Source organism: Solea senegalensis, linkage group LG13, assembly GCF_019176455.1.
Source record: "Solea senegalensis isolate Sse05_10M linkage group LG13, IFAPA_SoseM_1, whole genome shotgun sequence".
NCBI classification, from domain to species: Eukaryota; Metazoa; Chordata; class Actinopteri; order Pleuronectiformes; family Soleidae; genus Solea; species Solea senegalensis.
The window spans coordinates 11,403,728-11,546,729 of NC_058033.1; the positions used below are offsets into that span (position 1 = coordinate 11,403,728).

The following is a 143,002-nucleotide window of genomic DNA, read 5'->3' on the forward strand; positions in this document are numbered from 1 at the left end:
GAGGATATCACTCCTGCTCTGGCCTCTTTATATTGGCTCCCTGTCTTTTTTTAGGATTCATTTTAAGATCCTACTTTTCAATGTCTCAATGGCCTGGCACCTGCTTACCTGACTGAACTCTGGAAGCCACACACTCCAGGCAGAGCTCTGAGGTCAGCCGATCAGCTGCTCTTACATGTGCCAAGATCATGGCTTAAAAGCAGGGAAAACTGTGGAACAGCCTTCCTAACCCTTGTGATTTACTGTTGTTTTGTTTTGTGATTCTGCTGTAGGTTCATGTTCCCACCTCTCATGTTGGTTTTATCTGAACATACATATTGTTTTGCTCTTTATGTTTGTGTTCTATTCTTGTTTCTGTCCCCCACATCTTCTCTGTCCCCTATTTTCCTGTTAAAAAATATAGTATTTTCGATTCACTGCTGCCTTATGCTTGCTCATTGTGTGATCTGTTGGGCTTCTTTCTTTCCTTACAGGCAGGCCAGGATTGATTGGACTGCATTTTGTAACATTTGTTCATCAAAATGCTTTACAAATATCATTCTTATCGTCATTGCAATTGTTAATTATTTCAAGTTAATACATATTTAAAAGCATCAAATAAGTCAATTTGCCTTGACAGTACGATTTAATATTTCAAAATAAACACCCCCATGCCTCATTTTCTTTGACGGGCGTGTGTACTGTGCGCGTGCGCAGTGTGTTCCGTTCACGGAAGCGCTAGCTGTTTTTGTCCCGGTATATGAGCTTTAAGAGTGAGTATTTGACTCTTAGTTTAATGGGTGCGAGATGATGTAAATAAACGGACCACACAGTCGACTGAATAAACAGCATGCTCGGTCCTGTGTTGGTGGCGTTTTTCGCCGTGTCGCTGGCAGCGTTGTTCATTCCTCGCGAGTGGTTCGTGAAACTGGAGAATGAACGAACTCAGGAGCCGAAGAGGATCCTGAGCAGACATGAACTGTCCCTGTACGACGGAGAGGAAGGCAGCAGAGGACTTTACCTGGCTTTACTGGGACAGGTGTTTGATGTACACAAGGGAAACAAGCACTACGGACCAGGCGGTGCTTATCACTTCATGGCAGGTGATTCCATACATCTTATGTGGTAGCTCCATCAGTAGAACTGTGTACATATTGAAACAATGAAACTAATAAACCAGAGAGAAAGAGAGCAATGTGCATGTCTATTGTGCTGTTAGGTGATGCTAGACTCAGAGGGGCCCCTGGCAAAGAAGCTTATTGGGGCCCTTCACCATCCCTCCCCACCCTCATCACATGTACATAAGCCCTCATTATCAATCAGTGCTTATCAAACGCCACAGACATTTATTTTTGATTAACTTAAAACTATACATACATATCTACAAATGTAAAATCATCAAATATTCTCTATACCACATGCACATTTCATGGATGCCATTACAAAATATACCATCATAAAAAAATATTTGTGGGCAAAACAATACATTTTCTGGACCAAACGATTACTCATTTAATTGAGAATAGAATCAACTAATTGATCGATTATGTAAAAAAATTGGCTTAGATTTTAAAAAATTCCTAAAATAATTACGGATAGTCATCCAAAATTCACATTGCATTTACAATCGAATATACATGGATGATTGAAATGAAGACATCTGACATGACAAACACTAAACACATGTTTGAAAAAGTGAGGAAGAATGAAGCAGTGACATCTGAAATGAGTATTGTGTGTATGAATGGAACTGTGGATATATGAAATGTTGATCCTGACTAAAAAAAATAATTGTATCATATGTATTTGTATTTTCAGGCAAAGATGCTTCTCTGGCCTTTGTCACTGGAGACTTCACAGAGAGTGGCCAGACTGATGATGTGTCCAGTCTCTCTCCTCTGCAGCTGGTGGCCTTGTATGACTGGCTGGCCTTTTATCAGAGGGATTACCAGAGTGTAGGTATGTGACCTTTGTACACCAGCTTCTTTTAATTCAATGGTTTGTTTTTATTGCTATCATCAATTCACTGAGCTGTTAACTTTCAAGCATATTGTAAGTTTAGGAATGTTCACATGGTTGTAATACTGTGAATTACTCCACAGTATGACATTAAGGCCTTAACCTGAACCACAGTCCTGTCATATGTGTCAAGTTATTGTCAGAGATAAAAATGGAAATGTATTATTGATCCCCATGAGGAAAATTCTGGAGTTACAGTCGCCAAGTACAGAATACAAAACAGGTTAAAAGGAAAAAAGGAAAGTGATAACAATCAATAAATAAGCCTGTAATAATAATAATTACGAGAGTATATACATAATATCATATACACAGTACAAGTTTAGTCCAATAATCAGTATATACAGTACATATAGTAGGGGTGTAGTTAAAATCAAAACAGTGAAATATTGCAATATTTTCGCTATTGAGCTTTTTTTTGCATGTAATTTTTTAAACTAACATTAAACCTTTTGTGGATTAGCATAAAATGTTATGTTTGATGTTTGAGTCCACTAGATGGTGCTCATACTCAGCTTGACCAGTTTTCCATTTTTTTGGTCTAGCTATTCCCGGTCAACAAATTTCCATCATCTTAAATAACAAATAAAAATCCTCCCATCTCGAATTCCAGGTGTGTTAAATGGCCGATTCTATAGCAACACTGGACAGCCAACAGAGGCCTTGTTGCAGGTAGAAGCGTCATTGGCTGAAGGCCACCAAATAAAGGCCCAGTCTGAGGCTGAGAAGGTTCGCTTTCCGACCTGCAATTCAGAGTGGAGCTCTTCCAGAGGAGGAAGAGTCTGGTGCTCAACTAAGAGGTGTGGAAAAGCTCTGAAACTCATCAAATCAAAATAAGCCTACAGTGATGTATTGATGCATTGCATACCTGTATTAGAGCAGGTATTACTTATTGGTATCCATCAGGACTGAGAGTTTCTTTCCTTTTCAGTGGTGGAGTGGTGAGAGACTGGACAGGTGTCCCTCGGAAGCTCTACTCTACAGGATCCACTAGTGCCCGTTGTGTCTGTGTTGAGGATCTGACAGCAGCAGAGAAAAACCCCCACCTGCAGGAATATGAAGGCTGCCCTCCGCATGCTGATTCATGCCCTGTTGGAGAGTATTAGTCTTTGAGCCAGCCTGGAAAAAAAGGACATATTCATGGCCTGCTATTCTGTAGCACAAACCTCAAGAAAACACAGGGACTTCTCCTATGGAAAATCCCATAATAAGAGTTGGAAGGAAGAAATTCAAATTCAATTGACTTGTTTTTGATGACCTTTATGTAAAGTTGTCGTCCCTTTCTCTAAAAGGATACACCAGAAAGAGACAGGCTAGATATCTGAGCATACAGATACAATACAATGTGCATAAAAGATTAAACAATGTGCATAAAAGATTAACAGAGGCAAGATTTAGGTTTGTCACAATGACAAGCACAAACTGCATTGAAGTACAAAACAGTTGTAGTGGTCAAAAATATCACACATTTATCTGTACAATTTAACAATACTTAAAGAGGCCCCACCGCCCGACGCTCCCTCTTCTCCACATTCTACCCAATGATCGGAAATGTCATGTGATGTTGATAAAGTGCACCTGTTAGGCTAAGAAATCAAAAGCGTTAATCATCATGGGTCAAGAAAACAAGTTGACTTGAGGCAACATCGTGGGCTCTACACTCTTCCGATGACGACCTGGCAGGTCAAAAATGGAATGTAATATTTAGTGAGTGATTTTCAAACAAATGATTTTCGATTATGACCATGATACTTTAAGACTACAAATCGACATTCACAGGCATAATAGGCTATTATTTATCTGAAGAGGAGGATTATGGGAAGGTTGTTGTCATGAAAAAAAACTTTAGTCAGAATCTTCCAATTTGCTGTGATTAAAACTGAACATTTCCACATATTTTGGCTAACTGGCTGTCACCAAGCGGGAGGAGCTTCTTTTATCCACTCAAAGACACTTTGATCGAAACCGAAACAAAAAAGACGAATGTTTCACTTTCTATTTGAAATGTCCCTCTAGAATGTTATTAGTTTCTCATACTGTAATAGTATAAAGGCAATGGTCCATTACTGTCCAGGGATCTCTTGTTTGTATGTCCTGGTGTGCCTGATTATCCGTGTCAAGTTGATCCTGGCTTGGCCACTGTCAAAGGTTGGGGGAGATCCAGGCCACTGCATTACGATACCCCACCCAGAGTTAATACGTCAAAGCAGATGTCGCACACTCTCACAGGCTTGTTCAAGTCGAACTTGATGATGGGGATCTCCTTTATAGAGCACTTGTGACACAAGAGGCGCCCACAGTGGCGGCTGGAGTTAAAACAAAAGGAGAGACCGAGGATTAATTATAAAACATGACACAAAGGGTAAACAATAAAGCTGCAACGCGTAACTTTGTTGTTGTTATAATTCTGCCTGTTTGGTCTTCATAAACAGTAATTATATAACATATGTTGCATCCATCTGACAGGCTCTGTCAAGCAGCACACAGGCGGGGACAAGAAGCATTTATCTTGTCAAATAGCTTAACTGGTTTTTAAGCAGTAGAATTCACTTCTGAAACTTTTCATGACTTTTCCTCCCACAGTCCAAAATCATACAGAGAATAATTGGACACTCTGACCATGGGTGTGAGAGTGACCTGTCCAGAGTGTAACCCTGCCTTTCGCCCTGTCAGGTGGGATTGGCACCAGGGCCCCGCAACCCTCATGTTTGCAGCCACTTCGCTTTACTTGCACAAAGGTACTGTTGTGTTGTGACATAAAACAAATCACTCCCCATGTGCAATGTGGGAATGTCGCTAGACCTAAACACCGCCCTACTGAGGAACACAGAGTCCTGCGGAGCAGATAGACTTATTCAGCATTGTGTGAACTCATTTGACAGTGTTTTTATTTAAAAGCTGCACACTACAGCTATAATAAAACCTAAATTTGTGTAGATAAAAAAAAGTATGAACCAGTGATGTTTCCTCGTTGTAACCCCGAACTTGGCAGCACATTCATAGCAGTTGGACCCATCACACCAAGGCGGCTCTTTGGACAGCATGTCTAAACAAATGTAAAATAATTAGGATAACTAGCCTAATGAGCACAATTGGGATAAGTGAGGTAAGTGTAAAACCATACCTAGAAGGCGGAAGAGCAACTGTTTAGTTGCAACTTGGTAGTTGAAAATATTGATGCCCTGATTATTATTGATGCCCAGCCGTGCTCCAGCTCTCACAATTGCACGGCACAGATTCGCATTTCCTTTCATGTAGGCCAGGAGCAGAACTGCAATATAATACCAGTCACAGGTATTTTAAAGACAAGTGTAATAATGGTGGTATTACAACATGAGACAGAAATAATGAAGTGTGCTACAGTACCTGTGTTCCCTTCATTGTCTGGTTTGTCCAGAGGGTATTCCGGCATACACTCCAGGAACAACTCAAAAATGGCAGCAGCATTCTCTTTGCCATAATGGCCAAGTACATGCATTGGTGACTGACCCCTAAGCAGAAATAAGATTTTAATTAAATAAATAACTAAATAAATAAATAAAACAAAACACACACACAAGTTGATGTCATATTATTAAGAGGGTTATTAGTTTTGGTCAGATGTTTTTAATCTTGCTGGCATATTTAAAAAGGGGTTTTATTCTTTATACATCATTTTCCCTTTTCTGCTCCATTTCTACAACTTGTATCTTAACAAATGTAATGTTTCAGGCTATTTCTCCAAAAAGGTATTATTAGTACTGTTTCATTACCTGAGATTAAAAGCCTCAGCATCAATGTTGGACTCTGTGAGAAGGGTTCTGACATTATTAAGGCGGCCTTGCATCACAGCCAGATGCAGAGCTGGAAAGACAGCAGCGGGAAAAGTGAGTAACAGTGGATAATCAACCACACAAATACAGCAACTCCAAATGGAATAGTATAAAGACTAAAGCTAAAGACTCCTTGGACAACGCAATATCTACAAATATCATGTCACCACACATCTGTGTTAAAAAAGAAATAAATATATTTGCAGTGTTTCTCCTCTTGAGAAAATGTGAAAAATTATAACTGTGGAGTAAAGAATTATGGGTTAAAGAATGAAAAGTTTCTCCACAGCATTGTTCACACTACTGCCCATGTAATTTTAATTTACATTAAAATGGTGTAGTGCCCCATCATACTTAAACTGAGCTTTCAGGATTTGTTGAATAATGGCAATGAGTAAATGGCAGGCATTGTTATACAGTGGCGTTTCCAAAATGATCTGCATCACATAGCTGTCAAAATTGAGATTAATGTAATTGAGACTAAATTGACTCAACTGGTTCTGTTTGTTTTAAAAGATATATAGATACAGTTATAAATAGTACCGTTATTTCCATTTTCATCCTCAGCGGCAAAGTCTACACCATTCTCCAGCAACACAGAACAAATAGTGGCCAGGTCCTGTTGGGCAGCCAAATGTAGCGCTGTCTGCCTGTGTTTTGTCAGCTCATTTACTTTGGCTCCAGCAAGCAGCTGGAAACAGAAATATGAAAACAGTATCACCTGCACAAATCTTTCATGAACACTTAAAATGGACGAAGTACAGAAGAGCAACAAGGATTTACCAAGTTGCGAACAATGATCTCAGATCCAGCCTGGACAGCCAGATGGAGGGGTGTGAGTTTGGCTGCATCCTGAACCCTGGAGTTGACATTAGCTTGGACACTGATGAGGAACAGGACACTCTCAATGTCTGAATTTTGCACCGCCACATGGAGAAAATTACGCCCTTTGTTGTCCACCTAGATGGAAATGGAATTTTAAATCGTCAGTTCATCGGATTTTGGAAATGTACATAATTATAATTACTGCAACATTATCCTGAAGATAGATGCAAACAGATGCATTTTAGTGTCTTTCACCTGCTCAGCAGCACCTGGCTCCCTCTTGAGGATCGCCTCTGCAGCCTTGTTGTTCTTGTGTGTCATGGCACAGGCGAAGGGGGTCGTTCCTTGGCGGTCACGAATATTAAGACGAATGTCTGGATGGGAAATGAGGAGCTGTATGATGACGTTGTGCTGGCTGCTGATGGCAGCATGGATGGGAGCTCTGCCCTCTGCATCCTGATGAAATGACAGGAGTAAACAGTGAGAAATACAGCATGTTTACATCACACACTTACTCATCTCTCATTCACTTCCTTCTGTAGTGTAAAAGTAAAAGTATACTCTGGGAATGATTGTGAAATTCTGAGCAATACCACAATGCATAAGTACTGATGTGTTCGTTATTTAACCTTCTTATTATATCGCGGGACATTTAGAAAAAACTGACATCTTTCAGTCCTCTGTCAAACACAAAGACTGAATTGGATCGAGAAAAAAAAGGAAAAAAATGATCGACCACAAGAATTGCATAAAATTAAGATTGATAATTTTAGCCTCTACAGAACACTTCATGATTACCCTGAACAGTGCATATGACTACGATCAATGCAACACCCCATACCCCACTACCCACCTTCTGGATGTAATGGGACTGACCTGTGTGTTAACATTAGCTCCAAACTCCAAAAGGCACTGCACCACCTCCTCCAACCCCCAACTGCTTGCTAGGTGTAGAGGCGTTTGTCCATCCCGGGCTTCTTCATCTCCTTCTCCATTTGGACCTGGTTTCCTGGGGCTGTTCACATCACACCCACTACAAACACGCAACACAGATATTAGACTATAATACCTAGACACATTTACTTCAGTGCATCAAGCATCTCAACTTCTCATTGGGCAGGCTTCTAATTTAATTTCATCATAACCTCATTTTTGACATATTTTGCATTGAAGAGCTTTGTGAAAATCTTAGCATAATAGCATGCTCAGATCGAAAAGATTCACAATCCCTGCACATATTGGTAACTATTGTTAAGAAGGACTGGCAGACCTGCGGATGAGGAAGCAGGCAGAAACCTCATTATTCTCATCAACAGCTCTGTGCAGGAGGGTCTGCTGGCATCCTGAAGGCCCTATGTTCCAACACGTCGCATCACAGCCATGGCGGACCTGGGTGGGACAAACAGGAAAAGAAAACACTCAAAATGCAACAAAATTACATAGGTAACATAGGTCTATGTTTATGTGGAAATCAGCTTTGGTGGCTGATAGAGTATCACCAGTGTGGAGGCAATATCTTCCAGGCCATTCTCCAGAGCCAGCCACAGTGGAGGGTCGCCCTTGTCATCAACTACAGACATATCAGCTCCTCTTGTGCAAATGGCATCTACCACCAGGGGGAGCTGGTTACTGATGGCCAACTGTAATGCTGTTTGTCCCTCTTGGGTCCTTGTGTAGAGGGAAAATATATCAACATCCAATGCAGAAAAATCAGGTACAATGTGAAACCCATAACCCTTACATCTGCAGCATAACCCTGGCATTACCTAACATTGATGTCTGCCTGATGTTCAAGAAGGAAGAGGGCACTTTTGCTGTCCTGTCTCTGGATGGCCATGTGAAGAAGGGTTTGTCCATTGGACATAGTGTCGTTGATAGAAGCGCCTGAGCCCAACAACTGAGCTGCTATGGTGTGCATACCTGAAAGAGCAGAATTATAATATATGTTTAATATACAATTTAGATTAAACTGTTAAAGCAGAATCAACAGTATTACTACAGTAGTTGCTAAGCTATGTACCTGTCCAGAGGGCGAGGCCCAACACAGTCTGGTCCATGGAGTCTTTGAGACTGAAGTCAGGTATTATCTGGAAGTTGTTGGTAGCATGAAGTGCATTGGCTGCAAGACAAAAAAAAAACGGATTGTCAGCTGAGATTGGCACAGGACCCTCATGTGGAGGCCTGTCAGTTTACAGCTTAGCTCCAAATCGATCAAATTTCCCCAAACATTTGCTGACCTTTTTGCTCAAGGATGACAGAGACAACATCTGGATGGTTGTGAGCAATGGCCATGTGGAGAGGGGACTGCAGAGCCACACCATTGCTTTCGTCATGCATGGCTTTCTGGGTCTGCAGGTTGGGGTTGGCCCCTTGCTGGAGCAGCTCTGCTGTCAGGCTTGCAAGGCCACAGCGACATGCTGTATGAAGCGGGCTCTCACCCTGAAAAAGGCACAGGGATCCATAAGACTTTTATTTGTCATACAAAAATATTTCACCAATATCTTATGATTTAGCCTTCAAGTTAGTATTACACTTTAAATTACGCAGGATTAAAATATTTTATTTACCCTTGAATAAAAGCTCAGTATAATCTCGAGCAGTCTAAAACCTATCTGCGTTTACATCTTTGATGCCTCAAACCATTCAATAAAGCTCAGAATAAGGTGGTGGGTGTATCAACAACCATCACATTATTAAAATGACAATGATCGTATGGGGACACAGAAACTACCAGATTTTCAAACTGACATGCTTCCTGCACACCACATGAGAATTTATGTTTTTACACACCCATTTGTTGACATGGTTGACCTTTGCTCCATGGGTAGCCAGGAAAAGAGATGCTGCCTCGTTGCCTGCCCCAGCTGCTCTCTGCATGAGACAGTTTCCTACAAAAAAAAACCAGAATATTTTTTTATAATATCACAAGCATCATTCCATCTGGACAGACATTACTGTAACGACATTAATTAAAAAGCACCTGTGGTATTGTCGGGTGCATCTGGGTTGCTTCCTCTCTGGATGAGCTGTGCTGCAAAACTGTTCTCATCAAATGACGTGCCATTCACGACTGGTACATCATCCTCAAATGGATTTACTGATGTGCCAGAGGACACAGTGATATACTGCAGGGCGAGCCACAGAGCTGTGCTGCCCTCATGGTCCTTGAGTTCCAGGTCAAGCCTAATTGGATGGAGAGAGAGGTAATGCATGATTAAATCCAAAAGAAGGCAGTAATCACCAAGATGGAGAGATTATAGCAGGTTACCGAAGGCATTATCTTTGGAGGTAAATATGACCCAGGTGGCATGATGTGTACTTAAGAATGAGTTTGAAGCTAACATTTTCAAAATTGTTATTTTAATTATTAACTAGCTAGGATTTGCTTCTGGTGACAAATTTAAACCAAGCACACTGTATGCATCTTTGCATGTCAGAAACAAACCCACTAATTCCACATGAAGACAGATACTTACTGTTTGCATTGTAGTAGCTGGCTGAACACTGGCTCATTCCCTGATGCCACAGATTCATGCAAGGGAGTTCTACAAAAAACAAAACACGAAGGTTGGAGCATTGTGATGCTTTGCAATGTAGTTGCCCTTCTCTGCAATTCATTAAAACTCAGAAACAAAGTGCCTGTGCCCAACAACACACCTGCCCCTGCTGTTCTGCATGTTGGGGTTGGCTCCAGTTTTGAGCAGAGCCTCAGCGATTCGTGCCATGCCACTCATCACTTCCACAGAGTGTTTCTTGGGGCTGAAAGAGCAGACCAGGTGAAGTGGGGTTTCCACCGCACCTACTGTGGCAGCATTCACCTGAGCAGAGTGGCGAATCAGGAAGATGGATGCAAATTCATCACCTGGAATGTAGGAAAGAAAAAAAGATAAACAGTCATTAACTCATTGGTGGATTCTTATGTTTACAAAGCAGCAATGTTGAGGTAGAGTGATCCATCCCAGATAGGGCTGCATTATATATTCACAGATGATGAAATGATAAAAATATTTAATATCAGTCAATACTGATAATTATTGATATATTATCATTAATTAACCGAAAGTTAAATATTTTGTTTTCCCCTTAAATGATAGCTGAATAAATTGTGGTTAATGGAACCTTTGTTGTATTGATATTGAAGAAAATTACACTGTGAAAAATATTGTTACAGAAATATTGCCCAACCCCAATCATAGACATTGTTTATTAACACTTTGACAGCCGAATGAGACGTTTGCATGTTTTATAAAAATGCATAAAAATAGTGATTCCCCACCTCTTTGGATTGCCTTATGGAGGAGACTCCAGCCACTCTGGTCCACCATATCCACATCAGCTTTGTTGTTAACTAAAGTAGTGGCAATACTTTCCAATTTGCGAGAGAGTGCCAGGTCCAATGCCAAGTCACCATTGTTGTCTAATTCGTTCAGCTTGCCAGGTAACTGAAAGAGAAATAAACATGAAAAACATAAAACCTGTTTGTTGTATAATGAAAAACAAATACAAAACAAACAAAAATTGTTAAAAGATGAAACTGAATATCTTTTGTCAACTGACCTGCGAGTCCATCTCAATGAGATAAAGAAAGACCACATCTTCTCGTTCAACTTTGATGGCTTTGTGGAGAGGAAATTCTGTTTTAGATTTGATCATCTTGTACAGAAGTTGGGCACTCATGGTGCTGAAGTCCTCTTTCCTCAGATCATCCTTATTAATGACAATGTCAATGGTCAATGTCAACAGAAATCAAAACTGGCCAGTGAAGAGAAACATCAACAACACGACACCCATTGTTTAAGGATAGAAATCTCAAAATATCATAATGTTAGGAACAAAATCTCAACTGGAACAGAGAAAGTGAGACTGACTGTTTCACAGTCAAGCTAACAGCAAACTGCAGCAGAAGTGCTAATGCTAGTTTCCAACCAGTGCAGTTGCCATTTTCATGCCCAGCTCCCATGTTGTACAGGTAGGTTGGTCTTAAAATGAGGTTTGGTCAGGCACAATGTTGGCACACTTCTATCTTAAGACAGCAGAAAGCCACTGCCATTGACCAACAAATACATAGTCTTAACTCAATGGTGCAATATTTTTTAACACTTATTTAAACGTCTTCCTTCAACCATTCCTTTTAATCACAGATTTTCAGCTCTGATTTATTTTTATTTTTCATTTACTCATCTCCTCAGCAGAGAAGCATTCACTTCTCCAGTTTCCTACATTTGCCATTTAAATAGCAATGCACCAGGCACGGGTAATGACGAACAAATCTCTGATTAACTGAATTGTTGTTATGCCCAAAGCACACCTATGAATAATTCAGACATTAAATACAACCCCATTGTGTCTTGCACCTCACTTCGTACCAAGATTGCACGGCATGGAAACAATGTGCTTGTGCCACGCACTTTAGACCGTGCCACGCACTTTAGCCAAACACAATCAATATCTGAAAGGTCTTACCCAGTGGCTGGCTATGATCTCCCCACAGTAGTTCATCAGGGTGGTGGCATTTAGTTCCTCTGCAGTTTGGTAGAAGCGAATGCAGTTCCTGACATTTACTGAGGACATTACACCCTTCTCACACCTGTCCCAATGAGAAAGCAGATGTATTTAAAGGAAATTAAGCTGCATGTGTTGCTTTTCAACATAGTCAGCAACAGTAATCTTGTCGATGACAACAATTTCAGTGAAGCATTCAAAAGGGGCATTCTAGTTGTGCTGACCTCTCTCGAAGCAGCTGAAGCTGGAAGCGGTTAGCCAGCTTCATCAGGTCAATGAGAAAGGCATCATCTTCACTAAGTTCCAACTCATCTTTGTATGCCCAGCGCAACATCGCCATGGCAACCTCAGGCTTGCAATCTGGCAATAAACATCAAGTTAGAAATGCACAACAACTGATCAGTTACATCTCTAATCTGTGCAAACACTAAACAACAATCATTTATACAACAACAAAATAACAGCAACTGTTTACTTTAACTTAAAACACTGGGCCAAAAATATTCACAGACATTGCTTGGAATAATTTTATTACTTTTACATGTAACACTACTAACACTGATTTGCTGACTGGAAAATCAGCACAAAGGTTAAAACCTACACAGAGCAAAACTGTGTCCAATAGTGGACACTGAAAAGTCTATAATAGTTTAAGTTAATTTAGTGACATCACACCAACATGGTTTCTCACCAGATAGGTCCAGTTCAGAGGTGGAGGCCAGGTTAGCCAGACTCCAAACATCACTGCGAGCAGCCAACACAAACTTATGGGCGCTGAAATTCTCCCCGGCAACTTTCACTTTCAGATCACTGCAAAACAAACACATTCATCTTCAACACATTGATGAAAATACAAATTATGCAAGGTCTAAGAAAGAAACAGATTGTTCAGGTTATTCAAGTATAGACATGTCAAGACAAGATTAGAACATGCAGTCACAGACTTTCACAATGTTATATGAAAAACAAATTTAACTTTAACAATGTAGAAGCATATTAACAGATGTAGGTGTATTTGTATCACACAATACACCAGAGCAGACACAGAACAGACATGGACACATTTGTTGGTATCCTTTCACAAAAATAAAAATGTATCCAGGCTTGGGACCGACAGAAGGAGTACACTAGATCTGGCCTTCCTGTAGATTGGGTACTTTGGATACCCTAGACCTTGACCTGGCAGGGACTCGAACCGCTGATGCCCTAAAGGATCACCACCATTTTTATGAGACATTCCTTGGTGCTTTTATCTGTGTGTTTAGGACTATTGTCCTGTTGGAACAACGATAAACTGTGACAGAGCTTTCTGAAACTGGGCAGTGTTTTTCTCCAGGATGTCAAGATGGAATCCAGGCCCGCCATGTCAGAAGTAACAAAACACCCTAAAATATAACCGAGCACCCTCCATGTTTCACAGTATGTATAGTATTCTTTTATTTGAGGGCTTCATTTTTCTCTCAATGAATACCTAACAATAATAAGAACTTTACTAATAACTTTACTAAACATTGTTTCTATATGCTGTACCAACAAAATTGTGACTTTTGCAGGACTGCTGGACAAAATAAAATGTCCACCCATCCACTCTAACTGTATCAATCTCACCTGTACTGTTCTTGCTGATAGAGGTCAGCCACGATCTCCAGAAGACGGCTAATGAAAGTGTCTGCAGCTGCAGGGCTGGAGGAACCCTGACCAGAGGTCTGGGCAGCAAGCACAGCACAGCGCCTCTCTGTGTCCACCAGCTTCTGCTGCATCTTCACATACTCCTGCCGAAGCAGGGCCAGGTGCTTCTGCAGCTTGGCCACCTCCTCTGTCCCACGCCAGGGTGAAGGACAAACCAAAATACAGGAATACAAAGCATAAGTCAGAACTGGAACCTTGGATGCACTTTAACTAAGAGAGAGGTTAGAGACGGATTTCACAAAATTTGTTTTCCTAGATGTGTTTGACAAACCCAAGATAACAACAACGACCATTGCATAAATGTTATGAGAGGGATTTGAAATGGGGCCTTAATATCAACGTTTTTTGGTTACAATCTTTTTCTTTTCTTTTTTTTTTAAATATCTAACTTATACTGCATTATTCCCACTGGAAATGAATTGGCAAGGCAAATCGAAAATGAAACCTGTATTCAGCATAAAACTGCGTGTTTATGAAATAAGCTGAAAAATGTAAGAGGAGATAGTCTCCATTCTTGTTTACCCATGTGACCAAAGTGACCACAAAAACAATAGTTTTTCAAGATTCTCTCTGGAGGAACCATATCTCTAAATTTTTAAGAACCTGCAAATGTCAAATCTAATGACAATACTTGAGTTTGGATTAACCTTTCCCTGTTTCGCAGACAGAATTACTCTTTCAACAGATATTCTTCTTACAACACTGCATCACATGTCAGCCACAAGTCCTCAGAGTGTAAGTAGGTCCTATTTCCTTCCTTTAAACCAGTAAAAGTTTGTAGTGAAGAAAGAACGCTGAGGCGGCACATTACTTTGTCCTTCCTCGTAAACCGTTACTGACACAGCTACTGGTCACAAGGAACAAAAAGGGGTGTTTCGAAAAAGACCACCTGACCACCAGGCACAGGAAGACGGAAAGGGTGTATTGCTGGAGCAGCACATTAGGACCAACTGACCAGCCACTGGGCATTCATATTTAATATCTTGCATCAGTAAAATTTATATTTAATTAATGCTAAGGGGGATCTCCTGAGACAAATGCGTGTACAACAAGCCCTCAACATTTAAGAACAACAAAATACATGAAAACAAAACTTTAACGAAATTGAGTCTAGGCATTATGATGTGGTCTTTCCAACACTGAAACCCAAATTGGTTGCTTTACAAATATAACACAACAAAAAGACCATCATTTAATATATCTCAATATGCTTTCTGAACATTAGGAATGCAGATAATTGCGTTTACAATAACTACACATGTTGGACTATTTGTTCTCTAATTTTAAGTTAATAAGCTGATTTAAGGAGGGACACACAGCAGATAAGCGCTTATGTCTTGGCCAAACATAGATGACGAAGGTGATACCTAACAGGCAGTGACACCTAGCACCATCCCTGTCACAAATTATATCTATCAGCGCTGACACATAAAGCCTTTATGACATTAAATATCCTCAAGGCAGCACAGCAATTTGATTTGATTTGTTAAATAAGTGTTGACTTGTGTTGAAATTATTGCAACACAGTGAAGACACTTTAATGCCCATCTTGACTATGGCATATAGCTAAACACTGATATCAACATTTTAAGCGAGTAATGACATTAGGATTTTAACCCCCCTCGTGTAATAAACCTATGTTCGCAAATACAAATAGTTCACCACAGACAGTCCAGTCGACCCACATCCTCTAATGTCCAGTTCGGCTAACTCTAAAATCCAGCTAGCATTTCGGCGACAGCTAACGGTAGAGCTTAGACAGTAGGTAGGCTAAGTGTGACAAGAAGGCTGTCATAGTATTTTGTAAATTTAACCTCAGACATTACACCGGATATTAACCAGCCGACACACTGGTTGAATTAGTCCGACAGTTCAACGAATATACGAGTGTACCAGATAGTCCAAAAAAATCAATCTCATACCTTCCGCCATGTTGCTCAGCGTTAGCTCCGAGGAGGAGTCTTTCTATCGCGATATGACGGAGAGACAGATAGTCGGCAGTAGTGCTGCGTTCAAAGACATAGTTCATCCCAATATCAACTGCTGTTCGTGGACGAAATAGATATAGCATTAATGTATTTAAACCACAGTTTGTTTATATCAGTGAATAGATTTTTGCAGTTATTTAATACAATGGAATACACTACCCGGCATGAAAAAAATAGATAAAATGTCTTGATTACATTAAATAACAAAAGATGTGCCCACATAATAATAATAAAGTGTTACTAATTATTATACATGACTAACCCTCCATATTATACAAATGGATTTGTTTATTTTTCTGCAGTTAGGTTGTTTATTTAATTTAAACTTTCAAAAACAATTCCCAAGACACTTGGAAAGGAAACTAGAGACATATCCACACTTAGGTTTGGTGCCACCCAAGATGATAAAAATTGATATCTTGATATGTCAAAGAGTATTTATGATAAATTGTGATTCAAATGATAGGTTTGAAGGACAGACTTTGCGTCCTCCTGATTCTCATTTCCTCTTTTAACTCACATTTTTGAGCTTTGTGGAATAGTGGGCCTTTGGTTATGGCTGTAAATAAACTGTATTAAAAATGTATGTACAAATTGGCAAAAAAAAAAAAAAAAGGTTGTTAACTTGTGTTGCCTTCAGGTGCTCCCAGTGAATGTCCTGTTCAGAAATATTATGTGAAAGGTAAAACCTGCACACAGCAGAAAGGGGATCCACCGATACAAAACAATTCAAAAACAATAAATGAGTCATTGTTTTATTAAAAAGAAACCCATCTTACTTACCTGATACTCTCATTAAAGATCTCCCGGAGTATGCAGAAGTTTGTTGTAAAATTAAGGTGTTGAACTTTACACGTCTGTTCCTTGAAAATAAAATTGGATTAAAAGCCCATCAGCAACTGCAGTAACCGTTGATAGTTTCATTACGTTGATGTTTTTTGCTAATTTCAAGGTGTTTCTATGATATGATGATGCTAAAATCCTCCACTTTCTCTGCTTAACAAGTGCTTAAGTACATAATGCAAATACTGTATAACTCATTGATTGTTATTTTCAGATGGCCCTGCTTCTGAATACAAAGCACAGTTATTTTAATTTTGGAGTACTAAAAATTAGTCACTTAATAAAAGAAGATAAATAAGATCACATGGGATTCAGATTGTGCAATAAGAAACATTATCACATTTTCTAAGTTAATAGTGATGTGCTTGTGAAGAGCCATCAGTAAACAAGATAAACAATATTAATAGTGGCTCGTCATCATTAACGCTAACCCAAAAAAAAATGTTTTTTCACATTATATATTATATAAATAAACAATGAATAAAAAAAAATTTTGGTTGTGTAAATTGTCATTAAAAAAGATTACAATGACCACTATTATGATTACAAATCATTTGTTTTCATTTTACATACAAGTCATTACATATTTTACATTCTAAATATTTGGCTGGAAGTGTTTTTATTTAAAGTTGATTATAATGATGTTTATGGTAAATGGGGAAATATATAGTCTGATTTACATTTCTTTGATAATATGAGTTCATCTTCACAATGAGTAGTTGTAGTAGAATTGGTGACTGGCAGAGTTTATGAGAAGAGGAAAATGTATTCTAATTGTGTCTAAATGTAAACATTTATAAACTAATTTGGCAAACATTAAATCAAAACATAATTTTAAGATGAATCCTACTGAGGAATCAGATAATGACATTAACACAAATTTGTGTTTTCTTCACCTTCTACATAACTTAACAATTTTAAACATACCCTGATACCTTTTAAACACTAAACCACGTCAAATATAGATATTTTCTTTTTGTGTTGCGTTCATGAAAAGTTTCTGCTGGGTTTGCCACAAGAAATGTGAAATTTATGTTGTACCAAAAACCTAACTGAAATTAAAAACACAAGTAAATATTGGAAAAAAAAACAAGTCATGTTTTAGAAGATCTCACTACAGGTAACAGGTTTCATAACATGAAAAATATACACCAGTATTTTGTCTTTGTACATTAGGCCAAACTGCTATAGTTCAGTAAGCAGAATAATCATGAGACTGTGGGTCAGGGCAGGGCATGATAAAACAAAATGGGCAAGCATACTGTATACACAACCCCTCAAAGTAATCCCAGAAACACTCCGCAAAATACAAAGCAAAAAAAAAAAATAACCTAACGCATGCATAACAATTCTTACCAAGGACAACACAGATAAGGAAAAGAGAGGCTGCTAAAATAACAGAATATTAAAGAGGAGGACCTCAAATTTTATCAGGATATGAAAAATTAACAGGGGAAACTTCATACTAGGGGGATTATTGCTACACCAAAATGTTACCAATCCATGATATCTTGTGTACTGGCTAATCAGTAAAATCCAACATAGTGTAGGTACACAATGTCTCCCTCTTTTTCCACATTATTAACACTTGTTCAATGCAGGGTGAAGTGGCCAAGCATTTTATTAGGAGGCACTTTTGAAAAAGATAAACAAAATTTAGCATGCACATAAAGGTATGTAAGGTGTGCCTTGTATGCCTTTCTCAAGTCAACTGGTCAAGATGGTAAGACTTACAAGAGACGAGGACAAACTAAATGATTCAGGTACATTGTTGAGAGAACAGCTTTGTAAACTACGACGGAAAAAAAAACCTTCATCAGTCACATTATGTATGTCTTACTTGAATCATCTCTTCTTCACAGGTGACATCCGTCCAACAGGATCACGATTCTCCATTTAAGACATTCTGATAAAACAATCTGAAGAGAACTAATGCATGCTGGAGTGGAGAGAGGGAGAGTGGATAAAATTCTATGTGAACCAGCGCTATCCATTTGGTCTAGTCTTCATGGATGGAAAGGGAGCTTATATATTATCCAGTTTAGTCTGTGCTATATACATGTCTTTACAATATCTTCCTGAAAGTTGGAGCAGTTCATAGACTTGAAAAATGTTTTATCATCTTCTGGGTTTGTTTTACTTATTTGGAGTTGGCACTTGCTTGGTGTTTTCTCAGCCTTGGTAGTCATCATTATGTTCAGCTGTAGCCTACAATAGCCATTCTGTTCCTGCCAAAACAAAGGCAATTAAGCCCGGTGGGTGGAAGAGTTCAGGAAACAGTGCCATCTTGATTTTCAATTAAGACCTGTAGGAAAAAAGAGAACAGAAAAAAGAATCAAAAAGTTGAACAACACATGTCATTACATGTATATTAATATCAGAAAAACTTTAGATAATTAGATTGTTAGTTAAAAGGTCAAAAAAAAGGTTTACAATATTCATAAACAGACCATATACACTAACCAATAAATAAAAAAAAGAACAGCTACAGAAAAATCTAAAACACAATGGATGAACGCAATAATAACAACACCTGCCAGCTTTTAACAGGTCAGGCAGTTTATGTGAACATTTCAAACAGTTTCAGGTGTTCTTTGAACTTATGAGACTTACTTTATGGAGTTGGAGAAGCAGCTGATCTGACTCTAACGTAGTAGTAATAAATCTTTTTATTGAAAATGTGCATATCCATATTTACGAAACAGGTGAAGAAATACATTGAAAGCACAGGTACAGCAAGTTGAAAGCTATGATGCAACCACAAACATTTTAAAAGCTGCGTACAGTGACAGCTGCCATTTCTTTTGACTAACATTTGGCTATGCAGTCAACTTCAACTGTCAGACCAAAACATATTCTCACACGTTGACATGCATGTTAAAAGTTTGATTTTAGTCCAGCGAAGACAATAGGTTTCTGAGTGTAATGTAAACAATTTGAATAAAATCGAACTACTCTTAGTTAGACTAACATACCTAGATAATTCTATAAGTCAGATTACTTCTGCATGTATACACTTATATGGACTGGACTTTGTGTTCTGCGGCAAAATTTCCTCCCCAACCTTTGACCCGTGAGTAGAAGGAGATGATGTACAGTATAAACTGCAGTATTACTGAAAAAGAACAAACAACACCAATCAGGATGATATCATGTAAACTGGCGACTGAAAGAACCGGCCAGAGGTTTTGTGTTTGCCGGCACATTAACTGAAAATATTCAGTTAATATATATTCAGTGCACGACTCTTGTGACTCTGAATGTGAAGTGACACAATGTCAAGCAACAGAGTAAAATGTACACTCAGTCACTCACTCACAACACCATTTGTCAACAGGAGGAGCCTCAGTCTAGTCACAAAAACACATGCAAGGCCGGTTTCAAACTGGATTAGTGTGTGCAGCACTTCAAGGCTGCAGCACACCTCTCTTTTTTATTAAACAACACTGGCTGCCTGAGTTTTGACTTCTCATCTATTTTCCACGAGATAGAGTAGAGAGGAGTATTTAAAAGTATTTTTTTCAAAGATTTTCAAAGGCAAACTCTAGCTAAAACATAGCAGAAGCTGTGTGGACGTTTTGTGGTAGAAGAACAGGAGACATGCACCTGGTGTGAACGACAGATGAGCCCAAGAGGCAGCAGATCAGCACGGCTTCCATCATGCACTACACACGCATGCAGAGTGAAACTGGACCAACAGTTCAGCTCAGTTTCATGCCTACCAACTGACCACTGAGCCTTTATTTTAGTGTTACTGTTACAGTGTTATCTGTCATTTTTACTGTACATGTGATACTATTTATTTCCCAGCCAGGGATGGGAGTTGCAAACTAGTAAATTGCTATACTCTTTGTGCTGTATCAGATGCACTTTATGTCCACTATGTCTCACTGCATTGTCCCTGATAAAGATTAATTGCCACGTTTTTTGATGCAGTATCTCTCTTTGTCCTTAACCTCATCTCTAATTGGATGGGTTAGCTAAAGTCTTCACAGATTCAGATTTCAGATGGGGTTTTGTGACTTGTCAGTCTCTATGGCCATGTCTTTAAATATTTCACACTTGAGCCGTTGTACAGTACAGTATCACATGCCTCTTAGCTGCAAATGACCAAACTAGACAGCAAACTTAAATGTGATCTTGGCAAAAACCAAACACTAGAACCTACTCGAAGTAGTGTAAGTTTATATTGACATTAAACACTTCCTTTTATATTTAGCTGGACCAACATGAAAGTATATCTTAACAGTTCAAGATTCATGAACTAAAAGAAATTGACAATACTTGCCCTGAAACATGAAGCTAGATTCTTGCTAACATCACTCAAACGCAGTCTCTTGGCTTTTCCGTACACAGCGGGCAACTTTCCTTTTGAATGCACCATTTCTGTCCTCCCTCCACTCTTTCTGCAGAGAGGAAAAAAGGGTAAAAACAAGTTGCGAGAGTATGTGAACCATGTGTAAAGAATATCATAGCTCACTACAATAATTATATATTGGTTTACTTAAAGAAAAATATATTATTGTACTGTCGTAAATAGTCAAAACCATGTAGTTCATCATACATTTACATTTTAATGCCATCAAAACCAAGAAAATTCTTCGATTTTGCAGAAATGTGATACTGGGATAAACATACATTTTTATTTTTTTACATATGAACTTACTGCAGCATCCACGTTAGCCGGTGAGTCTCCATTTGGATCAGCCAACATAGAAATTACACTTATCATGATGGTTTCCACTGTGTGGATAGGCAGCCAACGCTCCTCTGGTTTCTCATAACCATACTTGTCCTCACCGGGCTCGTGCAAAATAGAAATACATACATCTCCATTCTTGTCAACTGGGAGGAAAAAAAACATGATAATACAATTTAATGAAACTGAAATTTTGAATTTATGCATAATGTCATCAAGGACATTTAAGTTTTAGAGACAGTTTATTTTTTTATTTAAAGTATTACGATTGTCATGTTTGAGCAGTCTGTAAGAGGTTTGTCAAAGGATGCCTTGGTCTTAAAACAACAAAACAAGTCTCCCTACTAGTGCAAATTAAGAGACCTGAAGGGCCTATTTAACATATTCACTTCCACCTGCATTAGACATGTAGCTGGAGCACCCTTGGTTGCAATTCCAGTATTGAGCTTACATTACATGGATGGTTTTGTACCTGCTTGTACTAGAAATGTTTGAAGTAGACTCTGTAAGACTCTTACTAACCTCATAGTAGTAAAGTATTCCCCTCACCGTTTCAATAAAAGCAGTTGAACATAATGACCTAATTCAATAAATTACACTGCATAAGGCAAACATGCACTGCTTTTAATCAGGCACCAAAATAACATGATCACTTTGGAACAGATGAAAACTGCACCTTCTTCAAAAGGGCTGACTACTAAAGGCAACCCTCACTGACTGTGTGGAAATTGTGTACCTACCATTCGGGTGCCAAATATCTGTGATAAATTTCATTTTAGGTGGCCTGAGAGGGTAATCTTTGGGAAATGTCAGATGAGCTTTGAACACACCACCTTCACTGTGAACAGAAAAGATCGAAGAGAAAATCCAATATATTAGGTAAACACTGTAACAAAAGTACTGTAAATTCTTCATAACAGAGAAATAAAGAACAAATATAATGACAGGTAATAACAGACTTACTACAACGTATCTGGAGGACCAATGATGAGAACTTCCCATCTGTAGAGATCATCATCCTCAATCAGGCCTGCTGAGAATCCCTCAACTGGGTTTTTGTTCAGCTCTAGTTGTGAAAACAAATACATAGCAAGTCTAACTGACAATATTTCATATCATCATACCACTGGTTTTTGTATTGACTTCACATGATTATCGAGGGCCAACTAGTAATACAATTCATGATTTTATCTTGGAATATTCATTATATAAAGATATTAAATACTGAAATACCTTTATCAATTATTAAGTGACATTAAAATAATACAAATACGTCAACAGAATCATTGAACCGTCGATGACTACCAAGTTACAAGATTTGTGTAACGAAAATAAAAGAATACATATAAGAGATCTTGACAATTTGCCAAGAGGTGAAAGCATTCTTAAATCATGTACATACAAACTTGCAAGATACAGAACAATTTCACCAGCAGTTAGCATTTTTGCAACTGTATTTCTAAATTCTTCAGATAATCAACATTTACTTTAACAGGGAATCTAGTTGAGAAGATAAGAACATATTCAATTGTGTCTTTATTGGCCAGCTTTGGCAAGGGTTTGTGCTCTGTCACGGTTTTTAATTATTGCCTCCTCCAAAGAGGTTATGTTGTGTTTTTGCCAGTAATACAAAAAATGGGCATGGACTTCCATGAACTTCTGGGGATGTAGGTTATGGCTCAAGGAGGAATGATTACATTTTGGTGGTGATCAAGATGCAGTTCACCTATTGCATGTATTGACACTGTGGGAAACGGAGCAGTCTTGGTGGAGGGTTTTAACGTTTTCTCTATTTGAATATATGAATAGTTCTCAAGATGTTTGATATGCTAGGTGACATTATGACTTTATGCACATATTATAATTGTTTCAAGTGAGTGCTGAAGATAAAACTACTGTTAAAATAATAACCTCAACATCCTCTGCAAATATAAATGTGTGTATGACAAGGAAATGAAGGACTATGTGTGCTTTATACCTCCTGACAATATGATAGCTTTCTCTTTTCAATCAGATGTCATAAAAAATATGTGTTGTTGAATACGTGGGAGTGAACACGGCGTCAGATTGTACTCTAACAATCTCACCTATGATCTGAAATTAGGACTACAACCCCAAAAACCTTATTCGACGTCTGTTCCGCTCAGACGCTTTTAGAACGTGGTTAAAATTGGAGTATCTATATTTAATTCGCGGCTGACTCTTTTAAAATGAACAGAGGTTAACATTAGCTTGTTAACTTGTCGTATTGAAGCTAACAACAGCACCGTTAACTTTAGCCTTCAGTCTGAGTTAGCTATATAGAATAAGGGCTCAATGTGTTTAACCAAAACATTCGTCATCTAATGAAATGCTCGTGGGATTTATGTATATAATAACAACTGCAAAGGCCGTAGAGGACAAAATCATACGTGACAAATGCAAAACGCTATTTGTTATGTCGTTTAACATATATGTAAACACATCGAACCAGTTCGGGGCTAGCGTTAGGCTAGCTGTTTCAGGCTAGCACAATAATGGATTGACGTTGGGACTTCTGACAGCGGCTCAAACTGAAATCGGCATGCTAAGTCGAAACTCAAGTCTAAGTGCCACCGGACACGCCACATTCCATTTCTTATCAAAAGAGGAATGTACCTCACAATATCTGCTCCCACTGTTCCCACGCGGTTTATCTGACACGGGAGCTTACCGTAAGTGTGGAGGGTGGAAGAAAACAGTTTGCGCTAGCACTATTTGAATCACAGCTAAAGGTAGGGTACATCGTCAGCTCGGCAGCCAGCATCAGCTACCACCAAGAATGTATTACCTGCAAGCTGTCTCCTGAGTAACAGCGCTGACTGAGGCTCTGTCATACTTTAGCGATTAGAATGCAGCTATGTTCGATGGCAATACTTCGAGGTAAACGGGTTATTTTAACGTTCGTTACACAGACTCCGGCCAATCTATTTTCCGTTCGACATTATTGTCATTCTTCTTCTTCGTCGCCTTTCCTGCAACTGCTGCTGCGGCCTCTTCTTCGTTGTGCTTTTACTGCAGCAGACGTCCTGACTGATGAGGCACTGCCATCTTCTGGATATACCCTCAACTACAGAATTCTAGAGATTAAACATACTGCAACAAATTCCATCCCCAAAATGAAAATATTTAAATATTTAAATAAAACAATTTGAAATGCATCTCCTACAACCTTTATATTAACACATGTTAATGTTGATATCAATTATTAATGATATCAATTAATATTATAAATAAACAAATTAAATTGTCCTTTGATGTTTGTGGTCTTTTTACTTTGTAACAGCTGTCTCACCTATTAGTTAAAGTATACAACAATTGTGCTATTTGAAAGAGTATTCATATCTTCAATCTAACATTGCACTCCAACTAACCTTAATGGTGAAGTTGGATTATAACCACACAATAGAAACCCTAGATTGGACACACTGATGCCAACTAACTAACTAATTGACAGATTTAAAGATACATATGATGATCGTAACAAAGGATCATTAATGGCATTTTAGCTTTGCAGCCATGAACAGGGAATTTTGGCATTGGCAATATTGGCACAGAGAAAATTGGAAATGGAAGTTCCTCCATCTTTAACTGTGTTATGTGCAGATATCATGGTCCAGCTTGTGGCACTTCTGGGTCCCATTAAGAGGCAGCACCTGGCTGGGATCATGCATCTGATGATCTACACATTGCATTGTGCAAATTCAGGATATTTTGTCTTGGGTTAATGTTCTTGATGAGGCTCGATAAAGACACACATGAGCATTCACAGGCGTCAGCAAAATCTAGAAAAATTATTCAAGGGGAGTCTCACAGAACTGCAGCTGTTTATAAATTCTGGTGTCAGCAAAGCAGACATTGTTAATGAGATATTGGTTGGTATAAATTCAAATCCTCTCTCTTTCTCTGTGTGTTTGTTCTTGTATTGTTAACTCTTCAGGACTTTCCAGACACTGACCCTGTCAGGACCAGTAGTCCTTGTCGAGACCAAAACCTGCTTTCTGAAGAACTGGTTAAGTGAAAGTGGTAACTGTGGTTAGGTCAAGGTTAGGGATAACACTTTGTTAAGGTTGTTTAAATGAATGGAAGTCAATGCAGTGTCTTGAGAGGAACAGCATGTGGACCAAATGTCCACAAGATGGCGCTGCTGTATAAGCCTAAAAGCTATAGGCTTTGTAACCTGGCGAATGGACATTAAGCAAAGCAAAGCACAAAGTGACATACAGCAATTTTGGACTTTTGCACTAGTATGTGTAACTCATTAACTAGTTCTCTCAAATGGTAGAGGGTCTGCTCATAAAAATGACAAAAATGCCCTTTTACACTTGTCGGTGTGATGTATCACCATGTTTAACACCCATATTGAGTGTCTCCTCTCTTGACACTTGCTATGAATATGTACTTCTGATGTCCACAGAACCCTAAACTGTGAGTGTGGGGTCTGCAACCTCTCTGCATGAAACAGGATAGGTGGAAACATTCATCATCTTGAAGTGGCTGCTCTTGTCAAAAACAAGCACAGACCAGACAAACGCGACATATTTACAGACTCCATGATGACGTTTCTAAAGTCTTCAGACAGACAAGTGTCTGAACGTCTCCTCACAAATCATTAGAGCTGAATGTCTCTCACTGGTTCAAGCTTATCTTATAAGTCTAAGGCTGAATTGTCATCAATATGTTTTGTTAAAGGTTCAATGAGATTTCTTTACAGTTTATTGGTGGAAATGTAATAAAACTACCCATAAGTATATTTAAACAAGCTTTAAAATAAGGGTCTTGCTTTACGGGGGTGTCAACAGAAACTTACTTCAGAAAATGCAGAATAATTACATTCTTTCTTGCACATGGAGGCCACTGGAGATCCTTGTGAAAGCCACTTTCTGATATGTGAAGGCTAAGGTGAGAGAAGAGATAAGATGCAGTACAAGGATTAGTTTGAATTTGAACTCCCTGGAGCAGCCAGGGTTCGTGAGCTGTGCATAAACAATTGTGGCACATTACAGGCACCTTTTGCCACATTCAATGTGCTGATTTATTATATTTCTGACAAAACATTTCCCGTCATACAGCCAAAAATGTTGACTGAACCACACATTCACTGATAGAAAGCTGTACCTCAAGGCCACAAAGCCCTTTAATGGTTTAATTACCGGCATTTCCTCTTGTTTTTGAACATTTCAGCCTTAAGTTGTCATTTTCCAAAAGTGACGTGATCACTTGGTATGCTAGGGGAATAGTTTGGGCAACAGGACATGTGTATGTGGAATAACAAAAAAAGCACTCACACAGACACGCACACCGAAAGGTATGTGGAAAACATTTTCGAGGTAACGGTTCGACCTGCAATTAAAATACAATAGGTATTGTGCACCATGTTTCGGAGCACTTTATCTGCATACCTTCCCGTTTCCCCTGTCGACTCTGACTGCACAGGAAACTGTCACAATGGCTAATAAATTGTCCAGGCCGATCAATGAAAGAGCCAAGGAGGGAGCGGATGCAGTCAGTGTTTACTCAGGGAGCGTTTTAGTCATGAAAACAGCCATGTTTTGGTCAAAGTTGCATGCTGGTACAAATAGGGGGAGAAGTGCACAATCAGTACGGCGTCTTAAAATCAACAATAACCAGAAAATGGAGTATATGTATGTATTTACTGTTGTAGAAGACACAACTTATCCATGCCAGTGTTTGTGCTATTCTTACTCTTCCACTGATGAGCTGCAGAAGAATGATAAGAGAAGTCAGACCACATTTGTGGATGTGAAGTTGGACTCTTTGCTTATCGCCAGTTAACTGCTGCAGTGACATGACATCACACGGAGGAAGAGCCTTCTTCACCCTCTGCTGACCCTTATCTGGACACTTGCGTCACACAGGCCTTCCTGTCTTCGGCCTCAGTCAATATGGACAGAGCTACAGTCGGTGCAGTACAGTGAAGAAGAGGAGCGAGTGAGAATGTCACAGAAGAAATCAAAGTATGATTGACAAATGCACAACTCTGTGCATGTTTGAAGGGCGACACAAGCACAAATGAAATGTGTTGATTGGATTGTGTGTGTGTGTGTGTGTGTGTGTTTCTAGAATTTGTTGGCGTTAATTAGCACAGTGGTTTGGCGATTGTAAATGCAGAAAAACCCCAGTAGTAATTAAAGAAACATTTCCATTAAAAAAAAGGAAAATGTGTTATTCTGCTTGGTATGAAACATGCATATGTATTATATCAATGCATACCATTATGTTTTGATTCAAAACAAAAGGCTGGAGAGCACCAATCAAACCGTTTCTCAGTGTCAAGAAAATGACTTGTTTGGAGCAGGGAGTGAGTGGACGGCAAAGCATATGCAGCCAAAACTGAGGTTTGCCTTATAATGGCATATGCACATTCTGGTCCCATGTATTTAGCATTCCTGTTCCCGAAGCTTGCTGGCCACTGGGCTGCCGTGAGCCCATTCAAAGACACAGGCCCGGCAATGGGGGTAATTACAAAGACCCATGCAGCCTATAAATATGAACTACAGCACCAGATCTGCAAATCACTCTCAGCCACACGGTAGTTCAAATTTCAAATGAGTGCTTGATTTGAGCTTTTTCTGCTTAAGTGGGAATAAAGGAGGAGAAAATGATTCTAACACAAGAAAACAGTGCGATGATACTGAGGAAGGCAGTGGCGTCTCAGCGGGTTTTTTTATCTCCCAGACAGATCAAGTGAGACTGATGAACCAAGACTGAGGAGTCCAGCTTGGTGGGAGCAGTCAAATAAATAATTAAATGGGCATATAAAAGATGCTGTCTCTGACCCGGAACACTATATATAGTTGCTGCTCTCATTCTCTCTCCTTCTCTCTGCTGTCTGCTGCAACAGGGCACAGTACAGTCCCCAGATCAGTGGAGACATCAGCAAAGATCTATTCAAATCCTCAGCTGCTCCACCACCAGACATTCTCCAGAAAGCTACTGTCAGGCACAGACGGTCCAGGGGTCAGGAGGTCACGGGGGAGAACAGGCCAGAGCAGCAGAGCCTACACTTAAAGTATCGACCAAAGCCTAGACGGCTCCGCTTCTAAAAACAAATGGGACATACTTGACTTTGAGGACAATTTAGGGATCAACAGTTGACTATTTGTCCATAATTTTCTGGTTTAAACAAGTAATAAAACAGCAAATAAGTGAAAAAAATGATCCAAGAATACACTTTTTGTGTAGTGAAATGCAGTATGCAAGTATTTAAAGAGAGAATCAAATGCTCTTGTACAAATAAATGCATTTTTCAGGACAGGCAGGAAACCCTGACAAATGAAAAAAAGGTGGGAGTTTTTCTACATACTGGAACCAAATGTCAAACAGTTGTCTGTCCATTCACTCCCTACAGGATCTGTAACATACTGTACATATTGTACTCGGAGAACACGGGACACTTGGCAGGAAAAGGAAACATGTCTGTTTCACTGGAAGTAAACGTGGTGGACTGAAGAAACAATGGGCCAACCACAAACACGATGTGTGATTATTGTTTTAGAAAAAACAATTACTTATGACTGTCTAGATTCACTGGGTTTTCCAACGCCGTAAAGGATTACAAAAGATGAATAATTAAATAGTTTACGTAAATTAAAAACAAGTTGAGAGCATAACTGTGCAGGATTACAAACTTTAAGTCAGGTTTAACACAGATAATATTTCGCTGTATCTGACAAGGTTTGTTACTCTAATTTGATTAATTACTTCATTATTATGGCATACATGTAACAACATTATAAAACTCAAATTGGTCACCACTTGTAACACAGGCTGACCAAATATTCAGAGCGCCGCCCTTTCCGTTCATACAGAATCACATGGACATTTCTTTAGATCGCTCACATACAAGATATAAATAGTTTCTTTGGTTGAATATTTCGCCATTAGACAACGTAGTACAGAATGAACACAGAACACTGATGACTTCAGCTAATTTAACACCTTTGGTTTATGTGGATTATATTCAAGCGATTTGTGGGAAAAAAGTTCTGTAACTAGTGCCAAAGAATCTGTTAAAAACATGAGGGTTCTCTGGAACTGAGTTAAAGAGGTGGAGACACGTGCGTCAGAGGCACAGCTGATAGACATGTGTCAGTGGGACATTTAAACTTTTTGGTCAGGCACATGTTGTACTGCAGAACGCGTCAGCGTTATCGCCCTGAGGCGACTGCACCGGGCGATTAGCGGGTTATCTCCCATCCTGCAATGGAGGCCCCTGAGCTGAGACAGGAAGGAAAGCTGGGGTAGTGACTCAGTGGCTCCAGGCCACATGGTAGCATAATGCAAGAGATACTAGGTCCAGGTCCACCAAGCCGCTCTGAAGATGAAAAAAACACACACAAGAGCCCAAAGACATGAGCAGCATAGCAAACATCCCAAAGAAAAAGAAGGAGGAGGTGGGGGTTTCAGACAAGGAGACAGGACCCAACTGTGTACTGTGGCACCCTCCTAAAGCCCAGAGAACACTGACTGGTTTAGTTTAGTCCTCTTCTCTTTTCCTGCATCCCCTCATCCTGAATGTTAGTGTGCAGCATGAGAAAAAAACATTCCGCTGCTCTGTGTATCACACGTTCCCATTTCAAACAGAGAGGATTGTCAAATATCAGTGTTATTAGAAGTGAGAGGATAATTGTTTTGAATGTGGCCCTGCACAGTCACAGTCGGAAGATGCTCAAACCTTTTCCCCTGGTGGGCTGTGGTCCAAAAGTAAACACCAGTTGTATTGTATTCTGTTGAATTAAGAGGCAAGAAAGTTCTGTGGTCCTCAATTAAATATTCATTTTTGCTTTAAACAATATGTTTGTGTCACAAAGTGTAATTTTATTAAAAAGCCAGAAACACACATTGCAATCATAATGTGATGATAAATATTTATAACATGGAGGTAGTATTATGGCATCTTATTTCTAATGTAAATTCCAGCTTGGTAATAATAATAATAATGGTAAAATTATAGTCAGGAGATATTATATTAACACCATGTTATTTCCAGGGTAATATCCAGGTGATCGATTGGTAGTAAAAATCCATGTATGCTATCAGAAGTGAAATATCTTTACATTGAAATGTTTGGGACTTGGTATAATGTTGAAATTCATCCTCCATTATGTCCTGGACACTTATTTTACTGTTATTTCCAAGCTATTACTTGGTGATTATGATAGAAATATAATGATATGTACCATGATGTTACTTCCCTTTTTCAAAATGATGACCACATTATTACCAATTTGGATCTGAACTGTAATAGCAGAGGACATATACAGCACAACGTAGACTGAGCCAAAGAGAAAAGATGCTTTTAAGACTTGAAAACAGGAGGTGATGAGACCTGTTTAATGTGTAGCTGCAAACCATTCCACAATTGTTTTTGGGATGGCGCAGAACAGCTGATCAACTGACCTCAGGGATGCAAAGGAGTGTACGGCTGATGTAAGTGGGAGATGTAAGACAGAGGGAGGCCATTAAGACACTTGTAAACAAACAATAAGGACTTCAAATGGATCCTGAGGCGTACAGGGAGCCAGTAGATGGAAGCCAGACTGGGGAGAAATATGTTCATGCCTAAAAGGTGAGCGGCAGCAGAAGGCGACACTAACTCCAACATAAGGAGTGCTGTAGTAATCCAGTTGAGTTTTTCAAGGTCACGCTTTGGCAGAATGGATTTCACCTTGGCTATTTGCCTTAATTAAATAAAGCAGGTTTTTTTTATTATACAAATAATAAAAAGCACAGTGGTCTCAAATTATACACCACTGTGTAAAATTATACATTATTAGTCCATTGGTCCAGCGAGGTACACCCTGGACAGATCGACAGTCCATCACAGGGCCACACAACCATTCACTCTCACACTCACACCTACAGTCAATTTAGAGTGTCCAGTTGACCTAATCCCCATATTGCATGTTTTTGGACTGTGGGAGGAAACTGGAGAACCCTGAGAACCTGGAGAAAACCCACGCACATACGGGGAGAACATGCAAACTCAATGCAGAAAGGCTCCTGTTCCGAACCCTGCGCTATTAACCAGCCCTGTTACTAACCACAGGTTTGTTGAAAGGAGTCAAAGGACAGGGGGTGGTAGAGATGCTGATTGGGCCAAACAGTACAACCTGAGTCGTCTTGTTAAAACTGAGACAATTTAAAGCCACCCATGCTGTGATGTCATTGACAAATCATCATTTACATAAGACAGCCGTCTGCATAAAAATGAAACAACATGCCATGTTTCTGAAAGATAAAAGCCCAAGGGAAGTGGATGCAGTGAGAACAGGAGCGGCCTGTTGCGATGCGAAACGCCTGCACAGAGGAGCCAAGCTTCTCCAAAACCGATGCCATGATTCAGCCTCCCTCATCCTCTGCATATCTTTACATCATTGATATGAATGAAGACAAAAAAAGAACTGTGATATCATCTCACTTTATCTACATTTGCATGTGGATGCATGCTTTTGTTTCATTGAGGTAAAGTAAAGCCCTCACCGGGACGTCATTAGTAGGCTACTCAGTCTATGAGGGAAAAAAGCCTACTGGCAAATGTCCTTGCTTGTCATTCAGCAGATTTTAGGTAATGCTGTCAGGAAAGCTCCATCTGCGCACTCACCGTTTTATACATACACTCATCTCTCATTTTACATCAGTATCTCACCTTGTGTGAGAATGATAAAACCCCCTTTTACGCAGCTTTCGGTGACAGAAATAAAGCATTCTCACAATTAGCTGGAGATATTTTTACTCCTGATTTCTAACAGAACACAGATAACACCTTTTCCATCCATTCAGAGACAGGTATTTTGTTTTCCTTCCGGCACTGTCATCTTACATTACTGGTGCCAGCAAAAGAACAGATGTCCCAGCCAGTCATTAAATGTGTTCCACATCTTTCTGCCATGGAGAATAGAGAAGTTATGGGACACTAGTGGCTGCTGAAAATGTCAGAACTCTGCCGATGGCATTGTATTCATTCATCGTGTTGTTACAGTGTTATTCTGTAACCACAATGAATGTCAATGACAACCGTGGATTCCTCCAACTTTATATTCCCATGACTGCAGCCGTGCTTGTTGTGATGGTGTAGAAGTCTATGCTACTTGTACGTGCTCAGTGTGGTTTGGCGGCTCGCAGTCAAAGACATTGCTTTGTTCATTTTCTTGTATTTCAACCGCTTATCACTGGAAAGCAAATAGTGCAAAAACTCTGACGTGGAAATGCAGATTGACATGTGGGTCAGAGCACTGACAATAACAAGTGCTGTTATCATTTGTGTAAACAACCGGGGAATGTCCTGCAATCTAACAGGAGATGGACATTGACGTGAAGCGGGAATGGATATTTGCCCAGAGACAAAAATAAAATGTTGGTAGAATTCTGAAGTCAGATTAGTCTACTTGCTCAGTGCATCACCATGGATGCTGTAAACAACAATGAAAAAGAATAGATATTATTCTTTTTTTTCTGTCTCATCTATATCTCTGAAGTATTATTTATTTAAGTATTATAAGTATTAGTCTTTTAGTTTATTATTAGAGTACTAGTAGTAGCAGCAGTAGCAGCAGCATTCCCAAAACAACAGAGGAAATTGGGATTGAACAAAATATATATATTGGTATTGACTATTAGTCGAAGTCAATGTCTCTTGAAATAATAACAATTGTTATTAGTAAAGGATCTTCAATAAGACAATGAATAATACTCCAGCGCTGTAAGAGAATGTGAAATGCACAAAGACAGCAGCATTACATGGATCTCAAGGTTATTCTTCACTTGACCAAGTGGGGAAAAATGGCAGAAACAGCCCTTTAACATTCAACATTTTAAAAAAAATTTGAAACAGATGTTTATGAAACATCCCCCCAAGAAATGTTGCCATATCATTTTGTTTATGAGATATTTTTTGTATATCATTTGATACATTAGGCGATTCTAGAAACGAGCAAATCTATCATATTTTCTACACAAAAAAAGTTTATTTCTGGAGCAGATTTATAAGCAAACTCATACATGCTGTACAACCAGTACAAATAAAATACAACTAAAACAAATAAAAACAGAAATATAATATAAGCTAAGATATACTAAAGCAAATATGTCCATGTCATCAGAGAAATAAAAAGCTTTTGTGTGCATGAAAGGCACTTTTTAGAAGTGTTCACAAGGGTGCTGATTCAGCTCATTCAGCAAAACTCATTAAATAATAAATAAATAAATAAATAAATTTAGTCACACCCACCCCATCATTCCTCTCTCGTGTCTGTTCCTTAGAAATAAGAGAAAGGCTTTTCTAACCGCACTGGTTGGATCTACAGCAGCACCAACAGCTCCTCAGTTGTGTGTGTATCAGGTGCATCATCATCATCGTCGTCGCTGCGGGCTTCAGGGGAGGAGGAGTTTTTACAGCCAGGTCACACCCCCAGCCACCCCCACCCCACCCTGTACTGTAGCACATTGGAAAGAAAAAAGAAGAGAGCGCACACACGCTCACACACACACACAGTCAGTCAGTCAGTCAGCGCGCATTGGCACAGAAATATGTTCCCGAGAAGAGCCGCTGCTGCGCTCCGACACTCCGACACAACAATTCCACTACGACTCATTTCAATTTAAAATCACACACCATCATAGCCGGAGTCTTCAACTAGTCCCCCTCTCTCTATCTCTCTGTGTGTCTATCTCTCCTCATTCTGTGTTCCTTTTTTTTCTGCGCTGGATCTTTCGTGTCAGAAGATGTGCGTGGAGAGCGATGGATGCGAGATCGAAGGCTGCAGCAGTTCGGACGAGGTGCGCACGCTGTCGGGCAGCATGAGCCCCGGACTGAAATCGAACCCGGACCTTCACCCGTGCAAACCCGGCCACAAATTCCGCGCGGCGCTGCTCAGATGCCGCTCACCGACTGCCGCCGCCGTGATCCTCAGCTTTGGGAACATCCTCAATTACCTGGACAGATACACTGTAGTCGGTAAGAGACACCTCACGTTCTGTGCTTCTCATCAGCATTGACTGTACACTCGCTGTAATGATGGTGGCACATGTACTAATTGGCTGCGGGAGCAGAGCAGCTCACCTCAGCTGAGGCGCGCGGAACAATGGGGTTTGTCCAGGCGCAGCGGGTAATCAGCTCTTCCACCGGGCTGTCAGATGTGATTCCACGCTCGCTAACTGTGTGTGTGTGTGTGTGTGTGTTGTGATTAAATCAAACAGATAACCCACGAGGTCACTTCAGTAAAGGCTTGACATTAATGATTTTTTTGCTGATGGATCAGTATATGTGTGTCACTTGTCACCTCTTTAGGACGTTTTTCCAGCACAAACACTGACCTTGTCAGGACCGGTAGTCCTCATGGAGACCAACACCTGGTCCTAATGAGGGCCAAACCGAATTGTGTTTATGTTATGGTTATGGTTAAGGTTGGAGATGATGTTGTTCTATGGATGTGTGTGAGGAAAATGTGTGTGAGAGCGATAGAGAGCTCAGCTGTCACGCCGGTTTCAGTGAAAAATGAGTGCAAAATGAGAATCAGTCATGAGTTCCTCTTTTAGACATAAATTATGGTCTGTTTTGCGTATGTTTTGTGTATGTTTTCGTATGATGCTGCGGTGAGGCCACGCGCTGTTGAACCTCCTCACATATGAGATCCAGCGCATGTCTGATGAAAAAGTGAACACCGCAGATAGAAATCAAGCCTGTAGTCTTGCAGTAAAACGTGCGCGGGGAAAAGAAGAACATATGTTGTATATTTGAACCTAGTTATGTGGCGGATTAACTTTTACTATTTAGAGATGTTTAACCAGATGAAGAGGTTATTATTATTATTATTATTATTATTATTATCAATATTTATTGTAAGGATTGACAGATTTTTATTTACTTTAAATTGATTATGATAACATGATTCCTCCTGTTATGAATCAGACTGTATAGGTCATTTCAGTCCTTGGCTGAGTTTGATCCATTGTGGATAAGTGGATGTTCGATTTTGTACTTATCAGTTTGGATATTGGACTGCGGCACTGAATGGGTTAAGCATTTTGCTGCAGCATGGATGCAGGGAAGTGTGTCCATGGCAAGAGTAGACTCTTCTCTACGAAGACACGCTTCCCTGGTTAAAGTGCAAGTTTCTATTGATAAGCCCGCTGACTTACTCATATGATACAGTCAGACAACAGAATCGGATTCTTTTGATCGTATCCATTCACTTCTTTGCACTTTTGTTTGTCATATAGCCCCTAATTATCAGCATGTGTGTATCTGAAACATTATAAAAAGGGTGCAGTTTTCCCCGAAGCTGTTGGTTGAAAGGAGTGGCTATTAAAGAACAATGTGTGCGGTTAAGTAGCCACATGCCTTGTCATCCTGGAGGCTTCAGGTCCAGTCTGTCAACTTTTAGCAGTTGATCTGCGAAAGCTTTGGATGATGGAAGTCCTGAATGATCATTACAGCAAGGGGAGGTTTTAGCCACTGGACAGACAGCCACGCCAAGAATGTGTTGATGTACAGTGTGCATATCTAATCTTTGCATCATCAAGCATCACTCGGTCACAGCCCGTGAGCTTGAAAGAACCACATCCACATCCTCAGTCGCCGGGAGAGTCAGTCTCCCTCTAAAGCAGCAATTTGTTCTCCTGTCTCCTCACACCTCCTCAAGCTTTGATCAGAGGAAAACACTCATTAAAGGGGCTCAAAACGACTCAGTTCTCCTTCGGTCCAAGATTCTCCTCTAATTCAGAGGGATCAGTCTGATACTGGACACAAGGATTGGCTCAATAATGTAAAAAGACAAAATGAGAATCTGTCAGGATCTGGCAACCCTAAATATGACCAGACAACATGCTGTAAGGAGAGATGTTCAGTGAGTGAGGGCACCTGCATAAGCAGAACATGTCTTATGAACAGCTAAGTTGTGCAAAGGAGATAAAAAAGACTGACTTAATATCAGTCATTAGAAATTCAAGATCACTAAACTGGGATTGTATTGGACACGAAGAATAAAAGTGCCACTGAGCCTCTGTTCTTTGCAGTTTTCACATTTAAAGAGCAAAGGGAGAAAATCCTTTCCTTCTTCTGCAAAGCTGTCAACTTTGCCGGACGTCCGAGCGCTTGCTGTCCTGTGACAGAAGGAAGCGAGAGATAAAGAGGGTATGGAAACGGGGAGATAGAGAGATGATGAGGTTGAGGTGGGGGTTGTAGGGGTTGTGGGGAGAGCCTATGCTCACAGTGCATGTGATGCAGAAGGGGTCCCTTCCCTTCCTGTCGCTGCCTCCTGAACACTACCAGACTGTTTTGCATTATGTATGGGCAGCATGTGCATCAGACTGTCAAACAGAGTGTGCACCAGCGGCCATTTGCTCCCAGCATAACCGGTACATTCATTAAAAGCCGGTCACCCTCCTGCGTCCAACTCCCTTTATCTCTTTAAGGCTTTTCTCTCCTCTCCTGCTGTGGGAGCTACATTGTAGTAGCAATTAGATGGTGGAAGCAGTACATTTGTGTTGGTGGCATACAGTGGCTCCTCTCTTCAAGTATGTCTTGGTGCATATGTGATATATTAATAGTTTTGCTGCTGGACAAAAAAAAAATGGACATTTAAATTCAGTGTATTTCCTGATGCAATTTCTGTGCTTAACAGATGGTTGGAAGTGAAATTGGTCATCCGCTTGTGCCACATCTCTCACTGTTTTGTCCCATCGGGTCTCAATCCCCGCGAGACTTGTCTCTCTTTGGCTTTTTCAACTCTGCTCCCCATTTCTCCTGCTTTCTGTTTCTCATTTAAGCTCCCTTAGTAGCAGGTATACGCATACTCATAGATCTTAATGTCAATTATGCAAGCATGAGTGCACATATACACACACACACACATTCTAAAGGTCTGAATGAGAGAGGGCTGTTGTGAGGGGAGGGGCCGGCTGCTGCAGTAGGCAGGCAGCACTGAGGCTGAGCGCTGCTCATGTCCCCACACACACACACAAACACAACGTCAAAAGGTCTTTGTACCACCGGCCATTACTGTAGTGAATGTGTGGATCACTGAAGCATTGTCACTGAGACAGAGGGTGACCATTCCAGACACCGGGGCCATTCTGCTCTGCTACAATGATGGTAAAATTGCGCCCAACAATGCACAGCAGCAGCACTGACACAGTGACTTGAATCATGTCAGAGGTGAAGCCACACACAAACACAAAAACACCACATCGACACTACAGTTTATGATTCCAGCGCGTCACTTATCCAAGATGATGGTTTGAACCACAAAAGAAAGAGAGAGACGTCCAAATGTCGTCTTTTTTATGGGAGGTTGGTTGTTTTGTTCTTGGTTCAATGGATTTACTGCCAATATGTTTTATTTAACTCTTGTGAAGAGTTGCAGCTTCAAAACAAAATAATTATACGAGACGTTAGCTACTGGTTATTGTAAGGCATATTTTAGTTTGAATAGAACACACAGTTTTGGTTCATTTGAGTCACAAAGCAATATAGATAAATAGACAATGAGCATTTTTAACTTTTTTGTCCCGTGTTCTACTCATTTCAACAAGTTTCAGGGTGCCGGAGAAGCAGAGGGTGTTAATAACAGAAGTCAGCTCCAAACTCTGCTTTCAGCTGTTCAGACAGTGGCTGAGACCTGATGTAAAGCACCACTTCAGAAGCCTGCGACTGTTTTTATGACTGTCTGTGATGTAGGCGAGGCAGAAATTGGGAGCGTCTGGGACATTTGAAGATGTTGAGGTCGATCACGCACTCACTCTTTGTCCCCTGCGTTAACGAAGAGCGGTAGCACAAGGAAATGAGATGGCAATCTAACCATACCGAGAGTGGAGTGGAGGGCGTCAGTGCTGCTGGATGAATTACGATGCTCTGATAGGGTCACATGTGTCCGGCCTTTGGAAGCAGGCACTTAACCCTCAGCCTCTTCAGTGTATTTCATTTGGCTTTTCAATTGCACAAGAGTCCAGAGATTAAGAGGACCACTGCATTTAATTTAATTTGAGGAGGCTTTGAAACCTTGAAATCCTGGTGATGGTCTCTGTCTGTAGTCCTACAGCAGACAGTCCAAGATCCTCTACAGCTTACCCTAAAGAGGGGATTAGGGATTTTTTTTTTAAGAATATGAAGATGTGTGAGGCAGACACGCAAGCACTTTAGGTTATTCGCTTGCATCAGTTGTGGCCATCCCCCCATGTGCACCCAGTTTCACCCCAGTCAGCAAAGAGACCATTTGTGGGCGACTGACCGCAGCCTAATCTGTGCTGATCAGAAATACTGAGGCGCTGCAGATTAACACTTCATCCAGGCCCCTTGAGGTGAGCAGCCTCTCTCAAGCTGTCGTCCCTAGAATACGTCCTCCGAAAAAACAGCGTCACATCCCACCGGACCTTTGCATGTGAACTTTTGGCATTTGGCATATAGACACAGATGACGGTGTCAAAATCCTCTTCAGGCAATCTCTTTGTTACACAGTCATAATGATGCAGTGATATATCCAGTCAGACAGGCTATGCAGATTATTGCCTGTTAGCTTTGTCCACTTCCTTCGTGGCCACTCATTATCACTGTCCACAAAGGCCTGGGGCTCTTTGCCACATTAGCATTTCCCCTGACTCATTTTTGGTTATTATTCTGCCTCTTGTTATTTGTGAACAGAAGACCTGACAATGGTATAAATGGTTTTCGTTATAAACAGGATAAGGTAACAAAACTTGGTACCTTTAACGGCATGGATCAATTTTGAGTATCGATTGACCTAAGTAATGTAGGCCACAGAGAGTTTGGAAAAAGTGAGAAGAGTTTTTCAACAACTTGGACAGAGTTCAAGAAAGTGCACCCCACTTTCAGTTCCACAGAGGCGAGACACAAAGAGAAGTGAAGATAGTGTAGGTGTCTGCACACAAGATTTAGAAATAAATCAAATTTTACAGCTATGGCAAAGGAAAAAAAAAACACTGTCACTGCAGCATGACAGCCTGAATCTTGAGTGACTTTTTTTTAGCTGCCGATGTAAACATGTCACAGCAGATCTTCTCAGTAACATGAATATGTCAGGGATAGATATGCAGCAAGTGTCTTCTCACTACTGAGCCGCATGAGAGGCTGTGCTCCGGTTATATTGGGGTTTAGCTGTCGGTTGTTTCACCCTTCGCTTTTCTCCCAATTTCACCCACTCTTGGTTTATAGCGTTCACATTAAATGTCCCCGAACAACAGCAGAGGCATAAAAAGATGGTGGGGCCTCGAGTAATTTACTTTATAGGGTTATTGCCTCTTTCTTGCTGTGCTTGATGTCGAGCTGTTTTGAATTAGACAAATTGCACTGTGCAATATGAGCGTCTCTTTGAAAGACCACACCATGACTTACACACATTGTCTTAAATTTTGTATCCTTTATATTTAAAAACACACGTTGTTAACAGCAAAATATTGACACCGCTCAGCAGATGTTAAAGTCTTTACACAACATCCCTCCAAAGTGGACTTTTCCAGACTGGTTTTCCCACAGATATTCCATTAATCTCTTTATGTCTATTTCCTAGCGTGCTGTTCCCACTGCTGTGAGAAAACAGTCTGTGTGTTCTTTAGGCTCTGATTTAGCCGACGTCTGTAATAGTAACCCATGGAATTAGACAGAGCTTCTTCCTGTGCTGGTGCAGACCCTTTCATGTGGCTACCCCAGATTTTGCCATCAAGCGGGCGTACTTCGCTCGCAGTCGCTTTCACCCTGTGACCCTCCAGCTATGAACGCACCATTTCATGGCTCGGCTGCTGGCCACTTAAAGGGTGACTCTTTGACTCTTCCCCTACTTACAGCTGTTATTTTGGCATAATCCCAACCTTGCATCCTACAGTATAGCCTGTCACTCATCACAGCTATGAGGCTATTACATGTGCTGCATTCTGGGGAGGGTATTTTTACTCAGTGCCTCCCGTGCTATGGACCGGAGGTTTTTCATCTTGTGAGTTTAAAGGTAGGGGTGGGAATGTACAGGTACACCCTGTTGTTCTCAAGGTGGTGTGAGTCCTTTATATTGGACCAGTGATCCGGCCCAGTCACAGTCGGTGGAGCTGCAGACGTGTCATCGCTCTCGGTGGCAAGTAAACTACATCGAAACCCTTTGTGGCCAGCTGTTCTTGGAGACCTAGTTCTGTCAAATCTGAACACACACACAGCACACACCGACAGTACAGTACGCCGTGCACATATTTTTAAACCCTGATAAAAATAAATAGCATCACATAATACGATGCTCTGTTCATTTTTTCTTGCCCTCTGCATCTCGCACTCTATTTTAAATGAACAGTTCTTATTGGCTCGTTCAATTTCAGGAATTGAAATGTGTCTCTGTGTACAGGTGCATTACAGAGAGAAACTGCTGTGCAGCCAGTTTGCTCAGATATAAATAAACCAATGCAATGATCGTCGTTACATCATGCACTGTTTTTTTGACAAGATCCATTATCAGAGCTTTGATCATACAGTGTTTTATTTGATGTCTTATCTCTTATCTTCCAACTTCCTGTGGCCGGTCAATGACAACAGTGCTTACTCAAGCTGCCTGATGATCTTTGACATAAAGGTGAGTGGTCGCCTGATAATCGCTGACCTCCCCTGTGTAATCAGAGGAGAGTGCATGGACGTCAGGGCGGTGGTGTTTTCTTTAGTGTTAAGAGTTTGCTTTAGGATTACAGCCCCATGTTAAACACAGTAACCACTAAGTTCAGCCTTGAGAGGGGTGTTAAAGACACATCAGAGTGTCAGCAACATGATCAATGAGCCGAGGCTCAGAGGTTCTCCAGTCTTTACAAAACCCCCATAACAAAAATCTTCCTTCTACCTTCCTGTCGCATGATCTGAGAACTGGAGCGTTAATCTGAGGAAAGTGCTAAAATTCACCTCCTAAGGCAGGAAGGAAAGAGGAGACATTTTGAAAGGTGTCAAGCACATTGCTATGTATGACACATACGTCAAATCACAGCTCATCCCTACTTAGTCAAAAATCCTTAGAATAACAGATAATACAGAAAACGGTAGTATTAATAGTTCCTTTCCCCTTCTCCACACAACAGTCTCTGTTAGCATGTTAACACACTCTAACATAAATAAAAAAAATAAAAAAAAGACAGAGAGGAAAACAAAGCCGGGTCAAGTAAAGGAAATTTGTTGTTGTCTAGGTCATACTCAAATGTTCCTGTGAGCACAGTTGAGACCAGTGCCACATGCAACAATGATGAAATGGAAATACAAGAAAATGCAATTTACTTTGTATCCTTGGGAAACACACAAACACTGGCACACACACACACACACTGAATTTTGATCAAGAGGACAGTAGCTTTGAGTGTGTTTGAAGTCACGAGTGATGGAACTGTAATGTCCTGGGACGCACTGAAATTGGCTTTTTCTCTCTTCTCTCTCTCTCTCTGACACATCAACAAGTTGTTCTTGAGAGGATTGGAATCTAATATTGACCTGCTTGTGGTATAAGTTACACCCGGCGGTTATGACCTGCAGCTAGAAGTAATATTAGCTCTCAGCTCCTGGAAGCTCCCACAGTTGCTAAAATAATATTTAGAGTGCTGATTTACAGCGGAGCAGCACTTGAAAAACCTTCCTTCTTGAGGAAAACGCAATCCTTCCCCTCATTTACATGTGATTGAGTAAATAGTGGCGCCTGAGAGAGGAATAATGTAATCTTTTCTATCCACCAATCCGGCGTGTGTTTGTGCGTTCCCTCACAGCTTTTCGTTATTATTATTTATTCATCTTGTCAGCACTGTGGACGAGATTGCAGCTGGATTATCATTGCTGGTGAGCTGAGTATGCACTGCTTTGTTTGTGGGAAGAACCAGGGTTGAGTGCTGTCCACCGCCTGTCAAAGATGTCTGACCGTCTGTTAATACCACGGGTCAAAGGTGGAAACACACACTAACAGAACGAGTGTGTCTTTCACACTCAGGATTGAATTCCTATGTGAAGGTGAAGGTGTCATTCGGTTTGCTTTACAAGACGTGAGAGGACAAAACATGTGTGCAGCTGTTCAATTAGTAGCATCACATTCTCCCTGATTAGTCCAGCGTCACATTTTCGAGCAGATTTGTCATAACACAGCCTAATTGGCAGGCGAGTGGACTTGTTTGCACTTGGGCTGTCACACATGTTATTCCCTCAAAGATACTGCCTGGCTCTCACCTGCACACACAAACATGACAACATTGTTTTTATCTATCTATTTCCTTTTCCCTCTCAACTTCAAATGGATGTCTGGGTTTCGGGTAAAAAGTGACAGTCCTAATTTGCTCTGTGGTTGGTTTTGGTTGAAACAATGACAGGTGCAGTTTGAAAAGTCCCAATGGATGGGTGGAATTTGGTGTTTTGATTCCACAAAACCTTCAACGATTGAATCATTATTACGTGTTGTTGAACATGGAGGCTGTGGCTTTTGTTCATTGATGTATTAGACAAGTCTGCAGCCTCCTGCACCAGTCCATGTCTTGGTTCAGGTTGCACGTATGTGTGCAGCGGAACAGATCAGAGCTTATGTGCATATTTGGTATTGTTCAGTGACGGATAAGTGAAGGCCTGAAGCCGTGTTGCTGTGCCACAGGTATGTGGGCTGTCAATTAATGAAACAGGCGTGGTATGTGGGGGAAGTTATAGAGAAGAACAAAAAAAAAAGAAGATGTCTTGGTATTTCCCACGCCAAAACCTCACGGTGACACCTCCTCATTTAGAAATGTGACTGACAGCCCGTAGGTCAACGGTGCAAGAGGCTTAATATGACACACGGTAACATTCTATTCACAAATACTAAGAAACCATCCCATGTGATGGTTTTGAATGTGATGGACTGAATGGCTGGAGAATTTTCTGAAACATAATCACCAAATAAATCTGAAAGATCATTCTCTGTGAGTTTGTGTAAAACGTCATATTTGGTTTGCTCACAGTGTTTGATGAAAAAAAGCATGGGATGTAATGAAATGCATCTATAATTCATGAGACAATTAGAGATGGAGCCGCACAGCGTTATACTCCGTCCCATCTGGGATTAAATAGAGTTGGAAATTAGTGACATCCACCTTAAATGAAGACAGTGCCGGAGTGACATTGGGATGATTGCTTTTGTAAATGATGGGACTGTAGGGAGGTCACTGTGACTGCATTTGAATAAAAAAGCTATTGTATGTATTATTCTAAACTCCAGGGTGTCAGTATAACATCAAATAAGCTGTGGTGTAGACAGAGGGGAAGACATATAGAATTTTTTTTAGCAGTTATGCTGGAAATAGATACATCTCTAGATTTATCTCTTTAGCCATTAGTTATTAGTTAGAACCATTAGTTATTAGTTGTTTTCCTTTTTTAATTTACTGTTAAATGATAATGATATAAATGACAGATCAGTTATTAATTGAGGAACCAGCTGGACTGCAATTAACCAAATATAGCTGACACTGCTATATTTGATATTCTAATAATAATAATTATGATTATAATATTTAAGTTTATAATAACGTCACCTCTCTTCTTTTATCATGATACTAAATCACAGCTGTTACTGATGGTCTGGTGGAATTTAGGTGAAGTCAGGTAAGGTCAGGTCTCTGTCACACATGCTGTCTTTATATTAAATACAATAAAGATCCACATATTAAAATGACTATTTATTAATTAGCACTATAGCAATGTATTCTTCTTTATCTTTCAGTAATTAAAAACGGTGTAAATGAGTGTCATTAAGTAGAGCAATTTTCCAGTGCTTATCATACAGTTTATGATAATTAAGGAAACCCTTCCAGAGCCCTCCATATTGGATTTCTCTTATCGTCATGAAACCAAGGAGGAGAAATGAAATCTCATTAAAAAACACTACATTATGACTTTAATCCTCCATTATGTTATGTAAAAAAAAACAGCACAGGGATTACTAAGTGGTCGGAGCATGTGCACACACTAGCTCGCCCGCGTGCACACATGAGTAATGCAAGTGAGCTAGTACATGTTTTTTATCTGCTGCCATTTGCCGCATGCTATATTCACATTACCTTTACCTTTCAGAGTTTAAAGATCAAATATTTGTCGGTCACATGGTTTTTCCACAACTTTGGTTCAGATTGGAATGAGTGTCCAACTCAGTATGAATTGTGATTCAATTCAACACATTTCTCCTCTCACTCATTTGTAAGTCCAATTTGTAGCATGCTAAATTGCTAAACTAAATTACAAGACTGGGCACAAGTGTCCTCAGATAGAACAACAACATTAGACAAGGAAAGGCTGGAACACGCGACACAGAGGGGCGAGGAGAATTGGCATCAAAGTGAGGGGGTGTGGGGGGGGGAATACCCAAAGGGGCACAGGTTACATCAGGACACATTATGGGTGGTGCCGGTAATCAAAGTGGCAGAAAGGCCAGGAGAACAGAAATGCAACAAATAAAACAGAAAATCAATACAACAAATCGATACTGCTAAAAATAAAAAAGTTAACCTAGTTTCAGAGCCTGAGACGTGACAAAGTAAAGTGTAATCATAAGGCTATACCTGTTAACCATCAACATCACCTTTGCAAGCATGCTACCATGCAGAAATGTGCATGTAGTTTGTTGTTTGTTTGTGAGATTACTGGTTGGGGTTGGACCAGATGCCAACAAAGGTTATCATAATAAAATACATGTTCACATCAGTGAGAAATGTTAACGTTGACGAAACCAACAACAGAAAACAACCACAGCAACAACAACATCGTACGAAATGTAAGGCAAAGCATTCAAAGCAGTTTTTTTATTATTATTATTATTGTTGTTATTATAATTATAATTGAAGAAAAGTGTTTTGCAATAATTATTGTTAATGAATTATTGTCCCGCCCTGTTGCTGGTGCTTGACTTTTTTCTTTTTCTGCTTTACTGGATATGTATGAAGTCAGTGAATAAAATGTTTTGCTTTTGATAAGACAAGTCAAATTGAATGTAAGCCATTTTTCAGGACTTTGTGAATGGGACGCTGTCCGTATTACTTAACACTGCCCGAGCCTCTGGGTAATGTGGCTCCTTTTCCAAATGCCACATAAATAACTGTCCTGCACATCGGTATTCCTGAGAGCTGCCGGTGTGAACGCGTGCAGCTCGCAGTGATTCCCTCGACAGTCGCGCAGACTCATCTCCTCTCAAATACCTTCGCTTTCTTCGCTTCACTGCACCGCTTTTCCTTTTCAATACATGTCGTGCATTATCTCCCATGAACAAGTGGGCTACCGCCGAGTTGTATTATTGATGACCTATACGTTCAGTCTGCTCCCTTGATGACTCACGATACATCCTCTCCGCTTCTATCAAATATTTAGCACTTACTGGCTGCGACTAATGCATTATGGCCCCGGAGCTGAATTTATAAGCTTTTGATTAGTGAAAGCGAATTAGGTGGAAACGAAAACCCTTTTAATCAAAGTGGTAAAGCTGGCAGGCCTTTTAATGTGATACAGCTCCAGGTTGTCTGGCACACATTAGAGTAAGATCTGTCTCAAATGACACAGTATTAGTAGTATTGTATCTGTAGAACAACACTGCACTCATCTTACTGAACTGATTCATCTTGGACCTTATTTTTAAATAGTTGTGCTAACTTAATGTGACATACCCAGAGGAGACCTGAAGTTGATTTTAAAATAGAGTGCTGTGTAACAGTCTGAGGTCATCAACAGACTTTTTTTGTTTTAGCGATGCTTGAAGGAACATTACAGTAAGTATTAAAAAAACAGAACTATGCACTATTTAGTTTGAACTCCACTTACACACGAACACTGTCACTCTGTCAATCTCACTACATATCACGTCAAAATGGCTGCTGTGAAAAAGGTCTACTCATTGGAAGCTTGTCTATATATGAGACCAACTTTCCTTCACGTCATTCCATTCAAAGTGTCAACGATCACAGAATATGACCCATGTTAAATAGCAATTTTGCAACAGTAAAGCCCACTCTCAAAAGGAAACTGCACACATATAAATAAAACTCCCGTGCATTTATAGACGCAGTGGCACATGTTCCACGTCCGATTCAGCGTTCAAAACCCTTTCTCCTTGTGTGCAGCAGTCAGTCTCCCTCCACGTGCATATAAAGGGAGAGAGCATGATTACAAAGTAGCAACAGCTGTGCCAATTAGCTCACCTGTCCCCGCTTTCATGAGCCTTCTTCACACGTTCACTTCCTTGTGCAGCTGACTGCCAGCCACGCCCACTCTCACAATCTAATATTACTGCACTTTCATACATTCATGCCATGTAGGTGGTTTTGTGTGAACTCTGTAGAGCACCATGACACTCTCTGGTTGATTCGTTCCGAGGGCGGGAATCCAACCTCCCGTCGCAGCTCTGCAGCTCTCTACACTGTTTTCCCAGACATCTGCAGCACGTTTCCTTTCTGTGTGGCAGGGAAAGGAAGTGGAATGGAAAAAGAGCTCCCCCGCCCACTGCGGCCACATAGCAAGGGAGGAGAGCAGTCGGTCAGGAGCCCGCCGGCCACAGTCGGGCATATTTGTGGTCACCTTTCTCCTTGCTGCAGTCTGAGCTGAGCTCTGCAGCCCGGCCTGCCTCTGCACTTCTGCTGCTCTGTTTCTCATTGTCTCTCAAAACACTTCACTCCACAAACTGGTTGGAAGAACAACCAGAAAAGGCACACACTTTCTCCTCAATCATTATGCCCCTCCACCTCTCCTTCCTTTCCCAGACTATTTATATTGATGGGGGTGACAGATGAAAAGGAATCACCCCCTTTGCAGAAATGGAGGGGAAGGATCTGGCCACATCAGCAGAGCAGCTCACCGCTGCCTGCCACACTCTGGCCAATGAATGACTTCCATCCATTGGCTCGCTCTCTCACTGTGACACACACATACACACACACTCAGTGAAACCAGGGGAAAGGTTGAACAATACACATCGTATATGCACACACACACAAAGTGTGTACAGTCTATGTATAAACAATGGAAAACATATACTTTACAAATCCAATCCAGCCAACTGACCTGATGCAGCCTCCACCTATTTCCTCTCCTCTCAGCTGTCTGTGTCTCTCACCGACACCCATCACTATTAAATTAGACTGCGGATCGCTCCCTCATCTTAGCCGAGTTTCTCTGCGCAGAAATAGAATCCAAAGATCTGAAAGTGTCTGTTGGGGATTTGATTTAAAAAAATCTGTCTTTTGTGTTTGGATACCTGTCTATAACTGTATAACCAATGGTGATTTTCCTCTTAAGGTGTGTTTGTGAATGTATGGTGGTCCCAGAGGAGTAAAGCTGGCACACTGAAGGCCGACTTTCAGGAACACCACGCTATATCCTCAGTCAAATGTTTGTTGTGGTTTGATTGGACTGGATTTTGCACAATAGAATACTCAAAAATGACAAAGATAATAAATAGGTACAATTCATTGGACTTGTTTGAAACAAGCTCACTGAAATATACAGAAAACAATAGGGCTAGACTATACAAAACAATGTGTCCCCATAACAATAATACATAAAAGGGGGAAATCTTTGGAGGAACAATGTTCACCTCAATGAGAAAAATGATTCCATATTTTTTTTGATGCCCTGAATTCTTAATGAGGTTATTATGTGTTGTTGCTTTTTCCACACACATTGCAGTAGAGGGGGGGAAAAACTGTCCATTTGTCTGACATTTGAACAGTTTTTTTGTTTTTTTTTTAAAATGGAAACAACAAAGAGCGACTGAGACTGACTCCTATTCATATCAAAGAATGATCATTCACCATTCATGGCTCTAAATGTAGCGTTTGTGGTCATTTGAGTCACTCGTATTCTTTGAGCCGCACCGTCGTCATGAAGGCAAACTTTACGAGAGAGTGGAATAAGTGTCAGCTCCACAACTGGCCCCTGACGCTGTGTCAACACTGTGTTTTCACCGCAGTGAGCGACTGGTGCCACATACAGTAGCCTACACAAGTGACTTCAGTTCAGCATCACAACAAATGCATTAAAGGAGTCCTTTAAGTGTCAAAGAATACATACATCAACTCTGGACTGTATGTATTCTCTACTTTTAGCTTGTTTTTTATGTGTATAATGCTAAACTAAGGGAGTGTACAGCATTTTAGGGAGGGAGAGAGTGTAGAGTAGTACCTGGTGTAATTGTTGTGTGCAGTCAGGAAGATCCACATTCCTGTAATGCTTCTTGTTTGGCACGATGCTCAGACACACACAGACCCCCGGAGGCCTGACACTTGATAAACTCATTAATGTTGTTCAGTTGAAAGGATCAGCATTACACATATACTGTATAAGTGTGCAGTGGTGAAATATCACTTTTTTGTCACTGTTGCTATGGTGTCAGAGCAGGTGTATAAATGTATAATAGAAGGAACACCTCAACACGCTCTGTTCACACAGACATGTCCATGTACGGTAATCGGAGACACCGAATCCAGCTGCAGTGAGGAATAATAAAGAGGCAGTTTGGAGATTTGGAAAGCAGAGTTCCTTTGTGGTCTCTTGACCTTTATCTTTTTTGAGCGCACGTACAGTGTTGCCATGGCAACTAAGCAGGGCGCTGCCAGCTTGGGTGAGGGTTGCGGTGCGTCCTCTTCAGATACATCACTGATTCTTTGTCTCAGTGTTGTTTTTTTTTAAGACGCGGTCAACAAACACATTACTCAAACATCCAAAAATATTAACCTTAGGTGGCACATGAAAAACAACACACTTTATACTGATGTTTGTGAAGGAGTGAATGGTGGATTTGCCCGGCATTATAAAGCCTCAACTGTGATACACTGCTGCACAAACACAGACCTGCGGCTGGCTCTTTGTAATCTCTAATACAGATTAGCACCATATATTACACAGCTCATTGAGCATGAATCAGCACTGATGTTTTGATACGACTTCCACCATTTATTTAAATAGATGCACATGTACGCAGAGGTGATGGACTATAAAAATGTGTTAATCTTCAACACACTATCTTTTGTGGTAAGATATGATGTTGTGAAACGGTTTATCTCTGCTTTATCTATCGTTCTTCTCTATTTTACAGCAGATTATATTGTACCAACTGGCTTTTTTCCGTTGTGATAATAGTGTAGTAAGTGCAGACGGGTGTGGCTCAGCCTCAGACAAGCGCAGACTCTCTCCAGAAGGGACGCTCCACCATCTGGCACAGGAGTCTCCCTCCCAGCAGGCTGTGTGTGTGTGTGTGTGTGTGAGAGAGAGAGAGCACTTCTTCCAGGCCAATTACAAGTACAGCTGCTGCCGTACAGTGCACCCTTGAATGCTGCTGTCGCTGTGTGACAGGCTGACCGTAGAGCTGGTAGAGGGTTGGGTGCACGGGGATTTGTTTTCACTGTCATGCTGTCTGCTTAAGGCCATGTCGGGATGACAAGTTGATGTGTTTTATGATTACAATTGGTACCAAGTGTGTGTGTTCATGTCAGCGTGTGCAGTGCTGAGTGGCAGTCCAGCTCAGCAAAGCTTTACCTGCTTTCTCGGCTAAAGTACTGTGTATAGACTGAGACTTGCGTTAAACCTGGATTCTCACATGCAGAGTGTATTTTTTTTACATATAAACAAAAGTCAAATGAGTTCACACAATACATGTTTAAGTCTATTAACTCCACCTGACTCTCTATGTTTCTCAGTGCTTGGGTGTTAATCTTAACAAAAGAAGTGATTTGTTCAATGACAGTTGGAGGCAATAGCAACATCGTGCTAGTAAAGCGAGACTGAAAGCATAAAGTAGTGATTCGGAAGTGAATTCTACTGATGACGGGAAACATTCTTCATGTCCCCGCCCCGCCTCTGTGCTGCCACTCTATACACACAAGCACTCCCTCAGTCAGATCTGATAGTATTGCTTGACAGAGGCTGTTTTCAGATGAACGACACAGCATATCAATAATGTCACATCATTTCTGTTCAGGAAGACGATAAGAAATAAATCCCCAAAAGTTACTCACTGCAGCTTTAAATCAGAGGTGAGGTATGAGGGTGTTGGCTTTTCGGGGGAATACTGATTTGATGACGCAGGTGTTTTCCAATGTTCAGTGTAGGTGACTAAAGCCGAAACCGATTGATAAATACAAGCAGTCGTATGTCATTATTAAAGAGAGGACTTGTGATCATAATGCTTGAACAGGAATGTTGCCTGTAGTGTGAGAATGTGAGCAGGTGTTTTGACTCAGATGACAGGAATCCGACCTGTGTCTCTGCTCCCAGTCACAGTCCAACCCGCCGCTCGCCGCCTGGGAAACACGCCGTGTCTCTCTCTGTTGACAACAAATACATGAGATGTCAACGTCGAGGAATGAAGAATCAGCAGCTTCTGTTACGTTGGATGTAGTTCTTTTCCTGCTCGGCTGTGATCTTTGTCACTGCCCTCTGAGGCAAAGTCCCCTGAGTTGACAAGGAAATGATGCATGAGGTATTTCAGAAAGTTGCAGTGATGCACCCGACTCAAGGTCAGGTTATGCTAGGTTATGTTGGTCTGCCGGGCTCAGACGAAGGGCGTAGACAGATCAGAGGCAACCGGCTTTTTAGAATGTTAGTCACACCGCCGTTCCATTTTCATGAGCTGAGTTGCAATTCCCAAGGACTGGCCTGCTGGTTTCGCACAGTCACACAGCACCGGCCGAGCACGTCACCACTGCATCTGGACTGCATGCGCTTCGAAAAAAAATATAAGACTTTGAACTTTCTTACGATGGTACAGTCTCAAGAGGAGGACAATTCATTTGATGAGACGTGTTTGAAAGGTTTACGAGAGCCTTAAGCACATCAGTCATAATTTGGCTGTTTATATGTGTTCCCGACCGTTGGCACAGCATGTGAATATTCTATATATCAGCATTAAGACCGCTTCAAAGATTGTGTGTGTGGTTTTAGTGGCTGCTTAGAGCCACCAGAAATAATCTGGTCAAACCGAATTCAACCTCCAGCTTCTGTGTTTCAGCATAAAGTTTGATTTAATACTACAAATAGCTCTTGTACTGTTAAAAGACAGTATAAAACTATGTTGTAGCATTGTGTGAAATCTTTGTAGCCATTTACAAAAGTTGAGCACCTTGTTGCAGCCAAGAGAGCACTTATCAGGGAGGTTTTATTGCTCTTCTGGGATGTTAAGTCATCGTGCTCCTGTGTGACTGCTTAGCAATCCTGTCCACCGATAATCGCAAGCCACAAAAGATGAGCACGAAGCCAGCATTCGATTAGCGTGATGTCAAAGCTACGTGACTATTTCAATACCTGTGCTAATGGTCATGATTAAGTCCTGAAGAGACATTTATGTTTGCATTCTCCTCTTGTGCACAGGTGTCCTGCTCGACATTCAGCGGCACTACGACGTGTCAGACAGTGGGATGGGCTTGTTGCAAACAGGTAAGACCTTTAATTCTATAATTGCGTAGCTTAACACATCCTCTGTGTAATAATGGGTAGGGCTGCAGCGATCATTCGATTAATCCATGATTAATCCATTACTAAATTTTGCGAATCGATTCATTGTTTTTTCACAAATGGAAACAGTTTCCAGATTTTTCAGCTTCTTAAATGTGAATATTTTCTGGTTTCTTTGCTCCATATAACAAAGAAATCACTAAAACTGAATGACTTTCGTTTGTGGACAAAACAAGATGTCTGAGAAACATCATCGTTCCAGGTTTGAGACAGATTAATCGATGATGAAAGTAACTATTGGTATGCAGTTATTGCATGAATATCATAGATAGATATGTTATTGACATATATACTGATGGTACAAAGTGCAGGTCGAAATTAAACACATAATCAATCCACTAAAAATGTTATTGTATTGTTCATTTAAAGAAGAAGTCATATATGAAAACATTATATGCAGAATCTTCTGTTGATGACGTTGTATCAAAAAAAGAGTGTAAAGTTGAATTAGCTCTTTTATGATGGACTCAGGTAAGGTCTTGCTTTCCTTGGCAAGAAATTGCATCATAGATTATACTAGGTTGTTTGGGTAGAGCATTTCGGCTGCTCAAGAACTATGAGCTTTTGTGATTTGTAGAAATCCATTTTGTGTTATCCTTTGAGGTTCATTGCACGAGCTAGAGACAATACCATTGGACATTGGGCGAGAGGCCGCTTACATTACCAGCCCATTACAGGCATTATACTCACATTCACACACCCATAGTCACATTCAGACAACTTCTCCCTGTGATTTTTACTTCTGTTATTATGAGCATTCTCCAGTAGTGTAATCATTGTGTGGTACACAAGTTTGTCGCCTGCTCTGACAGCTAAACTGTTTCATCAAATAAAAATTGACTCAAAGATCACAGGTCAACCTCTATGAATCATCCGATAATAACAGACTGGCGAACAGCATTTTCTCGATCTATCCTTTTCTTTCTTTTGTTGCTTCTGTCTTTATTTCCCTCTTTGAGTCTCAGTGTCAGCGTTAACCTAACCACAATCTGCATGTCATAAGTCCATGAAAATAGAGAAAGGAAAAACAAGCAAACTCCACACGGAACGACAAACAAAGAACCTTTATTTGCTGTGAGCCAGCAGCACCAATGCCGCTCTAGAACCTCGTAAAAGTAATTCAACTGATGCTTGTTACCCAAGTGTCACACGCTGATCTAAGAGAAGGTGTTCTGGTGGCAGTAATTCCTCACAGCCTGCGGTGGCAGTGACACAGTAGGTCAACTCAAAGGAAAACAACGTCAGGAGCCATGCAGGCTGTTCTCTGTTGAGAACCCAGAGCGTCTGGAGGACTCCGGCTCTAGGGCAGGGTTTCCTGCTCCACTCAGGACTCCTGTGAATCACCTTTTTTTTTGAGAGATACCTTGCAAAGTCCCACTGGAGGACAGGACTCCGTTTTGTCTCTGCGTGCCCTCAGAGTCATTCAAACACACACAAATGTGCACACAAAGTGCCATTGAGGCCCTGGCAGGTTTGAGTTTGAGGGTGAAAGAATACAACCCAGTGTTCCCCCCCCCCACCACTTGATGTTCTTAGACTAACTTTAGGGGAGTGAATGGTGTGTTGACGACAAAAATATCTAGCAGGAAAAAGAGATCACTGTTGTGATTTTTGTTGGCTTTTTAGTGAATAAGCCATTTCATCACTTCCACATTGCATTTCCACCCAGTTTCACCAGCGAGAGGAATCTATATTTTCTACCAGCTGCTCTTTCGACGGTGCATTTTTCTTTCTCAACATCTCATCCACATTTTTTTGATCATATCGTTGTTTTTTTTCTCTGGCTGCAGTAGTCAAGAAAACCACAGGTGTTTCGCATTGCCTTGGTCATGGTTCGGACGTGTAGAATCAAACACAGGACTTGACTTGGGTAAAAAAATGAGCTCGAGGAAAGAGCATTATTGGTTTTTCAGCCCGCAGAGTGTCTGTATTTGTGAAAACACACTCACATTTCCAGGTGATGCCTGGTCAGTATAAAATGTTAACATGCACCAGGAAACTGTGAAGGGTGTTTGACTCTTAATGCCGTTTGTCTTGGCTCAGTTTTTAGACCATGCATACAGCCACACTGGCACAGAACCACACACATTAACCCACACACACACAGTGAGTGTGTTAGTAGAGAGAGGCATGTGTAGTTGATTTAGCCTGTACACCGTCTGCATTTGAAGGTTACTGAGAGGCTAAAAGTAGAAAACGTGTTTTGTGTTTTGGTTGTCTCGTCTCTGTCCTGCCTCAGACTCCGCTTGGCCCCTGATCCCCAGACGACCTCGCTCTCTCACACCGGCGTGAGGAATGCTGGGTGTCCGAGCGCAGGGGCTGTGAGCGCGGGTGGGCGCAGACAGAGAGCCTGGATGTGAAGAAGAGGTTGGGAGGTTGATGTAATCAGAGTGCTGCAGGGAGAGTGTCGGTGTGTGTGAGTGTATATGTTTACGATAAGCACCCCTATACCTCCCACCTCCCTCCCTCTCTCTCTCTCCAGAGGGAACAATCCCTGCCTCTGTGAGCACCTGCAGACCAGGCCTTCACTCCTTCCCTCTGTCCTGGCAGCTTTTGTGCACCTGGGAACCCAAACTGCCCACGTATGTGTTTCAAAGGCAGTGGGCGTTGTGTGTGTGTGTGTGTGTGTGTGTGTGTGTGTGTGTGTGTGTGCTGAGGTTTTCTCTCTTTCTCCACTGCCAGGTCACCCTCACACTTTTAGAAAAAAAAAAAGACCACAAACTGCAGGCTCCAAGTCCTACAATAAACACAAGTCTGAGTCAGAATTGCTTTATGAATTCTGATCTGGTTCGAGTTAAGTGAGAGGAGCGTCTCAGCCTTTATTTTGGCTCTTGATCAGAACTACTGGAATGAAAAATTTCCAATATCTCTCCTTGTTATTCGCAAGCTGTTTGCTTTAGGGAAATTCTAGCCCCACTGAACACAAGAAGAGCCTTTCAGACCCACAGCAGCATTTGCATTTTGATTGCTGCACTGCAAAATAGTCACTTTTCTATCTGTCGTTTATTTTTGAAAGGTGGTGTTAGAGTTTAGGGATTTTAATGCTGCAGTAACATTAGAGCTGGGTGATCTGGCCAAAAATATTATTTAAAAAAAAGAAAAAAAGTTTAGCAACATCGACAACAATTTTTGCTTCTAATGAAAGTTGAAGAAAGCAGTTAATTGTCATTTTAAAATGCTTGTTATACAGAAACATTTCACAAAACACTTAATAGCAATTGCATGTTGTGTCTCAAAGTGGGTTTGCACAGTGCATAAGCATACATATACGTATATATATATATATATATATATATGAATCTTTTGTGGTATCAATATTAAAGCTAATTATAATTCATTATACATTGTTACTGAATTATGCCCCAGCCCTAAATCTAGAAGAAAAAATTGGATTATATGTATGTTTGCAATAAAGTAAGACTCTTTGGACCGAATGACGTGGTCAGATTAATCTTTCTTGCCATGCAGTGGTGTAAAGTGGTGTTTACATGTAAAGGGACAACACATGGAAAACACCCTGTGGTAAGTTCAGCCACCACAGCACCAGTTATTTCTGGTCTTTGGCAACAAGGACTTTTTAAAAAAGCAGCTTACACAACAAATTGAAATGAGGTATGTGCTCATTTCTGTTGTGTGCACGCGTGCATGTGTGCGTGGCAGTTGTGTGCACGTGTTATTGTTGCCCGAGGAGCCGAGGTCTCAGCTGTCGAGATGCTCACAGGTGTCAGTCAGCTTAGAGTAAAGGTATGCTGGTTCAGCCTGGAGCTCAACGGCTCCGTCCATTAGCAAGAGGAGATGGTCTCACCTGAGCTCAGCGGACCTGTCAGAGCACCAGGGCAGCAGCTCCATGCTCCCAGTGAAAATGGCCTTAAGGCAGCAGCTGTATGAAGTGAGTGACATTCACACACAGCTGTGAACAGGTCCAGTCCTGGGGGTATGGAGGGCAGGAAAGGTTAATGGAAGAAAGAAAGGGGGGGGGTTCACCTGGATGGCATTACCTTCAGTTGAGGGAAGATTTGAACCCTTTTGTTAACAAGACTGAGAAATCTGAGAGTTAACATGCTGGGGTTATTGTATTGAAGTGCTTTGAGGCGAATCAGGCAACAAAAAAAAAAAACGTTAATAGGATAAATTATCTCCTATAATGTATAATGTATGTAGAAAATATAATGTAATTATTCTCCACTAGTGCAGCATGGAAGCAGAGGTATTGGGGTCAGTCAGGCTGGATGTACAGGAGGCCGGCGGCTTAATAAGGAGGCCGGCGCTCAAAACAGCTCGCAGACTGTCTGCTCCCTGTTCTGTGCGTGGCTGCCCACCTTGTCTGAAAGGCGACACCAGCAACACACACACACACCACTGACATATCACCAGTCTTAACATGGTGTCAGTCTGCCGTTCAGCCACTTTGTGAGCTGAGAAGAATGAGGCCACAGGTGCTGTGTGAGACTTAAGGCTTGAGCCATGCTAATACATCAGACTTATACTCCTGCCACATGCACAACAACAACAACAACAACAATGGAGCTTTAAGTCTGAACTGCAGGAAGTTAGAAGACGACTGTGACTGTGTCTGGATTAAAGGTGCAGCCGTATTTATAAGTTTATGATTAGTGAGGGTGTAAAAGTAGTGCATGCTGATTCCTTGGACACAGTCTGTAGTTGAGTTATCAGTGCTTGATCAGCTGTTTTGGCCACTCACAGCTGCTCCTATTTTGTCTCTAGCCATCACTGGTGTCCCTTGGTACACACACTCACTCTCGCTCTATCAGTCTATCAGCAGTTTACCAGCTGCTGCCGCCTTGTCGTCACCCCCACTAGTACCATATAGGCGTTTGAGGAGATGAAGGCTTGCAAGGAAATGGAGGGAGAAGAAGGAGCCACCTGTGGCTTCCTCTTTCTGGTCATGCATGGCATCAAGGTTTAATCTTCTCCGCTACTGATTCCCAAAAGCAAATAATTGCATTGCAATGGTGTTCAGCGGTCGCGCTCCTGCTGCAACCAGAATAGAACAATGACCTGATGATGTGTCACCATCACACAGTGTATGTGTGAGTGTATGTCTATATGTGTCTCAATCTCAGGCTGTTTTTATAGGACACGTCTCAGTGGAGGGCAGCTGTTGGGTGATGATTGGCACTGTGCGCCGTGTTTTCTTCCCCCTTCACTTCCTGTTGACAAACCAATAGCGCTGCTGCTGAGTGACTGCCGTTCCAATCGGGATTTTATGGCCATTAAACAAGCAGTCTCTCAACCCTTGCTGTGTCTCAATCTGTTTTATTCCATACACTCAATTGCTGTTTTGAGAGCAACAAGTTGATGCACTCCTCAAAATGGACGCGCTCCTCTGGTTATCTCGCTGTAGCAATATACTGAATAGCCACTAGCGGGATCATTTTAGTTTGTTTGAATGTAAATCTGTGGGAAAATTCGGCAAATTTTTACCTGATTAGTAAATGTTTCCATGATAACTTGTGGTCTCAATTGTGTGAATGTTTTGAAGAAAATAGATGATAAGCTCATATGAATGGACACCAGTGTGATTGAAAGCTGGTATCGTCTCCAAAACCTCTCCAAACCTCTGGTTGCAAAAGTTCAACATGGCGCCAGCCAATTCACTATTCTGGAGGCTTCGACATGGGAGTTCAGATACTTTTTGGGTGATGTCACAACCCAGTTGCTTGAGAATGTTGTGGAGAGGAAACGGTTAGGAAGGAACAGAATGTGTAGATCATTCTAGATCACGATAAATATCTTCAGTGGAAACCTTCTAAATGTTTGTTTAACATTTAATTTTAAAGCCATAATAATGTCACTTTGGACACAGAACAATGAAGTTCTCAAATCTCTTTTTCGTTTTCTTGCGACTATGCAATTGCTTATTGTTTCATGTTATTTGGTTATGTTCACCTTTATTTGTACTTTTTCCTAATGCTTTTCGTTTAATTCCTCTGAATATAATTCAATTGAAATTTCAGCCATGTTTTACAATAAAAACCCCCTGTTGAAAGTCTTGCCACTATATAGTATGCAGTATGCACAGTATACTACATGTAAGTGGATACTTTGCTCCGTATGCTGAGTGAAGAAGTCCAGTACAGTGTGAGACAAAGCCCTGTTTTCACGAAAAATCCCTGTGAATTTGGAAAAAGGGCCTTTTCCGATGTTTGACAAACATGAATGACAACACGATTCTAAATGTTATTTCCTCCTGCTTCTCCCAAAGAGAGGCTGAACACCGATCGATGGCTCGATGCCACGCAGAGGCTTCACATCTCTGTCTGTGCAGAGCGACATCAACAGATCAATCAGGAACACACACACACACACACACACACACACACCACATCCCGCCCACTCAAACACGTGTGCTCGCTTCACACATACCCCAGCAAGTCAAGGTCAAAGACACGGCTTGCTCACTTGGTTTACTGGTCAGTTAAGTGTGTGTGTGTGTGTGTATACGTCAGTGATGGAAACTGTGCTTGTGTGTGTGTGTGTGTGTGTGAGCCCCAGTTTTCATATCCCATTAGGTCCCGGTAACAAAGGCAACATACAAAACACAAACACAGACAAGTAGTGTCCTCTGTCATTTCAGCTGGAGCTTGTCATTAAGTCAACTGGCTTTGTAGTTAGTGCAATAAATAGCAGGAAAAAAACAAACACCTTGCCTTGTGCTTGTGCTGGATTTTAGCTCAGTGCAATTTCACTGGCCACAAGAAAATGTCCTTGTAAAAAAAAGGAAAAAAAGTACTATGTTTTTATTAATGCTGCAGCCTGGATTCCACTGCAGCACTTGCACTTAGATGAAAGCACATCTCAGAAAACGAAAACACCTCTCTTTTGCTCTAACCATGTGCTTTTGCTTATACGATGCACTGGTAATCTGCAAAAGATGATGTTCCAGTGCACTGCTGGCAGAGAGGATGGTATTTGTAGCAGTGTGTAATTCAGCCCAGCTGCAGCTTTCACACTGAGCAGGTATAGAGCCATGTGCCGCAGCTGCAGTGACAAGCTATCAACTCTGAGAGAAGCTGAAAGATTGAGTAAAATAAAAAGGGGGTTTAGCTTGGCATTAGCACTCGACGGCAGGAGCTGCTATTGAGTGCTGAGTTTGACCGAAATAAGGCGAGAGAGGGTATTTCCCAGGCTGCATATGGCATTTATCAAGATGCAGCCAATGCAGCGGTAACCCAACACGGGTGAAGTCTGAGATGAGGGGTTTCTTGGAGAATTAGTGGTGATCAGAAATGTGGGGAATGTAGAAATGTTCGAGGAGCCACATGAAGGGGATTCCAGGAGGCAGAAATGTGGTGAGAATGTCTGTGTTTCAGTAAGACACATTGGTTGGCTCTGGTTTCCTATTCAAACAAATGTTGTGTATCACACCCTCCACAGGCGGTCCCATTAATCATTAGAGGGAGAAACAAAGCTGCCACTCCCATCAGTATTGCTCACCTCATAGAAAAAACATAACACAGTGTCGCCACTGTGCACTGGACACACATTGGCTATGGTTAGCAGCGAATGAGAGGAATTTTCTTTGTTCTTGTTCAGATCTTCTGTGTCTTTCAGACGGTATGAAATCAGCATTAAAACAGATCAAGCAACGGAACGTCGTATCCAACCTCTGTGGTTATGAATATTGATTTTTCTCTCATTCGTATTTCATCTCGGTATCAGAGCGAGCAGTCAGAGCCAAGTGTAAATTACTCTGCTGTGTTTGGAAACACACACACACAGAGCTTGAATCCCACAACTCCAGTAAACAGCATTATGTTTAGTGTTGTGTAGAATATAATACACTGGGGATGGTGCAAACCTCCAGGCTGCATTCTGTTAAAATACTACACGCTGGTAAGTCTCCACAGCAACGAGCTCAGTCGTAAAATGTACCATGCAATTTTACTCAGTTTATTACTAGAGCTGCAGATTGACTTCAAACCAGTTAATGTACAAATGTAAAACATACATGTTCTCAGTGAAATACTAATGAAATTAGACATTTCTATACCTATAAATGTCTCTCAGAAATTCACAAAGCATTGCTTTACATATTGCAGTGGAAACAATACATCTGCCCTTTTGCTGGATGTTTGCTTTATATTGATATTTACCCCTTTACCCCCATGTACTTTTTAAAACTTTTTTTATTTAGTTTTAAGCACTTTGAGCTGTGGGTGCTATATATTATTATTATTAGTAGTAGCAGCAGCGGTAGTAGTAGTAGTAGTATTAGTAGTCGTAATAGTAGTAGTAGTATGTACATATACGATCAGCAGACATTGATACCACATTTACCCAAAAGCCTCTTGTCCACGGTCAGAGCTTAAGTGCTTTTATTGTGAAAGAGCCATCTTATTAAGAAAGCACTGAACCTGGTTTTACTGCAGATCTGTTGGGCAGCGTTGTCAACCACCACCTGATGGCAAACAGGCAGAAGTAGAAACAGTCTGATGTCATGGACAGATACATTATTCCAGTGTCTCTGCACCTCTGTTGTTGTCCGTTGCTAAGCACAGCAGTTGTGAAAGAGCACTGTGAGGTGTTTTTGTTTTCTGGGTTACATATGTCCACGGCGGTGTCTTAACAGATTTTGTGTGTGATGACATTGGTGACAGTGGTATGCAGGGTTGGGTTTCCGGTTGCATCGCCATGGCAGTGCCACACTGCCTCTTCCATTGCATTTCCACTGGCAGCCTCAGGTGTTACGATAAGATAGTATTCAGTCTCTACTCGGGTCTACTTTAAATACTCGTCTCCGGTGACCTCATCACGGTAGTTGCTTTATAAAGAAAAAGGGAGGATAGGCGTTTGTTCCATCTGCAGTCTCACCATTAGATGTCATTAATTCATACACACTGGACCTTTAAATGACAATTCTATTTTTTCATTTATACACACACAGTTTAATTGAGTTTACCACATCAAGAATCTGACAGATATTGTTTTGTTTTTGATGAATGATGCCCACTGGTTCATTGCATTGTTTATAATCCACAGAGCTATTTGAAGTCTTCGTTTGGTAATGTTATCAAAAGCAGCCACGGCTCTATATAATCTAATCTGGATGATAATAGAGAGAATTCAAGGCTGGAGACCTCCTTTTTTTTTTTTACTGACAAACAGTCGTTACTCATCCGTAGTGTATTCTTCACACAAACACGCCCAGTTGCAGAAAGCAGATAACCTCATGGAGGACAGGAGCACAAAGGTGGAGCAGAGTCAACACGCATTCTGAATGGACTGATGAAAGAGGTATTTATAGAAGCAGCGTGTTTACAATGTCGCGAGCTCCCACGCCAAGACACACACCTTGTCCACCGCAGTGAACAGGTCAGAGTGTAGCCTGTGGACGTGTGCAGTCCTGCAGATATAGGATGTGCTTCTCCTGTCCCCCCAGTTCTTCGACTTAAAGCTGACATAGCCTGGAATTCCTCAGCCTGCTGGTTTGACCAAATGTCCAGATTGTCAGGTTTCATAGTTGCTAAAAGGAATATGGGAGTAGGGACTTCTAGCAGGTAGAAAGCACCTGATGGCCTAAAGAATGATGTCATTTATTACACTTGATAATGGTTTCATTTACATTTTTCCTTTCAGTTTTCAATCACCTGAAGACTAAACCTCTCTATGAGAGAGTCTCTCTTCCCTTTTGCATGGTGCCTCTGCAGCACAAAGTCACGTGTACTTCTTTATTCAAATTTTATGTAAAAACTCATTTCGTTTTAGAATTATTTCCATGTTCACTTTCGTAGCCTGACCTCAGATGAAGGATTTTCAGCATTTCCACTTGTTCAACGTAAATCGTTGTCTATTCATCACCGTCATGACAAATTTGAAAGATCCCACACTTGCGGCCCATTCACATGCTGAGCACTTGCTATCCCACATGAGGATGCTAAGCCTCACAGGTGCTTGAATATCAATTGTGAGCGCACACACACACACACACACACACACACACAACAAAAATATATGTGTGTCCACATTTCCTGCTGATGCTCTATTCAAAGCCGTATTGAAATATAGGGGGTGAGTCATCCCAAAGATATTGTTCCACTGGCCATTGAAAGCACAGGCTGATGTGTGTGTGTGTGTGCCTATGGGGGTAGAGCATCATCTGTTTTCCTGTCTTTTAGTTGAATTACATTCAATATCGTTACTTTCTACGTTTCTGCACAAGAACAAACCGGTACATTCACTGTTCATTCTCAGTCATGTGCCCTATAAACCTAATTAGAAAAACCAATTTAACCAACCAACCATTTTTTTAGATATATTTCATGATGTGTTAAATTTAGGCTATAAGGTGTCACTAATGGAAACCGAGAATAAATGATCGTGGTGGCGATAAGTAATAGAAATAAATGATCAAGTAACAAATTGGACATTTATACATTTATGGCTGTAGAGTTTTGTTAATTTTACACTTTTATAGCCCCAAAGGTGATTATTTTGAGATATTTGATTTCACAGTGCACAAGTATGTACAAAGTAAGGATCACTTTAAACGGGCACTATAATAGAAGATCCTTTGCCCCAGATGAACACACAGGGTTTGCACCAGAAATAGAGCTGATGATGAAATAGATGATGAAAAAGTAAGCAACGTGTTTACGGGCCAATCAGAGCCAAAGCTGATAAAAACCAGTGTGCATTGCGAAGTCTTTTGACCTGGAGTGAATGTTTTTATTTAGCCTGTTTTGTCCTTGATGGGCTCTGTGTACATACATGGTTACAGCCCATGGACTTATAGTTATCACACTTCCTCCCTGTTTTTATCCTGTGGCTCCTGCAGGCCCTCCGCCACATGAATACACACCATGATTCACATGCACAGTAAATACCTGTCTTAAGAGTCTGCAGTCTACCTGCGACTGTGATTGCTTTCAGACGCCTCACAGCCATTGTCTTCTACTGGAATGTCCTGAGACGATATGGTAATTGATGTAATTTGCTCTTTGAGAGACAGGGAGAAATATGCACAGCATCTCATGTGGAATCTGGAGAGGAGACCATCAGAACAGGTTGGACACTTGTACCTGAGGCTCACATAGGACTGAAATTAGGTTTCTTTTGTGTTATTTGTGAGAAAATGTTGGCGTCTAGTCACTGGGCTGCTGTTATCTGTAATTTCAGAAGTACACAAAGTTCAAAAGTTTATTTGCTTTCTCTTAGGTCTTTACTACAGAGATCTAGATAAGGAGATATGATTAATGCACCTACTCTATGGAGGCTTCAAAATACCATTAGACTGGCCCCAATGGGTTCACTGTAGCCTGATGAGGAGATATTATTACACAAGCTTAATAGTTCAAACTACTCGTTAAGGTTATAATGAATCATCCCCATCTTCTGTGCATTGCTCTGTGCCGCATTGTTATGAGGATACACAATAATGTAGTCGCCAGAGTCCTTGCCTTTTATTCACTGAAGCACTTTTCTCCACTCAGGCTGCTGGTGTGGACATAAACAATGTTTCTTAAAGACGGTATTCTGTGTTTGTTCAGCTAATAGAGGGGAATATGTTACACAAGGCATAATGAGAAAGGCAGGAAAGTCTCTTCCCTCTGCAAATAGCAAGTAAGTGTAGTATTATTATTATAAAATTCATAATTTCTTTATAAATAAATTATTCTTTATGCAGCGATGCTTAAAGAATAACACGACAAATTCAACTTGAATTATTTTGTTTATGTATGTTTTGAAACAAATAATGAGGTGAGATGTAAATACAAGAGTCAATAATGAAGGCTAATTTTGCTTCTCCGCTGAAAACACGGCTTAAGTAAACTGGCATGTGCTGAAAGTTGGTGGCTGTCTGCTCAAGTAGTCAAAGCTGACCATTGTCCTGTAAATGAGGTTATGAAAACGTTTCCTCCCCTTCGGCCTGCAGTGTAAACATCCACAGAGGACGTCTGTGGTTCACTCCCCACATCATGAGCTCCGCACTGTCGGGGTCTTTCTGCCTTTCTGTTTGTTTCGTATGCAGTTATGGCCACATCGAGTCATCAGGGGCTTATCTTTGATGGCACTGTGGACTTATATACAGAAAAAAAATGATACTGGTCAATGTAGGAATGTGACTTGTGAGGACAGGCAACATTTTATGCAAATGTAGAACTGTTTACTGGATGTCAACAACATGTTTCCACCAACCTGTTCAAACTCAGTCCAACTGAACAAGTTTGTTTTACTGTCAATAAGACTTTTCTTATACTAATCTCGCCATTTTGCTGCATACAGAAATGTCTGATTTCCACACTAAATGATAACTCATTATAACTAGATGATCAGCTGCAGCTTCATGAATAAAGGTTTCAAAATTTCACGCACTGTACCTTTCAAATAGAACTACAAATTTAAAATAGCTCAGCATACATTCAGTAACTTGTGTAAATTGTACAGTAACTTTAGACGTGGGTGCTGTTCTCACAGAAATGCCAGCGTTCTGTACTAAAACAACTTAATCCCATTGATCCCAAATGGCGCTGTCTCGGGCAAGAGGTTTTGAGGACTTGTTTATTTTTAAAGAAACCATCCTGGATCTCTCACCATGAGTTATATCAAAAGGAGGACAAGCATTGTTTTCAAGTGAGACAGGCGTCCTAGATTTACAGCGACTGTAGGCACACTGTCAGGAGTGACAGAAGGACACTGGGGTTGTTTAAAAGACAGTGTTTATCGTGACAGGGCATTTCCTGGGAGGACGTGATCCTCCATAAATTGTCCTCATGTTATCAGTGTTTATCCATCCTCAGTACCATGCCATATGTACAACAATCTCGTTTTATATGAGTTAAAACATCACATTCATTAGATTTAAATGAATTGTCCCCTTTGCAGATTTATGTACATGACACACATCTGACAAATATAACATGACATCCTCTGCCCGTCCAGTTTTTCGGATGCAGGATCATGAGAACTGAGAAAATAAATAAACTCAGGCTCTGTGGAATCTGGGTGGAACACAAATGTGACAATGCTGTGCCAGCAAAGATAACATCTTTCTTGTAACTCATGTGAGTGACAGTGATTCATCATAGCATGAGAATACAAAGAGGCTCACTTGAAAAGTCGTGTACCTGTGTCACTGCACACTCACGGATTCAAATATAGATTTGTGTGACTAGTAAAACTACTATCATAGACATATGAAGCCAATTCATCAGTTCGATCTGCATTGTGCTTAAGTCACAGCAAATAATACACAGCTTAGAAAGAGGCACAATTAATAAGCATTACTCAATAACTGTGCTCTCACTGTTAAGGCCTGACTTGGTTCCCAGCTTAACACGGCTAAGAGGCGATAATGAGCCTCAGGAAAGTGGCATGGTTAATCAGCGAAATCACAAAATTGCATGGAATGGGACACACAGAGAGATGCTGATGTGTGGCCCTGCTAATGACCTCAAATTAGCCACTTAATAACATGAGTGTATGTATTTTTGACAAAGTGCTCAACAGCGAGAATCATTATTTCTGGTCTCTGTTTTTTTTTTTGGTTTTTTTAAACCCCCAGGTCAAACAGCTGGTGGTGAGCGATTGTTGGCCTTTAGCTTATCTACACTATGCACTGCTGAACACCCTGCCCATGTGTGTGTGTGTGGCTGCAGGGTGAGAGCCAAACCCGCACAGAAAATAAGGGGTATCAGAGTTATTTAGTCATTTAATATTACACAATAAACCTGCAGTACTTGGTACGTGGTACGGCGCAGAGACAGGAGGAATACACACTGGCAACAAGAGGAAGAGAAGAGAAAGACACAGAGGGAGTGAGAGAGACTCATTTTCAATATTATTCATGTAAGAGCGCAGCCACTGCTTTAAAATAATTGCAGTTACAACATAACACCTATTTTTGACCTATTTTTTCACTGCAAGATACTGCTGTGCATGCATGTTTCTTGTATAAAATAGTAGTTAAAAATGAGGGCAAATGTAGTTGCTATTAATTAAAAGTTCCACTTGTTTAACCTTATTAGAAAATGAGCGGAATAAAACCACGCAAGAATGATTGGCATCACATGAGTGCAGCATGACTGCTTTGTTGTCATTTTATGTACATATTACTACTTCTTTTTTATTTATTAAATGAAATGAAACTCACATTAAAGCATTAATAAATATTAATGAAATGATAAAAAATGAAAACACACTAAATTTAGCAATAAATTTGAGTAACTCTTCCCAGAATTGTGCTGTCATGTTCTGTCATGTCATACTATCACAAACTCCAGTTGTGCTGTAATGTGATTACTGTCCCTTATCCTGTTGGTTGGTCTCAGCAGCTGTGGGACAGCGATGCATCTATTTGATGTCACACACCCCGCTTGTCTTTTCTCTCTCATCTGTTTTCCTCCCTTCCTCCTCCTGTGTGTTTATGCTGATGGCGTGTCAGAACACTCCAGGCCGTCTCCACAGCTTCCCTTGTTGCTTGTCAAGAGACGCGCAGCATCTCTGCCCTCGCTCCTCTGCTAAAGACACGAAACTCAGTTTGAGAGCATTAAAAATTCAGGTCCGTTTGGGTTGGCCTGCTTCATGAATATTGACTAAAAGCCCCAAGACTGATTCCTGGTTGTCCAATCAGTAGTGGGGCAATTAGGGGAACACATTTTCGTAACCGCTGCTTTTCCCACGTTCAGCTGTAAGAAATTAAGATGGAGAAATTATTCAAGGCCACAAAGTCACCACAATTCTCATCTAATGAGAGAGTGACGAAGAGTCAGTGCTGTGCCTTGAACGTGGTCAGTAACAAATTGCTTGACAACCCCAACATGTTTTTTAAGTAATGTTCTCTGATTAGCTTTATCTCAGCAACCGGACCACAAATAAACTTGTCTTACACACATTTTCCTTTCCCTCCCTACCAAGGGCTGAACAATTAATCATCCATTTGAAATCACAATTTGCAAATGACAGAGGCTGTCATTTAAAATTAAAGCACACATGTAAATAATTGTTAAAAACAAGTCATAGAGGTTTTTTTCACAGTTTTGATAGTATATCCTCCATCTTGTGTCAAACCAGTATCACAGAAAATACTGAACTAAAGCTTGACTTAAAAGGTACATTGTGAATCAAATGTTAGGAAAATCCTACTTTTCCTGTTTAAATAAGGGATCTATAAATATATAGACCTTTCGCTGTGATTCAAATATTCTTTTGCCAGGTTTTTGTAGCGAATGTGGGTGAAGTGTAATGCAAATTGTAATTGGGGCGAGTTGAATGGAGGTGTCCTCTGGCAGTCCTTCACTGAGTCTCTGGCTCACTGGTATCACACAGCTGATCTAGACACGTCTTGTCTCAATAAGTGCACCAGGCAGCTGAAGTGCTTGGCTTAGTCCGGTCAGAATGCGAAGGTTTTAACAGAAGAACACAAGACTAAATATGACTAACGTGACTAACGTGATATAATTTCTTTTTCTCCCTTTGCAGTTTTCATCTGCAGCTTCATGGTAGCAGCTCCCATCTTTGGTTACCTGGGCGACCGCTTCAACAGAAAGGTCATCCTGAGCTGTGGCATTTTCTTCTGGTCCATTGTGACATTGTTGAGCTCCTTCATCAGTAAAGAGGTACGGCCTCACACACACACACACACACACACACACAACACACACGGGTGGCTCCAGTGCTTCTCTGTCAGGTTCCCTCCTCCCTGACGAGCTAATTACTCAGTTATGATGTGGATATGCTTGATCTTAAGGCCGGTGAAATGAAATGACATGCTTGTTAAGTCAGACAGCCTGTTTTAGCTGTTGTAGTAACCTTTTTTTTTTCTCTCTCTCGCTCTCTGTGGCTCACGGGCCAGTAGCCAATCAACTAATGAAGGCCCGTGTCTCAGCGTTGTCTCACTGGCCCTTGACAAGAAGATTTAGATTTGATATCTGTAAAAGCCTCTGTGCGCTGGGCAGTGTCACACACACATCAAACAATAACATAATTGCTGTGGGGGACGGGAGTCTTGCTAACAGTGTCCATCATATAATAGTGAGTAGAGAGGCATGTGTGTGTAAATAGTCTTTTATTTTTGCAGCCTTACAATGAGTACCACTCATTGTGCGCCGCAATGTTTCTGCTACCGGACGTGCTCTGTGTGCATGTCAACAAGGCTGTGGTTTTAAAAGGCTGTGCAACATCCTTTCTGTGATGTGGCCGCCGTAGTTCCCTGAAGAACCTCCATTAGATGTCACCAATTCGTACTCACTGGGCCTTCACAGTCCCTCGACTAGCACGGATATGTAGCATTCCGTGCAGCTACATGTATGCAGCACATGTCTACTGAGCAGTCATGTCTCTTCACCGAGAGTACGACCGCTCACCGCTCTCCAAGCACAGAGCCGAGGAAGCAAAAGTGACAGCTCAGAGATGTTGATGATCCCAGGAGGCCGTCTTTCAACTTAAAGCCTTCTTAGAGTTGCCTGCTCGAGACAAGGAGGGCAGCCATTTGCCAGAGCAGGAAACACATTCAGGCTGCTTATGGCTAAGATGAAAATAAGCATCCTCCCTCCTCGCTGACATGTGACTCAAAGGTTCGGCGACTGCTGACGAGGATGAAGGAGAAGGATCCACCCACATTCCTCAGCACCGCAACTTTTATTCCATGTTCCTGTGCCAATCAAATGAGGCAAGAGATAATGACGCTTATGTAACAGCGCCGCGGCACATGTGATGAAAGATGTGACATGCGATTAAATGTTAATTACCTCTTACAGTCCTACAGTCAGTCCTTTCATGATGCATTAAAAGACACTCGGGGTCATTTGGACGGATTTGCAGCAGATACAGAATGCAGATCTTACGTAAGAGAACGTTTGCCACTGTCATGAAGTGGAACTGCGTATTTTCTCCTGCATGACCACAGCCGATTGTCATCCTTAAATTATTATGTGTAGGTCAGTTGAAATTTGAAAGTCTTCATTGAACTTATGACATCCACCAGCACGAGCGAGGCCTTGAGTGACGAGAGCTCGGGTCATCTCTGAGGTCACCGTCTTAAGCTCTGCCTCTGCTGCCCACAGCGCCTTCATAAATCTCTTCTCACTGCTGACAAACCCTATAAAGTGTTACCTTATCACACTCCCACACAGCACAGACTCGCATTATTACAACACAGTGTGTGCTTGTGTGTGTGCAAGGTGGAAGGGGAAGGAATATACCACCAAACCAACAAGGAAGACGATTCCTACGACGGGCTACAGCTCACGTCACTATCAAAATATGACATTTTGCATAAGCGCTACATGCATTTTCATAATGCACGGGACAAAATTGTAGCCAGTGCTTGTAAATCACTTCAGTCCGCTGTGTGGGGGGGAAACCTGATGTCTTTGCAGCTTTTAGAACAGGCCCCCAATGAGTTGTGGTTGCCATGGAAACAGTTTACAATCCAGCTGCCTACAGCAATGCCTCCTCCAGTGTGATGCTTCGATAAAAAGCGTTTACGTTTATGCAACAGAAGATAAAACACAATCATCTGTTGTATTAATGAAGTGAAATTAGCCTCTTTTGGTTGATCTTGAAAACCTCCAGTAACTTTGCGGATCACGTGTACTGACTTAACATTTAAAGGCTCAGTGCCTTGGCTTTTGTATTGAACTAGTGAAAGTCATTCATTATTTTAAGAGTGGAACAACCACATACTTATTTTGTTATGTGTCACATTTTAATCAATCCATTGTTGTCTCGTTAGGTAATAGATGTTATCACTGAGTGTTGGGAGATGAAATCTAATAAGTGGAACCTTTAGAGCTGAAACTGAATTAATTACTCGATTATTAATCGATTACTAAATTAATCGACAACAATTTTTGAATTTAAATGGTCCAAAGCTTTTGTCATGATTAAACGAAGATTTCCGATTTTTTAAGCTTCTTAAATGTGAGTATTTTCTTTATTTCTTTGCTCTGGATAACAAAGAAATCATTAAGATTTAATCATTTTGGTTTGTGGACATAACAAGACATTTGATAACATCATCATTTCCAGATTTATCGAACACCGATCAACATTTTTAAAGGTTTTGTGATATTTTATGGACCAAAGGATTAATCGATGAATCAAGAAAATAATCGACAGATTAATCGATTATGAAAATAATCGTTAGTTGCAGCTCTAGTAACCTTAAATGTGTGTTGCACATTGGCACAACTTAGGCTGTGTTTTTCAAAGATCAAACTGAATATCTGTGTCCAGACCATAATCAACCAGCTTGGATTGATTTGCTAGTGATGCATGTGTACTCACTTTGGAGCAGAGATTACTGTCTGTGTCTGTGATCAAGAGACAATGTGAGCAGCAACCGGGACTTTCAAGTTGAGACACATCTGTAGAAATTGAATTTTAATCGCATTTCAAAACTATCTTCAAAGTCCTTCAAAGCAGATTTATTTATTCTTTTTTTTTCGTGCTGTCTAGACTTTCCAATCTGTATAAAATATGGATCTGCAAAAAAATGTTATGGCAGTCTGAACAAGATTGCTTAATATTGCAAGAATTCAACGTCAAGCTTAGTTTCATTTGTTGATCCCTCTACTTCTTTCTTCCTTCCTCTTCTCTGCAGTACTACTGGCTGTTTGTGCTCTCCAGGGGACTGGTGGGCATCGGCGAGTCCAGCTACTCATCCATCTCTCCCACCATCATCGGAGACCTGTTCACGAATAACAGCCGCACCATGATGCTGTCTGTCTTCTACCTGGCCATCCCTCTAGGAAGGTGAGAGCCAGACAGGTCCTGTCCAATTGAAGCAGACAGTGGTAAACAACAAGGACGGGGGGATGTTTGCATGGATGTATTGTACACGAACATGTCCAACTACTGCTCTTCAAACGCTAAATCCAGACATGCAAAGGAATGAGCGGCATTAGTAAAGATAATTGAAATAATCCTCACGTCGGGAAGGTCATGCTTTCTACTCTCTGGCTCTTTATTCAGCGTCAGCCACACAAAGAGCTCAGTCCCACTGCAGAAAGAATAGTGGAAAAATCACAATTGGCTGTGTCGACCTTAAAAGGAGGGTGGGAGCCTTTTCGGAGATGTGGGAATAGGAGGCATTATTCAGACTAAATCTCCAGCCTTTTCAGTTCATTCAATCCGAAAAAGGGCCACAGGGAGTAAACAAACAAAGCCAAGTAATAAAAGATGAATGTACCCGTGGATGCAGTGCTGGAGCCACTTGAGGTTTATTGTTATATACAGTGCCTAATAGCATGAACCTGAGCCAGTTACTGCATGCAAAATCACACAAAAGGAGAAGCAAAGGCAAAGTGAAATGTGCTGCAACACCATAGTGTTATGTTGAATGTATGTAATTATTTACATGTCTCCTAAATGAGCCATTGCAGCGCTTCTTACAATGGTGAATGGTTATGTAACTAGTGTACTAAGCCGTGTGTTTATTTGGACACAAATAAGCAAAGGAAAAGGCAAAGCACCCTCCGAGTGCTTGTGTTTTGACCTGCCAAAATGTTTAGGTCAGAGTAAACTGCCCGGCAACACAGACAATAGAAGGTGAAAGAGTGGGTCTCAGTAAAAGTGCAGTCAAACATCCTATCCATCCTCCCAGTAGTTTTCTAAACTGAGGTTGTTATGACCATCTCCAGGAAATGACCTCAGGAATTAGAGCAGATTCACAGGAAATGGATTCCCCTGCTCTTGTATTTTTCCTCCATAATTCTGAACCACGGTCCACCGAGAGGGTGCTGGGTGATGCCAGTGTTTGATGTGAGCATATTTTGTTACACTTAAGTTTTATTGTTGGTGTTGAACTTTCCAAACACTCTCTGGGTGGACGCTGATAAGATTAGCCGTTAGTCACTCACTGGAAATATCATATGCTGTCTGAGCCTGTTTCTACTGCCATGTTATTTTTGGAGAACTAATCATGGAGGCACAAACGTACACCGCTTCCCTCTTAACGCTGTGTGTAAATCCAGTTTAACATGTTTTGGGCCCCTAAGTAGCCAATGCTGACAAGAACTCAATCTCAAGTCCCGTTTGATCGTGACATTTGGGGCAGGAAAGCAGCTATTCTCGAAATCTGCAGAGCTTTTCCTTTTTGAGCTTCACGTAGCTATTTAGGTTGGTGTCTAGTCTTTGGCTGCCTGAAACTTTGCTCCCTCTTAGTCAAATGCATGTTACACAGTTTCATGGGTCACAATTTGTGGTGCACATGCGATATTTTACTGTTCCAAAACATCATTTTGGAGAGGAGCGTTTTCAAAGCATGTAACAACCTCCTGGAAACGCAGAGCAGTGACAACATCTTTCATTTGCCGAAGGAAACTATCCTGAGCCTGACTGATGGGATAATTAGCCTCCCTTTTAACCCCAAACCCAGCATTCATGCCATATTGGTCCAACTGATGATAGACAAGGACTACAATTTAGACATCTACCATATCTGATGTCTTACAGTTAGTTTGATCTGAGCCACAGTCCAAGTCTGGTCCTGATAAGATCTGGTTACTGGTATCTCATATAATGGCCCTACAAAAAAGGGCCATTCACAAGAAAGTGCTTGTGCTGATCATTGACAGATATCACTGAAGAACCAGCTCTTTATTGACTCATGCACAACTGTCTTGAACATAACATCCACATACACAGCTTTCAGTGTATGTATGCCACTCATACCTTCTATCTAGTTTACTATTTAAATCCTTTTCATCCTTTGAATACCGATGTTATCTCGGATCTTCTCCCTTCAAGTGTTTCACTGCCGTTTCTCTTTGTGGCACAAGAAAACAGCCTGTAACTCAGCTAAAATGCTGTGAAATTCAATTACACTGTGACAACACACACACACACACACAGCCTTGGAGGCGGACGACCATGTTAGTACTGCACTTGGTTGCCTTCCCAGGCTGTAACTTTGCACCTGCATTTTCTGACTACATGGACACATCATATCCACAAATAGCCAAAATTTGCTCCCGGTGCTGTGATCAGTGACACTGGCATAAGCTCTGCTATGTGTCAAGTATCCAAACACTCAATGCAGCTTTAATCAGACTACAAACAGGATATGTAGAGCGTAGGTAGACTCGGTTTACCCAGGACAATGACTCGTATACTGTCTATATAGTGTTGTTCAATCATATACAGTATGTTTTGTGTTGCTAATATGCAGGCTTTGTGTCTCTGCAGTGGGTTGGGTTACATCCTGGGATCCAGTGCCAAGGTAGCTGCAGGAGACTGGCATTGGTCACTGAGGGTAAGTACAAATCAAATCCACATCATTCTCCACCACCACATACACTACATTATACACACACATATATATATATACACTGTATATACACAAACATGCTGACAGAGACAGACAGAGTCCCCCCTGCTGAGAGTGGGTCTGGGGTCAGTGGTGGAAGAAGCACCAGGGGACATGTATTGCTGCACAGGCCCTGACATTGCAAGGAGGTGACAGAGATAAAGGTTAAAAAATCCTTACACAACAGTGTCCACATCACCGTCCACTCAGCTGCCAGTGTTGTGCAGAACTATTTCCTGAAAATCTGTCTAAAGACTGATTCTTAAAAATCTCTCAGCATCTTCTGAGATTTCAATTTTAATTTAAAACAAGGGTGTCCAGGGTGCAATTCAACATAAAAACATTAAGTGGCGGCTGTATTATCTGTATTATCTGCTGTATTATCCTTTCTCAGTTGCTGTAAACACATTTATCTTTTATCATCAGTCATGCGTAGTAAAACATCAGTGTCTGCTTCACTGAAATAACAATGTGTCAGTGATTTTTTTCACTGTAGGAAGTAAATGAAACTGAACTGAACAGAATTTCTTTGTTCTTCGTCACTCCTGGGGAAAAGTTACGACAGGGAAATGCAGGCCCTTTCTTAGTATACTGTACTAAATGCAAATTCTAGGTACTTTTACAGTAGGAGTTGATGTTACATCAGATTATACAGAAGCAGTCACACAACAGTAAGTACCAGCTCAATGTAACAGCAGAAGTTGGAACAATGGACAGGAACATTTTGACATTTGTGCCCATGTTTGCACTTCTCAATTTATTTATAGAAAACTAAAGTCAGTGGGTTCAAATTAATTTGGGATCATTACCTGGAACCGTCTGGTAATCCAGTATTGTATTGTTGCAATATTGACCTCTGGCCTCAACTCCAAAGAAAAAAATAATAAATGTACTGAGATGTTCTTCTACCCCCAGAGATAAATACTGTGATGATGGACTGTTACTGCTGTAGTTGCAGTCATAGATGCAGGCGTTAAATCAGGGCCATAAATCACTGTTGTCATGGGACTTTACTGGGATTCTACTGAGAGGCTGAGAGTAAACACTTTGAGGTCAACAGCTCTAGAAGACATACCACTCATAATGGAGAGGACCAATGAATACTCTAACAGGACTACTATAGGAACCTCTGACCTAAGGGTCAGCTTTTACAATTATTACAACTTATTATGACCCGACTCTTCTTATGAACCGAGTGACATTTAAAGGAAGGCGTTAAACATTCTTTTAGCATGTGGTGGTGGAAGAGATTCCTGGGCATGGCAGCTCACTGGAAGCAGGAAATCCATTTTGTCTTGATTCTTTGGAACAGAATTTGAAAAAAAACAACCAAAGAGCAGGGCAGCTTGTTCCACAGCAGCCACAATGACATTCCAATAAAACAATTCAAACACCAATTAATCACCGGTGTGGCATGCAGAGGAAAACAAATACAGAAACATGAAACAGGTTCTTGTGCAGCAGTTTCCTGCTTTAAGGATAAAAAACCTCACAGCGCTTCCGTTTGTTTTTGCACTATGAATTCCTGCTACCTTCCTGAAAATGTGGCCGATAAGGGGGAGATACATAGAAAGGCAGAGCAGGAGAAGGCAGCAACTCATTTGTTTGATTGCCAGTCACCCATGAAGGAAGTATCTAATGGTCCTCATGGGAGCCAAAGTCAAAGGTCAGAGGCTCGTAGTGTCTCGCTGAATAACAACGCACGGACTTGGGTGCAGACGTCGCACGTAATGTTTTATTTTCCTCTTCAAAGAACTGCCTTTACACTGTCTCCATTTGAAAGCACATTACTCGCTTGATTAAGATGCTCGACATGTGGAGAAGAAGATTGGAGAGAAGACACAATACAAGGAAGGAAATGATCAGTGTCGGTGCAGCCCTCACACCAGTGAGGCTATAACCACGGTGCTGAGCTGCATTATCAGCTGCGTTATGAGCCACATCGAACAATTACTCCCCGAGCGAAAAAAAACCCTCACACGCATATACACCCACACACAACCGAGTTTCACATTAACACAGTGCTTGTACATATACATGGGATTCCATTGGCCACACATGAATAATATGATTTCTCCCCAGACAGATGAAATTGTTTTGTTTTTTTTAGTGAGCACTTTGCATTGCTCACACAAATGCTCTCCCACACATCCCACCCTGCCTTTTGTCTTTGTCTCCCCCACAGAGACACACACACACACATGAACATGCACTAACATGCATCCACATAACCCACAAACGAAAAGATGATAGCAGATGGGCACTTGTGAGGTTTTCACCTTGGTGCGGTGGAGCTCCCAAAGCAGCTCTCAAAGCCAAACAGCTCTTTTTGAGTGTTATACACATAGACAAGCCCACACACACACACACACACACACACACACACAGTGCCAACAGCGCGAGTAGGGGGGAATGTTCTTAGCTCCACAGGGCTTGTATAGTATGTCAGGCGTGGTTGTCCATTCAGATTATAAACACACTGTTCTTTGTCCAGTGGTTCACATCTGTTCCCTCAGAACCACTCCCAGGTCTGACCCAGTGTTGATGTCCAGCCTTATACATCCTTCTTGTCCCCGTAGGTATCCCCACTATTAGGGATCACGGCAGGAACTTTGATCCTGCTCTTCGTGCCTGAGCCGAAGCGAGGCAGTGCTGATCAGATGGGAGGACGCATCAAGCACCGCACCTCCTGGCTCTGTGACATGAAGGCACTTGCCAAGAAGTAAGGCTTCAGGGGAAACACTGGGTTTTGGGAGAGGGACCTATTGGGGATCTTAGCTGATGGGGGATCATTATATTCTCTAAAATCATCGAGGAGCAACCAGTTCACTAGCAGATCTCATAGAGCCGGGCCACAGTTTGATGCTGTTTGGTCATTTCATAACCACAAGCTGTAAGAAAATTGTAATGTTTCATCGTCTAAATACATAGATCATAGAAATTCAACCAGAGCCTCTAAATACCAACATACACAGCTATAGTAGTTATTAGAGGACTGGAATGTCATCAAGTACATATTGGACAATCATTCACTGTTGACCCACTTTATTATAAGACCTGTGTGCTGTGTTCCTTTAAAAAAAATGTTATTAACTCTATATAAAGCCATGCAGGTTTATTGCGACTTTTTAAGGAGACAAACTACATACAGTATTCAGTCTCTTCGTAGTGGCACTTTCTCCTATGAAAAGTGTTAGTGTGTTATTTTGCTCACATGTTATTTTAGCTGCTTTAATCCTCTTTTTAATTAGCTTGTCTTTGAATGCAATGTTACGTGGGGAATAATAGTTTTTTTTACTTGTCTCTTCTAAGCCAGTGTAATCACGTATTTGAATTTTGGGTGTGACTCTGTGTGTGTGTTTCTTTTGTGTCTATAGTCGGAGCTATGTGTTCTCCTCCTTGGCATCATCAGCGGTGTCCTTTGCCACAGGTGCGTTTGGCATGTGGATCCCTGTATACCTGGCTCGAGCCCAGGTGGTGCAGAAGACGGCCGAGCCGTGCACAAAAGAGATCTGCAGTAGCACGGACAGGTGAGAGGTCGACGACTGAGCACAGACTTTGAAGTCTCGGCTGCCTCTGTTTGACTTGTGAAATCTGAAAGCATACTTTGCAAAGCGCATGTAAAAGGGTGGATGACCTGGGTTTCGGTGGCTCTATGGCATTAGAAATATACTCTGTGTTGCACCATCTTTGTTGCATTTATGAAATGAAATAACAGGTTTGTCCTCTCTGCTCTGCCCTGCCATCCAGTCTCATCTTTGGGGCGATCACCTGTGTGACCGGGCTGTTAGGTGTGGTGATCGGGGCGGCTACCACGCGCCTGTGTCGCCAGAAGACTGAACGAGCCGACCCGCTGGTGTGTGCGGTCAGCATGCTGGGCTCAGCCATTTTCATCTGCCTCATCTTTGTGGTGGCTAAGAAGAGCATCGAAGGAGCTTACGTAAGGCTCTTTTTTCCTGTTGTGCATATAATTGTGTGTGGGAGAAGTTTCTTCACCTACCACTTAGCTTCCATCATACACATTCACATGTAGGCAAAAGGGGTTCACTGGAAACTAATGTCACTTAGGCACCAAAGACTTGTTTGCGGTGTCTTGTACATACCAAAAACTGGTCCACCAGTAATCCCTGATGCTGAAGACATCTAATGTCTCTCATTTGTGCATAATGCCACTATTGCAATATTGCTATAACAGCTGGCGACGACATGTGTTAGATATGGGATTGGGCCTTAATCCAATTTTATTTTCTTCTTTGAGGAATTAACAGGCCTCTGTAGGAAAATGTCCACCCGACAAAGAGTGATATTAGCACATAATTATGGGTAAGCCTCAGGGACTGAGAATTAAAACAGAAAGTCTGTTAACAAGAGAAAGCTTCGTAAATTCTCCCCAGGGTGGTGTTAATTTTGGAATCGCAGTGCCACTTGCTTTCACACCTGGAGGTGTAATGACTAGTTTAATTGCAGGTTAGACTTGTGAGGTGGCCTCACAAGTTGCTGCAGGTAGCTAAGGCTCTGAACCAAATCTGGCCAAAAGTCAGGAGTGTACATAGAAACCCGAGTGTCCCGTTGCCCTGTGAAACCGGAAAGGGTGCAACATTACAGTCACTGCCCTGAAACAATGCACTCGGAGCTGTTGGACTGACCAAGCACACTCTCTCTCTTATCAGAGACAAAGCATAGGAACTGACGCTCAACAAGTTGGGCGATGATGGAAAGCTGCAAAAGATGGGATAATATTTTCCATGCGTGCAAGAGAACATAACACACCGGCTTCCATATCCTAAAAAATGTGACCTTGGCTGACACTGGCGAGTCTGATCAGTGCAGGATTTCTGCTACAGTGTGCTGTATGTGAGGCGTTCCTATGAATGTCAGTTTAATACAGTTAAGTAATTCAACAAAGTCACTTCTAAGTCATTACTGGCATAAATAATGATTTTGACTTAACAAATTAAAATTTACACAAGCTTCCGGTGGGTCAAAGGTTCACATTAATCAAGTGTTTAACAGCGGTATGACTCAGCCAATTAGCTGCGAGGTGTGGAAGTAATCATTATAATTACATCATGAGCATATCTGTCCAGTCCAATTTATTAAGATACCGTGTGATAGAGACATGCATCACCTTTTTGCTGATGTAGTCAAGCGACACTGGAGGTAGCAATACAAATGGTTGCTGTTAAAGGTTTTATATCAGACTCAGATTTTTCTCTCAGATTGGAAAGTACCAGTGCACAGTACCACTTGTACACTCAGGTTTCATGGCAAAGAGCTGACAGTGGTGTTATACTATAAGGCGCGATGTGGTTGTTTCCGCCCGTGCTGCTCGGAGCGAGCCCAATTGACCCTCTTGCAGCTGTTGTCTCGTCAACATGCAATCAAGTCAGGCGAGGCCCGGGCTTCTCTCGCTTCTCAGAGGCAACGTGTCGGTCACGGTGTCTGGTTCACAACTCTCCGAACATCCTCACTGTCACGCTCTTTCTATAATCCTCTGTACTGTACTATACTGTAGATCTGGCACACTGGCACAAGTGTTATTCCCCGAGCAGGAAACACACACTCACACACACACACACATGTCATGTGGCCATGTTAAACCGTGCCAGAAGAAACTGGTCAATGCAGATACATGACATTCCACTGCAACAAAATCCCTCTGGGACTGTTTTTGAGAAAGTGGCCAAATAGCATCCAGCGTACATATAGTAGCCTACATGCACATAAAGTATGTCAACAGCACAATCTCATTTAAAGTGAGAATTATCTGCCCCGCCCCAAGCAGAAGTGGGACATAAATTCAGATCTCACAGCTGGATCTAAATGCAGAGAGTGTTAAGATATTTCCACACTGAAGATACAGCTTTGACAAGAATAAACAACACAATCCGTGTCATCCTGTGGTGTTTTTCAGCTCTTTCAGCTCCAGCGAAATACTCGGCTCGATGTGACCAAAATGAAGGCCTGCTCATCCACATATAATTGGGCCACAGCATAATAACATGTTTGTAAACCACCACAGCCAAAGCACTTTTATTCAGCAGTGGATTCCCACACACAGGAGAAATATCTGCAACCTCCTCTTTTGGCTCTGTGTCTGGTTTGTCGTCTTTTGTGCACACGGAATCAGCTTTTCTTAAATCAGCACCATTAAATGTGCATTTTCTTCTGCTTTGTGTAGGTTTGCATCTTTATAGGAGAGACGCTGCTTTTCCTCAACTGGGCAATAACGGCAGATATTTTAATGGTAAGTACAGAGATAGGATACTATTTGCTTGATCAAGGGAAATCCCTGCAACAGGCTGATGTATAAGACTGAATAACTGATCTAGTTCAAGGTAGTTTTGACTTGTGACCTGTGTGATTGGACTCTTTAGGTTAGACTCTTTACAGTTTGGGTGAATCTGATAATTACTGTCTTTATAGATTAATTTAACTACCTTAAGCTACCTAACAGGAGCTAAAGTGAGCCAAGAGAGGTCAGGTGCACTTTACCAATTACCTCCTTAATTTTTAAATTGGTTTGGAAACGTTGGTGAATATGTCAAAATCAAGATATTCTGATTTATTCTGTCTGGGTTGTCTCGACCCAGAGACGTGGCCTCTGTGCTACATAGTTGATGAGTGTAGAAGTTGTTTAAACATGAGTCATTCTACCTTTCTGTCTTCATCGCCTCACAGACATTGTCATGTATTTATCACCCACCCTCTGTTTCTTTCTGTCCCCCGCGCAGTTTGTTGTTATTCCCACACGGAGAGCGACAGCCGTCGCCTTTCAGAGTTTCACCTCACATCTCCTGGGTGACGCAGGGAGCCCGTACCTGATAGGCCTGGTAAGACTCTCCCAGAGGCAGCTACAGTATGTGTCGTGATCAGGGTGTGTAGGGGATTTACCCCAGGTCAGATATCCCAGCTGGAATGCACTGCTGCGGCATATCTTCTGTATGAGTATGTCGTTAATATACAAACACACGCATGCAGATACCAGTGCAGCTCTGGCTTTATATGTATAAGTGGGCCAGTGCAAAGTGAGACACAAGAGGAGATTTTAGCACATGTCTCAGGAGAGTTGTGATTTCACCACTTTTCAGGCTGTCAGTGGCATTTTCCAGTAAATCCCATGGTTCTCAGGATGAATTGGTGTTACTGATTGGATTGGAGAGTAGACAGTGTGTCTAGGTAGGACTCTCAAGGTCACAGCCAAACCCCCCTGCCCTTCCCTTCCCTTTCAAACTGCCTGCATATGCCCATCAAGTAGTATCCAGGACGTCAGAATGCAAATGCTGCTCTCTGCTCAGTGGAGCGTGAAACAGGATTCACCTCTGTCAAGCTGCATTCTTATCGTTCCAAAGAGTGAACGTCTGTGCAGTTAAATAGTAACTGCACGGAGGTAAACATTGTGTGTGGCATTTTTGAGCACAAAGAAAGACAGGGGGGAAAGTGTGTCACACAACACACAAACATACACTGGCGGGAGCAACAATACAGCGATAGATCATAGCGCAATCTATCCTAATGTGACTATTTCTGTCGGCATTTATGATTTGGTTTTTGTAAGGTGTTTACATGGTGTGTTATTGTCATGCCGCTGACTCACAGCCGAGGTCATGTTAACAAAGGCGGTGGAAGTCTTTTATTAGTGAATCAAACCGATGTGTGTTGAGCTACATTCCCCTCATTGAATGGAAAAGTTAAACTGTTGTTGTCTCCTTGAACTTTCAAGTTCTTCAAACAACTGAACAAAAATAATGTATGGTCTGGAAATCAGACGCAAAGGCTGAAACAAAACTTCAGTATAGAGCGGTATGTATTTTTGGTGTTTCCATTAGGAATAATACCAAAATAACTGGCCCCAACCGTTCCATTGTTTGGTAGCCTTCCCTTGGGGTACCACAGCAAAATGATGCAGCACGGCGACAACAGACAGCTGATTGGGCAACAAAAAAACTTCACTCCCTTGCAATTGGTGTAAATATACAATGATATTAGTCTATTCTCATACAAAGCTTAACAGCCACAAACAGAGCAGGAAAAAAAGAGCGGCTGGATGTTCTCCACTGTTGTCTTTTGTGTTGTTGTCTATTGTGTTGCGTTGGATGTTGCCGTTTGTTGTCATTAGAGATGCAGCACCTTGAAAAGCTGTCTGACTGCGTCACTGCAATTCTGCTTCAGCAAATATTTAGATTAGTGATTAAAAATTTGTCTACAAAAAAATTACAATTTTAATAATAGATTATTTAGTTTATAAGTTGTAAAGCAGGTATGCCACACATTTACACAGTTTACTTCCTCTCATTGTAAATTGGCACTTTATAATCTTATGGCCATTTTTATAATTTCCTGACGTGTTATATAAAGTGAATCAAAAATTAAACTAATCCAACAAAACTAATCAGATTAATCTCCCAATTAAAACAACCGTATAAAGAGTAGTTTCAACCTGACAACATTCATTGAAGGTGGAGTATAATTTGAACTGCTTTGGTCATACTTAACATAACAAATATCTGCATTCCAAATGTCAGATCAATGCAGTCTTCAAGCAAACACACAAAGACACTGTCCACCAGGATTAGCCAGACTTTGCACCACAGCCTCTGTGGTCTTCTCCATCCAGCCTCGAGGGTCACGACTCTCCTCTGAGTAACACAGTTGAAATTGTCGGGGGGTGTTTCTCACTCCTCCACAAAACCTTGACCAAGGAAGCACAGAACGCTCCAAGTGCGTCACCACTCGCTGCCTCAGTTCCTGAGCTGAGGTTTAGCGTGCGAGTGTGATGGGCCTGTCGTGACGCACGGCATGCATGTGCCGATATGGCACAAACTCCTTTGAATGAGTGAAGTGCTGCATCTCACGGAAAACAGAGTGGTCCTTATTGCTAAGCAACCACAGGAGACAGTGAGCTTTTGGTTTCCTATTTGGTTTGTGCACCAAACAGACCAGCAGATGATGTGATCAGTGCTGCAAACCAATGTGGTGTTTCCGGCGCACCATAGTTGCTTTTTGTGGGGAGACGTGGTGCCATCGTGCCACACATTAACCACTTCCATGGGTTGAGAGAAAGTGCTCAAGTGCATGTGAAATTCTCCGCTCTGAGCTTGAGCCGCAATCCGACTCTATCAGCACGTAACACCGAGGCAATTCCCCGACAAGCCCATAATGGACTCCTCCTATACATCATGGGCAGGACATGGCCACAGGCAGAGTGGGTGGCGGGGGAGCGCCTGGAACAATCTCCCAAGAAATTCCACCTGGATAATTAGATTTAGCAGCAGTTCACGATGTATTTTTAGCTAAACTGTTCTATGCAACTTGCAGGTAATTTTCTGTACCTGATGAAACAGCTTCAGCGCTGGCCACACACGCAGCTGCTGGACATTCTCCAGACTGTCACACACAGAAAGAAAAATCATCAGAAATGGAAAAAATTGACAGTGGAAGAACACTGTTCCACGATTACATAGATAAACAAAAATTTTTAGCGCATTTTCCCTCCTCTCTAATGACTCCAATGACTTCATCTAATACGAATTGTCCGTGTGTCCACTGATATTGATAGGTTGTAGAATGTTCTGAAGGATTTAACAGCTAAAACGATTAATCAGTCGACCTCCACGTGCACACACACACACAACATCCTCTTATCAGCAGTTCTCCAGTTCTTCCCCTAAATAACCTCATTCCCCGTGACACTAACATTCAATCAATGCGCTATGAACTACGGCCGCTCAGGCTCTCGCTCTCACACAGGCGAGAATCTCCATCTCGTTCCTGCCGTGCATACCTCCACACAATCTGTTCTAGGCAGCCTCTCCTCTCCATCCATGTTTGAGAGCTGCCCCATGAGTGGGAGGCAGAAATGATCACATCACACCCACGATTCTCCAGCTGGTGTTTTCCTCAGCGCCACACATGACAGACTGAACACCAGAGCTACAGAAGCCCTCAACAGCAACATGAGCTATTAGCTGCAAAGTCCTGCCACACATTAAAAAAAAAAAAAAAGTCCATCATCTCACTGTGTGTCCCTTTTTCTGTAACTACGCTGAAACACAGTCTGGTACAAAGATTTGGTATGACAACAGGACAACGTGGAAGAAACTGAACGGTTTGATTGTGTGTCCAAATAATTTAACACTTTTCGAAAAATGTTGAGGTACATTGATACAAAACAGGTGTTCTTAATGTGAGTATGTGTCCAACATGTCATGCTGTGTGCCAGTGTTTATTTACAGAACATTTGGTGGATGAATCATTTTACTCAAGTTTCTCTTCTCCTGTCTGGTGTGTGCGTGTGTGTGTGTGATTTTTGGTGGCGTGTCATGGTGCAGATCTCCGACGGCCTCCAGCAGAGATATGCAACGTCAGCACTGTGGCAGTTCCTCAGTTTGGGTTATGCCCTCATGCTCTGCCCCTTTATCATCGTCCTGGGGGGCATGTTTTTCCTGGCCACTGCCCTGTTTTTCCTGGACGACAGAGAGAAGGCCGAGAAACAGTAAGTGACTCACGCATTGTTTTTCGACAACGACGCGTTATTTAAGTTATTATTTTGTCATTCATTCTTTAAATATTTAACCTTCGCTTGACTTATGTTACTTCCACTAACATTCTGAGTAAGAGCTCAGAAAATCCAAACCGCCTCACATGCTGCAGAAGCAGCAACAATATTGATTATATTCTGAGTGCCGTGCAGACTCAAAGAGGTTAGAGACTGGATCTGGACACTGCTGGTGCTCTTTTTAGCCCGATGCAGGGATGTGACATGTGTCAGACTCAAGCCGCCCAGTGATGCCAACAACGGTGCCAGCCCTGCAAGATTCAGAAAGGCCCTCCAGCCAATAAAAATGTCCCAGTCAGCTAAAAGTGCTCCAGAGCTGACACAAGCTGTTCTTGCCATTCATTTGTTTAAGTGTGCTTGGACTTTAACTAGCTGCCGCCTCCTCACTCATTTGTGCATTTTTTTCACCTAGACGTGAATGCAAATGGCCTGGCAGCTGACGAGTCATGACCTTAAAAGGCTAAAACAAACTCACGCATCCTCTTTCGGACGCGAGACATGACTCCTTGTTTCTTCCAGACTATTTTTTCCGACTATTTTATCACGTTGACTCGCTCCCCTGGTGCCAGCGCTCTCAGAAATGACTTCCTTCCTGTTGAAGATGAGGGACATTTTTAGACAGGATGGCAGTCTGATGTCTGACGTCTGTCTACAGTCGCTTTTTCTTCACTGGTTGTTCCCACGATTAAATCCCTCCCTTGAAGAGAGACGGGGGAGATTTCTGTATAAATTAACCAAAGGTTAAGAGCTAATGTGTAATCACGGAAACGATGACATTTTGTTTTTCTGTTGAAAACTTGAGGAGGAGGGTACTTATTATTATTATTATTTTTATGTGAGGTTCAGTGTAATATTAAAAGGGTTCTTTGCAAATGCACATATCCACGTCTGCTATTTAGATGCATTCATGTGATTTATGTTGGACACCTTCAAAGGAAAAAATTAGAGAAGTGCACCAACTAAAAGAAAAGTCACACTCCGGCCTTAGTGCCAGTAATAGATACTGGTTTGTGGTTAAATATGTGGTTCAAACTACTTGTCCACATCATTGCACATGTGTGGGCAGATGGCACAAGTTCACTCCAACTATATCTAACCACAGACCCCCCGACTTTCACACCACACGCTGTAGGGCAAAGCTAATGGAGCGGCAGATGTTTAACAACCTCTATATGAAACAGACACACACAGAGAGTCACTGTGAGGTCATTCCTGTGATATTTCCACAAAATGTTCTCCCCATCAGAGATGTCTAAAGGTCAAATTCTTGAAAGCATACACACTACACTTCAAAGAAGTATGGATTTATCTGGTAGTTTCATCAATAAAATGCAAAAGAAAACTGTGAAAAATAGAGATCTGTGTTTCCGAAACCTCAAAGTGATGACGTCTTAGAATGTCGAGTTTTGTACAGAAACCAAAATATTTTTTAGATGGAAAAAAAAGGTAGAAATTCATTTAGTATGATATGTAATGATTTTAAACTATAACTCACAGCTCTGTTAATCATTAACCAGTATTTTACAGACTAATTTGTACGAATAACTATATATCAACTATATTAAGATAGTGAATTAACTGTTATACATGTTAATAAATTGCCTTATTAGTAAGTGATGCCAACCATTTTCATAAAATTCCGTCAGATATTGATCATCAAGTAAACCTAACATAGAAAAAGGCTTGTGTTGAACTTCACCTGCAGCCTTGACGGGTTAATCATATACCAGGAGGTTGGTTAACGTTCACATATAATGTATATACACAGCAATCATACGGCTGCATACCTCACATAGTCTTTCAAGGGCCTCTGTACAGAAATGTACAGAGTTGTACAAAACATGCCAATGAAGGGAGAAAAAAAATAACTGTAATTTGAACAAGAGCAGCTCTTATGCAACCAGCTGCAAACAGCACCTCAGGGACCAAGACTGGTGACAGCATCCACAACTTTGCACAACGAGGGTTGTTCCATGATTGTGCTATATATAGAATCCCTTTACACTATAAAGCACTGGTTTATCCCGACTTTACAGAGCCGCAGCAGCCTCCTTCTGAGTGTATCCTCAGATACTCAGCTCTATTTATAAAAAGGCACAAAGTTGAACGAGTTACTCACTGGAGCGCGCTCGTCTATTTCCAGCCCTGAAGAATGCTTTATTATTTCTAGGTTGTCGACTTTATTTGGCCGCAGGGTTGCCATTAATAACTCGAGTTTGGTGCATGTTGCCTCCCCACATTTACACACCACGAAGGGTGAGAGCAGTCTGCCAGGCCAGTGCACTTTGATGGTGCAAAGACCCAGCGAGGGTCAAAGGCACTGGAGTATTATGTGGTTCCTCTACAATATGTGACTTTTTTGTTTGTTTGTCCAATTTCTCAAACGACTCTTCTCTCCTCAGGTTAAGCCAGCTGACACGACCACCGTCCTCAGTCAAGGTATGACCAGGTAAATTTCCTTCTCCCATAAAGAAGCTTTAAAAATAAATGTCAGTGCTTCTCATATTAATTAACATCAGGTGTTAACACAGTTGATAACAAAGACAGGGTCCTCGAACTTTTAAAATGTCTAAAGCATTACCTGGCAGACACAGTGTAAAGCTTCTTTCAGTAGAGATCAGAAAAACAAGATTGATCTGGACTTGGAAGACACTTTGACCAGAGGGCTTTTATCTCAGTGTAATCACTGTGGCTGATAAATATGACGAGACTCAAATGATTGATCAATGATTCATTTCCCATCCTATTGTACTCAGGGAGTGTTGAAGCTTTCTTAAAGTGGTGATTATTTGGCCAACTCTCTGGTGAGCTTATCAGACCTGAGCTGCCTTCCCTCTTTCCTGTCTTTATCAGACATGCACATACACACAGAGTGCTAAATGTCTCCAATTATTAACCAAGGACAAGAAAATACACAATATTGGCAGGACACCAGACAACTGCAGACAGCGGGACAATGGGGAGTCACTGTAGTTGCCGGCAACGACTAAGATTAAACTCTACCTCACTGATTAGAGGGATAAGGAGACTGTTGTGACTTTTGTGTAAAGGTTATCAAGTTTAGCCAAAAGGTCAAGGTTTACCCACTTTCTAAACATATCATTGGTGGATGCTATACTGCTGCCTTTATCATAGCGATCTATCAATCAATCATCTGCCAATACGGCAACTACTGACAGTATCTTTTGCAACATTCATAGGAGATGGTGTTGGATGATATCGGGATCATAAATGAATGAAATGACATTCATTTTACCGCTGCTGGTTCAAAGCCACCGCCCAGTGTTTCCCAGCACATTTTAAAACAACAACAATAACCTTATATAATTTGTTGACTCATGTACTCACATAAGCCAAAAAATTTCCAACACCCATATTTCTATGAATGTCTGTTACATTTGACATTTTGGTTGACTGTCAATGACGTCATTAACCATTTCCGTTGTAACGTCCGGAGCGGAACAAAGCTCTCCCCGTAAACAAGACAGCAAAACAACAATTCTCATGATCCCACTTTTTATTGAGAGACGTCTAGTGGCAGAAATGACATAGCGTGGGATTATAATAATGAACTGTAGTTCTAAACACTGACTTCTTGTAGCTGTTTCGCCACATAAGATACAATAAAATAAATGATAAATCTAGACACGAGTCCGCATTAAAACACTGCATTATAGTTTATGTTATCACTGTGAGCACCATATTTAAAACATAAAATACTGTAGTGTTTATTCCCATTGTCATAATGACATTAACATTCTCAGCTAAGGACAGGAGACATGAATGACTCGCACACATCTCAGGTTTCTGTGACAGTTCATCAGTTCTCTGTCACACTAAAACATTTTTATCTCTGTTCTGTTAAAAGCAGCTAATTATAGATCATCACAGTTTCACTATAGGTCAGAGCTGGATTTTCTAATGAACTGATTATTTCTATTCTCTCGGGTGACCAACTTTCAACTGATCTGTTTGCGAGGATAATTCAATCAGTTACAAGCAACATTCCCCCCCCCCGTTTGGCCTAAGATCAATACAGTTCACAGTTCACTCTCTCGTGACAGTCTTTATAATCAATGACCGCTGATCCCAGAGGAACAACATGTGGCTGTAAGACTTAATTAAAAGAGGAAAAGGACCGAGTTCCAAGAGAAGAGATTGTCGACAGCTGTAGCAAACATTTCGCAGAGGGGAAAACACAGGTATATTCTCTCAAGTCAAACTGGTGGGGAAGCAGAGGCAAACAAAAAGGGAAGCTTTATAGGCTGTGAGGGAGGGGTGAGCTAACGAGACACAGGTGAAAACAATGAGCAACAGGTGTAGGTAATCAAGGAAAAACACCAGCACACAGACAAACAAGAACAAAATGCTACACATGAAGAGAGAAGCTAACACTAGACAACACGCACAACGTAAAAACACTTCAAAATAACACCAGTCATGCACATTTTAAAGCTAAAAAATTCTAATCCAAACATGCAAGACCAGAAAGTCCTAGGGTTCTTTAAAGGGGCAGATCATGACACTGAATAAACTACAGAAAAATATTGTTTTCTGACGTGTGTCAGAAGAGGTGAAGAGGAATTAAGAGGAGGAGAGAAAATACGGCTTAATAAATGATGAGGAGAAGCAGTGACTGCTTTTAATGCAAGCTATTAATCTCCGCTGATCCCACTTGAGATGACATTTGCTACGATCCATTTAACTTCTTCTGCACAGGAAGGCAGCCTCTGCTGGCCAGAGTCACTGAATGAATGTAGAGCGAGAGGACATCCCTAATCTGGGGACTGTCAAAAGATCAGCGGGAGATCTGAGAGCAGAGTTTCATACTCATTTACTCAAAAACCACAAGCCTCTAATTCTCAGGAAAGGAAAATTTATGTCGCGGCACAATTCTGTTTTGGTCACCGCAGACCAAACCTTAACTGTTAAGCTGTTTGTTCAGCTGCAGGCACATACTTTCCTTCTTTGTGCTCTTATCATTCAACAAAGGCTCAGAGTCCTCAGTCAGCAATGTTCTGTGGGTTCTCGATGCCGAGTATAGGGCAGTAACCACAAACCACACACACATACACACATACACACACACACACGTGCATTCTGCCTCTAATGTGAGCCGCACTCGGCTCACAATGCGTTCTGAAAGCCTCTCGACTTTCAGATCTCCTTGTTTCGTAATCAGATAAACAAAACCAAAGCAGAGGTCCCTCTCTCTGTAACACGTCTTTTGTTTAATTTACAGAAACCATTCACTGCTCTGTCCATCTGTCCTTCAACGTAAAGCCAGTTACATTCACCGTCATCCGCAGCCAAAAAATACAATTCAGTCGATTAGATTTTGTCCGTCCGCCAGAACAATCCGATCTCCCCTCTGCTTCATGAAGCCGACAGCCTTCAGTGGGAACAGTGAAGCTGTGAGGAGGAGGCAGCTCAATCTTACACTTAATCTTAAACATTTACAGCTTTCAGTTCAAATAACTTTGAATTTTTTCCATGAGAAGCCTCATTTGTGCATCATTGTTCATTATCTCATGATTTCGAGTTGACATCAGCAACAGACACAAACTGAGGAAAACGGTTAAACCCTGCGTCTTTAGTACCGAAACACGTCGTTTTGTAAAATCCACTAATCCTCCTGTTGAGGCTAATTAGCCATGTTTGTATGACAGTGGAGCACATTCATGTGTCTTTGTATGTCTGCACTGTGTCTCTCGGTGTCTGTAGGGGGGTGCAAGACAAGATTATAACATTGCTCTGCCAAGCTCCCTGCACTAATCCCATTGTAGTGGCAGTGGTAGTAGCTTGTGTAGTGGAGTGTCTTTCTCATCCAGTCTGAACAGATCACAGACATGGCCTGTTTGTGAAAGAATCTCATTTCCAACCGCGGTTTTAAGTTTTAAGTTTCTTTATTGAAGACAGGCACAGCATGTATCAATGAAAATGTAAATATACATTATAGTCAAAGGCTAATTTTCATCTTTTGTCCATGCAGAATTGTGATAGCAGCTTTGATTTTCCAGTTTGTGTTTGGTAAATGACTATTATGGTGTTCCAGGTTTGGGATGCTCAAAAGGAAAATACAGCTTGTCCAAAGACACTTTTCCTAAAGAGAACAGTGTAATTTCCTCTAGAGCCTGCTCTGGTTGACCTGCTTGAGTTCATTTTAATACATTCTTGCAGTGGAAGTGGAGCTAGACCATGAGAAATGTTATTATATCCTAAAACAGAGTCAATGTATTTAACAGTGCCATCCCAGTTTAGCAGCTGATGTTTTGTAGCCTGTAGTTTTTCCCTCAGACGCCACATGTTTCCCACTTTGTGAGATTGTGAGAGTTCATGTGTGGAAAAGGGAAAATGACATGATGGTCATATTAGATGACCCAGGAGCTTTCAACCTCCACGTTAATAACACAATAATGCCCTGTGGTGTCAGACTCTTACTTGCTCATATTCATCTCCTCCTTCTCTTTCTGTCTCCCGCTCAGGTGACAGCCACATGAGCAGCCGCCATCTGAAGGAGCAACTAAACAAACTTAATGAGCACGACGGAGACAGTGGAGATAAATAATTAAAAAAAACAAGTGAGGGCAGCTGATCCACCTCTTTAAAACAACAACAGTGATGTCACCTTCCCTGTTATCCCCACCACACTCATCATCATCATCATCATCATCCTGACTCCTGCTGCTCTTCCTTTCTACACATAGAGCTGTACAGAGGGGGGCGTCTTGCCCCTTCTGGACCCGCCTCTAAATCACAGGAGACACTTGACCAACAGTTGGTTGCTCCTTCTCACTTTCTGTCTGTGAAGATCCATGGAACCTTCTTGGGGGAAGGTTGGGTGGGGGAAAAAAAAAAAAGATCCCCTTCGACTCCTGTCCTGATGCCATACTACTGAATGCTGATCATGAACCTGCCTTGTCTGCCTGCCTGTCTGTCTCTCTGTCTGTCTGTCGGTATGTCTGTCTGTTACATGGGCTGTTGATCTGCACCAAGTGCCGTAGTGTCATTACATTCCTTCAGACTTTGCACTGACCACCAACGACCCTCATGACTTCATCGCTGTTTACGTTTACATGCACAATGTAGTTCAGCTTTTTACATCTAAATTAGTAATTAAGTTTTTTAATGGATCATAACATTTGTTCTGCTGAGGTTTTAAAACTTTAAGTACCTAAAATTCACATTATGGGGCAAGTTCTTAATGTGTGCTGCAGAATTAAGAATTCTCATTTACCCTGTACAGCTTTATTTGTTCAGTATTAACAATATGAACTTCACGCGCAAATGCAGGGTTTACATGACAAATCAGTATTTTATCCAGCAAACTGTCACTGTGCATGTAAATGTAGCCATCAATCAAGAGCCAAAAAAAGTGTTACTGTCTAAAGGTCAGTCAATCAGCCTTAAAAAAAATTGGAGCTATCACATCAACAGCCGTTTCCTTTGACCCTCGTACGTGTTTTCAGATTTATCTTTTAGCACTTAAACTTTGTGTAGACGGTGCCAGAGAACATGACAGAGATCAGATATTTCTGCACATTTTTTTAATTTTGTATTTTCTTCTTTTCTGTTTAATGAAACTGGAAGCTATTGTTTATGATTGTTTCGGACGGAGGACGAAGCAATCTATTTAAATCAGACACTGGATTATATATTTTATCATTTATAATGTATGCTGTATGTTTGTTTGTTTGTTTTTTTCAAAAGTACACAGAATGCTACTCTTGTGGCTTTTAAAGGAGTAATACCTGTGTACATAAGAAGCTATGGGTTTGTTTGGTTTTTTTGCAAACCAACCATTTTTATCCACACTGCCTTATCAGTGAGCTGGGTTTCCCTTGGAAGGGGGGTCACTCACTGATGGTTGGTTTTGAATTTCTGGACACAACACCCTCACAGAGACAGAGTCACTTTAAATAGTGGATTCCAGTCCAGTCAGCGCTGGTTACAATAACAGGCATTGTGAAAAGAAATCTTCCCTCCTCGCGATTGTACATATCCCATTGCACGATGAGTAGAAAAGAAATCTTTGTCAAGCGCTTGGGTACCAGTCATTGGTTTATTAGCGATGGAAATCGCAATCCCAGACAGGAACAGGAAATCCCTTAGCCCCAGGTTTGACTGAAGGCGGCCTCTTATCACTGATAATGGATAAGTAAGGAATCCCCTCTTTGAAAGCAGACCACCATGTCCTCAGATGTCACTGCGGGAGCTGAGTCCCCACTAATTACTGCACCAGGAATTGACGTAGAGAAATAAATGGACACAGTTGACAGAAAATTTGGATTTGATTTTATTACTCTATGCATTAATAACATGATATTACATGTAAATATTATGCAAATTAAATAAGATCCAAGGACAGGGTTTCTGATAGTTTCCTGCTCATTTTAAGCAGTAGGTAGCTCTATTGGAAACTACTTTGATGGATCTTTTTTTTTTTAAGTGTACTACGTGGTGGATACAATTTTACTGAAGTCAAAGGTGTTGAAAGTTGTGTATAAAGGGAAAAAAAGCAGACTTTAAGAAAACACACTAGGAGTAGGAGGAGGAGGTGGAGAGGGATAGGCTGACCTCAGCAGAGGAATAAAGACAGACATCGGGGTGTTTCTTGTAGCATTGATGTGCGAGCATGACTCACTGGCTGTGAGTGGGGTGCTGTGTGGGCTGTGTCCTTGTTGCCAGAGCATTAGCTTTAGTTTCTCTCCAACTGTGTGGAGCTTTCTGAATGTGATTGTGTCCAAGGTGATGTGTTTACACACCTACATCCTCTTAATGAACTAAGCTTCTTACCTTCCTTTTATTGTTTTTACTTTTTCTGTTTTTTTAATGTTACCAAATGAGTTTTTGTAATAACTACAACCGATATATATATATATATATATAGCTATATCATGCAGCAACTTTTAATATATTGTAAATGATGGCTTGGATGCAATGTATTTATTTGTTACATAATGAAGAATAATCTTTAAAGGGAAGTTTTAAGGTTTGAGTATACTACACTTTGTTGTACATCCTTGGGTTTAGAATGTTTAGAAGTGTTTGTTCATCCTTTTGTATCACGATGAACCAACACAATACCTTTCTACAGTCACATCCTGTTTACTGTGATCATAAATTGGACATACGTCACACCTATTTCTCACATAGAACTGCAACGTGATGTTTTTAAGATAACATAATGAGTGTCATTGTTAGGCTGCGATAAGTGGCATTCACTTTTGAAGCTCTTGTATTTTTCTTTTCTTTTCTTTTTTGAAGAAGAACTGAGTGAATCATTTTGCACACTTCACATTCAGGGATTTATTTGAACCATAGGCTAGCATCAAACTTCAAAGCCTCGACCACAGAGGTTTGTCACATCATGCTTAACATCAGAAGAAATGTTGGCTCTGGTCAGATGGGTCACGAATTGTGTTTCACTTTGCCAAATTTATTTGATTTAGCATCAATCCTGTAGGAATTTAAGTCCATTGTATTGATTAATTCTATGTTAATAATCACTGACGTGATGTTGAGAGTATATGCTATTTCTTGTTATACAAGAATTGTTGTATAAATAAACCTATTTCTGATGTTGAACAGAAAACAGAGGTTATTTTTATTTTTTAGAGCAAGTCAGTACAAGAGATGTGTCAGAGAAATCAAAGGATATTATTCTAGAACTGAACTGTGATGCTCCCTCTGGGGGGGTGGATAGAAAATGCACATGTCTGTAAATCAAATAAACATATTTAATCACTTCATACCACACTGCCTCAATTTCTCTTTAGTCTGTCAATCAATCGTTACATCTACAAGACCTTTTTTCCTCATCTAATGGAGGACACTTTCGTCTCTGTGATCATTTCAGATGATGTCGCTATAAACCAGAGACTTTATTGGTTAAAATTCCCACCCATGTGTCATACAACTCTCATGCCCAAAAAACATGTGATGTTATAGATTGAGACCATGGTCTGTGGCTAGATTTCCTTCAGTGTTTAGTCAATTTTGCTTGTTTCAGTGAAGAGGAATAATTGCAGGTTTAGAAATGAAGATGGTGAAATTAGCCGACAGGCTGCCTGCTCCCTATGATTAAACTGAGATAAATACACTATTTTAATTTCATTTTTAAGTTACCAGCGGGGGCACAAATAAATTAAGGCTTAATCAGTTATTCATTGGTTTCCAACAAACCATCATTGTAAATCCAACCCATCACAATCTTTTGTTATTGTGATCTTATTTTTCTATTTAATGAGCAGTGGTTTGTAACTTCTGTATAGTTATGACTTTAGATAGGCAAACTTCATTGTCGGTCTTTTAAATGCACAAAATTCTTTCCATGTTGTTTTGACATTAAATAGTAAATTGTTGCAAATTGGGGTTAAATATATTTGGCACCAACTGTATAAAAATGGTGTTGACTTACATAAAGTTGTGGCTTTGGGCTTTGTTTGAGGTAATGTTTGCCACCATTGTGTGGGCAGACCATTGAATGTTCATGGAAAATACCAACTTAATAATAATTAGTTATTACTTAAGTAGGGTGGGAGATCATTTTCTGGAGCATGTTTTACTGTATAGCTTAAAATCCTTTTCACACCCTGATTGTAACCAATTAACTACCGCATTGTCACAAGAATGAAACATGTCAGTCTTCTGCGGAATGGACAGGCCTGTAAAAACACCATCCAGTCATATTGAACGGCCCAAACAAATGGGTTAGTGATCGTGATTGTGATGCATCAATCAAACCATCATCTGCCCCTCCCTCCCCCCATGTGTATACACCTTTTCATGCACTAATCACGCATGCCCAGATCCTTTGTATCCAGTTGCAGCAGAAAAGGTGCCAACAACCGTTGTTGCTGGCATTCACCATGGCAATGGAGCATATCATCCATGCATCCCGATGGGTGGTGAGAGGTGAAAGGTCTGGGAGTGGTCTTCATCTTCTACCAATCAGGGCATACATGGATGATTTGGCCATTATTACAACTAGGAAACCACCACCAGGAGACTGTTGCAGAAGCTCCAGGAAAACATTAAATGGGCATGAATGGAGTTCGAGCCATCCAAATCACACAGCATTGTTAAAGGCAAGGTAACCAGTGAACAGTTCCGCATTGGCAATCGACAAATCCCCACAGTCCTGGAGAAGCCCATCATGAGCCTCGGACTGTGGTACAATGCAACCCTCAAACACACCAAGCAACTGGAGTAACTTCATAAGGATATGATTGAACGGCCTCAGGAAAATCAACAACACTGCATTGCCCGGGAAGCTGAAGCTCTGGTGCTTTCAATTTGGGTTGCTATCCCGACTTATATGGCCAATGTATGAGGTCTCACTATCTCATGCCAGTCGTTTGGAGAGGCCGGTTACTCACAGGTGAGGAAGTGGCTTGGACTGCCAAGGTGCTTTAGCAGCACTGGGCTCTATGGCAACAGAACCCTTGCACTACCAATTACCAGCCTGGTCGAGGAATTAAATTGTGCCAAAGTGAGGCTGAATATGTGCCTCACAGAATCTCGATTCCGATACCTGGTAGTAATGAGAGGAGTTGCTCCAACCCTTAAAAAAGGCAAGAAATGGACTCAGCTGTGCTGGAGGGGAATTCTGCCCTCTACCACCAAGATGTAGTAGAATCCATCTTGCCATCTTTGTACAGCACCAGCAACTCTCAAGTACATTTTGGTCGGCTGTAAGACCAGCCGCACACAGGGCAGATACAGCTGGTGTCACAATCGGGTGCTCAGGTGCTTAGCAGCCGAACTGGAGCAAGGTCCCCTCAATTTCCAGCTTTTGTCCGGGAGGGGGATAGGCTCAAGGCCAACCCACTCCCTCACTTCCCAATTCTGGCCCATTAGGATTGGGAAATGCTGGTGGATTTGGACCAGAAGCTTTTCTTCCCAACAGAAACAATAACCACCCTGCGACCAGACCTTGACCTTTGGTCCAACTCCTGCCAGCTTCCCTACATCATCGAGCTGACAGTCCCCTGGGAGGATGCAGTCGATTAAGTGTTTGAGTGTGAGAAGCTGCGATACTCCAACTTAGCAGCCGAAGCAGAGGAAAGAGGCTAGAATGTGAAGGTGTGCCCTCCTGAGGGATCTAGGAGTCAGGGGACAGGCCCACAGGAAAATGATCAAAGACCTAGCTGACACTGCTGAGAGGGCCAGCCACTGGATTTGTATCAAAAGGAGAGACGCTACCTGGGCTGCCAAGGGAAAGAACTAACCACAGGACACACGCCCAGGACTGATCAACCTGTGGTGGGCCTGCCTCAGTGGAGGGTGTATTGTGATAAAAGGCCGAAACACCCTGTGATGCTGAGGTACACAACAGACGATGTGTCCTGGTGGTGGTAATGTCAACTTGGCAGTGATCTCCAGTTAAGTGCTGCAGAACATTAAGGATCATAACGCCCAGTCCTTTATTGGAACTTGAAGTGTGTAACTTTGAAATATAAACAAATGACACTCCATTACAGTCAAACCATTGAGTTGACACAGTGCTGATCAAGTCTATCACCTCCACATGACTCTCTCTGTATTTCTCAGTATAGCACTGCACACAGGAAGTGACTTTGTATCATGTCAAGACAAACGGAGGTAACAGCAACACGGTGCTGGTAAAGTGAGACGGCTGCAAACAGGTTGGAGTTTGACTGAAAACACAAAGATGCACCCATGAAAAGTCCCAGAAGTAAAATTCTACTGCTCAGAAACGCCCTGACCAACAGCTTGTCCCTGCTCGCCACAAATGCTCCCTCAATCTGGTCAGGTATTGCTTGACAAGGTCCATTTTCAGGAGAACACAACATAGAAATAATATGTAATATAATAATAATAAACCAGTGGCAGAAAAATAACAACAAAAATTGCTGCTGCTTTATATTTAGCACAAATACAACTTCTAAGAGTATTACTCTCTTCTCATCTTTGCAGAGGCTTACAAAGGCTTGATTAAAATCACAGGGAGTGAGAAAGAGAGAGAGTCTGTGAATGAATTACTGTATTGTTCAAGTGCAGTCAGGCAGGCTTCTGTGAGGCTCTGTTTGTAAAGTAATCTCACAGTCTCCTGAGTGGTTTACAGATTCACCTACACACCACATCTACGACATTTCTGCTGTGGATACGGTGAGAAAATGAAACACTATATTTACCTACGCAGGAAGTAAGGAAGTTATCTGCTAAAGGCCCTCACATCTACGACATGGCAGCTAATAGCACTAATGGACACTGTATATGACAGAGCAGCACAAGCACATGCAGGGAGTAAGTATACACTGCATTTGGACAAAAGAAGACTTGAGATGTAGCCTCTGAGGCCTCTAATTAGGCGGAGCTACATGTTCAACACATACTTGTATCCGACGTGCCCTTGGATTGAAGAGGAGAAGATTATATAGGAGCCAGAGGAAGCTCAAAGTGGAGAATTGGTGTTTGGTGGGTGGCTGACCCACAGAAACTCCCACCCTTTTCCACAGTTGAACCAATATGTACCCCAAAGTCAAACGCTGCAATCTCAAAGTCAACACACCTAGTCATGCAGCGGGCAGGAAACACTGGGGCGTAGACAGGAAAAGGGGAGCCATTCTAGTCAGCGCTGGAATTTCCATTTGCACTTAGACGCACAGAGGACAAACTCTGTGAAACACGCTGGGTAAATTCAGGTTGAAAAATAGCCACCGGTGAATGTGGAGCTTCAAAATGTCAGCCTGTCTGGGGTTTAAAAGTGCACATTATACCACACATATTCAATCACAGTGCCCTGTTGTTTGTAAAAGTACTCATTTGTCCATGAAGCATAAAGTCAGCTTTCAGTTCAAGCAGAAGCATACCTTTGATTTGTAATGCTTTCAGAAGTAAAGCAAATGTTATACTTGCAAAATGCAACGTTATTCTTGAATGTTGTAATGTTTTTACCTGGACATATTGAATGTTTGAGCTTTTTAAAAGATTACCATGGTGTCTGACTCCTACTATTCACAGAAAGGGTCAGTTCAGTTCAAATATTTCAAGATGATAAGATGGGTCTACTTGTGCAGTTTAGAAAACTTTATGTCCCACAATTTCACTCTTTGTAAAAGGCGTACAATAAATTCTTATTGAATTATGAGAGGTATTTAAAAATAGGAGGGCAAGGGGATGGATAATTTTACATAATCGTACACATTCCAAGAAACAAATAAGGACGCCTCCAGAGTGTGTTTGTGTGTGCGTGCAGAGAAAATCAATAACCTTGTAGTAAACGAGTGTTGACAAGTTGATAAAATGTTTAGGCTTAAATTAAAGAGCTACTGTGGCTTCGAAAAGAAAACACTACCGGAAATACAGTAGGACATAATAGGTTTATGTTGTGGTAAAAACCACTGTCTAATTCAGTGGCCGGTTACATGGAAAGGCGTCAAAACAATGTGTCAAAAACATGACACATGGCTTTTGTTCAGGGTTTCTCTTCTTGTTTTTGAGTTGTATGTCTACTTTGCCATTCCCTGGAAGAATTAGTCACACCTGTTTTCTCTTGTCCCATGTGTCACCTGTGGCTCCTTTTTTTTTTACTTTTGTTTATGTTGTAGTTTTTGTTGCTTTTACCTGACAATGAAACTCTGTTGACTGCTCTGCGCGCAATAAGATTTTATTCCATTTTTGGAGGAGGACTTTTGTTGTAGACATTAAGCTGAAATCACTTATTTTCTCAAGTTTCAGCCAGAAAATATGCTACCCTCCTGAAAAGGAATCAGTGATTTCAGGTTGAGAGAATAGCTTCAGGAATATCTTTTTAATTTTAACTTTTACAATTGTCCTTTTACATTACATTACATGTCATTTAGCAGACGCTTTTATCCAAAGCGACTTACAAAAGTGCATTTAAACATTTGGGTACATATAAGAGCTAGAAGTAACACATAGGTTATGTCTATTTTGCTTGTTTTTATTTAGTTGTCTTGCTTTGGCCCTGTTTAAGTTCATCTTACCTCCTGTGTTTTCCCTCTGGAATGATTATCTGCCCCTCCCTGACGTGATTCACCTGTGTCTAATGAGTTTCACCTGTGTTTGATTGCCCCTGCCTCCCTAGTGTATTCAGTCTCAGTGCTTCCCAATGTGTTTGAGTGTTCATCCTGTTCTGTTTCCATGTTTGAATGTATTTTAATCCCAGGGTTTTCCTTACACCATCTCTTTCTGTCTTGGAAGTGTGTCGTTTATTTTATCAAAGACTGATTTGTTAATTACACAGTCCTGCATTCGGGTCCTTCCTCTTTGCAATCCTGACACGGATGGTTGGAGAATAGAACACAGATATGTATCACACAGCACCAGAATAGACCAACTGTAGGAAAAAAAACTTGCAACAGTTTGCAGAATCACACCTCGACTGTGAATCTCTCACCTCCCCCTGCTAACACCCTACCGACTTTTCCAAGCTACCCCACAACAAAGAAAGAGTCGCTTTCACTTAGACAAGTGAGATGGAAACATAACAGACGTCATCTCCTGATGAAGTTTGCCATTAATGTGAAACTGTTTCATGTGGATGTGAATATGAGATCCAGAATCTATTTTCCACAGGCGGGTTTGATTATTATTTGGAATGTCTTTGCTTTGGATGTGTTCCTCACTTCCACAAAAGTAATGTACGACTAAATGAATGCTGACTCCAGTACACACTGCACCATGTGAGGACAAAGATGGAAAGTGACAAACTGAGTCACCCACTGACCATATCTTTGCACAAACAAGACTGGACATAGGAGGAACACAATGAGCAACAAGGAATGAAGAACAACAAATGGCTCTCCAGGCTGTATGTGCAATTAAGGGGAAAAGACAAGAATAGTGTTTCGCTCCATTAGAGCTACACTTGAGGCGGGGAAATGCTCGTGTTTGTAACCACTGTCATTACAAGAGAAAACAGTCAAGCAAATGACTGGATGACCTTCATATATAGCAAGTGATAGCCATAAAAAAGCCCTCTTAAGCGCACTGAACAGTAACGAGAGAAATGATTATTCACTGTATATCCCAAAGTAAATATCTGTATTGTAATACTTCAGAAACAATCAGCTTGGCTTATCGGAATGTTCTCAAACTCCTCTTGATCAAATGTTATCCATGCCTTGTCTAATTTGTGCCAACATATTTATTTACAAATATTTGTTGTTTCATTCATATTTTTGTATGTCACTCTCACAACAACGACAAAGCAAAACATTTGCACATTAAGCCAAACAAAATGAAAAATGCAAATAAGGATTACGCTTATACTGCTTTTTTGAGGGAGAGAATAAGTGGTCCTAGAATCATTCCTTGAGGTACACCACACATTATGTTTGCTGTTCTGAAATGCAAAAACAGATGTTCTTGTTCGTAGTTTATGTCGAATTACCAACATGTTTGTAAGTGAATTTCCATACGTGTATGAAATGAAAAACACAAAAACAGTCGACAATAACACGAAACACTGGCATTTATTATAGTCTAGAGTTGGTTCCCTTCATGCACCTTGAGAGATTTCCCTCTTCGACTTCCTTTCCCAGTGTTGAGCATCAGTGCTTTCATGTGTCGATGGAAGGTTTCAGGCCAGAGGAGCCAACTAACCTTGACCGACAGAGTCTGCATTAATGCACGGCTCTGCATGTATAACGGTCATTAAAGGAGCTGACACATGTTCAGATCTCCTCTTCCTCTTTGCTGTCAGCCCATGTGGAATAAATAAGCGACGTGCTTCATGGTGGGCTGAGCAATGTCAATGAAGGAACCAACGCAGACGATTCAAAAAGACATAAATGGCAAGTAAGGGTCCGGGCTGCTGTCACTGAAGCTGCAAGCAGCAGAAGACGTCATTACCCTCCAGCAAGTTATAATGATCACTCCTTGTTTCTCATCTCGCCTTGAAGCGGTGGCTCCACTTCAAACTGTGCCAGTGAGGTCCCAAACGCGATGAGGGATTAATTTGATTTACATGCTCACTAACAAGGATGTAATGTAAATTGACAGTGGAATAGTGTTACTGTGCCTGTTACGTGCTGCAGTGGGTTCAGTGTCATGGGTGCAGCAAGAGGGGAGTTATGAATAGCAGAGTTCTCTGAATTAAACATGAGCTTATACTTGACTTGGCAAAGCTTGAATGATGTTGTTAGGCTTTAGTTGCTGTTTTTAGCTCTCATGATTCTATATTTAGAGTTTCCACTGCAGCATAAACTGATTCAGAAAAACCTCTAAAGGCTATTAATGCATGTGCCTATAGTGTACATGGCATCATACGCATTCATGAGTTACACACGTGAAGCAGCAGCCGAGAGGCGGCTTTGTGAATGGCTTGTGTGCACAGTGCACTAACACAGTCAATGGCAACAGCACAGTGTGAATGGAGGAGTAGAAGAGCAGGTTATAAGGTATAAATACATACAGCAGTGTACACACCTACAATCATAACAAAAAGTCATGTTTGTCAGGTTTTACAAAGGTGTGTACAGCAGAGACAACACAAACACACACTGGTGCACCGTACAGAGTCAATGTTTACTCTTCTACAAACTTACAAGTTCAAATGATTCTATTTCAGTTTGAAATTTTAGTATCATTCATCATCAAACTTGGATCGATGTCAGTAAAAGTGCCTCAACCCAAAAATTCTATGACACATACAGTTATTATTTCTCTTCCCTGTGTAATTGAGTGCTACCTAAATGGTTGAACCAGTTAGACTCTCATGTTTCACAGGAACAAGTCTGAAGACCTGTTTGCAAAACTCCCCGTCTGTCAAAATCCCTGAGTACTGAATAACTGCTGGAAAAAATGTTGCCATATAACTTTTGGTGCAGTTAATCAAGGTGCACACGAGTCTTTGCTAACCCAGTAAAATCAGCTAAAACTGATCATTTTACATTCACTTTTTCTGCAAAAGATCCCCATTAAAATACAATAGTGGACATAGTCAACATGTACACAGTCTATGTTTGTGAATTTAGTTTATATACATCCACATAAAGACTAAATTTACTTGGACATGTGAATCTACACTGTAGAGACACAATGAGGTAATTTCCATACATAAGGTCCACAGTGAGTGTAAATATATAATAAACAATGTCATTTTTCTACATTTTCTAAACAACTAACTGTTTTTGTTTTACTAAGATCTAACTATTGAATAATGAATGAACCTATATGAACTACTGGATCAAGTTCTAATATAAAGTCTCTGTAAGATATTATCAACACATCCCCTTAAACAAAACTTCACATTAGGGCTGGTCAATTCAGTAACACTATATATTGTCATATACTTTCTTCAATAGCAATATAACAAAGGTTCAATATATATGTCGATTAGGGTTGAAACAATTACTGTTCAACTAATAACAACTAATAACAACTGATAATCAATCAATCGATTGAAAAACCTGTTTTCTTTGGTCCATATAACAAAGAAATCATTAAAACTGAATTTTATTATTTTTGGTTTGTGCCCAAAAATAATTAAACATCATCATTTCCAGGTTTTTGAGAAAGACTGATCAACATTTTTCCACATTTTCTCACATGGACCAAGCGATTACTCAGTTAATCGAGAAAATAATCGATGACAGAAAACAAAACAAACACACTTGGAGACATATAATTATATAAGATTAATGAAATATCTCTCTTTTTAATGAGTGTTTGTTTTCTGTCCATAAAGACATTTAAAACCACAGTTAAGTGGTTTCTTCTACTCTCATGCAGAAGCGGAGATCAATCCTTATTTGTGAAAATGAACGACGACAGATTTGAAAATGTTTCATCACGACAAACTTTTTTTTGCCATATCACCCAGTCCTACTTCATATCAACTAAAGCACTCTGAGCTTCTCTCCCTTTCCTCACCCTCTAACACAATCAGACATGGTAAATAGGATTGATTATTCAAGAGGTCAGGTGACCTGCATACTGAACAATGATGTTCAAAGTGAATGCATGCTGCAACCTCCTTTACAAAGTCCATTCAAAAATAAAGACAAAAATAAACTCTTTGCATCCAACAGTGCAATAATGCTCTTTACGTATGGCAGATTTCCCAGTGCTGACTAAAGATGAAATCTACAAAATGATTTTTGGCGAAAGGGTTCAATCTAATATCCTTCAAGGTCATTGACTATATCATTTGTACAATACGTTCATATTCAATTATTTATTCCTTTTCAACTTATTTATTGTCGTTTGATCCTGTTTTAGATTTTGTCAAATAATACACACATTCTCTTTACCATATGTGAAAACACAGTATGCTATGGTTCGAATGAGCTCATTCTTTGACCACAGGAACTTCACGCTGCCCGCCTTCCACATGTGGCCGTGAGAACGAGCGGATGAGGATTTATTTTTCCTGAAAAACCTCAGGAAATGGACTCAAATACTGTCCATTCATGAGAAACATACTTCAAATGGTGTCGAAATCCCCAAATCCTATTTTAAGGAATGTGACATGATAAAAGAAATGTGCCAGGACAGACACGATAAGTAGAACAGTATGGTAGTGTAGATCACATGCTGACGGGGCGGAAACAGGATGAACATAAATTATTCTTTATGACTTGATTATTGGGAGTCTGAGTCTGTTTTTACGTACACTGTGTGTGCAAGATGTGGGAATGTGAAATCCAAAATGATCATAAAATCATATTTATTTACTTATTTACTGGTTTATTATATATTGGTGATAGAATAGGCTGCCTATTTCACAAGATCACATGAGACAGTTGAGCATAATTCAGGCTAATCAATCCATCACATACATCTTGACATTGAGGGACCACTTGGTATTGAGGCAGATCGGTCAAATAAAATAAGACAAATGTGATTTTAAAATCAGAATTGATGATCAAATGTCTGTGTCTACACTACACACAGCCACAATAATCAGCCTTCGTTTGGTTAATCATGCTCTAAAAATGCTTAAATAAAGAGCTGCACACATAAGAAATAAACCTAAATATTCTGGTTTCTGTCAGAAAAAAACAAATGTGTTAGCCAACCTAAATGAGGGGAGAAAATCTTCTCTGATGCCTACAAAGACTAGAAAATGATGAGTTTTAATGGCAGTAATAGACTAGTTTTTGGAGGGTGGCAGGGCTGGGGCTCGTGTTTTTGCTGACCAATGACCAAAGATAGTTTTAAACGGATAGAAAATAAAGTAGGCACAGGTTATTAAAATCCTCACATTTCTGTCCTCTCATGATATGAGCACAGTTACACACTTGATTTATGCACAACAGATGACCCGAGGCCATCTCTCCATCTCTGAAGCTCTCTGCCAATGTTTTTCATTGCTTTTACTGTCTGACTCTTTTTTAACCTTGATCTTTTTCTTCTGTTTCTCTTTTCTTTGGAGTGTTTTTTGTTGGTATTGGCTGCAGGCCTACTGTCTGTGCTCTGATTGGTCAAATCCTCCCATGGTGCTACGATGGAGTTGTGAGGCTGTGAACAAAAGGACAAAAGGAGGTGCAGACGGCAGAAGTGTTGGTGATTGACATTGTGCTGAAAGGTTTTTATGAAATTATTTTTTCAATAATGCCAAAGGAATCTTGCCTACTGTGCCTCAGTGTTGGACGTTTTGCTTCAGTATATGGGTGGATATCATTCCAAGGCACATAACTAAAATGCTGAGCCACATTATATTGGTTCAACCTCTTATATCAGCACCATATCTTTGTAAAAAATCAATTATATTATCCGTATGCTGGGGCCAGACTCCAGGCTAAAGTTACAGAGACACTGGCTCCTGTTAGTCCCCTGTAGACCAGTCACTGAGCCCCAGTGTCTTTCTGACAGAAACAAAAGCTGCATCATGAGGTGGTGACAGAAATAATTAAACCCAGTGGAGACTGGCATGTTGTGATGGTCTGAATCTCAGCAGGACTGATCGCTTGGCTGTTGTGGACGTTCTGTTCGGGTCACAAAGCCAACATGACTTGCAAATCTATTTTCTTATCCCACCTTTTCACTAACAATGTCTCTGATCAATTCAATTGATCGAGGTGCCGATTTCCTTTCATCAATGATGGCAGTGATTCTGATTATGACATTTAGCTGATGACATTCGTACTGAAAGCCTTTTAGATTCTGAGACCGGTGAACTCCGACATCAGTCAATCCTGCCTGTCACTGTGACCCATGCAGGGTGAAAGTCATCAGTCTGGCTCGTCGTCACTGATTTTCTGTCGTACCTATGGAGTTGAAGCATCATGCCATAACTGATGTATATGAGAGAAAAGGGGAACCCTAATCTGTGCAGTGGGCAAAATGCCACAGTGTGTTGGCGTGCTGTGCTGCCTTGTTGCCTGTGACCGTGGTGTGGAGACAAGGAGTCGGAACCAGTCCAAGAAAACTCACAGCCACAGGGGCTGAGGCAAATGATGTCTTCAAACAATGCTTTGGAGTCGGAAGATAAATAAATATCGTCAGGTTAGATCGAACCAAATTACCAGAGATAGGTAGTGAGGCTTTTCCGGTCCTGTGTAGACTAAACTCCTGAGTGTGACAAAACAGACCAGCATACAAGATCAAAACATAGAGACAGTTATATACTGGCTGATTCAATATAACATTTATGTTACTAAGAAGCCACAGTGAGATTAAAATCTCTTTTTCTCACCAAGACAGAGTCACTTAGCAGATGTACCCCTTTCACAAATTACACCAATAGGCACATACAGTATAGGATGAAGAACAAAGCACAAGGCATAAATAACTTCCAGTTAATAACAAAGCAACTGCAGCTCTCACTAACTACTTTATGTATGTTTAAAAAAAATCATTTAAAAGGATGAGAATGACTGTTGTACATGTTAAGAAAGGAGTTTCATTATCCCAAGAGAGAAGTGTCTCTCACAAACACGCACACACCCTGTTGTTTATCATACAAATAACTAAACCCACATGACGTTTATCCCAGCTTCAATCCAACCAGTGAATTCATCAGATGCAGGCGTAGGCAGAAGCCAACAGCATTCTCGTGGGACTGAGGGGGGATTTATGGGATGTAGGCAGCAGGGTGGGTAATATACGCAGTACTCTCTCACACCAGCACCAAGCATAAAATATTCATTTCATATATCTCTGCTATTCTCATACTCTGTGCAGGTAAAACAACATTTCCTTTTTAAAGGTGGTTTATCAAATTGCTTACTCATCCAAGGGGTTTTCATAATGTGAAAAGTGTGATTTACTGTGCAAGTTGGACAGATATACTATTGGTTTACTGGCACTGTTTATTATGTTATCAGTTTACTATGACTATAACTGGGGAGGCAAACACTTTCAAGGGACTTCATATTCCCAGTGAATGATAGAGAATGGGATTAGTAAGACTAATAATCATGAGAATGATGAGGATAGCACCTGCACATGCATCAGACTGGGTGTGATGCTTTACACCACAAGCTCACACTCAAACATGATGACGGCTTTGATAAGTCCAGTGTTTAGACAAGAGGGTCTTTTTTTAGGCTCTGAGCAATGCCGTGCACTTGCTTACTAGAAATGATGGTAGCAGGTAGTAGCTCATGTTTATGTCACCACAGTGTGCAAACTGAAATTACTCACACAAGAGATCTTTGGGCTCCACCCTGTGGTGACAAACTGTATCATATACCTGTCAGTGGCTCATTTATCATCCACAGCTATGGTGGTTTTATTCTTACTACTGGCTACACTGCACATATTTCTCTGTACACACTTCACTATTTAAGAAAACACAGTTGCCACAACAGCTGTCAGAGTGGACTTAAACAGGAGGAAGGAGGCAGATACATTCCCTTTAAGACAATTTGCTCTCTCATCATCACCCTCTTCCTCACATATATTTCTGACACTGGTATAGTCAAATTAGATTAAGATGGAGTGAGAGATAGAGTGACTCTTATTAAAAAAAGTTATTTGTTTCATTTTCTATGTAAACTGGTCAAAATCCCTCAGCTCCACTCCGTTCTCATACCCTGGCATATACAGTAGAACGGGATCACCAGCTCTGGTGGTGCACATACAATAGTTTGAGAACCATGGCTTTAAACCATACAACTATATATCATATATATTTGGATGTGATATCAACAGCTGTGATGAACTGCATATTAGCAACGTGAAGTTTATCAAATAATTCACACAAGACCATCAGCTCCACATTATTTAGCAGCTTTCCATTTTCATGTCTGTGGCAACATTGACACGCTCCACACAGAGTGACACATATTGAGTCACAACTTAGCAGGTGAGGTTGGACAATTATGCAGCATGAGATTTTCCTGTGGAGGGCAGCATTGCACCTCTTTGTGTACAGCCTGCCAGGAATGATTGGAAGAGTAAAGTCATACAAGTTACACCATTTTGAATACCACCACAAAAGTAGGTGAGACTATATCGTTCTTGTAATTACTCAAAAGCCCACAGGGGGGCGATATTGAATGCACACTGGGGATCTAAATCATAGCACCTATTTTTTTTGTTTACAACCATGAGACTAATAATTTGCCTATGTCAAATTTGAATGTAATTTTTATAAGGTGAATTAAATTTTCTTTTTAGATTTATGTATGTAAACTCGCAAAAGTCACAGACTGATATATTTCACAGCACCTTGGTTCATTTGTATTATATAAACTAAAGTGGATGGGCACTTCAACAAATTATTTAAAACCAGCAGTGGTCTTCTAGCATTTAAGACTAAGTCACAAAAACAGAGCCAAGAGTTTGCTAATAAAAGCCTGTTTAATATTTTTCATAAAAAATAAACCATTAAAGTAAGCAAAAAAAAGGAGGGGAAAAACACAGAAGGAATGGAAATTCCTGCCACAAGGCCTCGGTGATGAACAGAACTGTGCTAAATCCAGAATGACACCAAATAAGAGTTCAACTGAGAACACAACATGAAGGGAACTTATGACATCTGAATTCTATCATGATTTATAACTGATTGAATTCAAATTTAAGCAAAATCATAATCCGAGAAGATTCCAACTCCAGAGGATCGACAACATAAAAAAAACGAGGCAGTCATCTTTATTACGAGGTGTCCATCGAAGCTGTTTCTGAAATGCAAGAACAGAATTGAAATGCATTATTTTACAATATATAATGTACGAGTCATTATTTAGTTTCACTGATCATCTTACAATTCACATACTAAGAATGGAATGGAGCGTTTAGACAATGTGATGTATTGTTGACATTTTGATTGAACTGATAAGAGACCAAGGATGAACTCACGTGTTTCATTAAAGAGGAAGGAATCCTGATACTCCTTCATGTATTGAGAGGATCTGGCCTCATCCAGGAACAAAGAGTAGACCCGCTTAATGTCGTCCACCTGCACTTCTGTCCCCTGGAGAAGCCACAACACAAAGATTACCTCAGCAAGAAGGCAACTAGCAATCAGGAATACATGGGGTTTAACTGTAGTTTTACAGCAGGCAGGATGTTGCTTCCAAATATCTTCAAAAGAAGAAATATAAGTATATCATGTAATATTTCTTTGAAACTGAAGGAGCTGAGGACAGAAAAACATAACCCCAAAACATTACTATTTTAGCATCTTACTCATGAAATAACAGTTTTTTAGAAATCCTGCCACTTGCAGCGTGACGTCTACGTTCAGCAATTAAACTGACTGAGCTTACCTTGCGTTTGCGACACACCAGTCCTGCAGTGCTGATCAGCTGAATGGCGTAACGCAGTGATGTCTCCATACCAATGCGAGTCAGGACAGTGTGAGCTTCCTCGCTCAGCTCCACATCCTCCTCCTCACACCTGAAATAAACATCCAGGTTTTACTTCATTTCTATTCAGCAGAGATGGAAACAAAGTTTGATGGTGGGATGATGAGAGCAGACTCTCACCGGATCTTGAGGATCTGCCTCGTCTCTTTCTCGGTGTATGGCGAGGTGGCGATGATGAGCAGGCGATCCAGCAGGTCGATGGGGATTCCATGAGGGCTCTGGTAGTTTGTGCCACGGATACTGAACAGGAGGAGGTTCAGGATTATGGGATGACACTTTACTTCTTATACTCAATATTTTTTTATGTAGTATTGAATAATCTATCAAAAGCCAACATAAAATAAAGATTTTTGTGACAATTTGTGAAAATTCTAGATATGAGTTGAAGACAGATGTAAACAATACCGAGTGATGCCTCTGTTGGTGGCCATAATGAGAACAGGGGACAGGTCACTCTCGAGGGCACGGTTCAGGAAAGAAAAGCACTCCATATCCAGCATATGGACCTCGTCAATAAATAACACCTGGAGCCACAGACATGGAAAATCAGTCATGTGCTAATCACACAGATGAAACACACACACGCGCACGCACGCACACACACTTACACACTTGGACCTACCCCTGGAATGATCTCTGCTTTTCCCTCTTCCCTCCACTCGCACACTTTAGCATTAATCTGCTCACGGACTTCCGACTTTATCTCTCCTGTGTCTCCGGAGAAAAGAGCCAGGAATCCTTGTGTACGGCTGTTGATGACGTCGATCTCATGGAGGGACACGGTGTGGACCACCTCTTTCCTCTTCTGCAGCTCTCCCTCTGGACACTGTACAAACTGTGTCTGCAAAGGCACATTTCAAAAAGAATGGACCCTGTTACAGTACCTATTGTTGAAGCTTCAGCTCGTGGATTTTTTTCCACCATTTTCTAATGCATTTTAAAAATGTATGCATTCATGCACAATTCAAATTGCAATTCAAATAGAAAACATTTAAAGTATACTTAAGCTAAATAGTGTAATGAGGTTACTGGCTCCAGTCACATTAAAAAAAGACATACATACAAAGCACCCAAACCACCCGTGCTATTCCCTACAAAAACAGTTATTTTTCAGACAAAAATCATAATCATCTTCACCTTTTATTTGCAAAAACAAATTGCTTGAGTGCAAGTTCTGTCAAAAAACTGTGTTGACTACACCAGTCATCTATTGTTGCACACACACAGGGAGTAGTGTACAGGAATTATTTTAAAGGGGTTTTCTTTGAAGGCTTTATACCTATAGCAATTATGATTATGCATTGTCTTTCATTGGCTTTGACCAAGACGTCATCCATGCTTGGGTGCGAGTTCTGGCATTGCAGATAGAAAACACAGGTTTACCAGGCGGACATTGGGGAAGTTAAAAGTCCAAGGCACAGACATACAAAATGTCTATGCCATGTCTATACAAGACATTTAGTTGCTCTCCAAAGAGTTTAGTGATGCGTCAGCATACCTGAGCTCCCATGGCATCATAGTCTCTGGCTCTGGTGAAGGAGCGGCCCAGTTTGCTGATCTTTCCAGTGGCTTTGTCAATGGTAATAACATCTCTGAAAGATATCAGTATAAAAAGTTATTTAAATTAAAAACGACTGAATCACAGACCCAAAAGTTGTGAAACTGGAGGTTGCATACTGATCTTTTAAATATACATAAAGTGGGGATTGACTTACCCTGCTTGAACCTTCTCTTTACTAAGGCTTTCAATCATCTTGTTGCCTAAATCATATATTGTTTCCATCTCAGTAGTCTTTAGAGTCAGCTTTCCTACCTTGGCACCCTGATAGAAAATAAATACTGTCAGTAACATGATAATCCAAAAAGATTGTTTGTTCAAATATTTTCCAAAGCAGGCAAGTGTGTAAACCGCCTACCGTTCCAGTGGCTGGTCTATCAATCTGGATTTCCACCACCTCTCCTTCAATAATCTCTGTTTCTTCTCTGTAAACAAAAACAAAAATAATTCAACAGCAATTTATTTAAAATAATAAGAATTATGATTTATGATTACTGTGTTTCACTCACTTAATCCTCACTCCAATGGCTTTTCTAAAAGCTTGACTGAGTGCCTCGGTTTTGCTCATCTCAAGAGAGAAGATCTCACTACCAGCCAAGGCTGTGAAAGGTGTATCAGAGCCAAGAGACTGGGCGATGCCTGCATAAACAAGAACATTCCAAATGAACCCACACAATTGAACCAACATCAATTAATCTGTGAACAGGGATTCTTAATTCAAAGATATTCAATATAACTGAAGATAAAAAAGCATCTGCCAAATGACATGTAAAGATATTAACAAATTAATTCAAAGCAACAATATTACTTCCATGATGACAAACTGACACTGCAGTCTGGAGAGTTTCCTGTGTGACACTTACCCATAGCAATGGCAGTCTTTCCTGTGCCAGGCTGGCCAGCAATCAGGACTGCCCTGCCAGCGATTTGGCCATCTTTGATCATCTCCAGAATGACCCCAGCAGCTCGACGGGAGGCCAGCTGGCCAACCATCCCCTGAGATACCTGCAGGTGAACAGAAACAAGATGAGTCCAAATTCAAGACATATTGTTGCACATCACCTTTTCCCTTTGTTGTATTCCAACATAGACTTTAAATTCAGAACATTCCTGCTTAGACTAACCTTGACTACACTAAATAAACTGAAATTCAAATCCACAAATGTTATGAGACAATCATTAACTCTACCTGTCTCGGCTCCAAAGCATCATCCAAACCAAGGCCTCGGATGTGAGAGTGTGCACCTGAACAAAAGATACAAGTGGTGAGAGTCAAGTCTAGTTCTAAATTGGAAAGGCTACCTATTTTCACATCAAGTTATTATTCATCTATATCCACTGACAGCTTTGCTATTATTAAATGTTATATATGTTGTTGTAAGACATGTCTTACCAATTCTCTCAATCCGCATTATATCGCGAACCTCTGGAACCTTTGTAGTCGCCATCTGCATTGAGGGATAAGAAGCCAACTTGTTTTTTTTTTTTCTGGATGAATTAAACTCAATTCAATTCATTTCAATTGAAACCAGCAGTGACAGCAAACACTCATCACAATTTTTTCTACCTTTCACAATCTCTGTATTTAAAACATAGCTAAGCAAGAGCCGCAACCACCTGTAAACATGTCATGTATTAAACCAACCAATTTATTTTTTTGAACAACACTCAAAAGACGTTGGTGACCTAGAAAAACCTGTCCTGTCCACCCGGTTGTCATAGAGACAGACAACACGACTGGTCCGACCGTTGTGTTACCTATGTACCTGTGGTCAATTATTTGTAATAAACGTAAAATGTATTAATAACAAAACACTGGCGTGTCTGCAATCTCAACGTGACTTAAATGGTCTATGGAAGCCAAACTCTGAGCTCCATCTTCTCAACAGCATTAGTATAACGAAACGCAATGCTAACGCTAGCTAATGTTGTGTTAGCATACAAGCTAGGTCCATTCATCAGTTTCTGTCTTTTGTAAGAACTCTTACACCCCAATGTTGACGTAAAGATGCCACTCGTGTGAGGATTAGCCAATATGTTCGTACACTATCAAAATGTACAGGATTATGTGATTTTCCGTTAAAAGTACACTCACCTCTGCAGCCACACTTGTGAAAATGTGAGAATGCGGCGCTTCTTTCTGAAGGTGCGCAGTGTAAATGTGTCCGGAGAGAAACGAGTTGTTTCTCTATGTGCAAAAATGTGTTCCGGTTTACCCTCTGTGGACATGGCGGCAACAGAGAAAAGACAGGTAAAATGTTGAATAATTGTTAAATTACTCGGCAAGTCAAACCGTCATACAACCATACATTCAGAATACTATAACCCTGTTGCTTTTGAGCAGTGTTATTCTCCAATTAAAACTACCTGTATCTGGAAACTGACGAAAAGGGGTAAAACGATAGGTATATTATGTTACATGTTTTACAAGGAAAAGCAGTTGGGAATATTGATAACAGTAAATAAGGCATATCCACATTAGCTCTTTTCTTCTTGTATCCATAGTATTCCGTAGCTGTCCTTTTATTTTTTCATGATAATGATAACTAAGATACTCACACCGTTGCCTTTGATCTCTGTTAATTTTTATCTGAACCTGTAAAAATGGTCGCTGTGCAAAGATAGCAGATACATTTATTTTATTTTTTTTACCATACTAGCCCTATTTAAGTTTTTAATTAATGTATTATCCGTTCGTTCATTCATTCATTTACTGTCTCTCAAACAGTGAAACCTCTTGCCACTCAGTCTCCCAGGACTGATTTTGTGGTAATGACAGGCTCGCCAAGTACTACACATGTTTCTCCACTAGAGGGAGCATGGATTCTGGGGAATATAGGTATGTATGCCTACGAAAAACAACAATATTACAACAACAACTCTAACTTTTAGATGCTTCTTATATCCGTTTTTTCCTAATTTTTTTAATCAAATTTATTTAATGACAACCAACCTCAATACCATCCTTAACAAATTTTAGTGAAATCAGAAAAGAAAGACCAGGCCCAATATTTTGAGTTTGTTTTATTTAATATGCCTTTTTCTATGCCTACTGATTGTGGTTAAAACTTAGTAGTGATCCCCAGCTCCTGTTAATGGTTGGCAACCACTGTATATAATTTTATCACACGTTAAAAATCAGATGTTTACTGTCTCAAATATATGGGATTTGAGAGATATTTGTTTGTCTCGTTTTTCCTGGTTAAATAGTGGCAAAAACTTAGTAGTTTAAGCCTGAAGGTGTTTTTCCATTCTGGGAAAACTGGAAAAAGTTTAGAAAATATTTAAATAAAGGTTTCCAGGATACTAGGGGGAGACTTTCATATCCTTTATGTAATATCCACAATGTTTTTCCTTCAGGCCACAGTTTTAGGATTCCACAATCTACTTTACTCATACAGGGACAGGAGGGCGATACTGGAAGTTACAAACTGTTCCCAGAAGTAGTTGTTTGCCATTGTCAAGTTGTGAAGTGTTATCACTATCATTTGTTTGAAAAAAAAAAAAAAAAAAAAAACAGGATTTGTCAATAGACATGCTCAAGTGCCTCCCTGAATTTTATATCTTGTATCTTGAGTTGTTTTCATAAAGAAAACTATCACCTGAATCCAGATCTTTAATGAATAACTAGATGATAACGATCTGTACTATTACACTGGGCCATACCTTAGTTAAGCATAGCACAAACTACGAAAGCTGCTGCCTGGCGAGTTTCGACCATGCGTTAATTCAGGAGCTCTCGGTTACACCTCACCTATTTCTGTACAGTTTCTCCCAAATCTCTCAGACTTCCACAAAACCAACACTGCTGTTCACTCTCAAAGCACCAGTCATAACACACGCTGTCCACCTTTGTCTCTCAAATTGATTAATGAACAAAAATTAATATTATGTCAACAATTATTTATTTTAATATACTTTGTGGTTCTGTGATCTGACAGGCAGCTGGACCATGGAGATAATGTGTCCCTGATAAAGTAGGTTCAGGTTGGTTTTGCATTGTGAATAAATGCATGAATGAATTAATGTACCTTACACATTATTCATTCATCAACCTGGAGAGCAAAAGCATAAGGACGTTTCTGAGAGTATGAGGATAGATTAAAACCACAATCTTGTTCTAAAAAATTTTATTGATTAAAAAATATATTCATTAAAAGCATATCCTAGTCGTATAAATGGTCCCATTGAATATTTCAATCAAGTACAGCTTTAATTATTTTAAATAATACGAATGATCGTTAACTTCATACACCTGAGTTTTGATTCCACACATTGTAATTTGCAGAATATTCACAGTCATCAAAACCAAGTCCCCTGATACTCAACACATTTTGTATTGTAAGAAAAAAAGAACATAGCAGAGAGATTATAACATGTCATTACAGAGTAAGTAATAGCTTTGTTCTGTACATGAACAACATCACTGAATCACTGTTGTACATTGATTAGCAGTGTATATAAGGGTGATATTTAATCACAACTGGATGATGGTGATGGCCGACTCGTACCAAACCCAGAAGCCTGGATAGACAGCTTCACTGAAAGAGGCCTTGAAGCGATGGATGAGAGACATGGTGTCTCCTACAGTGTAGAAAGAGAGGGTACCACCAGCGTGGTCAAGGAACACGCCGATGCGAGAGGAGTAGGGTGCGTTGACCTCTATCTGATCCTTGCTGTGACGGGCTGAGTAGCTGGAATCAGAACAGAAGAGGCTCCAAGATTTGCGGTTGTATCCGATGCGGCAGCTGTCTCCATAGCCGGACCTCTTGATGCCTTTGAAGGTGACACCGATGGCAGCCCCCTCCCCACTCCAGTCAACCTCCCAGTAGTAGGCACCACCTGAAAGGGGCTCCTTACACAGGACCTGTGGCAGGGAATCAAACCTGGCAGGATTGTCACCATAGTTCTGGGGGTCTCTCTTGAGGGTAGCTTTCCGGTTTCCTCGAGACAAATAGAGCTGTCTGTAAGCTGTGTTTGAGTCCAGAGTGAGCTGGCAAGCATCTAGGAGGAGACAGAAGTTTTAACGTCAATTGCTTGGATTAGATCTTTTTGAGGAAATCCAATAAGTCACTTTTTCACAACAGCTAGCACCCCCCCTCACCATTTCACCGCCAGCTGCAAGGCTGCAGATGTTAGCAGAAGGAGACTACAATTTTTATTTAATTTTTATTCATTCTGTTAGATGTTTAACTCCTGCAATGATTTGCTGTTAAACAAAAGTGGGAGACCCCCTAATCAGAATAAACCCAGGGGTTAGATATCACCTGCCTGCTGTCTGCAGGTCACAGCTGGTGGGACACCCGGTGGCCTCGGTTAGATCGGCCCGGCTTATTATCTGGAATGCCAGAGGTATCAACACTGTTTATGAGTTTGACCACCGACATAGGTGCATCTAAGAAAGTGCATTTTAAACTGTAGAGCGACACCCATGACCTTTGAGCATGTTACAGAGTGACCTTAAAGATGAGGCCATTTTTCCCCTGACCCCCAAGATACAAGAAAAACAGATAAATAGAGTTTCATTTTAAAACTATCGCATGTTTTACTGTAAGCTGACTGGTTAGTAAGCATTAGCTTTTTTTCACACCCAGTTAAAGGATGTTATGCTCAAACTACAAAGCTCTAAACACAGTAGTTACTCAGTAGTGATTTTTGTGGTCAGCCGCAGGGACTGACCAAGAAAACCTCATCAGCATCTGATGTGTGTTTCCAGTGAAATAAGCAGAGAGAGCAGTGAAGTGTGTCTCTACAGGAAACTCTTTCAGAGAAGCTGGGACTCACATTTCAGGAAATCCTCCCTGTACTGAGGTTCCTGCACTGGAACAGACTTGTACATGGCAGCTTCATCACCTGCGGAAGGAAACATTGTACAGTATATCAGTGAAGCACTTTTATAGAGACTTACTTTTTATTACACTGTGTTACTAAACAGCATTTTTGTACAGTAAATGTGATTTTAGCCAGACTGACAGTAAATGATACCTCAAATTATATCAATCATAACAATATGCAACTTGGTTTTTTATATATATATATATATATCGGAGAAACATGATAATAGAAAATCAAAGTAAACATTTAATCACGAGTGACCTGAGACTTTCCTCTAATGAATATAAGCTGCAGCCGTGACTGCACATCAAACAGGACAGCACAAAGGAGTACAAAGCGGCGAGTGAATGTGTTTGACTCTCCCCTTGTCAGGGCTGGAGGAACTCATATTACTACTCCCAACTTTGATGCCAACATAAAATCAGCAATAGAAAAGGTATCTCTTACTTTTTATTGACTCGTGTTTTGTTGACCGTCTCTTTTTGGACTCATCCAGTTGGCAGAAGGTCATCTTGTTGACTGCAAACAAGGAAAATGTATTAAAATGGTTGCAGCGATAATACAGTATATTTAGGACAGAAATAATATCAAACCAAAAATGTTGTATTTTTCTGCAAGTTGTTTTGATGCCGGCTCCACACTCACCTGTCTTGGCTACCTTGACCAGCTCTTCATTGCCAAATTCATTCAAGTGCTGCTTCATCTCAGAGACGGCCTTATTTACCGGGCCGAAGGTGAAGTAGGGGTTGACGCTGACTGTGGGCAGCTCCTCAGCTTCTGTCTGAGCGATCAGCATGTGATAGCTCTAATAAGGAGAAAACAGAAAATCATGACGGTTATGCATGCTTTGAAATTGTGCACTCTATTTGATATTTAGAGTTGAAATGTAATGAAAACTAAAGACAGCTGGAGGACTTGATGTTATATGGCATATTAATCATGTTTCGTAAGTGTGCTTGTATCATCATGGATGGTTGTATTGTGGCCTCCTATAGTATCAAACTCAACACATTACACACCTACTTAAATAGTAGCGGTCAGTCATTTACCTGGATGAAGTGGATGTGGTCCTCAGTGCGGGACAGCTGAGTGATCTCATTGTCTCTCCTCTTCAGGTCAGCAATCTCGTGGCTCAGACGCTCCAAGTGGCCCTCTGCGTTGTTGAGTGCTGCCCTCTTGTTGGAGGAGATGAGCTTTGCCATCTCTTGCTGCATCCTCTCGATGGAGCGCATCATGTCGCTGAACATTTTCTCACATTCCTGCAGCGCTCTCTGCGCCGAGTTCTGCGCAAGAAACATAGAGGTATGCAGTGAATCAACTGGGTGTCACACTGGTTTGTCAAGCACGTTGAAGGGAAGCTGTCATCAGCCATACATGGAGGAATGTTGTCTGTGTTGTTTAGTTGATTTATCATAACTTTCTTTTCAGCATGCAGTAGTTAATCTGGTCCTATCTACTTGATGAATGATGTTGGCACAAACCTTAAGTGAGTCTACTGCTTGTTTTAGTTCCTCCATCTGCTTGAGCCGGTCATGAATCTTCTCCTGGATCTCAGCCTGGGTGGCGCCCAGTCGTTGCTATGAAGAGAACAACAGACATTGTTTACACTTATGACACCAGTTATTTTAGACTAAACAATCTTGTCACTATTTTATAAAACTTAAACCGATTTTAGACAAACTGAGGTTAACGCAACTCAACACTTGCAGCCAGCAGACTGAGTTTCAAATGACTGCAAATTAGTTTTATTGCTTTGTTTCATGTACTGCATAATGCACTTTCATGCATTACCTGCCACTGTGCTGCTTGTGCAATGACCCATAATATGTGACTGTGTAACTACTGATTAACCAATGACACACTGTTCATTTACATACGGTATGATAAGATCCACCATGTTGAGCAAAGTACTTTCTGGCACTATTACAACTACAGGCAGTAATAGTCTGAAAATCTGTGCTGTCACTTTAAATGAAAAGGTTACCAACCTGCTCCTCAGCTCTCTCCTGCTCAGCAGACACCATGTCGTGACCTTTGTGTTCTTTCACTGTACACAGCACACAGATGCACATCTGGTCCGTGCGACAGAACAGCTCCAGACCCTTCTGATGCTGGGGACAGATCTGCCTGTCCAGGTGGCCAATCTCATCCACCAGCTTGTGCCTTTTGAAAGTGGCAGACTCGAAGTGAGGCTTGAGGTGCTTCTCGCAGTATGAGGCCAGACACATCAGGCAGGTCTTAATGGCTCTGTGCTTTTTGCCAATGCAGATGTCACACCCGACATCCTGGGGTCCTGCGTAGTTGTAATCAGGAGACGGGGGCGGAGGTGGAAAGGCTTCGGAGTTGCGTTGGTTGGTGGAGTGCCGTGAGCCCGCCATGCGTCTTGGTGTGGGCCTCTTGCTGTAGCTGACTCTGCACTGTGGGCAGAGGAAGGAGCCTGTGTGGTCAGCGTGGTCCCAGTATGTTTTCAGGCAAATAGAGCAGAAAACATGGCCACATGGGATGGATACGGGATCCCTGAGGTATTCCTTACACAGGTAACAGCTATCCTGGTCAGATGACATGAAGACAACTTGGTGCTGTTCCCTTTAGTACAGTGAAGAGGCTCCAAAAATTAGCCAGTGACTTGTGTCAGCACAGTTGCAAAGTGATCACACAGGTACTACGGGCAAGGTTTATATAGCGTAAACAGAGAGGGAGGTTAAACTGGTTAAGCCGAAACCAGTAAAACAAAGGCGGGGCAAGTAAAGGACAATAAATGCCTCCACCAGTCATTACAGAGTGCAAAGAGAATGAATGAAATGTGTGATTACAAGATACAAGGTTTGGCATTGAGAGCACAGGTGCATTTTCACTGTGTGTGTGTTTTAAATTCATATAAACATTCTAAAAATAAAGTAACTTCTACATTTACTCGTGTTTGAGCTGCAAATGGTAGAAGAGCATAGCATAATATTAATAATATTGTTTGTATCACATATACAGTAGGTGAGTAATGGGGGGGAAAGTATGATATTCATTGTAACAAGTCCTAAATGCAACAATGCAAAGTGAGGCAACCACAGGCGTGTCACACTTACTACACTGTTGCATGTACTCTAATTGCTGAGTGTCACGGATTGATGGTGACAGACTGTTCCCTGTGGACAAGTTATGATACACACTCATGTCACAATGAGCTATACCGATTATTTTCTCTGCTATAACTGACAACAATATTACAGTTTTCTTTGCTTTCATTGTATTTTTGTTGACTTTGGCCAGATTGAGTTGTTTTGGCCTTCATGATCCAGTGAGAAGTTGACCTTCAACTTACCTGCAACCAGTTAATTATCAACCCATTTTACTTTTACTTTGACATGACACACGATTCACACACGTACTATCGCATATACTATCGCAAAATTAATTCCACAAAACCTCAGCAATCATAAGAAAATTTATTCTTCCTTGCTAAAAAAATGTCCTCTGTATATTTCATCTTACAGTGAACACACCTCTCTGCCAAGATGGAGTTTCAGTGCTGCTGAAATGGAGATAGGAATGCAACTACACTTGATAGCCCAGATAACAGGAGGGCTGAGAAAGCTTGCTCAAAGGATTCCATTGTATTGGAGCCAGCGGGGCCCAAGCAGATTGCCAGGCATCGTAGGGTCTGTTGTCCGTCAACAACGGTAACTACAGCTGACATGCAACACTTCATGTAGCATCATATTTGACAAAAAATTCCACTGATGCGGCCAAATTCGAGTGGTTACCTTACATTACATTTTGTCCAGTTCTTTATTTCGGTTGATTTTCGTTATCATCAAAGCACCCGTCTTGATATAACCAAACAAAATTTGTAGTCTTGGTTCTGTAGCAACATTTAATTACTGTCTTGCAAAAAAGTTTTGTTTTTTTTACTTTGTTCTACCAACTCAAATAACCTCTGAACTCTGTTTGTGCCAGAGCATGGACTTTGCTTCATAAAGTTTTTATGAGGAGGAAGCATCTGTAGGCTTTCATTTACGACAGCTCACTTTGATATTGAAGAACCATGCACAAAAAGTTTCTTCTTTACTGAAACATTTTTCTTAACGTGAGGCAGAATTGTGAGAATTGTGAGGCAGAACGACAGTAACATTCACAAGATTTTTCGTTCACTTCCAGCCTGAGTGTTTTATCCCTTTTAATCTTCATTCATCTACCAGCATCAACATATGCGTGCATTGTTTTCTCATAACATCATTGCATGTCGTAGTTTCCTGTTTTCATTACTCAGTTAGTCCCACATTTCCTTTGATGAAAATATATCTGTCTGCTTTCTCCCACACTCGTCCTGCAGAAAGTATGCACGTTAATGGCGTTTGACATTTCACCTTATGCTTGATCTCATTTGCCAAAAAACTGTGTAGTTTCATCATAAAACACTGGGGCTCAAAGATTATAATTTAAATGTCTTATATCTTAGACTTCATTATGCTTCATATTAACTTTCCTGATTTCTTTATTGACAAACATGCAATATCTTCATTTATCTGTCCTGTGATAAACAATCATATAAATCAAGTTTGTTGTCAGTCTTGTCTCCCAGTAACAAGTAGTTTATCTGTAAACACACGTCGCTCCCTTCACTCTGGAAGAAGGAAGGAAAGCTTGCTTATCAGAGAGCTCAGCAAATATGGAGAGATGAAACTGCCTAGTGTATGACGTAAGGCACAAAATGGAGTCAAGGTGTGGCCAATGTAGTCTTTACGACCTCAAATTAACATTTTGTTGTCTCCAACGTGATTCTTGATCGGGCCACAAATGCGGAGCACACTAGAAAGAATAATCTCGTGCAGCAGACTGATACTTCAGTACTATAATAGGGCAAGAGTATTGGTGGAAACCAGTGGACAAAAGGCCCAGTTGAAATGCAAATGAGAAGCTATGATGTCGGCTGAGGTGGTGTTTCACATCTGTCCTGAATGATCTAATCAAAAGTGCACAACCTTAATTAGGATTGTTCACACCTGGCATGACAATGGGACTCCTGTGACCATGTGATTAAATTCAGTTACACACTGATGATGATGACATGTCATTTTTTGCAAGAAAAAAGTAATGTTTCTGTCATGAGTCAGTGTGTGTCCATTAATGTGTGTCTGGTGAGAGAGAGTCAGCAGTAACAGGTCTGAATGAGGCCTTTAGTCTGTTTCCTCCAACACTCTTTGCACATGATATATTCATCAAATGTAGGCTAAAGTAACTGGACTAACCTGGAGAGTAAGCATTAAGAAAGTTTTTGAGAAAGGAGGATGGATTTTTTAAAAAAGTGTTTTGGAAGTACAGCTTTCTTTAATAAATATGTCATGTCATTAACAATCATTAAAAATAAGTGCCCGGATCATTAAAATTAAGAGCCCTGATACTCAACACATTGTGTAGTTTTATGTCCACTGCAATAACAAGCTGACACTCGGGGGTGTCTTTAACCGGGGTTAAAGACACATTTCTGTTTGATGTTTGACCTGCGGTTGTAATCAAACATATAGTTCATCATTTGGGGAAGAAGCGAAGACATACTGTTATGACATCATGACACCAGCATAACAGTGAATCCCCAATGATTAGGTTTCCGATACATCTTCATAGGGTGGTGTAGAGAGAGGGGAGACATCTGTTCTCCAGCAGTTGGCAACTTCTTAAAGTATTTTCTGGGTGTATCTGGACTGTTGAATAGAAGAGCCAAAATGTTGTGCTGCTACTGCGAGCAAAAACACACAGTAGCAGCACAATGACAGGACAAACAACTGCCTGTAATGAAGTCCAGGCTTATTTATACTAGTCCCCTGTCACAGCCTGTTCACCCGGCTGCAGTCGAGCAACAAATAAATACTTTTCATGACTTATTCGTGCACTATATGTGAGGGCACTCAATCTTCCAGCTCTGTGAGAGTGGTGGGAGAATCAAGTCACTGCAGTCAGGTGTGTGTGGCACTGATTGGTGTTGATTAAGCCCAGGTGTGGGGAGTGTTCATATACCCTGAGTCTCCAGTGCTCTGTGCTGACTCATTGTGTCGCCTTCAGGGGTGGTGAGCGGTTCTCGCTGGGGCTTTTTAAGTTGTCGGTGTATCTATAAACACGACTCAGAATTTTGTGTGTGTTTGATGTCAATTGCTTGTTTCCCAGTGTATAACTTGTGGTGCTGGAGAGTTTGTTGTGACCTCAATCTTTTGGGTTATCAAAGGTCTTCCGGGCAGCCTTTGCCTTTCGTTTCGTGTTTTCTGGGTCTCCTATACAATATTGATTCAGTCACTTGGCGGCGGTGCTTTAGTTAATGTTAGTGTTTTCTTTCATTAAGGTAGTGAGTCAATACAGTTTTGTTGTTTTTTTTTACTCTCCCCTTTCCAGTCTATCGCTATTGGGATTTTGTGGTTATCCATCTGGGATAACTTATAGACACCCCTGGTTCCACACCTACGTCCAGTTGTTTTGAAGGGGACTACAACAAAGACCATGTGATGTACAACGATGAATAATATTCTAACACGTATCTCGAAATACATGCAGTTGCACTCGAGAAATAAATGGTAGCATATGCACATGACGCATGCTGCTGAGGAAGGAGTTTTGCAGATAGCTGAGGTTTGCCGCTTGTCATTCACATAATGTAAATCTGTGTGTGAGTGTATCATTAGCAGCTGTCATGGAATCCTGCTAAAGAAAGTCTGGAAGTCTGCATGTAATGTTGTCAGTCAAAAATAGAATTCTTCTTGGCTTTCGTTTCCTCCTTTCCTCCCTTTGAGCGTCTAAAAACTGGGATCCTGTCACTGTTATGAAATATAACATGAAAATAGATGTTACCTGCCTCTTATTGTGAGGATCAGTGGTGCAAAATTACATTACATTACATTACATGTCATTTAGCAGACGCTTTTATCCAAAGCGACTTACAAAAGTGTCGACTTACAAAATCTCCCTGCAACTTTCTTTTTGCTGGCATCTGGCATCCAGTGCCTTTCTGAACCTGAGGTGAAGGTGGCTGCCTATAACAACTGCTCCCAAATGGCAGCCCACAGGCCAGACGGATGCTGAATTATAATTGTAATTGGTACTATTACTGTTAACGTGCCTTTATGGCTACTGTAAAGTCTCCATGTTTATGTATGTTGTTGTAACAGGTTCTAGTAATGGGCACATGTCAGAGTATCTGCCTCACCGAATAAAAGACGGCAAACACACACAGTTGGCGAGTAATGACCGCATCATTTGCAACATTTGAGTTGGAGGGAGAAGATGATGTTTTTAATTCATTTTAAACATTTATTCAAAGGTCTTTGTTGTCACGAGAGAGCTGCAGTGGTTGAGAGACCTATGTGCACCAGTATTTCACTTGGTGCCTATTGTACAAACCTGTTGGAACAGTGTAATAATTTTGGGTTGGTCCGGTTGGTCACAATATTATGAACCATTATGTAACCAAACACAATAAGCTCACCTGACTAAGTAAATATACTGAATGACCAGGTTTTTCTGGCAAGTCCAAGATGACAATGCCAGGAGTCATTGGGTTGAAATTTTGAAAGACAAGCATGACTCATCAGTTTCACACAGGGATTGGCCACCATAGAGTCCAGACCTTAACCCCACTCAGAGTCTTTGCTGGACTAGATTTAACACAACCGTTTAACAACTCCATCACAAATACAACAGTACAATCTTGGTGGGAATTTTGCACAACGGTGGATTAAGATAATCTAGCGTCTTACCCATTCAATGTTTGCCTGTTTTCTTACAGGTATCTCTTGCATTTCATATCCAAACAACATCAAAGTCAGCACTGCACACACTGGCGCCTTTAGTAAATCACCTGTCAAGCAACAATAGATGCTGTGAAGCTTATCTTAATATTGCCATGGTGAATGCATGCATGTCATAATTTAAGCTGAAGGCAGTCAGAAATTGGGCAGGCAGTGTATTATTCAGTTTAGTTTATCAGCTGTTACAATCAAACGAGCTGTAGAAAGTAAACACAGACCAAGTACAGACACACGTCCATGCTTCATCCCTGCTATAGCTCTCTGGCATGATAGTTTATGAACTGCTGCTGTTTACATTTGAAGTGTCATCCCAAGATGACAAATGTTTCAGAAAAGCACAGGTGAAGTTGACTGATTTGTATGCTGTTAATCATACGAGCAACATACACAATTGCATGAATCTTCTAAACGAGTGAAATGTGGGTGGCACTGCAGGTGGGCCATGAAATAAACAAATGTTTTTAATTTTATTTTTATTGCTATAAAATATGTACGATAGATTCGATAGATTTTAAGAAATACTTTGTGTTTAAAAGTAGGTGTTATTATATTATATATATATATATATATATATATATATATATATATGTATATATATATATATATATATATATATATATATATATATATATATATATATATATATATATATATATATATATATATATATATATATATATATATATATATATATATATATATATATATATACATATATACTGTATCATATGTATAGCAATATTGTAACATTTTATGTATAATTATCCAGTGTCAGCCGGTCAGCCTACAGACTATATATTTCAGTAGTTGCACTCACTGTTAATTTGTGAATTTTAATTAATAAATTGTTATTTATGTTGATGGATAATTACGCACTTTGTTGTGAAGGGAAACCTTTCAAATATTAGATGAAGCCCAGCTGTAATAACCACATCCATGTGTTGAATTAATTTGCACTGAATGTTTGTGTCCCATGTTCACATCAAAACAATAATACATGTGGGAATTATTGAGTCTAGTCTTGTGTGTTGATCAGAGTCGTGTTTCAAGGTTTGGGCGTGGACCTCGGGACTGGCTGTTCTGAACAGACAGTAAACATGGTCTCAGTTCAAAAACGGTATATTATTATTGAAATAAATTGTTGGACTTTGTTCTACCACCTCAAATAACCCTCTAACTGTCCAATGCCAGAGGATGGACTTTGCTTCGTAAAACAAAAATGTAGTTTTTATGGGGAAGAATGACCTGTAGGTCTTCACTTACTACAGTTCATATTTATGAACCTTTGCACATACTGAAAACCCTTAAGCATAAGAATCTGTTTTACAACGCCTTTACACTTAGAAACTTGTGTTACAAAACAAATCCATACATTCCTACCTCAAGGTTTTATTTTTAAGTTTCAGTTTGTCTCATGACTAATTTATTTACTTATAATGTAAAGTTCAACAACTTAGTTATGTACTCACATAATCTACAATTTCATTTTGTATTTTATATCTAAAATCCTTGTAATGGCAACCTTGAAAATATTATTTTTTTATGCTCCAGTAGAATTTGGTGTATTTTTCCTGTTTTGTCATGACAACAGCAACATTTGCAATTTTTCATTTTTCATTTTAATTTTTAGCCATCTATGAACACAAACGCATGTGGGCACTGTTTTCCCGCAACACATTTGAATATCGTCGCTTCCTGTTTTTATTACTCGCTCTCAGTGAGTGAGTCAAGTCCACATTTTCCTTTGCTCATATATCCACATGCATTCTCCTGTGCAGAAAGCACATTCGCTTCACATTAATAGAGGTTGCCGTTTCACCTTGAACTTGAACTCAACTTCAAAGACTGTAGTGTAGTTTAATCACAAAACACTAGAACTTGAACATGTGCCTCTTTTACGCAGATTGTAATTAAAAATGTTTTATATGCAAGACATTATCATGGTACATGTAAAATGTCCCACTTTCTTTTTTCATGCACCCTCTTCATCTGTCTATCATGTGATTTTAATGCTCATATAAATCAAGTTCATTGCTGACTGTCTCTTCCTGTGACACATAGTTAATCTGTAAGCACACAGCGCTCCCTTTACTCTGGAGGAAGGAAGGAAAACTGGCTTATCAGAAACCTGACCAAATATGGAGAGGTGAAACTGTGTAGTGTGTGAACTAAGGCACAAAATGAAGTCAAGGTGGGGCCAATGTAGTCTTTACAACCTTATATTAACGTTTATTTCTCTCCAACACAATGCTGGCTCAGGTTTGAAAAGAGTTCATTAGAAGGCTTTTATTTCAAAGTATTTTATTTATTTGCAGTTGGATTTTTATAGTAATTGTGAGCAGCAGGCGGATACTTGTCGAGAAAAAACTACGATGACACGTCATGATACAGAAGAGTCCATGGTGAAGAATGCACAAAAATATGTAAAACATCCATTGCACCAGCACACCTGGAGCGGACAGAAAACATTTGTTTGAGAACAAAATATGCATGCCTGTGTGACGCAGTGGTGACATTTCCTCACTACTGTGCAAACGGATACAATACAGTTGACAAATTAACTCGCACAAGTGTCCAAACTGGTTTGACTGGTCACTGTGTCAACATGACAGATCTGCATTCTGCTCCCAGTCAAACAGCCACCAGCAAGTTAAACTTTTCAGCATGTTTTTTGGTGATAGAAGTCACAAAGCAGGGATGTTTGTTTATTGGGTGGTCCCTTAAATTCCTACAGTACCTTCGTCCACATTGATGTTTGTCGGACTGTAACCGGTCTAAGACAATGGCGATTCTGTCTGACAACAATAGGTGGAAATGCAGCTGCCGAGCCGTGTGTGCGCAATTCATCTACAGATGAGCCACATGAGGAGTTTCAGAGAGAAAAGGAAGCAGCAGGGAAAATGGAAGCAGTTTCTTCCACATTGTTGACACCTCATTGCTTTTCACATTTCATTCATTCTCTTTCACTGTTTTCTCACTCCCTCTCTCTCTCTCTCTCGCTCTCTCTCTCTCTCTCTCTCCCCGTCCTTGCTCAACCTGCTTATCTAAACTGGGCAGGGCTCAATATACTCACAGCACAGGGGGAGGGCCTTGTCTGCTTTCAATCAATAACCTCTGGAATTCAGAAATACAAGTAGGTCCTGTCCCTGGCAGGCTGTACCAAACTCTTGAGGGCGGGCTCCCAGGCACAGTCGACGAAAACTTCATCCACTTCTCAGCATTCTCTCTGTCTCCTTCCACAGGTCTGACTGTGTTCCAGGTCCATCACAATGGCCGACCACGGTTCTCCAGATTACTTCAGCTGCTCCCTGTGTCTGAACCTTCTCAGGGACCCTGTGGCGATTCCCTGTGGACACAGTTTCTGCATGGACTGCATCAGTGGCTACTGGAACGAGGCTGATTACACAGGGATTTACATTTGTCCCCAGTGCAAGATCACATTCACCCAGAGGCCTGTGCTTCGCCCCAATGCCACTCTGAACATGGTGGCTGAGAAGATCAAAAAGAGCGGCCTGAACCTCAACCTCAACACGTCCCAGGGGAATATCTTCGCCGGACCAACTGATGTCCCCTGTGACTTCTGTTCTGGGAAGAAATTAAAGGCTGTTAAGTCCTGTCTGAACTGTCTGGCGTCCTATTGTGAGAAGCACCTGAAGCCTCACTATGAATCAGCCACATTCAAAAGGCACAAACTGGTGGACGAGCTGGGAAACCTGGACCGGAAGATCTGCCCGCAGCACCAGAAGTCCCTGGAGCTGTTCTGTCGGACAGACCAGATGTGTATCTGTGCTATCTGCACAGTCAGTGAACACAGGGGCCATGACATTGTCTCTGCTGAGGCAGAGAGAGGTGAGAAACAGGTAAGAAAATCCTACTGTCTCTGCTGGTAATAGTTTAATAGTTATTTTTATTATTATTATTACTGTTCATCACTTTCTGTCAGCCTCAAAATACTTAAAACATAACGATAAGTAGCTGCATGAGAGAGACCACAAGCTGAAGTCCTTGACATGTCAAAAATAATAAACCAAACAGATTGTTTTGACCAACTCCTGCTGCTGTGCTACAAGTGGTGGTTGGACTTTGACCCATTTCCCCAGTGCTATCAGCTAGCCTGGCATTCACCGCCAAAACAAGTCCAGCTCTCTGATTAGCTGCGTGCATGAAGGATGGGGGAGTGTCGTTTTGTTATCTCCCCCGAGAGCCGCTTTTCACAGAATGTGGTGTTCCAGCAGTGAGATAGATACACAGAAACTGTCCACTTCCATCTGCTGCTCTGGTTCCCACCTGTGGGAGTGGATCTGTACTGATACTGGACTGTCAGTGAGTCAAAGCTTTCCACACCACATGATCAACAAGTGACAGTGTTGAAGCCACATTCAAATGAAACAGCCCGTAAAACAATGTGGCGCATATAACACTACCACCAGACACCGCAGTGTAAATCAGCTTTGTTGAGAGCAGTGGAGCATAGTGGTTTTACATGAATTATGCAGAAAGAGGGTTTTTTTAATGGCAACTATGAATATGAGCTTACATCTTTTTAGGGCAGGGTGAAGTAATAATTCATCCTGGTTGTTCTCTTTATAACATCACAAGTCTGGTTTCTCTCATCCAAAGATTTACAGCCTGAATCCCACACATCTCACTCCATCTCCCATTCTCTCCCCTCCCCCTTCTCATGCTCACCCCTCACTCCCACCCCCGAGATTCCCCACATTCCTCGAGCTTATCTTGAAGAATGGGTCGGTGGGCTTGAGTAAAAGCTGAATTAGAAGCCCTCTATTCTGCGTGTCAGTGCCGTGTGCACCTTGAAACATCTCTTTAAAAATCGGCCAGGGGTAGATTCACATTCCTGGCAGAATTCCACCAAAGCAGCAGCCCAGCTCCCTCCCTCTGAGATAAAAAGCTGGTTGTATTAAGCTGATTCTTTGAGTTGGGTTTATTAGACATGCCAAAGGGCCTCCCCAGATATTTTTTGATGAAAAAGAATGTTTTCACAGAGCCAACAAATACCAAGCTCTATTAGACATAATTCAGCGATGTTTGATTTAATAAAATGAATCAAAAATTGTAGCGCTGCATAATTCTGTAACGTAAAAGAAGCAAGTTCAGCTAAAAAAAAAACAACAAAAAACAGTGAAACAGATGGTTGACTAACACTCCTTTATTCTGCAGAAACTGTTGGGAGTCTCCCAAGCTGAGATTAGACAAAAATGCCAGGAGAGGGTGAAGGAGTTGGAGGAACTGAAGACATCAGTCGATTCACTGAAGGTGAGGACATTTTGTTAAAAACATTCTGTTTCTTTCTGCAAACCAGCTGCATCTGATTAAAGTCAGGAGAGAGCACCTGACTTCAGGCATTTACTGTAGATGTAGGCAACTGGACATTTTAGGTAAGTCTCAAAGTCCATTTGTAGTGTGCTGCTGCTACTTTGCTCTCATATCCTGCTAAAAAGTGCAAAAAAACAAAAACAACAGCCTGTGAATTAGTGTTGGACGACACATTATTGGGCTTCTCCTCATCATGAGTGTGTGGAACATCTTCATTTGTCACCGTTTTTGTTTGTTTGTTTGTTTGTTTTGGTCACACTTTACCCCCGAACCCCCAAAGACACAACGACCTGGATGACCATGAACCTCCACAGACATAAAGTCATCAACTGTTGGTTGTCGTAGCTCATCGTGAACACACATCCTGTGTATTCTGTGCAGAATTCAGCCCAGAGGGCCATGGTGGAGAGCCAGAAGATGTTTGAGGACATGATCCGCTCCATTGACAGGATGAGGTCTGAGGTGACCAAGTTGATCGGTATCAACGAGAAGGCTGCTTTCAACCAGGCCGAGGCTTTGGTTGAGCGTCTGGAACAGGAGATCGATGAGCTGAAGAAAAAGGAGACGGGGCTCAAGCAGCTGTACAGCACTGAGGACCACATCCACTTTTTGCAGGTGACATGAATATTTGGATAATAATAATTTGGAATATGTGGATTTACTCTCAAGTGAAGCACTATGATAAGAATAACTATTATTATAGACTTTATTTAAGACCAAAAAAGTTCAATAGCACTTTCATAGACGGTATGTATATATATACATAATACACATACATTACAGTTCATTTCACTGAAGAAGGACAGGGTGGATTACGGCCTGAATAATACAGTTTTCTTGAGGCTGTCATCCTGCATATAAAATCTTCATCTTCGACCACTTCACCCTGGACAGGTCGCCAGTCCATCACATCCACATAGAGACAAACAATCATTCACACTCACACCTATGGTCAATTGAAAGTGTCCAATTTGCCCAATCCCCTAATCTGCATGTTTTTGGACTATGGGAGGATTTAATTTCTTATTATGGCGTCAGGATCATGATAATTGTTTGAGTTATTACAAGTGCAAAGTATGATGCATTAAATATCACCATCAGTGTTTGGATACAGCCTCCAGTATGTTTATGGCTCTAAAATGTTGAGGTTTTATGAATCTTGATATTTCCACATGGGTTTGAGTGTAAATGTTTGATCCCACTTAATCAAGTATTATTCATGCTCATCAACGTTTGTCTTTCTTTCCCCTCAGAACTTTAACTACCTTTGCACTCCCACTGATGACGGCTTCATTCCTAAAGTTACTGTAAACCCCGACTTTTCCTTTGGCGCTGTGAGGAAAGCTGTGGCTGAGATTAAGGATCGCCTGGAAGAGTTTGGCAGAGAGGAGCTGCTCAAGATCTCCAAGTCAGGTCTGACGTTACCAGCAGAAACATACCACTTTTACATCATGGGCATTAAATATCAACAGCCTCCGTATGCTAAATATGAATATCAAATATCTTACAGTGAGTGAGGTTCCAGTCTACACCACAGAAAGTCGAACATTGGACAGAAAGAGCAGAGGTGAGCACTAACACGTCCTATGGCAATACAACACTGTAGGAGGTTAATTATTGTCCATCTTGACAGTGTAGTCACCCTCAGGTGATGCATGTAAACCACACAGCACTTGCATCATACATTCCTCTGTTACAAACAAACTAAAATAACTATGACAAAAGAATTGAAGGCATGTGTGGGTGTGTGTTCAGTTCGGTCTAATCAGTGCTTCCTCATCTGCAGGCAAAGAAATGATCATGAACAACCTTCCTCCTTCAGAGCCAAGGAGCAGAGCAGATTTTGTGAAATGTAAGTGTATTAATGGGATGAGTGACAGTACTGGTCAATTCATTTACAAAATAATGTTTTTATTCCACTCCCTACTAGACTTCTGCCAACTCAAACTGGACCCAATCACCGCCTACAAGGAGCTGTTCATCTCTGAAAGCAGCAGAAAGGTCATCCGCACCCGGGACCTGCAGCCCTACGGAGATAACGCAGAGCGGTTTGACAGCTTTGCTCAGGTGCTGTGCCGGGAGGCTCTCTCTGGAGGCCGCTTCTACTGGGAGATTGAGTGGAATGGAGAGTTCTCCATTGGAGTGGCCTACAAGAGCATCAGCAGAAAGGGCAAAGGCTCGCTGTGTCTCCTGGGCTACAATGACAAATCCTGGAGTCTCCTTTGTTCCGATACAGGTTACTCCGCCTGGCACAACAGGGTAGACAAACCTGTCAGCGGCCCGCACTCCCCAAGAATTGGCGTGTACCTGGATCACACTGCAGGTGTCCTGGCATTTTACAGCATAGGCAACACCATGACCCTGCTGTACAGGTTTGAGACCACATTCGTTGAGCCCCTCTATCCAGGCTTTGGAGTTGGAACCTCAGTCAAGATCTGCAATGTCAAGTGATTGTCAATATTTGAGCTCTCATTCGAAATCTAAAAATATTGGCTACTTGTTTCTTACACTAAATGGAAATGCTTTTGGGATTTATATTTTTGCTATATTGTAAAATTGTACCAAACCACATAACTTAACTTTTTTGCTTTTTTTTTTTATAAGAAGGCTTTTTTAATGGTGTATATATATATATTTGCCCTGCACATCATATATCACATGTTGCATTCTGCTGTCAAATCAAACAATAATGTTAGTTTTCTAAAAACCTAAGTGAAATGGATAATTACGTCATTATCACACCAGTTGAAACTGAAGAAAAGTATTAAGCATCTGACATTACAGTCTGGATAATATTATAACATGTCACATGTATGTAATAAATGTCAATGTCTCCAGTTCCAATTCTCACTGAATTAAATGTATGACATATTGTAATGATGTACTTATTGTTCAAAATGACTGTACCCTTGTGATAACCCAAGGTATATTTACTTATGTCATGATGCTGTAGGCCACTATTATTGAAAAATACATGTTAAATATATCAAACAAATGTATGAGTATTTCAACAACGTTCATATTGGTGCATTAAGGTATTATCATGGTTTCAGTACATTCAGAATATTTCATTTTCATTTCATTTTGTCATGTTTTGATATCTAGCAGTTTTATTTTTCACCCTGAACTAACCTTTATTTAATGTTGTGTATGTTTACCTATATAATGGCCAACCAGATCATAACTATTACCCTTAAAAATCTTGTTTTGTAACAAAATGATTCATTTATGGTTCAAAATAAAGAGCTACATGAATGAATGGATTGTTGATTTCTATAATGGTTGTTTTTAAAACAAGTTTTATACATGATAGGGCATTCTGTATTTCATTTGCAGTCATGTATAACAAAGGTTTGTTTCAGTAATATCAAATTTAAAAATACAGTTTTGTTGTGTTTTGTGAACCATCCCCTTTATAACCACATGATTATGAATCAGCCTGAAATACATCTTGAACAGTACACTGTTAATACTGTTCAAAATGTGTATTACATTGACAGTGCTCCTGGCTCCCACTGCTGGTTGATTATGGAAACTGATATTACAACAGCATTGTGTCCACAGAGGTGTGACTATAGAAAGCACAAACCTCCTTCAAGGCCACTCAATTGCCATGGAGTCACCCAGTCCCCTATCTCAAAAGGTTGGCAAATGTTTTAAAACAATCCTGAATTCTTATCGCCACCAAAATCTAGTTATATCTTCCTTGGGTGACAACCTACTTCCCAAAAGATTTGATGCTAATCACAAACATGGCCAAAAACCAAATTTAAAGGCAGGTGATTAAATCAATTCTCCAGCTGCTGAAATATTAACAAGACTGTTTAAACCATCATTAAAAGTGTATTGTATGCTATAAATCACTCCTCATCTCCTACCACTTTATCCTCCATATGAGGGTCGCAGGGGGCACTGGTGTCAATCCCAGCTGACGTAGCATGAAATGCGGGGTACACCCTGGACAGGTTGCCAGTCCATCACAGGACCACATTTAGAGACAAACAACCATACTCTCTCATACCTACGGTGAATTTAGTGTCCAATTTTATTAGGCAATCCCTAAATCTGCATGTTTCTGGACTATGAGAGGAAACAAGAGAAAAACCAAGAGGAAAAGGAAACTGGTGGAGTGTCAGTTGTATGCATACAATATGATAAAGTCTGTGATAAATATACAGACAACTCACGATCAAACAAACAATCCTTACAGAAAACAGAAAACGTGTTTTGTTTTTTTCAACATACATCCATTTATTATATACCAGGATTGTTGCTGGAAGTTGAACATATAACGCTCAAGAAAAAAAAGCATGACAGTCCAAAATTCAAACATTGTAGCCAACGAGGCCTCCTTTGCCAATGCACTCGCCAATGTAGAACCACATCAACACTTCGGTGGCCACCAGTCCATTCCTGAGAGCATCCTGTGAGAAAATCAAAATACTGTATTAGCCACTGAATGCTGTGATGATCTGTGAAGAGATATAGAAGGTCATTCACAAACTGACCACTTGTATTGGTATTTCTCATTAAATAATCTGTTAGTTTCTTGAATATCTGATTAGTTGTTTAAATGTTCATAGGTGCTTCCCATCCAAACCTTTAAATGATTATATTCTTTAATGTTTTGTTTTCACCACAAACAGTTTTTTAAACCACAAAATATTCACATTGAAGAATCTGACAAACTTGAGGTTTTGTTTAATTTAAAAAACAAATCAGACAGATTTATCAATGATCCAAAGAGTTGACAATTAATTTGGTAAAGAATTAGCCATTGCAGTCCTACAGACAATGTGAAATACTTGTACACAAACAGATGCTACTGGACATTAAATTTGCACATCGTTTGTCTAAAACACTTGAACATACCTTCACTGTGGTTTGACCGAGACGTCCTGTCTGGAAACCCTTGACGAGGTCTTTGGCTCCCTCAATGGCCTTGGGGATTTCAGCAGGGCTCGGGGGCACAAGCTCAACACGGGCGTAATGCCAGAAGGTTGCTAGCCGAGGTTTGGAATAGGTGACAGCGGCTAGAAGAGAAATAACAATGTGAAATAATGACAGCAGCATAATAAGATAAAATCAATAAAACACAAAAACAAATGCTTCCATGTTGGTGATTGTTTTGACTGATAGATTTATGTCTTACTATGCTGCTAAGTTGGTGAGTGTCGCAAAACAGAATATCATTCATTGAGTAGGAATATGCAATGACAATAAGTACCAACCTGCACTGTTCTACTACTGATTTAGCATTGAGCTCCATCAGCATTGGCTGTTTAGCTACATGGCAAATGTTCAATGAGTGTATCCAAAACAAATAATGAGGTAGCTAACCAGACAGAAACCTCCTACAGTTTTCATGCTCAAATGTAGTTTTGCAAATTTCTACTACAGTCATTTAGCAAACACCGAGTCCACTTCATTTAGTTTGTGACCAGGTCACGGTGAAACTGACAGCGTCGGCCTCGCTACATTAAGTCGCAGGAGATAACACAAAATCTACGTCATAGTTTGTTATTACTAGACCCATATGTAGGACTGTCTCATAAAATAACAAAATTAACTCACCGCCGACCATTGTCGGTACTTTAGCGACCAGCCTTTGCACTGCCTGTGCCATGTTGAAGTATTTGTCGATGCTAACCGCTGTTGCTGTTTCTGCTAGCCGACTGAATGTCACCCCCAGAAGGACCCAAGAACGTAGCTAGCTGACCACACAACTGCCTGTACAGAAACATCCAAACTGCGATTATTACATAGTTAGTTCGCATTTCAAAATGTCACGTTAGCGTGGCGTGCGGCCTTTTAACATTTCCACGAGTTAAATATTATTCGATTTATTCTCTCTCTACAGCGGGCAATCGTAGACTTTATGTATATAAAACAGTTGAAAGCTAATTAAAGGTTAACTGCTGATGCACAAGCTACAGTTTTGTCATGCGGCCAGCAGGGGGTGCAGTGAGCCACATTACAGAAACTGATATGGCATAATCATGAATAAGGACATTGGAGAAATGAATGTGGCTGTTATTCAGTATAACATTTTATCACAGCATATAGGTTTTGTTTATTTCTCTGTTGTTATGTGGAGTGTTCTTTTTAACACTTGAAGGTGTGTCACCTTCCACATGATTCCAATTGTGACCCACTGAAATCACCACCTGTATTCACTCAATCATGATTGGATGATGCCCCTTTTGAAAATGTTTGGTTGATGGTTGTTGACCATTGTGTGCCCTTGTTAAGTCCTTCAAGCCTATTAAATCCACATTCAAGTAGTTTTGTTCCTGCTCCATACAAGAGTGCCTGAAGTTAGTTTTTCTCTTGTGCGTTCATATTGTTCTTTAAGAGCACCATCTTGAATCTGTCAAAATAAAGACCGTTCTCAAGTAAACCACCACCTTTTTCCCATGTATCTCAACACTGGATCTTCACCAAGAGGATTAGTGAGAGCCATTTAAGGTAAACTACAGCTTTCCAGTACACATTTTGTCATCCTTCCACACAATGTTTCACTCAGTCATTTATGGAAATAAAAATGTTTCCAAATGCTTCATATTTGTAATCAAGAGCAAACATTTATTTCATTTGTATCATGTACTTAAAACACATACCCAATAAAATACATTTATCCTGTATACTTTACATGTTCCTTCTCCAAAGGACAGCAGATTACTCATACAGAATATCAATTTTTTAACAAAAAGAAAACATTCCCATTGCATTTCTGTTCACACAGCAAGTTATTTGTATTAAACAGATTGAGATTATAGTTCTGCAATTCATTTATTCTGCATTCCATGTGACTAAGACGACATAAGACAGATGCTGACTCAGACAAATGCTTAACTTCTCTGTGTACTGACTGTTATATTTGTTCTGTTTCGTCTTTTGGTTTTCTTTTGTGAAACCCTGTGATAATGTGATAATCTTAAATGTTTCTAGTCGAGGTTGGAAAACCTTCAGAATGATGTATCTTGGTTGGTCACAAAGATGACCGTTCATTGTCGTCTTCTTCCTCCTGCTAAGATAAAAGTGAGACAACATGGTTAAGAAAGTGGCTGCCATTAAAGTGACGAATGTGCGAGCAGATTAGAAATGTAGGTTACAGTATTTCATTCACCTCAGTGACATCTCTGGAGTCAGTCTGCTTCATCTTGTGATAGCTTATCTTATCCATGACTGATAAGGAAAGAAAATGTCCTCCTTCTTTTACAAGCATAATAACATCTTCTAGATATTTATCCTCCACATTTTGGCCATTCACTTCTACCACCACGTCTCCCACAAGCAGTCCTGTACTCTGCCCCGAGCCACCAAAAGCCACCTATAGGAGAAGATAGCAAATTATTATAAAATAAAAAAAACACTATACTGCTTTGTGTGCTTTAGTGATAAAGCTGTGTAAATATCACCCACCTGGCTGACAAAGGTCCCAGGACTCTGTGGGACACCACCTAGATTGAAGCCAAACCCCAAAGGTCCTTTGCAAAGAGAACAGAGTCTGGGTTTACATGAGCCATCTGTTTCCCTCTGGGAAGACGTCTCTTCTTCAGAACCTGCTCCTCTGCTCTCTTTTACTTTGTCAGTGGCAGTGTCCTCACAGAAGAGAAGAGGTGACAGACCAAACTGCAGAAATACAAAACAAACACTGAGCTTTGTCTAGATAATCGCTATGTTGACTTATAGGACTTATGATTATGATCAGTAGTAGAAGTAGCAGTAGTATGTATGTATAGTAGCAGTATGTTGATAAGAATGTAACATTTGTATTAGTTTGGAGAGCTACTGATTGTGATCTGTGTTATACCTCAGTTTGAGTAATATAATCTGTTATTCAGGCAGATGTTATAGAGCGAGCAAATGTAATACCATACATCTCAGACTCTCTCTTATCCCAAGAAGGTTAAATCAGGTTAAATCAGTCATGCATCACAATAAGCCCTGTCAATTTACAGTTGTATGGAACTTTATTCTTGCACATTTTGCACTGTCGTTGCTGGTTTTAACGACTTGTTTTTACAGGTGTGTATTGTGTGTTATTGTCAGGTTTTACTAGATTTAATGTATTCTATACTTGCAACATTCATTCTGTGATGTCTGTGAATTATACAGTACGTCCTTTGTTTGCTGTTTGTTGTCTCTGTTGTGCTGTGTATTGTCCTGCAGCTGATGAAGCACTTTTGCACCAGAAAAATGTCGATTGTTAAGTGCTCCCAACCTGTGTGTAAAACTCCAGGCCCTGGGAAGTGATGGTGGTGAGGGAAACCTGTTGTCCACTGTGTTTCACTCTATTCACAATGTCTTCATGGGTCAGTGTCTCCGCTGACTCTCCATTAATCTCCAGCAGCAGGTCTCCATCCTGCATACCTGCCCGTTCTGCTGAACTGTCTCTGTCCATTTTATGCAGAACGTGGTCTGTTGTTGAAAAATACAGCAACATTATTTTAGAATACTTAGAATGTGTCTTTCTACCTTTTTTTTTGTCTCTTACGTGTGCGTCTTGATTGTGTCCTCTCCAGACGAAGGAGGAAGCCATAGCCATCAGGCCCAGAGACCAGGTGGAGTTTTCTGGCCATAAAAGGCAGCTTGTGTGGAACAGCCATGCTGGGTAGAATTGGCATCTTGTGTTGCAGGTAGTTCTTCTCACTCTCACTGTCAATCACTAAGATGGTGATGTGATTGCCACATTTCTTCATCTACAGAAAAACTTTTCATCAGTCTGAGTATACAGAATATTGTGTTTGGATATAGATCATTTCATCTCCTGACACCTAAAACACCCTAATGTGCCCAAAAAGCATTTACTTTGGTGCATTTATTCACATGATATACTACAGATTTAGTGCTTAGTTCAAGTTCAAGCTCTATGGCTGTCTCTCAGTTGTCATAAAAGCCTCTGATAAATGAATTTATGTAATAATTATAGTAATAAAGTAACTATATCAGCAAGAGAGCAATGTCCCTTCGCTTTTTTAACGTTTAATGAGAAATGGTTTTATTTAAACTGTGCACCATGAGACATACTTAATACATATTCAATTAGAACAAAACCATTTAAATACAATTATTCTAAAGGTAACAGGTTGACTATGTACCATCCTGTTGAGTGCAGAGGGTGAAAGGTCAGACACTTTTGCTCCGTTCATCCATACCAGGCGATCTCCCTTACACACTCCTGCATCCTCAGCTGCGCCTCCTGTCACCAGACTCACAGAGAAGTGGCCTTTTTCTCCTGCAGGGCAAAAACAGGAGGAGCGACTGAATAATACTGCTTATCCAACTGAAAATCCCTTCCTTGTTTAACTTTAATCCTTGAGCTTACTGTGATTGCCACAAGAAGCATTACCTTCCACAGGTGTGAAGCTGATGCCCAGTCCTGAGACAGGATGTCTGGTGATGTGGCAAAGTCTTGGTGGTTTGGTGTATTTGCCCATGTGAGCTCTGGCCAGATCTCTGAGGTCTTGGCCTTGTGACACAGCCTGCTCATACGCCTCCTCATTGAACACTAATAAACACAAGTGGTGTCCACTTAGCTTTATCTTCCTGGACACCTTTTTCATAAATGAGAAACACAGTAAATCCACTGCAAAGCCAGTATATACACCTCTGTGAGGTTTCCTTCCATTCAATAATGTCTGACTCTCATCTCACCTCAGGATGGGGTAGATCATCAACATAGCAGTTGTTGACTTCCAGAAGCCGGTCTCCATCTTGAAGGCCACTGTACCCAGCCACTCCAACTGGGACCACATTTCTGATGATGTGACCATGACGCCCCCTCTCCGCTCTCAAATGAAATCCGTAGGATTCCCCTTCCTCTCGTTTTAGGACACAGAGACGAGGACTCGGTGGCGGCGCAGAGTCTGTGCAGGACAAAACACAAAAGTGCTTTTATACGGAGAAGACTTTCCTCATGTTTGGATAGATGTAGTTAGAACTGCTCTATGACGGATACCTGCATCATCTGTGATGACCATCACAGGGTTGTCTATTCCCTCTTTTGGATTAAATGAAAATTTTCTGCAGAGGAGATGGGAGACTTTGGACCTTACTGACATTTAGATTTCATTATCTAGTAAGCTTTGTAAACAAAGTACACTATCTTTCTATTCATGGCCCTCTAAACCTAAACTGACACTTCAGACAGGAAATGCTTGTTTTAATTTTCTAAATTTTGAATATATTATATGACATGCACATCACCATTATCATAATAATAACAACAGCATTTGTCTGTTGGCCTTATCTTGGTGTCATCAGATGTTTCTGCTACAAAAGATGAAACATTAGGTCAAATAATGAGTTGTTTGGAGAAACATAAACACTGCGACTTTTGCAGTAGAACACTTCACTTTTAGGTTTGAAATGACATCAAAACAATGAGGGTGTTTTAATTTTCGTTGGTGCAAACAATTAAATAAAAGCAGACTTACTCTGTCAACCCGATGATTTTCACCAAACCTTGAAAACAGAAATTATATTAAGTTAATGGAATAACTGCACAACAGTCACACAATATGTGATGCTGTTACCATTCTAATTTTCAATCTACAATACCATACACTCCAAATCAAATTTGGAAATTTTCAAATTTAACAGAACACAAACAATGCACAATGAATCAACCTACAGAAAACAATATGGTATGTCAATCTGAACTTGCAGCTCTGTGAACATCTGTGTATAGTTTTGTCTGCTAAACTGAGACTGTGAGTTGAGCTGAGCCGTGGATCCCGTATCTGTTGACGATGATTATCAGCAGAAGAATCATAAAACTAGGTTTGACTTTATGTGATTACCTTTAGTCTTTGGCCTCACTAAAGGGGGAGGGAGATCAACAACTTTAACACTTTTTAAGTTGTGGCAAAAAAAATATGGCAGCTACAAACTGAGTTAACCTGAACATTTTCACATAAATCAACTGCAACGGATGTTTTTTTTTTATCACTGACACTGTCCCTGAAGACATTATATCATTGACATTATATCATTGACATTGACATATGTTCAAATACAAAATGTTCTGTGACACATTCAATTACAATTACTGTCACAATATACAGTATCTTCATCAATAGCAACATAACAAATGTTATTATTTAAAAAGCTTGAACAAAATGTAAATAAAATGAATTCATGATTAACTTGTGGTTAATGAGTCTCTCCATCATGGGACAGTTTACACACTCAACCATCACTGTGTCCTTCACTGTGTGAAACTGCTTATCTGTGTGATTCATCATGTCACTGAGTCCTTGCTGCTTTGATACAGGAACATCCAATGAAATCAAAACAAATGGTTGAGTACGCACGCACACACACAGTGTTGTACAGCTGTACAGCAATTCTTCTTAAGACTCTGCATAGACTTCCATTAATTTTTACATCCTAACCAAAGCCTTATCCCTAACTTTAACCACAACCAGTTAATGACTAACTCTAACCTTAACCTAAACCCAATTCTATCTTAGCCCTAAACATAACCTGTTCCACAGAAATGAGGTTCAGCCTCTTTAGGACCAGGACTACTGGTCACGAAAAGGTCATATGAGGTCATTAATAAGCCTACACACAGAGAGTGAGAGAGAGAGAGAAATCTTTTCCATTTCATTTTTTAACATCTCTGTGGCCAAATAGCCTCCTCTCCTCAACAGCATATACCACAGGCACTAATGGATCACTGTTTGCTTTTCCATGCCATAAACCTTCTTTTCAAATGTTCTAGGACGCAGTGGACCTCCAGACACACATAAAGACAAACAGCTGACGCTCAGTAGGGTCTGCTGATTATCACAGTTGTTGTTTTTTAAATGAAGAGTGTCCACACAACCAGTTGAATAATTTCTGCTCAGTTTGACAAAGTATAAGGCATTCTATTACAAATCCAAATTGCAGCACAGTGGAACATAAACACACATATGAAACACATAGAACATTTTAAAGGTTTAGATCTAATACCTGAACTCGAACTCATGTTGTGTTTCTTCCCCATCAGGTCAGCAGTCAGCGACAAAGAGAGAGGCAGCAAATGGAGTTGCTCACAACCAAACATTTATTCTGACCACAGAGACTCCTCCCCATGAGGGGGGCACCAAAATGAATGTTTAAACTGTGTGGGAAAAGTATTATACACACCACCACGTGTAGTATCCCAAACAAGATATTATGTACTGTTCCATCTCAACAAATTACTTTGTTTCTGACTGAGGAAAAATTGCAACTATCTGTGAATGTGTGTGTACTAGGTTTGTGCCTGTTCACACCCAAATGTTGCTGTTCAAGGCCACAGTTTAGTGGCAAAACACCTCAAATTTCTCTGGATGAATTGTTGCAAGTGATGTGAGATTAAAGTGATGATATTAAGATAGGACTGCACTAAATATGTCAAAAATGTTCCAATCAGTCCATAGCGACAATTATCGTGATACATGTCAAATGATTAGAGAAAGTTGAGTGAAAGTTGAAGAAGAAAACAAGATAGTTATGGTTTTAACTCTTTTTATTGGCAGAAAACAAATATAACACATCTGAGGTAAAACATTCAAATCAGTTCCATGTGTACCTCAAAGTGTGCTTGTGTGACATGCTTCAGTTTCAGGGTCTGCTGGTGTTTGTGCTGTTTCACTGTCCCACTGTCATGTCTCACTTTGACACCATCGAGGACATGTGAAAAGACCCAAAACCACCAAAAATATAACATAATAATGTCAAACCACACCACTGCCACATCACATTCTTAATGTCAGCCAACAAACAATAATTTCCCGCATTTGACATGGATTAGGAAGATATCACTGCCCATCTGTTATGGAGAGGATGAACAATTATTATAGCCACCTATAACACTTTGAACACTTAAACTTACAATTAATTTATGAATCGTGTTTTTAACCACACTAAAATTCATTGATCATTTGACTTGCACATTGAACAGTGTTGAACCAACTTGGGCAAGGTGAAGTCAACAAATATCTCCACTAGATGGCAACAAAATCCAAATCAAAATGTCTGCGCTGACAACAGCTGTATCGTTTTACTGACATTTTGAACAAGCAAATAGAATTATATTTGTTGTGAATTATTTTTACTGGTACATTTATGACAAGACCTGTGTGTATGTTTGTATACTGGCAGTGGAGATTGGCATCACTGTTTTAATGCAGGGATTGGGACAGCAAACTCTACTTGATAATCCAAACTAGAGAATCAACAACAGGCCCTGTGTATAGGGCGCATTTGGGCAAATCCCCATCCATTTGACTTTGCTGGTCTGAAATTATTTTATTTGCTTGACCAGCATGTGCATTCTTTCTCGTGGGAGCAAAGGCCCACACAGTCAATTAGTAACTTCACCTCAGCTGCCATTCAAAGGTTAGGCTACGTTGCATGTCACTGGCACAGTACTTTTGAAAATGAAGCGAGACTTTACATCGTCCATTTCACTTCATGATGTGATGCAGTTTAAGTTGGCACAGAGACGGACAACACATGGCATTCTTAGGTGATGGAGAAAGAGTTGGTGACGGGGGATTTGTATACATTTGTAAAATGACAAAAACATAAAAGACTTTGTGTATCTTGTGTTAGCTTGACCTTCCTGAAATGGCGAGAGAGGGAGGGAGAGAGAGAGAGAGAGAGAGAGAGAGAGAGAAAGGCAGCAGGGTTTCTATGGGACTTTTCAGGCCTGGGTCTGGAGCCAAGCTTCCTCCCCTCTTAGTCGGAATCATTCCTGATGGGATCCTCCCAGCAACAGGAAGACACTGAGCTCCCATCTGTGCCTAAATCATTGCCAAAACACTGGAGTGTAATAGTGACCAAAACACTGTTGAATTGAAAGTTACCTTGGGTAAGCTTCTTCCATTTGCTTTACATATCTCATATGACAGCTGTTCTGTTGACCTCACTTTAGTGGTTACTGTGAATCAGTAGATGACCCTACAGGGATAAGGAACCTGGAGGGTGTATGAGGAAGACAAAGCTGCAGAACCACCAGTGTTGCTTGTCATTTTGCATGAGCCTGAAGCTAATTTCAGCTTC

General features: G+C 40.7%; 9 protein-coding genes and 1 long non-coding RNA gene across 14 annotated transcripts; 4 read left to right on the forward strand and 6 right to left on the reverse strand.

Annotated features, from left to right (window-relative positions):
• Window positions 1-684: 684 nt before the first annotated feature.
• LOC122779649 (neuferricin) lies at window positions 685-4,071 on the forward strand. The gene is made up of 4 exons (XM_044042202.1): window positions 685-1,082; window positions 1,798-1,938; window positions 2,612-2,798; window positions 2,930-4,071. Exons 1-4 carry the CDS (start codon window positions 830-832, stop codon window positions 3,102-3,104), a joined length of 756 nt encoding a protein of 251 aa, XP_043898137.1. The 5' UTR covers window positions 685-829; the 3' UTR covers window positions 3,105-4,071.
• Window positions 3,243-15,808, reverse strand: ankfy1 (ankyrin repeat and FYVE domain containing 1). The gene is made up of 25 exons (XM_044042201.1): window positions 15,749-15,808; window positions 13,746-13,953; window positions 12,829-12,947; window positions 12,362-12,497; window positions 12,099-12,222; window positions 11,193-11,342; window positions 10,912-11,077; window positions 10,293-10,497; window positions 10,112-10,180; window positions 9,616-9,818; window positions 9,426-9,523; window positions 8,873-9,074; window positions 8,656-8,754; window positions 8,402-8,555; window positions 8,135-8,303; window positions 7,906-8,024; window positions 7,512-7,668; window positions 6,891-7,091; window positions 6,594-6,770; window positions 6,354-6,501; window positions 5,751-5,841; window positions 5,365-5,489; window positions 5,123-5,269; window positions 4,954-5,044; window positions 3,243-4,304 (listed from the first exon to the last, which is right to left on the reverse strand). The coding sequence occupies exons 1-25, from the start codon at window positions 15,756-15,758 to the stop codon at window positions 4,172-4,174; spliced, it is 3,501 nt and encodes a 1,166-aa protein (XP_043898136.1). The 5' UTR covers window positions 15,759-15,808; the 3' UTR covers window positions 3,243-4,171.
• A 1,924-nt stretch (window positions 15,809-17,732) lies between these two features.
• ube2g1a (ubiquitin-conjugating enzyme E2G 1a (UBC7 homolog, yeast)) lies at window positions 17,733-24,385 on the reverse strand. The gene is made up of 6 exons (XM_044042748.1): window positions 24,166-24,385; window positions 22,320-22,422; window positions 22,097-22,194; window positions 21,324-21,502; window positions 20,946-21,063; window positions 17,733-18,962 (listed from the first exon to the last, which is right to left on the reverse strand). Exons 1-5 carry the CDS (start codon window positions 24,209-24,211, stop codon window positions 20,977-20,979), a joined length of 513 nt encoding a protein of 170 aa, XP_043898683.1. The 5' UTR covers window positions 24,212-24,385; the 3' UTR covers window positions 17,733-18,962; window positions 20,946-20,976.
• A 9,486-nt stretch (window positions 24,386-33,871) lies between these two features.
• spns2 (spinster homolog 2 (Drosophila)) lies at window positions 33,872-93,447 on the forward strand. Of its 2 annotated transcripts, none has more exons than XM_044042151.1 (13): window positions 33,872-34,353; window positions 51,718-51,783; window positions 67,303-67,439; window positions 70,427-70,578; window positions 73,012-73,078; window positions 75,712-75,854; window positions 76,510-76,662; window positions 76,883-77,072; window positions 79,314-79,379; window positions 79,867-79,965; window positions 83,464-83,627; window positions 86,093-86,139; window positions 90,176-93,447. In XM_044042151.1, exons 1-12 carry the CDS (start codon window positions 34,122-34,124, stop codon window positions 86,133-86,135), a joined length of 1,512 nt encoding a protein of 503 aa, XP_043898086.1. In that variant the 5' UTR covers window positions 33,872-34,121; the 3' UTR covers window positions 86,136-86,139; window positions 90,176-93,447. The 2 variants fall into 2 exon arrangements, with proteins under 2 accessions (XP_043898086.1, XP_043898085.1); XM_044042150.1 differs by having other exon boundaries at window positions 86,093-86,129.
• Window positions 93,448-107,415: 13,968 nt separating this feature from the next.
• On the reverse strand, window positions 107,416-112,156 carry ruvbl2 (RuvB-like AAA ATPase 2). Its single transcript, XM_044041314.1, has 14 exons — window positions 112,096-112,156; window positions 111,394-111,448; window positions 111,190-111,245; window positions 110,864-111,005; window positions 110,510-110,639; window positions 110,359-110,425; window positions 110,158-110,264; window positions 109,941-110,034; window positions 109,065-109,283; window positions 108,848-108,966; window positions 108,563-108,682; window positions 108,344-108,473; window positions 107,934-108,048; window positions 107,416-107,755 (listed from the first exon to the last, which is right to left on the reverse strand). The coding sequence occupies exons 2-14, from the start codon at window positions 111,446-111,448 to the stop codon at window positions 107,730-107,732; spliced, it is 1,380 nt and encodes a 459-aa protein (XP_043897249.1). The 5' UTR covers window positions 112,096-112,156; the 3' UTR covers window positions 107,416-107,729.
• A 1,957-nt stretch (window positions 112,157-114,113) lies between these two features.
• Window positions 114,114-118,501, reverse strand: ftr83 (finTRIM family, member 83). Of its 2 annotated transcripts, XM_044041203.1 has the most exons (8): window positions 117,824-118,501; window positions 117,317-117,412; window positions 116,885-117,118; window positions 116,481-116,640; window positions 116,283-116,354; window positions 115,785-115,853; window positions 115,272-115,338; window positions 114,945-115,004 (listed from the first exon to the last, which is right to left on the reverse strand). In XM_044041203.1, the coding sequence occupies exons 1-7, from the start codon at window positions 118,397-118,399 to the stop codon at window positions 115,286-115,288; spliced, it is 1,260 nt and encodes a 419-aa protein (XP_043897138.1). In that variant the 5' UTR covers window positions 118,400-118,501; the 3' UTR covers window positions 114,945-115,004; window positions 115,272-115,285. The 2 variants fall into 2 exon arrangements, with proteins under 2 accessions (XP_043897137.1, XP_043897138.1); XM_044041202.1 differs by lacking the exon at window positions 115,272-115,338 and having other exon boundaries at window positions 114,114-115,004; window positions 117,824-118,499.
• Window positions 118,502-119,360: 859 nt separating this feature from the next.
• On the forward strand, window positions 119,361-132,219 carry ftr82 (finTRIM family, member 82). 2 transcript variants are annotated; one of them, XM_044043106.1, is made up of 8 exons: window positions 119,361-119,509; window positions 126,865-127,482; window positions 128,801-128,896; window positions 129,338-129,571; window positions 130,210-130,369; window positions 130,467-130,523; window positions 130,743-130,808; window positions 130,887-132,219. In XM_044043106.1, exons 2-8 carry the CDS (start codon window positions 126,892-126,894, stop codon window positions 131,405-131,407), a joined length of 1,725 nt encoding a protein of 574 aa, XP_043899041.1. In that variant the 5' UTR covers window positions 119,361-119,509; window positions 126,865-126,891; the 3' UTR covers window positions 131,408-132,219. The 2 variants fall into 2 exon arrangements, with proteins under 2 accessions (XP_043899041.1, XP_043899042.1); XM_044043107.1 differs by lacking the exon at window positions 119,361-119,509 and adding an exon at window positions 126,745-126,755.
• A 962-nt stretch (window positions 132,220-133,181) lies between these two features.
• atp5l (ATP synthase, H+ transporting, mitochondrial F0 complex, subunit g) lies at window positions 133,182-134,666 on the reverse strand. Its single transcript, XM_044042575.1, has 3 exons — window positions 134,531-134,666; window positions 133,829-133,989; window positions 133,182-133,380 (listed from the first exon to the last, which is right to left on the reverse strand). Exons 1-3 carry the CDS (start codon window positions 134,580-134,582, stop codon window positions 133,282-133,284), a joined length of 312 nt encoding a protein of 103 aa, XP_043898510.1. The 5' UTR covers window positions 134,583-134,666; the 3' UTR covers window positions 133,182-133,281.
• A 507-nt stretch (window positions 134,667-135,173) lies between these two features.
• LOC122779254 lies at window positions 135,174-138,682 on the forward strand. The gene is made up of 3 exons (XR_006361544.1): window positions 135,174-135,424; window positions 137,485-137,598; window positions 138,622-138,682. It is a non-coding gene; the product is annotated as an uncharacterized LOC122779254 (long non-coding RNA).
• pdzd3b (PDZ domain containing 3b) lies at window positions 135,515-140,979 on the reverse strand. Of its 2 annotated transcripts, none has more exons than XM_044041424.1 (11): window positions 140,924-140,979; window positions 139,399-139,426; window positions 138,921-138,985; window positions 138,617-138,828; window positions 138,312-138,516; window positions 138,061-138,197; window positions 137,457-137,661; window positions 137,184-137,380; window positions 136,382-136,591; window positions 136,086-136,289; window positions 135,515-135,983 (listed from the first exon to the last, which is right to left on the reverse strand). In XM_044041424.1, the coding sequence occupies exons 1-11, from the start codon at window positions 140,955-140,957 to the stop codon at window positions 135,948-135,950; spliced, it is 1,533 nt and encodes a 510-aa protein (XP_043897359.1). In that variant the 5' UTR covers window positions 140,958-140,979; the 3' UTR covers window positions 135,515-135,947. The 2 variants fall into 2 exon arrangements, with proteins under 2 accessions (XP_043897359.1, XP_043897358.1); XM_044041423.1 differs by having other exon boundaries at window positions 135,515-135,986.
• Window positions 140,980-143,002: the final 2,023 nt, after the last annotated feature.

Bases quoted from the DNA above. Each gene is read 5' to 3' on its own strand.
- atp5l (XM_044042575.1), bottom strand. From the start codon at position 134,582: ATGGCACAGGCAGTGCAAAGGCTGGTCGCTAAAGTACCGACAATGGTC. The intron at 133,990-134,530 runs GTGAGTTAATTT...TTTCTCTTCTAG, and splicing joins AGTACCGACAATGGTCGGCG to CCGCTGTCACCTATTCCAAA. The intron at 133,381-133,828 runs GTATGTTCAAGT...ATTTTCTCACAG, and splicing joins TCGGTCAAACCACAGTGAAG to GATGCTCTCAGGAATGGACT.
- ube2g1a (XM_044042748.1), bottom strand. From the start codon at position 24,211: ATGACAGAGCCTCAGTCAGCGCTGTTACTCAGGAGACAGCTTGCAG. The intron at 22,195-22,319 runs GTAAGTCTGTTA...TTCTGTTCACAG, and splicing joins GGTCCTCCAGATACGTTGTA to TGAAGGTGGTGTGTTCAAAG. The intron at 21,064-21,323 runs GTAAGTTCATAT...TCCTCTCTGCAG, and splicing joins CGGCTAACGTGGATGCTGCA to AAAGAGTGGAGGGAGGACAG.
- LOC122779649 (XM_044042202.1), top strand. From the start codon at position 830: ATGCTCGGTCCTGTGTTGGTGGCGTTTTTCGCCGTGTCGCTGGCAGCG. The intron at 1,083-1,797 runs GTGATTCCATAC...TTGTATTTTCAG, and splicing joins TGCTTATCACTTCATGGCAG to GCAAAGATGCTTCTCTGGCC. The intron at 1,939-2,611 runs GTATGTGACCTT...CTCGAATTCCAG, and splicing joins GAGGGATTACCAGAGTGTAG to GTGTGTTAAATGGCCGATTC.
- spns2 (XM_044042150.1), top strand. From the start codon at position 34,122: ATGTGCGTGGAGAGCGATGGATGCGAGATCGAAGGCTGCAGCAGTTCG. The intron at 73,079-75,711 runs GTAAGTACAAAT...TTGTCCCCGTAG, and splicing joins ACTGGCATTGGTCACTGAGG to GTATCCCCACTATTAGGGAT. The intron at 75,855-76,509 runs GTAAGGCTTCAG...TTGTGTCTATAG, and splicing joins ATGAAGGCACTTGCCAAGAA to TCGGAGCTATGTGTTCTCCT.
- pdzd3b (XM_044041423.1), bottom strand. From the start codon at position 140,957: ATGGGGAAGAAACACAACATGAGTTCGAGTTCAG. The intron at 138,198-138,311 runs GTAATGCTTCTT...TTTGCCCTGCAG, and splicing joins CAGCTTCACACCTGTGGAAG to GAGAAAAAGGCCACTTCTCT. The intron at 136,290-136,381 runs GTGGGTGATATT...CTTCTCCTATAG, and splicing joins CTGGGACCTTTGTCAGCCAG to GTGGCTTTTGGTGGCTCGGG.
- ruvbl2 (XM_044041314.1), bottom strand. From the start codon at position 111,448: ATGGCGACTACAAAGGTTCCAGAGGTTCGCGATATAATGCGGATTGAG. The intron at 110,426-110,509 runs GTGAGTGAAACA...TTTTGTTTACAG, and splicing joins GCCATTGGAGTGAGGATTAA to AGAAGAAACAGAGATTATTG. The intron at 108,474-108,562 runs GTGAGAGTCTGC...TGTTTATTTCAG, and splicing joins AGGCAGATCCTCAAGATCCG to GTGTGAGGAGGAGGATGTGG.
- ankfy1 (XM_044042201.1), bottom strand. The intron at 12,223-12,361 runs GTCAGCACAACT...TCATTGGGACAG, and splicing joins CTTCAGCTGCTTCGAGAGAG to GTGTGAGAAGGGTGTAATGT. The intron at 4,305-4,953 runs GTTCATACTTTT...TTTTAACTCCAG, and splicing joins ACAACGAGGAAACATCACTG to CCGCCACTGTGGGCGCCTCT.
- ftr83 (XM_044041202.1), bottom strand. From the start codon at position 118,399: ATGTCATCTGACCAGGATAGCTGTTACCTGTGTAAGGAATACCTCAGG. The intron at 116,641-116,884 runs GTAAATGACTGA...TCTCCTTATTAG, and splicing joins ACCACATCCACTTCATCCAG to AGCTATCACATGCTGATCGC. The intron at 115,854-116,282 runs GTAAGAGATACC...TTCCTTCCGCAG, and splicing joins AAAACACGAGTCAATAAAAA to GTGATGAAGCTGCCATGTAC.
- ftr82 (XM_044043106.1), top strand. From the start codon at position 126,892: ATGGCCGACCACGGTTCTCCAGATTACTTCAGCTGCTCCCTGTGTCTG. The intron at 128,897-129,337 runs GTGAGGACATTT...TATTCTGTGCAG, and splicing joins CATCAGTCGATTCACTGAAG to AATTCAGCCCAGAGGGCCAT. The intron at 130,370-130,466 runs GTCTGACGTTAC...AATATCTTACAG, and splicing joins GCTCAAGATCTCCAAGTCAG to TGAGTGAGGTTCCAGTCTAC.